Source organism: Sturnira hondurensis, unplaced genomic scaffold, assembly GCF_014824575.4.
Source record: "Sturnira hondurensis isolate 20B ecotype Veracruz unplaced genomic scaffold, ASM1482457v3 Scaffold0006437, whole genome shotgun sequence".
NCBI lineage: Eukaryota > Metazoa > Chordata > Mammalia > Chiroptera > Phyllostomidae > Sturnira > Sturnira hondurensis.
The window spans coordinates 9,317,993-9,462,171 of record NW_028079068.1 but is presented as its reverse complement, the minus strand read 5'-3'; the positions used below and the strand labels follow the sequence as shown (position 1 = coordinate 9,462,171).

At 43.7% G+C, this 144,179-nt stretch overlaps 2 protein-coding genes, 1 long non-coding RNA gene and 1 pseudogene across 4 annotated transcripts; 3 read left to right on the top strand and 1 right to left on the bottom strand.

Annotated features, from left to right (window-relative positions):
- Positions 1-36,632: 36,632 nt before the first annotated feature.
- ZC3HC1 (zinc finger C3HC-type containing 1) lies at positions 36,633-56,880 on the bottom strand. The gene is made up of 10 exons (XM_037049204.1): positions 56,712-56,880; positions 54,562-54,673; positions 48,492-48,642; positions 47,314-47,397; positions 43,590-43,717; positions 42,162-42,316; positions 40,950-41,193; positions 39,794-40,006; positions 39,254-39,460; positions 36,633-37,196 (listed from the first exon to the last, which is right to left on the bottom strand). Exons 1-10 carry the CDS (start codon positions 56,855-56,857, stop codon positions 37,128-37,130), a joined length of 1,509 nt encoding a protein of 502 aa, XP_036905099.1. The 5' UTR covers positions 56,858-56,880; the 3' UTR covers positions 36,633-37,127.
- A 23,030-nt stretch (positions 56,881-79,910) lies between these two features.
- On the top strand, positions 79,911-135,150 carry KLHDC10 (kelch domain containing 10). Of its 2 annotated transcripts, XM_037049201.1 has the most exons (10): positions 79,911-80,201; positions 104,167-104,253; positions 118,005-118,226; positions 119,631-119,785; positions 120,935-121,083; positions 125,137-125,221; positions 126,322-126,388; positions 127,140-127,187; positions 129,143-129,282; positions 130,106-135,150. In XM_037049201.1, the coding sequence occupies exons 1-10, from the start codon at positions 80,030-80,032 to the stop codon at positions 130,313-130,315; spliced, it is 1,335 nt and encodes a 444-aa protein (XP_036905096.1). In that variant the 5' UTR covers positions 79,911-80,029; the 3' UTR covers positions 130,316-135,150. The 2 variants fall into 2 exon arrangements, with proteins under 2 accessions (XP_036905096.1, XP_036905098.1); XM_037049203.1 differs by lacking the exon at positions 104,167-104,253.
- On the top strand, positions 81,706-88,570 carry LOC118989191 (uncharacterized; annotated as a pseudogene).
- A 4,413-nt stretch (positions 135,151-139,563) lies between the features above and the next one.
- On the top strand, positions 139,564-142,747 carry LOC118989239 (uncharacterized). The gene is made up of 2 exons (XR_005066968.1): positions 139,564-139,614; positions 142,548-142,747. It is a non-coding gene; the product is annotated as an uncharacterized LOC118989239 (long non-coding RNA).
- Positions 142,748-144,179: the final 1,432 nt, after the last annotated feature.

Below are 144,179 nucleotides of genomic sequence, written 5' to 3'. Positions count from 1 at the left end.
GTGAAGGCTCAAGAAAAGAGAATGGTTGGAAACTAGTCACACCCACATCCAGAGCCCTCAGTCGGGCCATCTCCCCTGTCTGGAGCCCTTGATTTGCCAGTCATGGCCACCCGTGTTTCTTTTGCTGCTGCTTCCTCATTTAGCTCATCTGGAAACGCTGGAAGCCACAGGCTCAGTCCCTGGGGGCTCTGTTCTTCATTATGTACATTTAATTCCTAGGTGACCTCATCTAGGCTCAGAGCTTAGACTGCCATCTATATTCTGACTCCCTAATGTATCTTTCTGAGTGGGGCCTTGTCCCTGAACTCCAGACACATGTGTACTGCTGCCCATTAGGTATTTTCTCATATCCGAAAGTAAACGTCTACGCCCTGGCCCAGTAGCTCAGTTGGTTAGAACTTCATCCCAATACAGTCTCCAGGGTTGCTGGTTCCATGCCTGGTCAGGGCACATACGAGAATCGACCAATGCATACATAAGTAAGTGGAACAAAAAAAATTAATGTTTCTCTCTCTCTCTCTACCTCTATCCCTCTATCCCTTTAACTCTCTCTGTCTCAAATCAATAAATAAAATGAAAAAAAAAACCCAAAACTTCTGACTCCTTCTCTACCTCTTTCTCACATAGTTTTTTTTTTTAATCCTCACCCGAGGACACTTTTTCGTTGCTTTCTGTTTACAGGACAATGCTCCAACTGAGACATACTGACCGGAGTTCTTTCTTACATAGTTTTACCCATCTCAGTAAATAACAACTACTAAGTTAAAATATATGAAATTGCCATTTTAAAACTTAAGAATAGTCAAATATGTCAACTTCAGGGCCCTGGCTGGTGTGGCTCAGTGGATTGAGCACTGACCTGAGAACCAAGGGTTGCTGGTTCGATTCCCAGTCAGAGCGCATGGCTGGGTTGTAGTCCAGGTCCCCAGCTGGGGACCTGTGAGAGGCAACTGATCAATGTACCTCTCACATATTGATGTTTATTTCCCTCTCTCTCCCTTCCTTCCCCTCTCTTTAAAAGTAAATAAATAAAATCTTTTTTTAATGTCAATTTCACTTGGTTCAACCCAGTACATTTTTCCAGCTGCTCAGGCCAAAAGCCTGGGACTATGATCCTTGACCCTTCTCTTTCTCTGATATGCTGTATGAAATCTACCAGGAAATCCTGTTTGCTCTGCTATTAAATATATCCAGAATCTTTATACCCCATCATGTCTACCGAGCCATCGTCATTACTATAGTTGCTTTCCAATAGGCCTCTTCTCTTCAACCCTTGAATTCACTCAAATAGAAGCCAATGATCCTTTTATTTATTTATTTATGTTTTATTTTAGAAGTAAGGGAGGGAGAAAGAGAGGGAGAGAAACATCAATATGTGGTGGGCTTGTTGCATGTCCCCCTGGCCCGCAACCCAGGCATGTGCCCTGACTGGGAATCGAACCAGCAACCCTTTGAGTGGCAGGCTAGCACTCAATCCACTGAGCCACACCAGCCAGGGCGCCAATGATCCTTTTAAAACATAGATCTGCTCTTGCCTCTCCACTGTTCAAAACCCTCCAAGTACTTCACATTTCACTCTGTGTCAAAGCCAAAGTCATCACCGACTTCCCAGGCCCTACAGGAGCTGAGCCTACCCTTTTCCCTCACTGCTTTCTAGTCACACTGGCCTTCCTGCTGCTTCTCTAATGCACCAAGCATGTTCCTGCCCCAGGGCCTTTGCCCTTGACACTCTCTCAGCCTCAAACAGAAATGTCACCTTCTCCATAGAGCCTTACCAGCCCCTCCTCTCCTCCTTCCCTGTTTAACTTCTCTCCCTAAGACTTACTGCCATCTCAGATAGGACACTCTGTGTTTGATTTAGCTATCTGTGTTTTCTCTCCACCAGAGTGTAGTAAGCTCTATGAAAACAGGAATTTTGTCTGTTTCATTTACTGCTATACTCGTCTAGCCACCAATTCCTAGACCAGCATGTGGGGCACAGTAAGTGCTCAAATACTGAATAAATAAGAGGGAGAAGGTAAGACTCTAGATGAAAAGACAGCAAAAGATTAACAGCTTACAGCAGTCTCTGACGGTCTCGACAGAGTGGCAGGAACCCTTGTGTATTGAACACCCACTCTGTACCAGGCACTGTGCGAAGGTGTGTTCCTTACAACCTACCAACCTGGCAGGATACATGGTATTTTGCCACCACTAGCGATGAGGAACTTTAGGTTCAAAGAAGTTAAGTAATTTGCCCAAGGTCACAAAGTCAGTAAATGGCAGCGTCAGGATTCAAACCCAGGTCCCCAACTTCAAAGCCGGGCCACTTGCACTCTGCTGTGCCACCCTGTTTGTTGACCCAAATGAAAGACCTAATTTGTTCACACGGGTGAACTCATTATTTGAAAGGCCCCACCTAAATCTTGCCTCCTTCGTGACGGTGCAGACTTCCAGGCTGGTCTAAACCCAATCCGCCGGCCTGTGAGAAAGCTGGGCCTCCTCTCCAGTGTTCGCCATCTCAGCAAATGGCACCACCCTTTGGTCAGCTGCTCACACTCTCCTTGGAGTGCCCCTGGACTTTATTTTTCCCACCCTCACATCTAGTCTATCAGCAAACTCCATGAGGACTCCCCTCAACCTATGTGCCCGACCTGAGCCCTTTGCCCCATGTCCGCCTCATCTGAGCCACCAGGCCCACTGCATAAATCCACCTGTTGGCCTCTTTGCTCGTAGTCTTGCCCACGATAACCCCTCCTCACAGTCTAGTCTCCATCCCAGAGCCAGAGGGATGTCTTAAAATACAGTTCAGCCCAAGTCACTCCCCATTCCCAGTTCTTCACTAGGTCACCCTTAAACCGAAACTGAAATCTCCATTCTCTGGCCTCTGTGGGACCGTGTAATCCCTGAGCTCGTTTCCACTTCTGGGCCTCTAAGCTGGCGGTTTCCTCTTTCTGGAACGGCCTTTGGGTAGGTCCCCAAGGCCAACTCTCTGCTGTCTGCACTCAGAGCTTTATTCAAATGTCCTGTCTTCAGAGAGACCTTCCATGACCAACCTGTTCTAAAAGGTACACTCCTTACTTTTTTTCTCCCCCCCATTCTTACTTTTATCTTCTTACCTCGCTATAGTTTTTTAGATTTTAATTGAATTAGCAAATTTTATTTTATTATTGGAAATGTTTAAATATGCCGAAAACTGAGGGCATACTCCAGTGGCCACCCAAATAATCACCATTCTGCCATTTAACAATTTAACAGCTGTTCACATTTTGCCATTTCTTCTCTAACTGCATGTGTGCAGGCGTGTCTGTGTGCATTTCCCCCCCCTAAACTTTTAAAAAATAACCTGGAGACGGCATGATTCTTCAGTCCTATATGATTCAGCATGCATACCCTACAAATAAGGGCATTTTCCTTTATAACCATATCATTTTCACACTGAAGACAATGAGCAATGATTCCCTAATATCTCATTTCCAGTCTATAAGCAGATGTTCCTTCTACTCCCTCCCTGGCTTGTTTTTTTTTTAGCAAGATTCCATTGAGATTCACGTAATGTATTTTGACTTCATATCTCTTTAGTGCTCCTGAGTCTTGGCCCTCCTGCGTCTCCTCCCTCACTTCTGCTCCCTTCTCTGTTTTATGTGCACAATAGGCAGTTAATAAATGATTGATAATGACCAACAGAAAAGTTCTACTCCTCCATACAAAAACTTGTTCATGAATATTTATTTATAAGCAGCATTATTACTAATACCAGGAAGTGGCTCTGGCCAGTGTGTCTCAGTTGGTTGGAGCATCGTCCTGTAACTGAAAGGGTGAGAGTTCAATCCCACGTCCAGGCACCCGGGCATGTGCAGGAGGCAACCAATCAATGTTTCTCTCTCACCTCAATGTTTCTCTCTCTCTAAAAGAAGTGGGAAAAAATGTCCTCAGATGAGGTTTAAAAATAAAATAAAACAAGCCCTGGCTGGTGTAGCTCAGTGGATTGAGCACGGGCCTGTGAACCACATGATCGCGGTTCGATTCCCAGTCAGGGCACATGCCTGGGTTGCAGGCCAGCCCCCTGCTGGGTTGCAGGCCAGTCCCCAGCAGGGGACTCACGAGAGGCAACCATGCATTGATCTTTCTCTCCTCCCTTCCCTTCTAAAGATAAATAAATAAAATATCTAAAAATAAAAATAAATAAAAATAAAATAAAACAAAACAAAACCAAGACGTGGAAACAACCCAAATGTCCATCAGCTGATAAATAGGTAAATAAGAGTTGGTACATCCATAGAACGGAAGATTATTCAGCAACAAAATGAAATGAAATACTCATACATGCTATACCAAGGATGAACCTTGAAAATGTTATGCAAAGAGAAGCCAGTCACAAAAGAAATATATGTATAGTTTCTTTTTTATCAAATGTCCAGAAAAGATTTTTCTATAGAGACAGAAAGCAGATTGGTACTGTCCTCCAGCTGGAAGGAATAGCAAGTATGGGGGTGACTGCTAAGGCTTGCAAAGTTTTGTTTTTAATATGTTTATTAATTTGAGAAAGAGAGGAAGAAGAGGAGAGGGGGAGGGGGGAAAGAGAGAAACATTGATGGGAGAGAGACACAGGTTGATTGCCTCCCATGCGCACTCCAGCCAGGGATTGAACCTGCAACCTAAACAGGTGCCCTGACTGAGAATCGAATCCCCAACCTTTTGGTATACAGGATGACACTCCGACCAACTGAGTCACACTGGCCAGGGCTGCAGGGTTTCTTTCTGAGTTGATGAAAATGTCCTAAAATGGATTGTGGTGATGGTTGCAGAACTCTGTGAATATACTAAAAACCATTGTGAATTATAGATGTGAATTATAGCCCAATAAAAGCATTTTTTTTTAAGTCCTACTCTTCCTCATTGCTCCAAATCACAGCGAATGTTTGCCAAATCTTCTCTTCCCTCCTCTCCCATCTTCTCCCCTTCCTGGTCTCCTCCTCCGCTTTGAACTCAGCAGAGGTGCCAAGGAGTGGAGACAGGGAAGCTCCACCTGCTTTAGTGAAAGGCTCTTTATCTTCCAGTCTGCTGACTGAGGAGAAGAAGAAACACAACTTCCCTTCCCACTAAATGTACTCCGGTGCCTCTTTGGGACGGAGTTCCCTTTTGTACCACCAAATGTGGAGCTGGCCCTTTCTGCCAGCCTGTGGGGTTGTTGCAGGTCAAGTTTCCCCTCAAGGGTAAACACAGACGCCCATCTCAGGCCAACCACTGGAGCCCAGGGCAGCCTTGCCAGGTTCCTTGTGTACAGAGAGTACTTCTATTTTGTGGGTGTTGCGTGGTTGGAGTGGCTACTTGTTTCCGGTCCAGCTTCCCTACTCCACTATGAGTAGGAACTGTCTTATTCATCTTTGTATTTTCTGTGCCTAAAACAGACATCTGCACTTAAAAGATTTAGCTCTCTGGGAGAGAATGGGAAAGCTCTGGCTCTGTGGGAGATGGCCCCAAAACCTGGGGTCCTGATTCTGAACCCAGCTGTCACAGGGTACCTGGGGAATTCATCTGCTCACACCTGATAGAGTAGGGGGGGCAACTGGCTAAGATCCAGAAGGTTACACTTAGGATGGTGTACACTGAATCAAGAATGTTAAGTATTTTTGATTAAGCATGAAAACATTTAACCAAATTGTTCTTATTCCTCTCCACACCAGCCAGGTCTCTTTTTGCTAGTGTTGCTGGCATTAAAATGGAGTTGCTTTAGGGAAAAGTGAGACGTATGAATTTACGTAGGTGACCAAAGAGACAGAAAGCTGAAGTGAGCCATTGGGACTCCTGGCTCCTTTTCTTTCCCAAATTTCTCTCCTCTGACTTTCTCTCAATGTCTCAAAAGGCAATTTGGTTTTACTCGGGCACGCTGGCTACTTTGGCCTCACTCCAGGGGTCACATGGCAAAGGGTCCAGGAAAAGTGCCCTCAGCTGACTGGCCTGTGATCGAGGGCAGGCGGAAGGGAGAGGGTAGTTACCAAACTCTGCAATGATTGGTTTGATCCCATCACCCTCTTGGTTAAAAATGATCATTTTGCAATATATACATATATTGAATCTTTATGTTGTACATCTGAAACTAACATAATGTTATATTCTAATTATATCTCAGTAAGAAGTACACAATGATACATGCCTACCTAAACTAAGAAAAAGATATGCGTCAACATTGTTTTTCATTAAAAAGTTTTGTTCTGCCCTGGCTGGTGTGGCTCAGTGAATTGAGTGACAGCCTGTGAACCAAAGGGTCTCCGGTTTGATTCCCAGTCAGGGCACGTGCCTGGGTTACAGGTCAGGTCCCCAGTAGGGGGTGCATGAGAGGCAACCACACACTGATGTTTCTCTTCTTCTCTTTCTACCTCCCTTCTCCTCTCTCTAAAATAAGTAAATAAATAAATAAAAATCTTAAAAAGAAAAAAAAAGAAAATGAGTCATGGATTTAACTAGAAATCTCCTCAGGGCCAATAAGCACATGAAAAGTTGGGCAACATCATTTGTTTCACTAGGGAAATGCAAGTCAGAATCATATTGAGGTACCAGTTGTCACCCATCAGGATGGCTCTAATAAAGAGGACAGGCAGTAAGTGTTGGTGAGGACATGGAGAAGTTCGAATCCTTCTAGATTGCAGGTAGGAATGTAAAATAGTACACCACTTTGGAAACAGTCTAGCAGGTCCTCAAAAAGTTAAACACAGAGTTAGCATGTGACCCAGTCATTCAATTCTTAGGTGTGTATCCAAGAGAAGAGAAAACACGAAACTCATACATGCTCATAGTAACGCTATTCACAACAGCCAAAAAATTGAAACAACCCAGACGTCCATGAATTGATTAACGGAAAAATAAATGTGGTATATCCATGCAGTGGAATATTAATCAGTCATAAAAAGAAGTGAAATTCTAGCCCTGGCTGGTGTAGCTCAGTGGATTGAGCGCGGGCCTGTGAATCAGACGATCGCGGTTCGATTCCCAGTCAGGGCACATGCTTGGGTTGCAGGCCAGTTTCCTGCAGGGGCCAGTTCCCTGTAGGGGATGCACAAGAAGCAACCATACATTGATGTTTCTTTCCTCTCTCCTTCCCTTCCCCTCTAAAAAGATAAATAAATAAATAAATAAAAATTTTAAAAAAGTTAAAAAAAAAAAAAGAAGTGAAATTCTATTATATGCTGCAACATGGATGAATCCTGAAAACAGGCTAAGTGAAAGAAGTCAGCCACAACAGAAGCCATGTCGTATGATTCTACTTTAACACAAAATGTCCAAAGGCAAATTCACAGACAAGAAGAAAAGTTAGTGGTTTCCTGGGCTGGGGTGTGGAAAATCAGAAATGACTGCTAAGGGATATGGCGTTTCTTTTTCTTTTCTTTTTTTTTTTAGATTTTATTTATTTATCTTTAGAGGGTAATGAAAGGAGAGGGGGGGAGAAATATCAATGTATGGTTGCCTCTCCTGGGTCCCCTGCTGGGAACTGGCCTGCAACCCAGTCATGTGCCCTGACTGGAAATTGAACCTCGATCATGTGGTTTGCAGCCCCGCGCTCAATCCACTGAGCTACACCAGCCAGGGCTCTTTTCTTTTTTTTAAAAGATTTTATTTCTTTTCAACAAAGGGGAAGGGAGAGAGAAAGAGAGGGAGAGAAACATCAATGTGTGGTTGCCTCTCACATACCCACTACTGGGGACCTGACCTGGCCCACAACCCTGGCATGTGCCCTGACTGGGAATGGAACCAGCAACCCTTTGGTTTGCAGGCTGGCACTTGAATCCACTGAGCCTCCCCAGCCAGGGCAGGTATGGCATTTTTTCTGGGGGTAATGATAATGTTTTAAAATTAATTGTGCTGCTGGTTGTACAACCTTGTGACTATAGTAAAACCACTGAATTGTACAGTTTAAAATATTAAATTTTAAGGTATGTGAATTATATCTCAATAAAAATATTAATGATAACATATAGAGCTTGAAAAAATTAAAAATAAATAAAAATGATCCTGTTCTAATGCCACATTTTTGGCTAGTGGTCCGGCCAGTGACCCGGCCCTTTGCACAGTTGCAGGGCCAGCTCTAACTTGCGAGGCCTCCGGGCCATTGCAGGCAGTTGCCTCATTTCATCATGAAGTGAGAATACAAGAAAAGCTCTCAATTCACATTGTTGTTTTATACCAGTGCTTACCTAAGTTGCAATCATCTGATTGTCCAGATCACTGGGCCCCTGAGCAAGTTCAGAATCAAGAAAGTACGTTCGTGTTCTGGACCCGGTTTATACACCTTCTTGGTTGGCCAAACCCCACCCCTTCCCAAGCAATCTTGCCAGGTCTTGCCCTGCATCGCCCGCTTCTTTTGCGGCCCTACAGTCGCAGCTGCTGTCTTTGCTCAAACTTGCTCAGGCTCTGTCTCAACCACCCATTGGAGCTCCAGCCCCAGGTCCAACCCAATGAATTGCAGGAGCCTCTGTCTACCCAGCAGGTTCTCAGAGGGGCTCATAACCACCCAGACAGGAAAGGGACACTCCAGGGGTAAACTTTGACCAAAAAGGGAGGCGGGACTGGGAGGAGCTGCCAATTGCTCACCCTACTTCTCTCTTGCCAACTGACTCTTCCAGGCCTTGGAGACATCCCAAGAGAGCGAGCAGCAACCATGTGCATTTTCTTCCGAGGCCCTAGCCAGCGAATATTCACTTTCCTCACTTCCCTCTGGCATTTTACCTCCTTCTTGGTGCCCTGGGTTTGCCATCTCCCTGGGAAAACACTAACCCATAGGCTTGGCCTTGAGCTCTGTTTTCTTGGAAGCCAAGACAGACAAACTAACTGCATTTGCTTGAGAATAAAGAGTTTATGAACTCTCAAAGGCTCTTTGGGCTATTTTCATCACCCTACATTCCTACCTTGCCCCGTTAAATAGAAACTTCTGCTCACTTCTCTGGGAGGGAATGGTACTGGGAAAAATAGTTTTAATCCTTCTCCTGACCTCCTGCACTCCGTAGGGTGTTTGCCCTGAAGTTATCCAGCTGCTTTGCTGAACGCTGTGTGCGTTTAATTCTGGGAGGAAAAAATAAGAAGCCTGTTTGGGTGTAGGTGCCAGCCACATTTTTTCCAATCCAGCTTTATCAGTAATAAAGCTGTAGTTTTATCTCAATTTATCTGATTTTTTCCTTTCGTTGAAAGATTTTATTTATTTATTTTTAGAGAGCAGGGAAGGGAGAGAGAAAGAGGGAGAAACATTGATCTGTTGCCTCTCCCACACACGACAACCATGCCCCCAACTGGGGACCAAATCCATAACCCAGGCATGTGCCCTGACCTGGAATAGAAATGGCGACCTTTTTGCTTTGTGCAATGACACCCAACTAACTAAACCACACCAGTCAGGGGTCAGTTTATCTGATTCTGAAGCCCTGCTATCATTCAATTCAGAACCTATGCTAGCTGAGGAAGAGATTGATATGAGTGATAAGGAACCCTAATGCTCCCCACAGGCTAGAATTGATATGCAGATACCCCCAAATCTTCTTCGGCCCAGAGCAGGCTACCTCCAGCCAATGGCTCTCAAGTGTATTCCAGCCGGGGCAGGCAGGAGTGACTTCATAGGAATAACACTGGTAACAGGGATGTCAGCATCATATTAACATGTCCATATTTTGTTTGGGGCAGAAATTTAAAATGTGTTCACCATATGTAAGACATACAGTTTAGGTCACCACTATGTTACTAACAGGCATGCCTTTTTAAATGCATTCTTTAGTTAAAAGGTGACATTTAGTCTAGGTTGTTTGTTTGTTTGTTTTGCCCAGTGGCTAGGTTCCTCGTGCTCGATTGGAAGTTCCCAACAGTGTGCCAAAATGTGGGCTGCAGGTGTACGGGGCAGAGGTGGACCCTGGCCCCCGAGCAGCCCTACACAATCAGGATAGCCTTCAGGTCACGTGAACGTCATACTTTATATGATGTGTGCCCTGACACGAACACACCTGGGAAGCACTGAGGTAAGGCACGCTTTTAATAAGGGACATTTTGCCTCCGTGGAAGCAGCATGCTAATTAAAAATGTTTGGGAATTAATGATGTAGGAAGAAGGTCAGAGGAATATTTGTTGAATGAATCAGTGAATCAAGGAAATAAAATGAAGACAGCCTGTGTCCTCCTCTGGTCCCTTATGGGAAACAGGTGGAAAATAAACCCCATTTCTCTGAGTAGAAAAGGCATTTGGAATAGGGGACTAGGGAGAAGGGAGGGCACACTTGAGGAAGGACAACACCATGTCCCAAGTTTCCCCCTGAGGCCTTTCTGCTCAATCCAGAAGCATCTTTCCTCCTTTGCTTCATTATTTCTATTTCTTGCCTCAGAAGCAACATACAGGCTCTGCCTCCCTTGAAGTTAACAGCAGACCTTCTGATCCCCTGAGGCCAGGTCCCGTCTCCTCCCACCTCTAAATAGATTATCTTAGTCCCCCTGGAGGCCCTCAATCCCAGCTCCCCTCAGCTGCATAGCTGTGCTAGACCTCACAGGTGAGTGTGCCTTTGTCTGCAGCTTTGCTCCCCGTACATCCACCACCACCACCCCACCACCACCACCGTCAGGCAGCTAGAATTTGCAACTCCTGAAAAACAAACCCTGGGGGCCACTGGCACTGAATAAAGACAGAATACACTCCATCCAAGCTGGCGCTTCATTGTCCAAGCTACGTCCTTGCCCAGGATTTCTGACCAGTGCACAAACAGGGGCTAAAACACCCACATCTTTTACCCAGGCGATTTCTGAAACTTACAAAGGGGCTCAAAACCACTGGCCTGGCCTCTTTCTCTCAGCAAAACTGGTTACTGATTAGCAGTGATTCCCCATTGGGTACCACACTTGGCCCAGGCCAGAACCGGGCCAGAATTTCCTGTATCGTCCTTGAGTTCCCGTGTTACACTCCTGACTTCTAGGTTACCCCACATTTTCAAATATTCCTCATCTCCCTGGAGAGAGAGGAAAGGGGATGCAGTAGCTTTGGGGATGCCTGTCCTCAGCACAAGGAAGGTGCCAGACAGAGTCCCCAGAGGCCCCGGCTTGCTGCCACCCCCAGCACACAGATTGTTCTCCTTCCGGTGCTGCCCTCCCCCTCCCCCACCCCCACTAGTCTCAGAGCTATTTGCTTCCCCTGAGGCCCAATGTCTCTGCCTGGCCTCTGCTGCGCTGCTGCTGCTGCTGCTGCTGCTGCTGCTGTGTGTGTGTATGTGTGTGTGTGTGTGTGTGTGTGTGTGTGTGTGTGTCATTCACTGGTGTGCCTGACACTCCCTGGGAGGGTGCCGAAGCCAGGGGTAGCAGCATTTTTGAGGGGTGCCAGGAGGCCCTTCAAAGCTTGCAGAATCAAATGCTCACCTCAAACGGAAACAAAGAGAAGACGGAGCTGGGCAGGAAAACAGAACAAATTAGAATTCAAAACTCAACCACAGAGGCTTGTAGGCCCGCAACGATTACTTCTCGTTGGTAATAGCCCTTTCCTGATTTGAACAGTAATATCTTCCCAGTGGGGAACATTTAGAACACGTACAGAAAATGACAGTCATCTATAACCCCATGTCCCGGAGAGGAATTCCTTAATATTTGGCATGTTTTCGTGTTTCCGCCCATTTGTTTTTACATAGTTGAAGTGTATTGTATATAGGGGTTTGTATCAACTTTTTTCACCTGCTAAATCACGAGCACCTGCTCCTAACATTGTTTTTAACTGTCGTGAATGGTTTCATCACACGGATGTACCACGTGTGTTCAATGTCGACAGATTCATGGACACCGGTTGCACCCCTTTTTCCCTTGTTATAATTAGCACCCCATGCTTGTATATGATACTCTAATTTTCAAAACTTTCTTAGGATATATTCCAAATAATGCGGAACTCCTGGGCAAAAGGCATGAACATTTTAAGATTCCTGATTTCTGATTTTCAGAAAGGTTTGTCCAGCCAGCCACCACCGGCAGCATTATTTAAATAAATCATTGACACCCTCTTCCCCCCAAATGAGCTTAACTTCGTTCTTTTGCAACAGTTTGCCTTTCTCGAATATTGAGGGAGGAGAGGAAACATCCTCTGCTGGGTTGGAGCTGAATCTGTCTTTGGCAGCTGAGGCAAGGTCCTGGCCAGTACCAGGAGACTGGAATATTGTGGAATGTCAAAGGTCATGATTGTCTCCATTGAATGAATGGGTTGGTGCCCACCTTTCTCATAGTACCAAGAGCTCCATGAGGGTGAAAACCAGATCTCTCTTATGGTATCCCTGGTACCCAGCAGAGTCACTGGCCTATCTAGCCAGCTGCTCAGTAGCGCTTTGTTAATCGGTGCTCAGATGGGGTTCACTTCTATAGTTCTAGCTCAGGTGGCACAGCCAGGCTTCCGTAGAGAATTTTTCTCCTGGCCTTTCTCACCCTCCAGGGAAGCCCCGAGAATTTCCGCAGCACAGAGGCATCATCTACTATTTGTTCCCATCCTCTTTCCACGTCCCCTTTCTGCTTTGTTCTCTCCCCATTGGACTCTTTTGTATTTATTTTACAACTTTTCCAAAACTGATTTTTAAGAGAGAGGAATGAAGGGAGAAGGGAGAAAGGGAAGGAGGGAGAGAGAAAGAAAGAAACATTGATTTGTTGTTCCACTTATCTATACATTCATTTGTTGCTTCTTGTATGTGCCCTGACTGGGGGTTGAACCTGCAGCCTTGGGTATCAGGGTGAGGCTCTAACCAACTGAGCTAGCTGGCAAGGGCTAGCCATCCCCACTGGATTCTGTCTGGGCCAGATATATAGTGTCCCCATGAACTGACTTCTCCCAGGGTCCCTTTTGTGGGGAGGCCACTCCTCCCTGCCCCCCACCACTGCTCCTTCGTCCCCCCAGTCACCCAGCTGGGACAACCTCACATCAAACCTAAGCATCGCAGTGTCGGCGCCGACAGGAGAATATTTCTGATTATAGTGCGAGGTTTGCTTGCTTCCCACTGCATTCCAGCCATCTACCAGATCGGTAATGAAGTCAGGGAGGGAAAAAGAAGAACCTATGCGTTTGGTATGACTTGTTTTGGAGAAGTCAGTATTTGCTGGTCATTAGATATTGTCCCCTCAGACCCTGCTGGGTTTAGGTTGGTGTCCCTTGAGCTCCCACACACAGGTCACTGAAATTAAATTTTTCTCACTGAGGGACAGCAGTGCGTCGGCGATGGAGATAACTGAGTGTGTTCTGAGGCGTTCCTTCGTCTCTAGGGAGGGGAGGGTCTTGAGTCAGAAGCGCCAAGATTGTGCTGAGAAGATTGTCCCCTCCTGCAGCTGACCACCTTCTGAGACGAGAAGACCCCACTTCGTGGCGGTCAGTGTGCTGATCGCGTCCATTCTCAGCACAAGTGGAAACAGTTAGTTTGGTCAGTTTCATTAATCCTGGAAGCCAAGGTTTTGTGGAGCAGACACAAAGCAAAACCCCACAACACCCGCTCACTCTCACACTTCAACAAGGAAACAAACACCTTGCCCATTCACACAAACGGTCTCCCAGTGATTTCCTTGGGCGAGAATTTTCTCAAACAAATCTGTGTTGGCTAAATTATTAGCACTTTGACTATGATCTGCTTGGAATCAGGAAAGTCAGATCCACGGACTGACCAGGGCACTAATCCTCACAGGCTGGCAGAGAACTGGACAAATATGCTGGGCAACTCCAGTACACACACTCTGCCTTGCACAAACAAAGTTGTCCCCGATAAGCCTGGCAGGATGAGCCACCACCACGCTCTGAAAATCAGGAGCTCTCTGTCGGTAGAAGAGAACACCAAACAGAGGCCTTGGCATCTAAGCCTTGTGACATGGTCAGTAAGTACAACATTGTACTGAGATTTCTGACTTCCACAGGCAATTCATTCGTTCACCTCACCTTTTCTATGCGCTCATCTTGGGGATACAAGCTTTGTCATAGGGCGGGGGTACGTCTTCAAGGTATTTCTCAGGCTATTATAGAGACTGGGACTTAACATAATTACAGTGCAGGTGAACCTCCCTCCTTTTTCTTTTCTGGTTTAGTTAGGATGAGAAATAAATGCTTGATATACGTAGTATTATACATGTAGGTGTGTAGATTGCAATTGAGAATGGACTGTGTGTGTTTCTGTGGTTCTGGATGCCCGAGAAAGGAATGAGAGACATTTCCCCCTCTCGGTAAGGTAAATAGGCCTCTTAGATTCCTGGGAAATTTTTACCTCCAGGAGGTGATAATAGGAGGTAGTGAGGATCATCTGTAAATCTCCTATCAGTGAGATAAGATCGTATTGTCTAAGGAAGGCAGTGGCCAGACCCCAGGAGATCCGAGGACTGGGAAGAACTCAGCCAGCAGAGGCCACGGGACCTGGGGACGGTGGGGAAGCTGAAGCTCTGGGCCCGGAGCTGGACAGGGAAGCCACAGGACCCCGTGGGGCGGCAATGTCCGAAAGGGCGTCGGGAACAGTCGAAACAGCAGAGCCAACCAGGGCTTCTTCCTGCTGGAGGACTGTGTCTGGGGGACCCCTTCTAAGTGCTCTAGGTTGAGCAGTGATCCAAGTGCACGGACCCCATCCCCAAGCAATTGATGTCAGACTTCCATCCAAGTAAGTGGGTGAGCTTGAGGTGGTTCCAGTTAATGCCAAAGGTGTCTGTCAAAAAGTAATATATTTACCATCCTCATTGTTGTTGAACAGTTCATACCTGCTACATGTGTGGGATGCTATGCCAAAGTGAGGAAATTAGGGAGGACTTCCTGGAGGAGGTAACCCTTTAGCTGAGACCTAAGAACATCTAAGTGAGCCAGGCTAGGGTGGGATTTGGGATGGCGGAAAAGGTCAGTAGAGAAGAAGCAGCAGCACAATCAAAGGGCAGGAGGGGAGACAATGGTGTGCTCAGAGGAATCATGGTACGCGTTAGATGACGTGACTGGAGAGGAAGAGCAGGAGGAAAGTGAGAAGAGGTTCAACATCTCACACATCATAAAGCCTGGAGGTAGGTCGGGTAACTTCAGCATCTCTCCCGCCCCACTTCCCCTCCTTCTTCAGAACCTTCATCTCCTCAAAGCGTCAGCCTGTGACAGCTGCCACCCTTGGTGGCAGAAAGTACGGAGCACGTGGTCTTCCTTTCTTCTTGCTAGAATAGCTCCAATTTTGTTTCCCTCACACAGATACGAGCTTCACTAAACCAACCCGGTTGTCCTTTCCCCACGCTAGAGATTCGTGGAGGATGCGGGAATGTGCCGTGATTTCTGACCTCTGAGACCCGAGGAAAGAGCCACAGGCCTTCTGGGAAAGAAGGCTTTGCTCTTAAAACGCATGGGAAGAAAGGGTGCCTCCTCATTTGGGAGGTGTTGCCGAGCCCGCCTGTGACTCTGGAACTGGGTCAACGATCCTGGAGACCATGTAAGAAGCCAGCCGAGGGACGAGCTGATGCACTGACCATCCCTGACCATCCGAGAATGCTTCCCTCTGGTCATCACTTCCTACTTTTCCAGCTCACTCACTCTGCTGGTTCTCCAGCCTCATCAGAACAGCACTCCAGTGTCACAACCACACTCCACTCCTGTCCTCACGTCTCTCAGCCACCTACATTCCATGGTCCACCACTGTATTTGCTTGCTAGCGCTGCCATAACAAACAATCACAGGCTCTGTGGCTTCAACAACAGACATTAATTGTCTCATAGTTCTGGAGACTGGAAGTTCAAGCTCAAGGTGCTGGCAGGGCTGGTTTCCTCTGAGGCCTGTCTCCTTGGCTTGCAGATGGCCTTCCCCATTCTCCCTAACATTCTCCCTAACACTGTTGCCTTCGCCCCACCTCCATCAGTCTTTATCACAACAGCCTGCCTTTCTTTTCTACAGAGTCCTTCAGCGGATGCTGTTGGCTGCCCCCCCCCCCAAATATTTCCCCTTTTGCCTTGACAGAGCTCTGATTTTGTTCGATGACCATGCTCCCTCCCCCCATCTCAGGCCTCCCCCCATCTCAGGGGTGATTGATCTCAGGAGTGATCTGTATCCATGATTCTTTTTTTAAAAGATTTTATTTATTTATCTTTAGATTTTTTTTTAAAAGATTTTATTTATTTGTCTTTAGAAAGGAAGGGAAGGAGAGAAGGAGAGAAATATCAATGTGTGGTTGCCTCTCGTGCGTCCCCTGCTGGGAACTGGCCTACAACCCAGGCATGTGCCCTGACTGGGAATCGAACCTCGATCCTTTGGTTCTCAGGCCCTTGATCAATCTACTGAGCTACACCAGCCAGGGCTGTATTGTGATTCTGTCTCCGTTCTTCTTGTTTGCTTAGTTTGTTTTTTGGATTCAATTGTTGATAGATATGTATTTTTTGTATTTTATTGTTTATAGACTTGATCCTCTTCTTTTTCTTAAATACTTCCCTTTAACATTTTATATAATAATGGTTTGATGATGAACTCCTTCCGTTTTTTCTTGTCTGGGAAGCTCTTTACCTGGCCTTTAATTCTAAATGAAAGCTTTGCTGGATAGAGCAGTCTAGGCTGTAGGTCCCTGCTTTTCACGACTTTGAATATTTCTTGCCAGTCCCTTCTAGCCTGCAAAGTTTCTTTAGAGAAATCAGCTGACAGTCTTTGGGGAACTCCCTTCTACATAACTACTTCTTTCCTCTTGCTACTTTCAGGAGTCTCTCTTTTTTTCAACCTTTGACATTTGAATTATGATTTGTCTTGGAGTGGGCCTCTTTGCATCCATCTTGTTTGGGGTTCTGTGCTTCCTGGACTTGCATATTTATTTCTTTTGCCAAATTAGGGAAGTTTTCTTTCATTATTTTTTTAAACAGATTTCAAGTTTCTTGCTCTTTCTCTTCTCCTTCTGGTACCTCTATGATGCAAATGTTGGACCTCTAGAAGTTGTCCCATAGGCTGCTTATATTATCCTCATGTTTTGGGATTCTTTTTTCTTCTTGTTATACATGGTTGTTTTTTCTTCCTTGTGTTCCAAATGATTGATTTAATCTTGGCTTCACCCACTCTACTGTTGTTTTCCTGTAAATTGTTCCTTTTTTCAATGAGTGTATCCTTCATTTCTGAATGGATTTTTTTAATGCAGTTGAGGTCCTCACTATGTTCCTCGAACATCCTTATAACCAGTGTTTTGAACTCTGTGTCTGATAAATTGCTTATCACCCTTTCATTTAGCTTTTTCTGTAGTTTAGATCTGTTCCTTCATTTAGGCCATATTTCCTTGCCTCCTCATTTTGGCAGCCTCCCTGTGTTTGTTTCTGTGTATTAGGTAAAGTTGCTTTAACTTCGTGTCTTGGTAGTGTGGCCTAATGTAGTAGGTGTGCTGTCGGGCCCAGTGGCACAGTGCCCCTCCAAGGTGTGCCCTTTGTGTGGGCTAAGTACACCCTCCTTTTGTAGTTGAGGCTTGGTTGCTATTGGCAGATCAGTGGGAAGGACTTAACCAGGTCAGTCAGCTGCAAGGACTGGTTGTGACCGCTGACCACCAACCTTTGCCCTCCATGGAGGATCAGCTCTGCAGGGGCAGGGTGGTGGTGCTCTAACATGGTCTGTGGCTCTCCACTGGGTGTGTTGGCCCTGGGGTACGCTGGGTGGTGTGGGCCAAGGTCAGCCCCCACCTACGTTTTACCTGGGGTCACCCTGCCTGAGGTAGAAAGCAATCTAAGATAAATGCTACCTGTGCTGGGCTTGGAGATTCCCACATGAAGCCAAGCTGTGAATCTAGGCTGGCCGCTCCTAGTGCCTGGCCTGAAGCTCACTGACATTGGCTGGCACTTGTTTGAGAGGATTTAGGAAGTTGTGAAGCACGAGCCAAGACCAGTCATTAATAGGAAAAAGCAGCTGGGGTGGGCCCCAAAGTTGGGTAGAGTGGGGTCCCTGGGGATCTCCCACACAGGTCAAACAGTGTTAGCCAGGTTGATGGAGTCTCAGATATGGCACCAGCTGGCCAGCTCTGTGGGAGGAGAGCTTAGAAAAGGGACAGTAGCCTCTGCTCGCCTTGATGACAGATGTTTCAGTTCCTCCCTGTACGTCACTGGTGCCTTTCAAGCTACTGCCCTGGTGCTGGAGCTCAGAGGGAGTGAGTCTGAGTAGGTGGGTCCGTGTGTGTGTTCTTTAAGAGGCGCTGCCTGGGGTTCCAGAAGTTTTCTCCACCAACTCAATCCCTGCTGGGTTTTGTAGCCTGAGGTGGTGGGACTATCACCCTGGCAGTCCTGGTGTGGGGCTGGGACTCCTTGCTCCCAGGGTATCCCTTCTGAGTTTTTATCCACCACACATAGGTGTGGGAGCAGCCTGTTCTGCGTCTCCCACCAGTCTGGATGGATGTGATTTCTTTCATTCCGTAGTTGTCAGACTTCCATTAACTAGATTTCTGAAGGTTCTGAGTGTTGGTTGTTCTATACTTAGTTGTAATTTTGATGTGGTCGTGCAGAGAGGTGAGCCATGTTTACCTATGCCGCCATATTGACCAGAAGTCCTCTTAATCACCTCTTTAAAGGCTCTGTCTCTAAATATAGTTACATTGTATCGCTTCTCAGCCTTTTGGCTAAGATCAAGTGTAGTAAATACAGTCACTTTGTGAAGTACTGGGGATTAGGACTGTAACATAAATTGAGGGGTGAACAATTCAGTATTAGTCTATAGCAGTGGGGTAAAAAATACCCTTATCATTTAATCTGGTTCAGGTGGGATCTTCTGTTACTTGTGTGTGAGAACATTGTTTCAATTACTCTCTGAAATAATTTTATTTGCTTATTTGCTCATTTATTGACTGTCTCTCTGGCCAGAACGTCCGCTGCATGAGGGTCAGGACCCACTCTGGTCGGTTCAGTACTGTATCCCTGGCGCCTAGAATCGCGTCCGGCTAAGACCAGCTGCTCAAGAAATACCTCTTGCCTGAAGGAACTATACGAGGCCCCCTCTCCTTACCCTGATCCTCTTGCTTATAATCCTTCTATTTTCTATTTAAAAAGCAGAGTCTGCTAGGCAAGAAATGCCAATCCTAGTCAAATGGGAAGTTCTTTATTTTGGAGATCTGGCGTCTGCGGAATTGCAGCAGACACTTTTACTTTTCAGACAAGCAGAAATTACGTACGGCCCCCCTCAGAGTCCCAGGGGCTTCCGTTTCTGTGAAGATCAAAGAGAACCCGAGGGATGAGGGCACAGCCTCTGAGTTTGGTGTGAGTCAGAATCACCTGGAATCTTGTTGACATAATCCAGATGCTGGAGTCTATCCCATGGACTCTGACTTCATGGGTTTAAAGTGGAGCCCAGGCGTCTGTATTTTTAACAAGCCATCAGGTGATTTTTACTAAGCCCCCTGCGTCTGGGGACCTGCATGAGGATGGCCTGCTGGAGGGGAGGCTGAACTGAGGAAGGCTGGGGAGGGGCAGGGTGCCGCTGCTCTCCGTGCCTGCGGAGCAGCGATGAGGCCTCCAGCTGAGCGAGCTGAGCCGGGGAAGGGCAGAGGCTTGGAGTCTGAGCACCTCTCTGTTTAGGTAAGGTTGGGCCTGGCGCTGTTTGCACCAGATCAAGTGTGAGGAGCCGACAGTGACCTCAGACCCAGACCTGCCCCTTTTGAGAGGCAGCTAGATGTTTGACCTTTCACCCTTCGCTGTGCTCTGTATGTTTTCTGCTTTCTGGTCTGCTCTGGGGAGGAGACGGACATGGCCTGAGTTGCCGAAAATGCTCCTGGTGGCTTGGGAGGATGTTCAGGACTGGAGATAATCCAACCTACCACAGGTGTCTAAAAATAAAACCACACCAGCAAGAAGCCAGCTGGTTAGGGCACCGGAGGCCCCCCAGGGGACGAAGAGACCTCTGAGGCATTGCCTTCCTCTGGGAACCACAGCCTGCCTTTCAGCAGGGCCCTTGGCAGCTCCAACCGAGTCAGATTGCTCCCACTTGACCCCAAAATGCAGCCAATCTTCTGCAGAGCAGCCAGCCAGGCTGTCAGCCTGCAGAGGTCAGCCTCACGGCCACATGGGGTCCGTTGGGCCACCGTGGGCCTTGCTAGCCTTCCATGCCCACCAGGCGGACTCTGTGTTAAATCATGATAGGATGGTCCCCATGGATCAGCGGAGGCAAGTGCTTAAAAAAGAGGGTCTTCTATTTCCTGTTCCCACCCCACTCCTGATGCACTGGCTTCCCACACCCCACTGCTGTCCACCCGCCAAGGAGCAGAGGACTGCCTCTGAGTCTTCAGACCACTGGGAGCCAAGGCAGAGGGCAGACATTGTCACAGGGCAAGTATCCAAGGGGAAGGGAGTGGGCAAGGGGCCATTTAAGCAGACGTGTATGTCGGGACACAGCTCAGTTTTCCTGAGCAGGGACCATGTGGGTAGCTCCATTGTAGGAAGGCTGAGAAGCAAGCGCGCCTGGTTCCAAGGTCACTGGAAATTCCTCATCGACTTACTGAGCCTGACTGCATGCCAGGCACTGTTTTCAAAGCCTTCCGATGTCCTAACTCATTTAATTTTCACAACTACCTGATGCAGTGGCTACAAGGCGTTAATAACAGGAAGAATTATTGTTACTATTTTACAGATGAGGACACTGAGGCAGAGAAGCTAAACAATTTGCCCTAGGTCACAGCTAGTGAGGGACAACCCTGAGAGGACCGGGAGCCAGCACCCCGAGGTGGCCGGGCTGCCACCTCGGTGCTACGCTGCCCTCAGCGTGGTTGGCCCCAGACAGGGGGCTGGGAAGAAGCTGCCTCCAGGCCTGTGCTTCTCCTGGGAGTTCATAGCTATGAAGTAATCAGATTGTTTTTCATACAAAAATAGAACCATAGGTTCTCAAGTTTGAAAAGAGCTCAAAGGTGGCAGAGTGTAACAACCCAGCCGTGCCCTGGAACTTCACATCCAAATAAATGTTGCCCTTTTCCCCTTTGGAACGCTGAACAGCGATGCTGTTGTGACTCCAAACATTCTTGGCTCTCCAGTTGGGAAGTCGCTTCCAGACACAGTTTTTGAGAACGACAAGAACCAGTCTCCAGAGAGCCACATTTTTTCCTTTTCTACCCACGATGCTATTGCCTCGCTTTATCGCACTAATTGTTTGCCAGACTCAACTCTGAATGCCTTTTAACTATTTCTAAGAGTCGGATCTGCTGCAAATCACTCACAGCTTTGCCAGCACCGAGTCGTTCAGAAGAATACACCAGTGGCTCTTAAAAGCGATTTCATGAGAAAAGCTGAACGACAAAATAAAAACAGACAGTACCTACTGAGTGTTGACAGCTTTCTGAGAGGCAGCATGGGAGGGGACTGTCTCTTGTGACTTTTGGAGGGGAGGACTCGTTTATTTGGATGTCTGCATGTTTGTTAGAAAACCACAGCTTTATGGTCATCGTTGGCCCACTAGGTTGTACACTCTGGAGGACAGATGTCCATTTTGCCCACCATTGTATTCCCAGCACCTAGTACAATGCCTGACTCACAGTGGGTGCTCAGTAAATGCTTGTTGAATGAATGAGTGAGTGAATGAAATAAGACACCAAGTAAAAACAGAAGCTATAACCAGTAAAGAAAGACTGGAGGTGGGCCCTGATCTGTGTGGCTCAGTTGGTTGGATGTCATCTTGCAAAGTGAAAGATCGCTGGTTCGAGTCCCAGTCAGGGCACATACCCGGTTTGTGGGGTCGGTCCCCTGTTTCCCTCTCACAACAGTGTTTCTCTCCCTCTACTGCTCCTCCCCTCACTCTCTTTAAAAAGAAATAAAATCTTTAAAAAAAAGAACTCAGAACTTAGAGATGGTTGCCTTCCCTGAGAAATAAAAATGAGCAATTCAGCCAGATGCAAAGGTTTGTAAATGCGCTACTGCTGAAAGCTTGGGGCCCCCTCCAGACCAAAGATGGACAGTCAGATTGAGAATTACAAGGGCTTCTAAGTGGATTCATGGTTTTGTAATTTGTCCAAAGACAGTGTCCTATCTGGGCATGGGGGTGGGGAAATCATCCTGCAATTCGGAAAAAAAAAAAAAAAAGCTGAAGAGCAAACACTAGTTGGTGTGATCTCCAGTGGGCGATCGCAGGGAGAAGTGCCTTGAGTAGCACACCAGCCAGCAAAAGCCGTCCCTGCTGAGGGGGATGGATCCCGGAGGGACCAGTCCCCAGTGCCCCCAGTGCTTAAAATTCCCTGATCTATGGCCTCTGCTTCTCCCCCTGAGCGATTTTTAGACAATACTTTTTTGGGGGGGAGGAGGTTTAAAGATTTTTCTGAGAAGGTGCATTTGGAGAGCTGCTTGGTCAGTTTCCAGGGAAATTAACTTGCACTCACCAATTCTCCTGAGCCTGGTCGACTCCAGATGCACTGACATCACGCTTCTGGGTCTGTGTGGTCCACCCTTGGACCACGCTGATCCCACACCACCGCCACCTTCTCCCATGACATCATTCAGCTTTAACAAAGGCCGTAATATGAGAGACGATAGAAACAGCTAATATTGAATATTTACTACATGCCGTATTGTTCTGAGCATTTGGGGGAGGGGCACTCAGATTGGGGTCCCATACACATAACATAAAGTTGACCATTTGAACCGTTAAAACAATTTTTATAGGAGTTTATTTGAGACTAACGGATAAATTCTTGGAAGCAGGCTCTCAAATGCTCCCCGAACCATTCTTAGGTGTACCTTTACAATGTTGTACAACCGTCTCCACTATTCATTTCTAGAAGTTTTTCTTCGTCCCAATAGAAACTCAGTATCCATTAATCAGTTACTCCCTATTTCTTCTTCTCCCAGCCTCTGGTAACCTCGGTTCTACTTTCTGTCCCCTATGAGTTTGCTTATTCGAGGTACCTCAAATAAGAAGAGTCGTACAATATCTGTTCTTCTATGTCTGGCTTCTTTTTTTTTCCTTTTTTAAAGATTTTATTTATTTGACCCAGCTGGTGTGGCTCAGTGGATTGAGTGCCAGCCTGCGAATCAAAGGGTCGCTGGTTTGATTCCCGGTCAGGGCACAGGCCTGGGTTGTGGGCCAGGTTCCTAGTAGGGGGTGCGTGAGAGGCTACCACACACTGATGTTTCTCTCTTTCTTCCTCCCCTCCCCTCTCTAAAATAAATAAATAAAATCTTCAAAAAATTTTGTGAATTAAAAAAAAGATTTACTTTTAAGGAGAGGGGGAGGGAGGGAGAAAGAGGGAGAGAAACATCAATGTGTGAGAGATACAGTGATCAGTTGCCTCTCACACGCTGCCAACTGCGGACCCAGCCTGCAACCCAGGCACATGCCCTGACTGGGAATCGAACCGGCAACCCTTTGGTTTGCAGGCCGGTGCTCAAGCCATTGAGCCACACCAGCCAGGACTGGCTTCTTTTGCTTAGTGCAGGTTTTCAAGGTTCATACATATTAGAACATGTTATAGTATACATGCTCATCATCAGAATGTCATTCTTTTCTTTAAGGCTGAGCAGTATTTCATTGTAGGAGTGATACCCTGACAAGCTCTTGGTTTTCATTATAAAAAGATTTCTCCCATTCCCCCCCCCAACCCAGACTTTTGCCCAGCTCTTTGCCTACATTTACACAGCCTCCTGTGTGTTTCCATTTGGAGGTCCTGTTGTCAGCTCAATTCAGTATGACCAACAGTCATTTCTTGTCGTCCATCCGTGTTATCACAGCCGTCCTGCCCACTCAGGCTGGAAACCTCCCAGCCGTCTCCAGTGTTCGGGGGCCCCTTGGCTGCCACCACTGTGTCTCTTGCAGCCTTGTCTGTTCCCTACCCCTTGTGCTGCCCTCCCCGGCCCAGGCCTCTTGGCATTTTATTTATTTATTTATTTTTAATATATTTTTAAAAGATTTTATTTATTTATCTTTAGAGGGGAAAGGAAGGAGAGGAGAGAAATATCAATGTAGGGTTGCCTCTCGTGAGTCCGCTGCTGGGAACTGGCCTGCAACCCAGGCATGTGCCCTGACTGGGAATTGAACTGCGATCGTGTGGTTTGCAGCCCCGCACTCAATCCACTGAGCTACACCAGCCAGGGCCTTGGCATTTTATTTAAATTGCTGTGCCAGGCACTGCGGCGACTGCTGAGGATACAGCCCTGGGAAGACCCGCAAAGCGGAGGGCAGCTGCAGCAGGGGAGAAGTTGCGAGAGCGTGCAGGTGTGTGACACGTGACTTCAGGTTTCCCTGCGCTCCGCAGCACGCGTCCTCTTACCTGTTCCTCACGCCCTCTGAACGTGCCCTGATGCGACTCAGTCTGAAGACTTTCAGAGTCCAAGGGAACCATCAACACCAGTTTCTCCTTGGGAAGCTCATCCTGTCCAAAGTTCAGTATAGCTGAGAGCTCCCAGTTCCTTTGTTTTGGGAGAAAGCACTGAACTTGAACTTGTGGAGATGGACATGTGAAGGAACGGCTTTCGAAATGGAGATGTTGGATGTGTCTTGGCTCCAAGAAGCTGCGATGGCCTCAGGGTGGCAAGGGAAAAGGGCAGAGGGGGAATCTCAGTGGAGAGGAGGGCGACCCGAAGGCGTCCTCCCCTCCTCAGATCCTCGGTCCAGGTTCAGACCGCCACGCTTCGAGGGTAAGGGTCGGAAGCTAACCAAATCGTTCACAAATGACTTTGGGAGACTTGGACCATGCACTTCCACTTTGGGATGCACTAACAATGCATCCCAATGTACTGACTTGGGAGGTGGTTATCATCCCCATGTAGACAGGGAACCTCAACTTCTCAGGGTACCCCCAAACATGGCAGCTTTGGCTCCCTCAAGTGGCTTAGGGGTGTGTGAAGTTGGCCAGTGGGAGCTGAAGCCAGAGACAAAGAACCTGCTCTAACAGGCCCTGTGACAACCCTGGCTGGGCTGGGCGGTTCAGTTGGTTTGAGTGTCATCCCCTGCACTGACCAAATGCTGTGGGTTCGATCCCCGGTCAGGGCGCACACCTAGGTTGTGGGTTTGGTCCCCAGTGGGGGCGCATATAAGGCAACTCATTGATGTTTCTCTTTCCCTCCATTCCTCCCTTCCTCTCTCTCTCTAAAATCAATAAATATATCCACAGGTGAGCATTAAAAACCCCCAAATCCCCAGGATTGGCTTGTGAACTCTCCAGAAGATCTAGAGACCCCAGAGAGCACTACTTTCCCTCTTGGGCAGTTGAGCAGCAAAACCAGAATTCTCAAAGGCATCTTTCTTGCCTTGAATGGGCCGAAAGCCTGGCCGTGGTGCCCTGTTCTACCGTTCGTGGTGCTCCTGGCACCACGGCAGTCTGCAGGCTTCTGCTGTTTGCTTCTCTCTCGGTGGGCAGCAGCAGCTCAGAGACTGGGCACGGCCCAGAGCGCGCACGTCCTGCTTCTCAGTTGGCAGGCTGGGTACCAACCGGAGGCCCCTAGGCATCTCGGGAGGGGGAACAATCATCCACGAAGGGAAAGAGCGACCTCCGTCCGGTCACCACCTCACTCCCCTCTTTCCTCCAAACCACAGCCCCGGAGTGTGTCAGCCCGATTTCTCAGCATTTCCCCTGTGGCTTCCCACTACCATCTCTCACTTCCATTCTTTCCCTGTTCTCGACGCAGACAGATACCACTGTCCGCTCCACCCCACCTCCATCTCCTCCCATGGCAACACCTCTGATGCCTAAACCAAGTCTCCGTGTAACCTGTCCCTCCCCATGTGCTGTGAGCCTCTGACGAACTTTCCACCTTTTCCCAGAGGCCGCCTGGCATTCTCAGTAGGTTGGGAGGCTTAACATTTCTACTCCAACTGGGCAGATACAGAAGGAAACCTGAACACACTTGCCCAGGGTCACCAGGGTGACAGCCAGGGCTGGGGCACTTGGGACAGCCAGGCTCACTGTCCCAGTGCAGGCGCCCCGATGCCTTCTGAGTGCTGAGCCTTGGGCACATGGAAGTCACGAGTCCCAAGGTTTCTGGCCAAGTCCCAGTTGGAAAGGGACGTATCATTTTCCAGGACTCAGTCCTACTCATTGGACCACATGTCCCAATTTTCCCTCAGAAAATGTGGTGGTGAAGCAGAGTCTTCTGGAGTCACAGGGCCCAGGGTCTGTCCTGGGGGCTCATGTCACGAGGCCTTGTTTAGAGGGTGAAGGCCAGCGCTGGGACCACCGCCCCTGGCTCATCTCGGCTACGTGAGGCCAGTGATTGCTCCTTGGCCCCCGGGGACCCAGATCACCCTTTAGAAGGCTGCCGCAAAGGTCAGGGCGGGGAGTCACCCTGGGTTGGCAGGTCAACCAGAAAGTCAGTCATCATAACACTGAGGTCATATTCTTGTCAACAAGGCCAAAGCTAGGGCTTCCTCCACCCTCCCGCCTCTCCCTTCCCTCGGGCACGGGCTGTTGTTAGCCTCACTTCCTGCCAAACTAGAAAGCAGGAGAGGCCACGGGTGGCTACAGGAATGCTGAGGTTTTAATGGGGCACAGATTGCAAGGCGGGGTGCCACCCTGGAGCCTCCCATTCCCTGGGGAGCTACAGGGGCAGAGGGAGACAAGCGGCAGTCACAGGGGTGGCAAGGCAGGGCCTGACACCATCCCCCTCAGGGTCCCCAGCGCCCAGGAAGTGCCCCTTGGCCAATACTTGGTTTTACCGGGCTCTCTAGCTCTCTTCTTGAAGGAGAGAGCCACATTCCTGAATGTACTGGGTTACTGCTTGAAAGCGCTGCTTCCTGTGTCGCCAGTCCCACCCACAGGTGTCCCCATTTGTCCTTCTCGGGTTTCCCTTTACCCGTGGGCCACTCACGTAGCTACAGTGGAAATCACCTCCACCCTCCTGCCCCCTTCCTCCGACCCTCAGAGGGGCCGCACTCTCTTGTTCCCATCACGCAGTGAGTAGGGGGTGGGGGGCTTTCTCATTTTTTATACCTGTCAGAAAAGTATTTTTAATTCTATTATAATTACAAAATTTTTTTTTAATATGCCAAATTTCTCCCTCATTTTACTTTGGAAGACCCCTGGGTTAGCCTAGTGGGTGTTGAGCCGGGGTTACTGGTGACTTGCAGGCACGGGAAGCGGCTCAGTGGTGTGATGGGTGACACGGAGGCAGGGACGAGGCTGCCGCCCTGTCCCTCCTCTGTCTCTCGGTTTCATGTCTGGTCCAGGGAAGTGCTTTTCCAGAGGCTCAGAGGCCTCAGCTCTGCTGCGCTCACCCGGAAAGGGCCCGGCAGCTTTGGCCTGTTTCAAGCCCCAGCCCAGTTTCGCTCAGCGTGGAGCTCTGCCTCCGGAACCAAACTGCCTCGACTTGCCCTGTGAGAGGAGAGCCAGCAGGAAGCGCTGGCACTCACAGGTTCAGGGTGCGGAAGGTGTCCCAGATGCCCTGCTGCCTGCTGGTCCAGCTCCAGGCCCAGGTGGCTGCAGGCTGCAGGAGGGATGACTCAGGTAGGCTGTGCTGGACAAACAAGCTGGTATTCTCATGCCAGCGGGGTGACGACTGTAATTAGCTTTTCTGTCATCGCTGCACTGCCACCTTTTGAGGGTGGGCTTAGGCCCGGAGCCAGGGCCCGAGGAGATGGGCAGGAATGTGGTTATCTTGGCCTGTGTCTGGTTGCCCAAGATGCTTCTAGAGCTGGCCTTGGACCTGAGCCCGTGGCACCGGCATTGTCGGATGATGTCATGGAGGAGGTTGGGCTGAAAGAGCCCAACTCAGAGCAAGGACAATGGGATAAGGAAACCCCGGTCGCCTGTCCGAAGGCCAGGCACCTCTGTGTCAGTGCTCCGTGCCCCAGGAGACCCAAAGGACTGGGCAAATTGGAGAGATTCAGCCAGATAGACGATTGAGCTGAAACCAATAAGGCAGCTGAGTGGCCAGGTGTGCAGCTAAGGGCGATCATACCTGCCTTGTTTAAACAATACTAAGAAAACGACAACAAAACCCCCCACCCCTGCTTTTTATCGAGCACTTACTATGTGCCAGACGCCGTTCTAAGCACTTCACAGTCTTTTTACTTCTGGAAGCATCCCCGTGACCAGCACTATCCCTCACTTGACAGAGGGAGAAACCGAGGCATGGGGTGACTGGCCAAAGCGCACAGCTAGTAACTGTGAGTCTCGGGTCTGAACGCAGCTACCAGAATGCTCACACGATAAGGCCTTTCTTCTGAGGTCATCGAGGCAATATCTTGAGAAGGCTGAGCACTGACGGAACCTCAGGATTCTCCGAGGGCCCAGCCACAACAGTGCCCGTGGGATCCCGGCTGTCCCTCCCGACTCTGGCCTTCAGTGGGAGTGGGAGCGGGGCAGGGTTGTTACACCGAGTAGTCTTTGCAACTGGGAGTTTCTAGTTCAATGTCTCTGCCCAGCACACAAAGAGCACGGAAGAAAGGTCCCCGTCTCCTCCTCCCCCGGGCAGCCCTGCTGCAAGTGTTTGTGCCTGAGTTTCAAGGGCAGCTTCACGGGCACTTGAGCAGGACAGCGAGAGACTCACGGCCTCGTGCCACTGACTAATAGAGCGAAGCTGCTTCCCCACTCCATGCCTCAGTTTCCCCACTGGACTCAGTGGAGACACAGGCCTCTTTGTGCTCAGTGCTAACTAATCAGGGTTAATTGGCATTAGTCACAGACTTTGGAATGTGCACAAGGAAAGGGTCATCTGCTGGGTCCGGGCTGCACGGTGGCCGTGATGACGCACCACTGTGGCGTGTGCCCTCTGAACGCCGTCAAAGCTTCATCAGAGGTGTGCGTGGGCTGCTGCCCTGACAGCAGAAGGAAGACACCTCGGGAGGGCTGCCACAGGTGTGCCGGCGTGGCTGCCAACAGCTTCTGTCCTCTGGGCTTCCTCCCGCAGCTGAATTCCCATTTACTCTGCTTCTTGACCTTGCTACCCTCGCCTCTCATCCTGAACACGGGGCCCTAACCCTGACCTTGCCTCTGTCTCCTCAACAAACATCCATTCTCTCCATTTCTCTCCTTACCAACTGTTTATTTTTCTTGTTGAATTGTTAAATTTTTCAAATTGTTCAAGTACATTTTTCTGCCTTTTACTCCATTTATTTCTTTTTAAAAACTTTTTCTATTTATTGCTCTGGCTGGTGTGGCTCAGTAGATTAAGCGCAGGCTGTAAACCAAAGGGTTGTTGGTTCGATTCCCAGTCAGGGCACATGCCTGGGTTGCAAGCCAGTTCCCAGTGGGGGACACATGAAAGGCAACCATACATTGATGTTTCTCTCCCTTCCTTCCCCTGTCGATACATAAATAAATAAATAAATCTTTAAAAAAAGAATCCTGGTATTAAAAATATATATATATTTTTAATACCAGGATTCTTTTTTTAAAGATTTATTTATTTATTTAGTTTGATTTTACCGAGTTTTTAAAAAAGATTTTATTTATCTTTAGAAGGAAAGGGAAGGAGAGAGGGAGAGAAATATCAACGTGTGGTTGCCTTTCATGTGTCCCCCACTGGGCACTGGCCTGCAACCCAGGCATGTGCCCTGACTGGGAATCGAACCACAATCCTTTGGTTCTCAGGACCATGCTCAATCCACTGAGCTACACCAGACAGGACTGTTGTTTGATTTTAGAGAGGGAAAGAGAGAAACGTCTGTTTGTTGTTCCACTTATTTATGCATTCATTCGTTGGTTGGTTGATTCTTGTAAGTGCCCTGGCTGGTGACTTACCCCACAACCTTGGCATATTGGGATGACACTGACCAACGGAGCATCCAGCCAGAGCCCAGCTGTCTCAGTAAGGGCTTTTGGTCTCTATCTCTGAGCCTACAGTAGAAACAAAGCAGCTTTAGCCTTCAAGGAATGTAAGTTTTGTTAGGAGAGAAGATCTGTGACAAAATGACAAAGTAAAAAGGATGCCGAAAATGAGAATGATTCATTTGGAAAAGCAGGGGTTGCGCTGTCCACCACCGCGGGTCTGCTAGTGATTAGCAGTAGAAAGTGACGAGGGGAGGTTTGTGGATGCCTGCAATTCTAGCAGGGTACGAATGTCAGGTGTGGAGCACGGGCACCACCTAGTGGCTCTGGACGGTACAGCTGTATGACGCGGGGCCCCAAGGCCCCTGGTGACTGGATCGGGCTCCAAATGGCTTCAGCTCTTTGGATCCTGGCAGGAAGGATGGTAAAGGTGGGGAGATTTTCTAGTCACTTAATATCTAACAAGTTGCCTTTCACTTGACATCTAATTTCTTTGGATCTACAAACGAAAGCTCGCTTCTGGTTTCATAGCCATTTTCTTCCCGTATTAGAGAAGTGACTGAAGCCCATGGAAGCCAAGACCATGACCAGGCTGGAGGGCCTCGCGCACAGTCGGCAGGGGGAAGAGGGGTGATGACTGATGCTGCCTACACCTAATGGGAAGGGTCAAGGGGATAGAATTCAAGACTGCTCTTGTTCTGTACATCTAAAATGTTGGTGGCAGTAGAAGTAGCCATTTCTTTTTAATGTGGTTTAAAAAAAGAGGTAACATCAAATTCATTATCTTAACCATTTCTGAGAGCACAGTAAGTCATGCTAACTACATGCATACTGCTGGGCACAGATCTCCAGAACTTCTTCATCTTGCAGAGCTGAAATCTGCACCCGCTCAGCACCTCCCTAGATCCCCCTCTCCCCCAGCACCTGGTAAGCATATTCTACTTTCTCTGAGTCTGACTCCTTCAGATACAAGTGGGACCATGCAGTAGTTATCTTTTTGCAACTGGTTTATTTCACTTGACATAATGTCCTAGAGGTTTGCCCACGCTGTAGCGTATGACAGGATTTCCTTCTTTTTCTAAGGCTGAATAACACTTCATCATCTGTGCACACACTTCCTTTACCCACCCATCTGCCCGTGGGCACTGAGGTTGCTTCCACCCCTTGACTCTTGTGAATAATGCTGCTGTGAACATGGATGTGCAGTCATTTCTTTTCAGCAGCTGCAAAGAGGCTCAGCTCAGAAAAGCACTGGCTAGACCCCACACCAATGCAAAAGGACTGGACTGAAGGAGAACGAACGGAAGGGAGGAGGGGGTGGAGCTCCCTCTGTCCTTCCTGTATGATTTAGAACAGGGTGCCTTCCCAGCCCAGTCTATAAACTCTGAAAAAGCTTACAGTTCACCCAGCATGAGCTACCAAGCTACAAAGAATGCTTCTTGCCTATTTGTTTGTATATTATAAAGTATTTATGAAAAGTAGGCAATAGATTGTTTGGCAACTGTCAAGATGAAACTTTATTATTTTTCTATCTTAATGTGGTTGCTTATTGCTATTACTTGGATTGTTTCTCACCTGCCTTAGGTGGAAGGCATACAAAAACGACCGGAGAAACAATGAAGTATGAGATTTTTTTTTTATATACTGGCGATGGAGGGGATGTGAAGTTGCCAGAAAGCTTTGCTAGGCCACAGATAACTGGTTATAGAATTTTAAAGACTCATGGAACTTTTTAAAATTTATTGCCCAAACGGTAGTGTGACAACAACAAAATCTGAAGAAAATGATGTTTCCATTTTCACACGGCATCTTTCTGCTTTCTTCTAGCCCCGGTTCCGCAAGTCCTGGTGGAGTCGTGAGCCTGCAGGTGTTTTTCATACATTCAAGTCCTAGACAACTGTCCCCACTGCAACAGCATCATGGCAACGACCATGCTAATAGTTTGAATCACATCCCACTGATTTACACTTTATATAGTTAATCATCCTCCAGCGGCTGGGTGCTTGGGTCATTTTCACCTTATAAGCAACCATGTTCTGAACATCTTCATGCACATAACTTCTCCTCTTTCAAACTGTATTTTTGGTCAGGAGGCTGCAAACACAGTGTGAGGAGAGCCGAGGGCCTGGGTTGGAATTCTGGTGCTCCACCGGACCTGCTGTGTGACCTTCAATGTGACATTTAACTTAGGCTCTAGTTTCCTTTTTGTAAATAGACGTGGTAACTGTACCTCCCTCACGGGCTTGTTACGAGGCTAGAGCGAGGAAAATCCTGTAGGGTTTAGAATACGCAGAGCGCACTTGCAGCGGTGGCAGTCGCTCATAGTGCAGTAAAATCGATTTCCGGGGATCCTCCCGTTCAAGGCTCTTCGTCTCCTCTCGCGCGCCCCACTAAGTGGCGGACCCCCGCCGCAGTCCATGCTTCACTGTCACTGCAAAGCGGCTTGAAACCCACCTGGCCACCAGGTGCTCTCACGTGGGTTCCCTACTTCCCCTTTGGTGCTGGTTCTGGCTGCCAAGACTGGCTAGGAAATGGACACGGAACTAAAACGTGGTTTTCTTGCCTCTGTGACCTTGGTTTCCTCGTGAGAGCGGTGAGGGCCTTGTTGGTGAACCCGGAATTTCTTCCGGGTCTGGCACGTGACGTTCCTACTTCCGCCCTCTTCAGGGCTGTAACTGACCTGTGGTGGGAAGCAGTCTGTTTTGTTCTGGATTTCCCTACTGGGAGAGAGCAGTAGGGAGCTGACGGAAGTGAGGACAGCAAGCTGAAAACTGTGTTATTAAAATGGCCTGTGTCTCTGGGTCATCTCTGGACGAACTACCAGTCCTCCCCAGAGCCCTTCATACAGACTTTGCTCCTTTTCCCCTTTCTTTTTGACTGGCTTCAGCTGCATGACATTTGATGGGCCGGAGAGGCACTGTGGAAAGAAACCCATCACTGCCACCACCACCAAAGGAGAGTGGGGTTAAAGATGGAATGAATGGCCTCCGGTTAAAGGGCTCAGAGGCAGCCTTCACTTCTGAGAGCATGGGTCGGCTGACCCAGATAACAGCTCCATAAAGCCAAAGAAAACCTAGAATAGAAATAAAACTAAAAATAGCAAGGAAAACTGAGGAGGAAGCGCCTGTAACTTTTGCTGTTGGTCAAGCTGTACCTGCAGCTGTTTTTTTGTTACCAAAATGGAAGGTGGTGGAAGGATTTAAAGGCTGGCTTTGAGGGCAGGCACAACTGGTCTATGAGTTTGAAGACTAAATGAGGAAAGGCCCCCAAGAGAATGTTCCAGCTGCCAAATTCATTCAAGTTGGCTAGAACTCTGAAACAGCCAGGTAAGAGACTTGAATCTGGGGCAGAGTATCCCATGAGCAGATGAAAGGTCTGTTCCCTGCAGCGAGAAGCAGGTTTCGACTTCAGGCCTGGAGAGCAAGATCACGGGAATCATTGTGAAACCCTGGCTCTGTTACAATGCAAAGAACAGAGGCTGGGAAACAGGGAGTGCGTGTGCCTCTGACACATTCTAGCTGTATCACAGGGCTCATTATTAAACGTCTTTGAGCTTTAGTCTTTCCCACTGTGAAAACAGAATCTGCTTCCACGAGAAACGCAACCTCTGTTAAAACACACACTGACTCCTGGGGGCTTTAGAATCCTGGAGAAAAACAGTAAAAGGAGCGTCTGAAGTCTGGGAGACTGGCCAGATGAGGGAGTCAGACCAGCCTCGAAGAGCAGGGGTCTTCAGGATAGGACCACCTGCCCTGACGCTGGGACCAAGGCTGCGAAAGGTGCCTCTGATGTGGGAGGTCAAGGGGGTAGCACTGCAAGTTCTATCTACCAGCAGGAGACGCAAGCACATTGTACAGCATCCCTAGCGTACGCTGTACGCTACCTAGTGGGGCTACTGCAGGTGGGAAAATTCCTCAGAATGCTGATATTTAATGCTCCCTTCATAGATACTAAAGCAGCAAATATGAAATTTTAGAAAACTACTTTTATTTTTCCAAAAAAAAAAAGTGTCGACCTGCCCCCTGCAAATGAGGAATCAAATCAGGAAAAGTGGCTTTCTGAAAAGGCTGAAGGAGAGGGAAGAACAGCCCGGGGCTGAAGTCATCCCAGTGTGGAAGACAACAGATGCTCTGGGGACAAAGCTCAGAGCTCAGCCTCATCTGCACTCCTAAGGGTTCTCGGGAGAAACAGAACCAATCGGATGCGCGGAGGTTTATGATGGGAACTGACCAACATCATCTGCCATCTGCAAGCCAGAGCCAAGGAAAGCTCGTGGTGCAGGGCCAGTGCAAGCCCGAAGGCTGAGAGCAGGGACGCCAACGGGTGAGTCCTGGTCGGAGGCTGAAGGCCTGAGAACGAGGAGCTCTGATACCCTGGCTGAAGGCGGATGTGCCAGCTCAGGCGAAGAGCGCATTTCCCCTCCCGCTTTGTTTGGTTCAGGCCCTCGTAGACTAGAGGATGCCCACGGCGACGGCAGCCTTCTTCACTTGGTCCACCAACTCAGACGCTAACCTCTTCCTGAAACACCCGCACAAACACATCGAGAAATAGTGTTTTCTCAGCTACCTGGGCACCCTCAGCCCAGTTAGGTCGACACATAGCAGGAGCCATCACCCCGTCTGAGAACACCCATCACTACCGAAAGCACCCTCAGCCCAGCCTAGTGCACTCGTTAGGAACCCCGGCGGCCAGCCTTGAGCCCTCAGGTACACGGTTCAACAGGCTGGCGTTGAGATCCCGTGAGGAGGCCGACGGGTTCACTTCACACGCCTCTACAGATGCTGAGCATTTGAAACAATCCTCCTCTCCTGATCTCTGGCACATTCGTTTCTAGACAGATACTGAGACATATGTTAAAAATATAGCTACTACCGTCCCTCTCCACCAGAGTTCTCTGTCTTGATTGCTTAGGCCACAAACCTCAAGGTCATCCTTGATTCTACTCTTCTTCCTCACATCGCTGACATTTCTATCAATAATCCATTTTCACTGCCATCACACCTCTTAGGGCCTTCCTGTCTCCCCAGTGCAAGCTATACAGACACCAGAAGTACCTTTCTATGCACAAATATTTCCCTGCTCAAAAATTTAACTGCTTCTCTTTGCCCACAGACTCAAGGGCAAACTCTTCTTCGTATACCATGCAAGATTCCCTCCTGGCCCGATTTCTAATCTCCTCTCCTCTCGAATGCAAAGGTCCGGCCACAGCAGAATTCCTGCTTGATTCAGGAGCACGTGAAATTCTGCTCACGCAGTGTTCCTTCAGCCTCCCATGTCCTTCTTTCATTGCGTCCACCCCGTGCCAGGCAGGCTGACGTGCTGAGATGATCAGACAAGGTCCCTGTTCTCATGGAGCCTCATCTCCCACCACTCAGCTCCAAGGCCCAGCTCAAGCGTGCGCCTTCCTTGGAATTCTCTCCAGCTCCGTACTTGGGAACTAATCTTTTACTGACTTCTCCTAGAGTACTTCACACTCGTCGTCCTGTGCAACACTGGTTGATAAAGGTGGGTGTCTTCCAGCTGGGACTACAAACTTCTTGAGGGTGGAACCCAGGTGCTCATTTATTGCTGCACTATGTGAGCGCAGTGCCTCACACATGGGGGAGACCATGTCTTTTAAATTATATCACGTCTATCCCTATCTGTTTCCAGTCATAGTTAAAAAAAAAAAACCACAAAAACGAAAAACTTGCGGAGCTTTGCCAATTTTAAAGGAACGTGAATACTACTTTCTTTTTAGAAGGAGGCATAGATTAAAAATTGTGGAAAATTTTTTAAAAAAGTGCCCCCATTATTATAACCTGAAACTTCGGCTTGTAGTCCTTTTGAACACCTGTGTTAATAATTCTACAAAGCTCCTTAAGAAATTGTGACCCGGAGGCCACTAACTTCTAGAGGGCACGGTTCAAATTCAGACACCAGATGGCTTCCCACCCTGGAACAGAAGTCTTGTCCGGGTAACAGCGGAGCTGCCATTAGCCAGGCCAGTTCCTGCTTCGAAAGGCAAAGGGGCATCTCCAGGGATGACCCGGAAGCACCCTCTCCAGGCCTCCCCCACTGACAGAGAAGAGAGAGCAACCCTCCTTACCCTTTGAAAAATCCAAATTAGAAATGACAGACAAAAATCTGATAGGCATGGGAAAAAAATCTCTTTAAAGAGATTTATGCAAAACACGATCTTGAAGATCTTGGGCAGTGAACTTGAAGAACAAGATCTTGGACTGATCTTGGACAAATGAAATGCAAAGAACATTTTGGGAGCAATTGGGAATTTTGAGGATGGACTGGGTATTAAATAATATTAATGGATTATTAATTTTTGTTGGCTCTAGTATGTGGAAAAATGTATCTTTTAGTGATACAAACTTTAGCATTAGTGGAATATTATGATACCTATTATTTTCCTTAAAATGTTTCAGTACAAACTGAGTTATGAAACCAACCAACCAGCCAACCAACCAGTTACCAGAGGAGAGGTGACATTCCCAGAGCAACTGCTTCCCAGTCTCCACGGTCCCTTTACCCGCTGGCAGTGTTACTGAGACGGGCGGGTCCACCTTTGCCACGGCGCCTGGGGCTGCCCGGCAGCGGGGAGAGCTGTGGGAGCCCGGCTCAGGGCTGCCGTGCATTAGAAGGCTCACGGAGAGGGGTCTCTTCTGAAGGGCCTCCCTGCCCTGTGAGTCCCCTATTCTACTCTGATCGAAGTGAAGGGACAGAACGACCGACTTACTGCTCAACGACACACTGGGGGGTCTTCCTGGAGGCATAATGAACGCCATCTTGGCTCTGGCTTAGAAATACCCTCTTTGACTAGAATCACAAATGAATTTTAGGCTTTGTAGCCAGTCTGAAAACTAAAATTTTGACTTTTTTTACTGCTTCACTGAAGTTTTCTCAGTCTCTGCTTCTTTTACATCAGCCCAGAAGGCAGAAGAAAAACAGTTCTCTAGGAGTGAGAATTTTAACAAAAATTTTATTCATACATACTGGTATATTTTGGGGATGTCAGAGTCCTTAAAGAACTAGCCTACATGAAACACACTGAAAGTGCTCAAGCCCTGGCTGGTGTGGCTCAGTTGATTGAAGTGTCATCCCAGAACCGAAAGGTTGCAGGTTCGATTCCCAGCAGGACACATACCCAGGCTGCACATTCGAGCCCAGTCCAGGTGCGTGTGGGGGCAACCAACTGATGTCTCTTTCCCATTCTCACTCTCTAAAAGCAGTGATGAAATGTTCTCGGGTGAAGAGTAAAAAAAAAAAAAAATTCTTAAAAGTGCTCAAGTCATGGGTCCTCTGTCTATTCTCACAACTCACGCTCCTTTCACAGAGCCAGGAGAGCCAGGCTGGCTGTGCCTCCCTGGGCCCTGTGTGGAAACAGGTCCCCACAGTCAGATGCTGCCAGTGACGGTGACACTCACCGCTTCTGAAAGGGCAGGAGCTCCTGCGCATAAACCAGAACGAAGGAAACAGCATCAGCTGATCAAAAGGGAATTCAAACTTTATTTGTCAGAGTCACTCATTCCACTTCTCTCTGGGAAGGGCTGGGGTGTCTTCAGGATGAGCACGAGGACTCCCACTGCCGGAATATTCGGAATACTTTCCTTGATTTCTCAGAGAGACTCTACAGGTAGAAAAGCTCATCATTAGAGATTACATTCCTTCATCGAGATGAAGGATACATAGTAGCTTTAAGGCTTGGTCTGTACATTTCTCCCACAATGATGTAGCTATGTCTAGGATTAAGTCAAACAACTCAACCACGCACAGTGTATACATAATACATACCCAAAGCCAGACTAAAAAGTCAAGAGGCCTGCGTTCTGCTACTAAGCCTCTTGCCAACACACTCTCAGCCTCTAAAATATGGCTCATGTCCTCCCTTCAAGTATCTGCCCTAATCTTTGCACATGGGGATGACACTTCTGACCTACCATAGCGCAGCACGCACTTTGCAATGGCTTCTCATCCGTGATGCCTAGCTGGGGTTAATAGTACAATGAAAGGCCAAGGAATAAAACAAGGTTAAATGACCCTTAAGAGCTCAAACTATGACCTTGGCCTTCTCAGCTTCATGTTTTAGCCAGCAGAGCTAATAATAGGAAGACTCACTGCCACTTGATCGTGCGTATGAAGTAAGCTGATATTCTGAGAAATGGTGTTACAGGGAGACTAAACAATTCACTGAAACATGAAAAAGTTCTTGGTGATTTGGAACACTTGGTCCGCTTCCTTTGAGAGTCAGAAAGAGTATGCAAGGCTCAGTGAGAGCACTAACAGCCTCTTGCAAGATAATCCGCAGTGACCTCCGGTTTCTGACGTGACATTCTCGCTGCTTTTTTACCCTGTGCGGATGAGCATCTCAATCAAGCACAGTCCCAGGAGGGAGAAGTCTGAGCTCTTACCAGAGACCAAGGGGAATTCAGTTAATAAAGTGACAAAGTTGAAACAAACTTAAGTTGAGAAACAGTGTAACCTTTTTCCTAACATGTCTTGCCAAGGCCTGGTAAGCTCTGTGTGTCCCAGTCTGGGCGGCGGGGGGAGGGTTACAGGACAAGCTGCCAGAAAGGATTTCAAAAGTCCTGGGACCCAAGGCCACAAGTGAGGCCAACTTTTCCCACTCAAAAAAAAAAAAAAAGGTCCTGTGGGATTTCTTGTTGGTATGACACCCAGAGAGGGAGGTTATCAAAAGCTATCAGTACACTGTTTCATGAGGCTGTAGGCAGAGAGAGTTTATGAGTGGAGTCAATCTCTCTAATCTGAGAGGTAAGTCAAACATTTGTCTTCTAATAGCTTTATGCATTTTCAAGTTTTTTAAGTTGGAAAAATGCAGATTTTTTTCCTGCAAAAAACTGGGAGAACCCTCATTTGTATATTTACTAAGGGCACAAATGTACATTCCTGGGCTTTTAGCATCACTAGAGTTCCTCCCAGTGGAGTCCCGTGACCCTGTAAACACCTGCTGTTGAGAATGATTTTACTTTGTCTTTGGAGGGAACAGAAGTTAGAAATTACAATATTTATCCCAGGCAGGCTACAGAGCAACTTAGAGAATGAGCCAGCAAGGGAAACAGAACCCCATTTTTAGTTCCTTAATGCCCACCTCCTTAATGCCTTCCACCCTTTACACAGAGCAAACACGACTTGTTTTCTCAGCTGTCACGATGGACTGGCACTTCCCCACACGTGTGACCAGCGGCAGTCATGTCTGTGGCAACTAGTTGAGGTTCTGCGCCCAAGTATGGGGCCGTGGCACAGAGCAAAGGGACCCGCCCACCATGGGGAGTGAGACCGCAGCCCTGGAGTCAGAGCACAGCGCCCTAGACGCTACACTAACTGGCCGGGCTCCAGGGGCGAGTGACAGCGGCTGACGGGAAAAGCAGCTGTTTTGCAACCTGAGGCCGGGCAGCTGCCTCTTCATCGAATTCTGTTTTTTTCCACCTTCTCTCCTTGAGACATTTTGGTTGACAAAGCATTTCTCAGAATCTGACAGAATGCTATATGCTAAACTGCCGAAAGATCGAACCAGCTCCATGCCTGTTCTCTAGGATGAAGCAGACCGAGCCTAACTTGATTTGTGGAAGCTGAGGGCAGGCAGCTGCTAATTATAGGACTGGGCTCCGCTCCTTACCCCCCAAACAGCAAGTGCCCCACACCGTCAGGACAAACAGCTCATCTCACCACAGAGTCCGTTTCAGCTGGCTGGCTAGACTGTTTGTGGGCCAGGAGGATGTTCAGCACTGCCTTCCAGCCTGGCTCTGCCGGGCTGCTGGCATCTGCCTCTGTTCCACCGTTCTCCCTGGTTTCCCTGCCAAGTGGGATATTCACCCAAGGGCACCAGTCTCTATGCTGAGCAGTGGGATCAAAGAAGCTTCGTGGAGACATGTCCTGAGAGAGGAGGAAGAGAAACAGTGTCAACCAAGGGCGGATCTATGTAAATTCGGAGGCACTGCTGTTGGTGGTCAGGTCTGTCCCTGTCTCACTGCTGTCCTACACCCCACATACTTACTGCTCTCCAGAATCCACCCCAAAGAAACAAAGGCAAACCTGTACAATTTCCTCATCTTTGGGCCACCCCTCTGTCCCATCCTTAAACTTAGTCACAGGGTCTACTGGTAGCTGCGGGGCCAGGGAGGGCGCATGCCCGCTTCTCCGTGCTGCGTGCTGAGGGCGGGCACGCTCCTGGTGCTCAGTGACCTCCGCACGCAGGGGGTCACTCACCGAGCTGCTGGAAGAGCAGAGGCGAGCCCGTTTGGCTCTCCGGAGGGGACTGGACGGCACTTCCAGGCCAGAGCTGTCTCCTGTTCCCATGCTTCGGGTCACCGGGCGGGTCCTGGTGGTGGGGCTGGCGGCCTCGGGCTCGGTGCGGTCGACAGGACTGGAAGAGTCCCAGCTCCGGGTTCGGGAGAAGATGGGGCCTGGGCTGCGTTCAGCCTGAGGGAGGGAGACGATAATGGAGGTATACCAATGCTATTCATGACCAATGCTATTCATGACTGTGGTCGGGAGAGGTATTTCTAGAAGCATGTAAAAGTTAGTATTTTATAGTTTAAACCATAAGAATTTAGTTTCTGAACTGTGTGCATAACTGAATTCTTCAAAGAACATTAGATTACTACACAAAATAATTAATTTAGCAGTTCCATTGCAACTGCTGAATAAAACCAACGTGGTTAGAAGTGACTCCTAACTTAATGCCCAACTATCCCACTAACACCACCTGTGGCAAGACTGCTGTTTTTAAAAAGTCCACCCCACTCAGTTGGTTAAAGCATCGACCCACACACCGAAAGGGGGTGGGTCTGACTNAATGGAGGTATACCAATGCTATTCCTGACCAATGCTATTCATGACTGTGGTCGGGAGAGGTATTTCTAGAAGCATGTAAAAGTTAGTATTTTATAGTTTAAACCGTAAGAATTTAGTTTCTGAACTGTGTGCATAACTGAATTCTTCAAAGAACATTAGATTACTACAAAATAATTAATTTAGCAGTTCCATTGCAACTGCTGAATAAAACCAACGTGGTTAGAAGTGACTCCTAACTTAATGCCCAACTATCCCACTAACACCACCTGTGGCAAGACTGCTGTTTTTAAAAAGTCCACCCCACTCAGTTGGTTAAAGCATCGACCCACACACCGAAAGGGGGTGGGTCTGACTGCCGGTCAGGGCACACACCTAGGTTGCAGGCTCAATTCCTGTTGGGGGTGTGTATGGAAGGCAACCAGCTGGTATTTCTCTCTCACATCAACATTTCTCTGCCTGCCCCCCACCTTCCTCTCTCTCTAAAATCAGTAAACATATCCTCAGGGGAAGAATAAAATAAATAAATAAGACAACAAGCACCCCCCAAACAAGCCAATGAAGTCTATACCTGCTCCAGGCCCGGGGAGAACGTGGCATCCTGGCTCCGAGTCATCATCCTCCGGGGGGACTCGGGCACCAGGAGCAGGCGCTCTGGGCGCCCCTCGGGGCCTGGGACGGGGGAGCTGGTCAGGGCAAAGGACGAATCCAGGTCACTCGCGGACGACTCGATCTGCTGGAAACCCCAGAGCCCCACCTTCCTCACACAGTGCGAACACGTGATCAGGGAGAGCTGCGTGGGTTCCAAGGAAGAACTAGGCAGGAACAGAAACAGAGGGAGTTTTCGCAAAGGGTCACCCTTCCAAGGGCTAAGTGTAATGATTTGTGAGTACGCTCGGTCTCGTCAGACAAACCTGTGGAACAGCCCAGGGACAGGGAACCACGTCCCCACAGGGTTCTGGTCCCCTGCTCTCAGGACCCCAACTTCATCTCTCTCATCTGTTGCCCATAGAAATATCCGGGGGTCTTGGTGTGCTCTCCTATGGCTAGACTATTAAAAGTTACGTTTTATACATTTCCCTGTCCCTCTTAACTTGCTTTCCCTTTAAGTGAAAATTGTTCCTTCATCCACCGAAGAAAGCATATTCAAGTACACAGAGACCAGCTCCGACAGCCTTCCGCCTCAGAGGGGGTCTGCACTGAACCGGGTGGCCGGGACAGAAACACCAGAACAGGCCCAGGAGACTCCAGCTGGTGTTCCTGCGGTAGCTTTCAATCCATTTAACTCATTTTTCTTCCTTTCTGAAAGCAGCAGGGAGGCACACTGTTTACGGGAACACAAATTCCCAGCTGAGACATGACAATGAAAGAAACAAATTTCAGGTATGTTCAGAAATTTCTGAGTTCTAATTCTGGTTTTGTTATTGATCTTACTGTCCCCTCATGTCCCATCCCTTCAGTTTCTCTCTACCTCTGTTTTTCTTTTATGATCATCATTATTTAAGTAATTGACTTTACAGAGAGAGAGAGAGAGAGAAACAATGACTTGTTATTTCATTTTTTATGCATTCACTGGTTGATTCTTATATGTGCCCTGTCTGGGGATCGAACCCATAGCCTTGACATATGAGGACAATGCTTTAACCAACTGAGCTGCCTGGCCAGAACTGTTCTGTTTTTCTTACAGGAAATGCCATGTGATCTACAAATACTATTAGTGACTGATATATAAATGGGTGTATAATGCTGTCCCAGCTCATATCCCCAGTCAAATTTGACTGACCTACACGCCCAGCCACACACAGAGAGAATACAGGCAGTGACATGGACTTGGATGTCGGAGCCTAATTTGGTGGCAGTTTTTCTCTCGTCAGTTCCGTGATCAAGTTCATCTTCAAGCAGGTGCAGGAGAAGACTGATCTTGTCTTCTGTAAGGCACTACAAGGGAACAAAGGTAAAAAACTTCAAGTTTCAACCACCATGAAAATAAAATTACATTCAATGATACAATCAGGGGTGTCCAACTTCTCGGCATCTCTGTGTCACACACTGGAAGAGGAAGAGTTGTCTCGGGCCACACGTTAAAATACATGGCGACACGCAATAGCAAAGTAATCTCAGAAAGTTGTAAGTAAATTTACGATTTTCTGTTGGGCCACAGGTTGGATACCCCGGAATGCAGACAATACAAGGCAGAAACAACAAAGGCGTGGAGGCAGTGCTCGTCTCCAGAGAAGCAGTCCCACTAGGACAGGGCCGCAGCCTCATGCAGAAGCTTCCCAGGGTCTGCTGGTTGGGAGGGGGTGGTTTTCCTGGAAGGACCAAGTCTTTTCTTAGTACTGATCTGTTTTCAATTTACCAACCGCAGATTTTCTCAAACCCAAATAACGAAAAACGGTTACTGTTTGCATCTTGGCCTGACACCGAATTTGCTTTCTGACAGAACAACAGAGCTTGCCACAGTCTTTAAAAAACTATGACAGGGCCCTGGCTGGTGTAGCTCAGTGGACTGAGCGCGGGCCTGCGAACCACATGATCGCGGTTCGATTCCCAGTCAGGGCACATGCCTGGGTTGCAGGCCAGTTTCCAGTGGGGGACTCACGAGAGGCAACCATACACTGATACTTCTTCTCTCCTTCCTCCCCCTCTAAAGATAAATAAATAAAATCTTAAAAATAAATAAATAAATAAAAAATAAAAATAAAAAACTATGACAGGGTGGGGGGAAAAACAAACAAAAACTTGAAAAAGCAGAGTAACAGCCTCTGTGTCCTGTGCTGACGCTCGTCTCCAGGTGCCTGCCGGAGGACAAAACGGGCAGCAAACTGCAGTGCCGACGGGACGGGCCGGGACACCGCAGAGTTTCTGCTCACAGCCGACAGGGACTTTCTAGCGCCTCCTGCGGGCTTTCTCTGGGAAATGTTGCTCAAGAAATGAAGTAACATTTCAGTGTCTTCTGTTAAACAGTTTGAGTAACAAAGCCGAGATTAAATTGAATTCCTGCCACCTGAAGAATTGTGTCTCAAAATTTAAATGGAACTCACTTAAACCCCCACTAGTCACATTTCGGATGGAAATTAAAAACGCTCAGTTGAGAGACCAGCAAATGGTTCTCTTCATAGCAATTTGTACCCCGTCATTAAAAGAAACGCTTCATGTACAAATGCTGCCGACACCTGGAGGCCGCTGAGGGCCAGCCAAGAAAACTCACCATGGCCTTCAAGTCCTCCGGCCTCAGGGAAGGAAGCTGGAGGTCCAGGTGACAAAGGCTCTGAAAGCGATCCAGGAACTCACCGATGAGAACGGCGGGCTCGTTCAATGGCAACATCCTGAATCGATCTGTGGGGAAGTCAACGGAAGGGTTATGTTGGTACAAACTGTAACCAAAAAACTGTAAAACAATGGGGATATGTAAAACTGGTAAGATATTTGATGATATTAACAATTACTGATTTGGGGGGGATGGGGTTGTGATGACACTTTTGTGATTATCTTTAAGAAGCACAGTCTCAGGAAAGGTTTCTCAGAAGCAGTGAGGTCTAAGCTGAGTTGGAAACACCAGTAACAGTGTTAAAGCAAAGGTCCAAAAATGGCACGTTTGAGGAGTTTTAAGTAGTTTCACAGGGTTGGAACATGGTCTGCCTGTGGGGAGAGTAGCAGGAAACAAAGTGCGGAGTGGCCAGACCATGACTTTATTATATATGCAATGAGAAATCACTGATTTTTTTAAAGGAGAAAGTGATGTTACAGATATCATGCATTAGTTTAGAGCGGAGACTATAAGGGGTCTGGATGCAAAGAAATAAACTTAGCAGACATGAAAGTGATTTAAAGTAATAATTCCTGGCCCTGGCCAGGTAGCTCAGTTGGTTGGAGCGTTGTCCTGATACGCCAAGGTTATAGGTTCGATTCCCGGTCAGGATACATACAAGAATCAACCAATAAATGCATAAATAAGTGGAGCAACAAATTGATGTTTCTGACCCTGGCTGGGTGGCTCAGTTGGTTGGCATTCTCTCGTACACCAAGAGGCTGCAGGTTTAATTCCCTGTTGGGTGTGTTCAGGTGGCAACTGATTGATGTTTCTCTCTCTTCCCCCTCAATTAAAACCAATAAACATGTCCTCAAGTGAAGATAAAAAACAAACAACTAACTAACTAGAATCAATGGGAAAAATATGGACTTTAAAAAACCAAGTGAGGTTTAGAAATAAAAAGGAAACGTGTTCTAACGGCCAGTGGCTCAGGTCTGACAAACACGGGAGGAGAAACCAGGTCCCAACACCCTTCTGATTCTCTTCTGCTAACGCCGGGTGCGGTCTGACCGCTGCACACCTGAGACAGTGCCGATAAACCTCACGAAGTGAAAGGGAAGAAACTAAACCCACCATGCAAATGTTTTAACATCAAATTAATTGCACACTTTACAATTAATGTATATGAATGTCTGTCTACTTCAGTGTTTAAAATGTTCAAAATAATCAGTCCCAGTAAACTAGCAATTGTGATTTTAAAATTTTAAAGGAACTTAGTTTGTAATTATTGATAAAAGTTAGAATATACCTTCGAAATTATATTAGATATGCTTAATAAATTTAAGCATTACAGTATAATACTTGTGGGTATTCCTTTCTCAACACAAGAGTCTCTTGAATGTTAAAGAACCAACCCCAGGGACAGCATAATTGGAAGGTCATATTTGAGATCTACTTAGGGTGGAGCATGGATAGGACCAGGCGGCGATAACAAGAAGAGGCATTTAAGGTAGCTTCCAAGTGTCTGGGTAGGACAAGTGGAGAGGGGAAGGTCAGCATCATCTACCAAGATGGAGAAGACATAAGAGATGCCAAGTATTAAGTGTCAGATGACGAATTCAGTTTTACGCTGAGTTCTAGGTACTTACAAAACATTAAATAGACATACTTGGAAGGTAGGTGAAAATGGAAGTCCCGCTCAAAAGAGGGGTCTGGGTAGGAGTGAGAGGTCTGTAAGTGGCTGGCGGCTGAAGTTCCGAACAGGGTCGGGGAAGTGAGAGCTGGGAAGCACCAGCAGAGCTCTATGCGGATGCTCCAACACCTGGCCTGAGCGCACGGGCCCCAGACGAATTACATCCTCACAGGGCTGAGTTCTGTGTACTACCCAAAGAAACAGCGAGGCCAACAGCAAAAACCCGTGTTACACCGTCATCTTTACTTTTTTTTTTAAGAATTTTTAAAAAAGATTTTATTTACCTATCTTTAGAGGGGAAAGGAAGGAGAGAGGGAGAGAAATATCAATGTATGGTTGCCTCTCACGTGTCCCCCACTGGGAACTGGCCTGCAACCCAGGCATGTGCCCTGACTGGGAATCGAACCACGATCCTTTGGTTTGCAGGCCCTTGATCAATCCACCGAGCTACACTAGTCAGGGCTACTTTTTTTTTTTTTTTTTTTTTGCAGAGAGGAACTTTAAGTTTTAATCATTGAAGACCCTTTCCGCAAATTACATTAATTGGGAAACTCAAATACAATTTACCCAATAACATGCTCTTTTCACATACCCTATGTCATAAGATAGTATTAAAATATTCATGTTGTATCGATTTCCAAGGAGTTAAAATTCTTTTAGATATTTAATTAACACCAGGAACCATCTGTGCTCCTAAACCTACCATAGACAAAATGAATGTTTAGAGACCAAAGCTGGCTGGGGGAATCTAACACTACTCACTTGGTGGGCCTCGGTGACTTCCTACTTTAGCCCTCCTTGCGTTATGAAGTAGTCAGAACAGCTTGAGGGACTTCCCACGTGTAATGTATCACTTATCTACTAATTTCAGAGGAGTCTTCCAAGATTTAACTTAAAACTAAACATTTGGATCTCAGAATTTCATTTTTTAAATTTACATTTTATTTTTCAATTACAGTTTATATTCAATATTATTTTGTATTAGTTTTAGGTATATAACACGGTGATTAGACAATCATATAGTACTTTACAAAGTGTTGTCACCTTCACTTTAAAAATGTTATTTCTGCCCTGGCTGGTGTGGCTCGGTGGATTGAGTGCTGGCCTGCGAACCAAACGGTCGCTGGTTCGATCTCCAGTCAGGGCACATTCTTGGGTGGCAGGCCAGGTCAGATGGGGGTACGTGAGATGCAACCACACACTGATGCTTTTTTCCCCTCTCTTCCTCCCTTCTTTCCTCTCTCTCTAAAAATAAATAAAATATATTTTTTAAAAAGACCACTTTTTAAAAAAGATTACCCTCTTGTTCTACAGTGTTTTGCACACACATCAGTGGTCCCTGATTTGGGAGCATGCACCCTGCCATGGCCCTTCCACCTGGGGAACAAGAGGGCGCTTGCCCCTGGCTGAGGATCCAGACCTCTGGGGGACAGGCCCGACTGTGACGATATCCTGACTTCAAAGCCGTTATCCGAGTGTGCAGTTTTACTGTCATAAGCTGTAGATTTGCAATCACTCTTACTTGGGGTTCTGAGGGTCTTCTTTAGCGGCAGCCCTGTTTGTTACTAGTGCCGTTCGTGCACCAAAGGGAGCCAAGGTAGAACAAAGGGGGGCTTGCAATCTTAGGGAAAGTGGGGGGTTTGAAAGTAGATACGACCCTAGCTGCGGGTCCTCGCGAGGTGGTTTTAAGACTTCCGATTCTCTGTTTCCTTACCTTAAAAAACTGAGTTGATAATGTTTACATCCCAGTGCTCCTGTGAGGATTAAATGGCATAATGTATGCATGGCGAAGCTTTTGGCAGGTCAAATGCACTTACTTAAGTTAAGCAGTAGTGTAATATATGAATGTAAGTTAGTTCTTCTTGAAAAGCATGAATATAAAGATAGACCAACAACTTCAAAGACTGGATTTTCACAAAATAGATTGACAATATTAGAAGTGCAACGACCAAGGAAAGAAAGTTAGTGGGAAATCTTGGGAATAAGTACCTGGAGAGGGGCTATCTGGCCAGAAACAGAACTTCTCATGGGCAGTGCACAAGGCTGTCTTCAGCTCCGCACATCGCTCCTCATCTGAAACCCACACAGGTAACAACACTTAAAAACACTAGAGCGAGTCAAAATCCAACAGCCAAAAGCCTTAAGAGTATAGACTCAGCTATACATAGAAATAACTAAGAAAATTTACAAACATATGAAAATGTTAGCAATGCATCATCTTAATATCTTCTACAAAATAAGTTCTAAATCAAGATTCTAAGATCGATAACAAAGAAGGTACCATGTATCTTATAAGGCAGGGTATTCCAAAGCAGAGCCTGTACAAAACTCCTGTATCTCTTTGCCTAAGCATAAAGTTTAGAACCATAGAGTAAACATACTACTGTTAGTTTCCCAGAATAAAGTCAAGTTTACTCTAAAGCAGTTTAGTTTTTCAATAAAGTTAATCACTGAAGTTCATAATTAGAGTGAAGACAAGCACAAATTCACCTTGTTATATTTGAGGGGGTACCCCAAAAACCCAGAATTATCTTCTGGAGGGTGGGCCCCTTGTAGCACAGGCTTCCCTTGCTAGGTGAGTGTTCTAGGAACCCATCTGTATCAGTGGACCAGCTGGCGTTGTTGTGAGAGGCTGCCTTTAGCCTCAGTGAATTTTTTTTTGAAGACTCTTTCAATGAGTTTGCCCATTTCATGACGGGTGATTTAGGAGCATACCTGTCCACACACACAGTGTTCAGCAGTTTTTGACCCAAAACAGCAAGACCTTAGTGCCCCACCTTCTCTATTCATCTGATCTTGCCCCGGGAGACTTTTTGTTTCCCTGGATGAAAAAAGTCCTCAGAGGGAAATGTTTTTGCTAATGTGGAAGAAGTGAAACAAGAAATGGCAGAAGCACCAAAAGGCATCAAAACTGACTAGTTCAAAAACTGTTTTGAGCACTGGAAAAAACATCTCAATAGGGGTATTGCATCAAATGGAGTATTTTGAAGGTGACTGAAGTTTAAACATGTAAGAATAAATACACAGTTTTTTATAAATAAGTTCCGGGGGGTTTGGGGGTTCCCCCTCATATAGTAATACACATCTTTGAACTGGTCTCTTCAGAAAAAAACTGTATAGTATACTTTTGAGTATGGAGAAAAATGCAAGCTGTACTCGATACTCACATCTGCGGAAATCGAAAGCTGGCTGTAAACTGGCACAGAGAAAAGCCTGGCAGCTGGAGCACTTGAGCATGTCACACTCCACGGCGACCCAGCCGTATTTCGCACACACGAGTGGAGACAGCTCGGAGGGCTTGCCCGCCCATTTCAAAGAGTGTCCACGTTAAGGAAAAGAGCACTGCCAGGGCATTAACACGACTAAGTCAGAAATTACAGTTTTCACTCATTCTTTATGTAAACCGAAATAAACATATTAAAATGAGGGGAAAAGCAGTAGGAAAAAGTGTCAAAACTATTTTGAAAGAACAGGTACATAACTTCACATAATGATGAAGGTCGTTTGAGTAATAAGTACAGTGAAAAAGTTATTAACCTTTTCTCTACGTATTTTATATCTTTAATTTTTAATTTTTTTATTTAATTCTTGTTCAAGTAGTTTTCTGTCTTGTATTCCCAGCCCTGCCCCCGCCCCCAGTGCTCCCCACCTCCTTCCATATTTTATATCTTTAAAGTGTCTATTTTATTACTGGGGTGGGATAGCACACAGAAGCCACTCACAGGCACCTAATGTGACACCCTAGGGATTTAAAAACACTAGTGGAAGCCCTGGGGTATGCCTGAGTAATAGAGAGCATGGTGAAAGTCAAACAAGCGGAAATACTTCCCACCACTCACCTATGCGCCCCTATTGTGCCACGTCCATCTTCACCTCCCAAGGAGCAGTCAGTAAAGTGAGTCATCCTCTTCAGTGTTTCCCCTGCCCCGAGTCTGACCGCCATTACCAGTGTGTGTACGCAGTCTACATGGTCTCAACAGGCTGGGAGCACCAAGCGTGCCCCCAAGGACGTGCTTGGGAAAGTGTTCTCAGACATTCACTGATATTTCACATTCAGCACTCAGCTTTTTATAGTTTACCTAAAGAATTCTGATTTTACAGAATACACAGAGGGGAAGGATAAAGCGTGAAAGAAGATGTAGGAAAGTTCTACACTGTCGTAAGAAATGTGAGAATTTGTAAATATGCCAGTATTAGCAAAAGAAGGATTTAAAGGCCAGAAAACAGAATTTAGATGTAAATGTTAAAAGAGCTGGGATTATCTAGAATAAAATAGAATCATTTAACTAGCTTAAGTTAAATAAATAATTATCACTTATATATTTATAATTATATATATTTACAGTGATCAATTTGTATCCAATGAGAAGAGAATAAAAAGAAAAATGGCTCTAAATACTATATTAAAGTCACAAATTAGAATAGTGACTTTACCATGGGAATGACTGACACACACTGCCGTTTACCAAGTATCAGAGGGGTGGGCACTGCCGGTAAAGGGAAAACCAAAATCCCGTGCCACTCGGCAGGATGCAGTGAGAACAAACAGCACTTCTGAAACACCCCTGCATCACCTGGACCTACTCACAAGGAAATGTCAGGCACACGTGAACTGAAGTACACTCTACAGAATAAGTGGCCTCAGCCCCCTCGCCTCTTTGCCCGCTCCAACAAGATCGGGTGTTTTGTGGTCAAAAGGTCCTTGGCAAGTTCATGCAGGAAGCCCTGCCACTGATGACATCATTCTCCCAGACACACGGGACTAGGTCTTTGTCTGGGCTGGAAAGGATTCTCAAGAAGAGGCAAAGACAGAAGCCTTGACCTTTGCTAAGCAAAAGAGATGAACCCAGCTAACCGCGCAAGGTGGACTCCCGTCACCGTGGCTGAGTGAGGTTTCGAGCCCCCCTCTTTCGTGGGCTCATCCCTGGCTGGGATGACGACTACTGGTCTATGGACCCCCTGGACAGCGCCACTGCTGAGTTGGCTGCCTGAGGAAGGTAGGCCTCATCCCTGTCACTGGTTAGTGCCTTCTAGAACTGTCCATCCCTCAAAGAGACCTCAAAGCAGGGCCACCCAGGTATGTGTGTTTTTCACAGTAGCCAAAAACAGCCCTGCAAAAATTTAGGGTTCTGTCAAAATTGTCTCAGGTATCTGTGCTTTTGGGAATTAAAGTTCCCAATAAAAGCTTTTTTGAAGCGTGAAAAATAAATAACTGGCCTGTAATCTTCAAAAATATCAACATCATGAACTTCAAGGAAAAACTGGGATTCTCAACCGGATCCTTATGCTATAAAGAACATTACTGAGTCCTAGCCGGGTAGCTCAGTTAGATAGAGCATTGTCCTGGTACACCAAGGTTGCGGGTTCATTCTCCCATCAGGGCACATACAGGAAGCAACCAATGAATTCATAAATAAGTGGAACAACAAATTGACGTCTCTCTCTCTCTCACTCTAAAATTAATCAACTAAACAAATTTAAAAAATTATAGGGACAATAGATGAAATAATTGGGGTCAGAGGGGTAATTTATTATGTGAATTTCTGGACTTTGATGATTGTATTGTGATTACAAAGGAGAATATCCTTGTTTGCGGGAAATATTTGGGGACTTTGGCAACTTACTTTCAAGTAGCCCAGGAAGAAAGTTCCTTTTAACCTGTGCCAACTTTTCTGTAAGTATATAACTATTTTAATTTTTTTTAAAGATTTTATTTATTTATCTTTAGAAGGGAAGGGAAGGAGAGAAGGAGAGAAACATCAATGTGTGGTTGCCTCTTGTAAGTCCCCTGCTGGGAACTGGCCTGCTACCCAAGCATGTGCCCTGACTGGGAATCGAACCACGATCGTGTAGTTTGCAGGCCTGCACTCAATCCACTGAGCTACACCAGCCAGGGGTTAGTTTTTTTTTTTAAGATTTTACTTATTTATCTTGAGAGAGTAAGGGAAGGAGAGAGGGAGAGAAATATCAATGTATGGTTGCCTCTTGTGCTGTCCCCTGATGGGAACTGGACTGCAACCTAGGCATGTGCCCTGACTGGGAATCGAACCGCGATCCTCTGGTTCACAGGCCCGCACTCAATCCACTGAGCTACACCAGCTAGGGCTATTTTAAATTTTTAAAAAACCATTCTAAGTGAGTAGAACATAGCAAAAGCAAAGGGACATCACTTCTGAGATGAGGTTACAGTCTAGCTTCTGTCTTGCTCTCTTGCTTGCTCACGCGGATGGAAGCCGGCTGCCATGTTGTGGGCTGTCCATGGAAAGGCCCATGTGGAAGAAACACAGGGAAGTCTCCGGCCAACAGCCAGAACAGAGCTGAAGCCCTCAATCCAACAATCACCAGGAAACGAATCCTGTCAACAACCATGTTAGATCTGAAGTGGATCTTTTCCCAGTAGAGCCCTAAGATGACTACAGCCCCAGCCTATACCTCAGAGCAGTCTGTGAGAGACCCTGAGTCAGAGAGCTCAGCTCTCTGGGCCTGGATTTCTGATCCTCAAAAACTGTGAGTTAATAATGGTTTCTCGTTTGAAGCCACTGAATTTTAGGGTAATTTGTTTTGCAACAATAGATCTAACATACGGAAGAAAATCTAGACAGAGAGAAAAAGCACAGTAATTTCAAAAAAAAATATTAGGTTTGGAATTCTGGCCAAGAGGGAAACATAGGTAGACACACTGTGCCTCCTTGCACAACCAAAATATGAACAACAACAATTTAGAAACAAAATAAAAACCAGAACTGACAGAAAACTGAACTGTATCGAAGTCCCACAGCCAAGAAGTTAAAATAGACAAATTCATCCAGACCGGTAGGAGGGGCGGAGTCAGGCGCCAGTCGGAGAGGGGTCATGGTAAAAGAAGTGGTAGCACCAGGCACGTAAGGCAGTAGCTGACAAACCCCAGGCATGCAAGCCGGCAGCAGGTGGACCCTGAGCGCGCAGGTGGCAGACCCCACTTGGGGTGGCAATGGGCAGACCCAGCAAGGAGGCCACTGTGAAGCAGGACACGACACGCAAAGCAGCTGGCTGACCAGGGTCCCACATTCCCACACAGATAAACCAAGCGAAACTGGGGAGCAGGAAAGACTGTGCAACCCAGGGTTCCAGTGCAGGGAAATAAAGCCTCAAAACATTGATTGAAAACACCTGTGGGGGCTGAGGTGCTGGGAGACTCCCAGCCTCACAGGAGAGTTCATTACAGAGACCCACAGGGGCCTAGGACGTACACAAGCTCAGCCAAATGGGAATCAGCACCGAAAGGGCCCAGTTTGCTTGGGGGAAGTGGCGGAAGGGACTGAAATCCAACAGACTGGAGCAAGTGCCATTGTTCCCTCTCAGATCTCGTCCCCACATACAGCTTCACAACACAGTAATTGGATTGCCCTGCCCTCATGAACACCTAAGGCTCCGCCCCTCACTATGTAACAAGACAAAAAAAAAAAGGCCCAAACAAAAGAACAGATCAAAGCTCTAGAAATAATACAACTAAGCCATGAGAGATAGCCAACCTACCAGATGCATAGTTCAAAGCACTGGTGATCAGGATGCTCACAGAACTGGTTGAATTTGGTCACAAATTAGATGAAAAAATGAAGGATATGAAAAGTGAAATGAAGAAAAATGCACAGGGAACCAATAATGATGGGAAGGAAACTGGGACTCAAATCAGAAGGAAGAAAGAAACAACCAAACAGAAAAGAATGAAGAAACAAGAGTTCAAAAAAATGAGGACAGGCTTAGGAACCTCCAGGACATCTTTAAACATTCCCACATCCAAATTATAGGGGTACCAGAAGGGGAAGAGCAAGAGCAACAAGTGGAAAAGTTATTTGAACAAATAATGAAGAACTTCCCCAATCTGGCAAAGGAAATAGATTTCTAGGAAATCCAGGAAACTCAGAGAGTCCCAAAGAAGCTGGACCCAAGGACGAACACACCAAGGCACGTCATAATTACATTAGCCAAGATTAAAATGAAGGAGAGAATCCTAGAAGCAGCAAGAGATAAGGAGACTGTTACCTACAAAGGAGTTCCCATCAGACTGTCAGCTGATTTCTCAAAAGAGACCTTATAGGCAAGAACCTACATCCAAGATTGCTCTATCTAGCAAAGCTTTCATTTAGAATGGAAGGGCAGATAAAGTGCTTCTCAAATAAGGTCAAGTTCAAGGAGTTCATCATCACCAAGCCCTTATCATATAAAATGTTAAAGGGACTTATCTAAGAAAAAGAAGATAAAAAACATGTATAGTAAAATGACAGCAAACTCACAATTATTAACAACCACACCTAAAACAAAAACAAACTAAGCAAACTAGAACAGGAACAGAACCACAGAAATGGAGATCACATGGAGGGTTAGCAACAGGGGAGTGAGAGGGGAGAGAGGGGGAAAAGGTACAAAGAATATGTGGCATAGATGGTAGGCAGAAAATAGGCAGAGGGAGGGCAAGAATAGTATGAGAAACGTAGAAGCTAAAGAACTTAGTTCATGGACATGAACTAAAGGAGGGGAATGTGGGTGGGAGAGGGGGTGGAGGGGAATGAAGAGGGGAAAATGGGACAACTGTAATGGCACAATCAATAAAATATATTTAAAAAAACAGGTTTGGTTGCTAAGAGCCTTACATTATAATCCTGCCTCTGCTACATGCTAGGAGGCTGACCTTTGTCAAGTCACACAGCTTAAGTGAACTGCTTCCTCTTCTGTAAAATGAGTATAATAATAGTGATACCTATTTTCATAGGCTTATGGTGAAGATCAAATGTGATAATATATGTGAAAACACATTACGTACAAATGTTAGTTATTGTTCCTTCTCCTCTCAGGCTCTTAGTTTTCTTCTTCTGTAATGGGAGGTTAGATCATCTAAATGTTCCTTCGAGGGACTTTTTTTTAAACTTTCACCTAAGGATATGTTTACTGACTTCAGAGAGGGGAGGTGAGGGTGGGGGGGGAGAGAGAGAGAAACATTGATGTGAGAGAGAGACACTGACTGGCTACCTCCCATATGTGCCCTAACTGGGGATTGAACCTGCAACTTTTTGGTGTACAGGACAATGCTCCAACCAACCGAACCACCCAGTCAGGACTGAGGAATAACATTTTATGAGCTACTTTTTCTATAAAATTTCTTATCAAGTTTAATTCTTAAATTGAAGACATCAGAGTAAGTAGTGTTATCATTCTAGCAGTATGCAAATAGCACAACCCACATGAACCAAAAAAGGATATAGAAAATGTTTCCACTCTGCTAAAGAAGGCTTCTTTGCTTGTAGATTCCAATGGAGGCTGTTCTGCTTCGGGTGATCCATTAACTGATTGGAATGTGGCAGATGTCTCCTTCCTAAAATAAAGTGGCAGAACTGTCGGTAAGCCCTGGCATCATGTTGCTTAAACATTTTGTTTCTAGCTTCTCTGCACTTCATTTCATCAATCACACCACGCTGAATTTTAACCTTTCTAAAAATCCTTTCAGTCATGTTACTCCTCTGCTTAGCATTTTCAATGATTTCACAGTACAGTCAGCGCTCTGTATCTGCAAATTCCGCACGTGCAGATTCAACCAACTGTTGACAGAAAATATTTGGGGGAAAAAGTTATATTTCTGCTCACGTGAGCTATGTAGTTAAGGCTATGGTGGTTGCATCCAAATGGAACATGTACTTTTTTCCTTGTCATTATTTCCTAAACAACTCAGTGTAACAACTATTTACACTGTATTAAGCATTATAAGGGATCTAGAGATGAGTTAAAGTATATGGGAGGGTGAACGTAAGTTATATGCAAACACTATGTCATTTTATATAAAGGACTTGGGCATCTGAGTGTTTGGGTATCTGAATGTGGTCCTGGATGATGGTACTTACTAAATAGAATCCAAATTCTTCAGTTTTGGCATTCAAATCTCTTTACAGTTCAGCCATACCTAAGTTCAAGCAAATTCTACCTGCGCAGTGCTCCGCTAATCCCACACTGGCAATCTGTTTACCTGGCTCCTTCACTGTTCCCTGACAATATTTTGCGTAACTTTAGTAAACACAAAATAAGGCTCTGGGCTTCTGTGCATCATACAATTTGAACATCTTAAATTCTTGCATCATATAATTTGAACATCTTAAATTCTTTTTTTATTTATTTTTTAAAGATTTTATTTATTTATCTTTAGAGAGGAAGGGAAGGAGAGAAGGAGAGAAACATCAATGTATGGCCGCCTCTCATGAGTCCCCTGCTGGGAACTGGCCTGCAACCCAGGCTCCTGCCCTGACTGGGAATCGAACCGCGATCATATGGTTCGCAGGCCAGTGCTTAATCCACCGAGCCACACCAGCCAGGGCTGAACATCTTAAATCTGTGTAAGAGCAGAAAAAACAATCTTGATACTTCTACCTGGATATCCACTCCTCCCCAAAACACACTCCTTTGAAAAGTCAAATGAAAGTAAAGACCTTTAGGCAATTTCATGAAAAAAATTCAGGAAGAAAAAAATCAGCAAAAAGCAATTCTCTTATTTTCAGTGAACTGTATTTCAACAGTGCTAGGGGAGGGGTATAGGGAGGAATGGCTGAAGACAAGTCATTTTAATAAAATCAGTATTACTCAAAAGAAAGACATTTTTAATAAGAATCTTCAGAGAGTCACAGAAAGCCTCAGGGAGGTGTGGTTCTTGGAAAAAACTCAGAGGATTCATAAACTTGGAAGAGGAAAAAATGGCATTTTACTAACCTCTAATTAAAATTTACCATTTCCTTCAATTATGAATAAAGATAATAAATAAAACCATAGAAGCAGCAGCAATACCTATGCATTTGTAACAAACGGAGATTACAGATATTCTGTCATTACATTATGGTTGTTGCATGTATTTTCAAATACTGTTTATGCTTATCACTACAAAATTATGGTAAGTAACAAATATATGGCTAGATATTAATTAAATCTTTAATAATGAAGCACGTTACTGCATCACTCCTTTTCTACTTCATTAATTCCATTCCAGTGTAATTGGCTTCCTTTATAATCCTATGTAATTTACTTATATATAAAACACTATTCAGAAGGGGTTCAAAAGCTTTACCAGGCTGCCAAAGGTGTCTACGGTTCAAAAATAGGGCTAAGAAGCCCAACTCAGAGATATCAGGTGCGCACAGTTAGAGGTCTTTTTCCCTTCCCTCCAAAACCTGACTTATGACAATTTTCGGTCCCTTGGTGCCGAATCGTCCACATCCCGAGGAGATTAAAGCAGCCTAAGCAGTTTCTCTTAGACCCCGGGACCAAGCCAACCTCCATTCGAGTCGCCCACTCAGGGGACTCCCCCAAGCCCTGACTGCCCCAAACCCGGTTTAATCAGCTGGCCCCAGGACAAGGCGGACTCTCGAACTCACGTTTCAGTGCCGCCCTCTTCCAGGGCAATACCCTCATCTATCAGCTGCCGGACTTTCTGGGGAGTCCCTTCTGGGGAACGAACAACCGCACCCCAATTCTTCTCAACCCCCACCGCAAATGCGAGGCCCTCGCTGGGCGCCGCCATCTTGGTCCGTCGCCGAGTTGCTTCCCCACAGGTTTGATGGCTGAGGTACTTCCGTTCTGGGGAGGTTAACATCCTCCTCCGGAGGTATCCTCCTGCGCATGCCCACGACCGCCCGCAGAGAGTGACCGCGGGACCCAACGCTTGTCAGCAATGTAAGAACCATGCGTACCACAGGAGGGCTCTGGTGTTTAGATTTGGATCATAATCGTTTCCTTTACGCAAGAGCATTTTGGGGCTGATGAAGGGGGTTTTAGAGAGCTATCTCTCCAAATTAAGCAGGAAGGGGCCCAGTTTAGTCTTCAAGTAATTAAGTTCAATTCAATGGCCCTCCTAAATTATCTTTCTACATGTGAGGACTTGGCGATTGTCACTTGGGAGTAAATAATTTAGAATCCTTAGAAGCCATATTATGGGTAGGTTTACAAGTCTGACATTTAGCATTATTGAACACTCTCTCCCTCCTTTGTGCAACAAATACATCTATTGAAAGTGCCCATGCCCTGGCTGGTATAGCTCAGTGGTTTGAGCACAGGCCTGTGAAGCAAAGGGTTGCTGGTTCAATTCCTAGTCAGGGCACATGACTGGGTTGCAGGCCAGGTCCCCAGTAGGGGACACATATGAGGCAACCACACACTGATGTTTCTCTCCCACTCTGTCTCCTTCCTTTCCCTTCTCTCTAAAAATAAATAAATAAAATACATTTTTTAAAAAAGAAAGTATCCTACTTACCCTGCCCTAGGGGCTGGCAGTGACAGCTGTGAACAAAGGAGACATAGATACGTAGTTGTTAGTGGACTTCAACATCAAACAAACATGTTTTCCTATAGTTTTGAAATTATATGTGTTCCAAAGAAGAAGGGTTTAAAAGAAGGACCCCACTTAATTTAGTTTGCAGAGTTTCCTGAGAGTGTCAGGTGCTGGAGCTAAAAATGCATGAGATTGTGGGAAAGAGATCTGTCCAGAATCGTACAACATGCCGTATTCGAAGGAGTTTGTCTTATATAATAAACTGAAAAAGAAGACTGCCGTGACTGAGCAATGGGCAGATGAAAGTGGGACCACCGGGGCCCTTCCAGCTCACTCCCTAAGGGCTCCTAACTTCAATTATCTCCCACTCACCAGGACCTTAACCTGTTTCCCTAACTACCTTTCCATTGCTCCAACTCTACTACTTTTCCTATTGCTTCTTTTCTTAGCCAGCTTACGTTGATTGCCAAGCATTACCATCATTACTTTGCAAAATTGAATATGGACTGAGAATTGGTTAATAATGAAGAATTATTGTTCACCTTAAAAGTCCTAGAGGAGAACATGGGCAGGAAAATTTCAGATATCCCACGCAACAATAATTTCACCGATATGTCCCTTAGAGCAAGGGATATAAAGGAAAGAATAAACAAATGGGACTATATCAAATTAAAAAGCTTCTGCACAGCTAAATAATACATCAACAAAATGAAACGGGAACCAACTGTGTGGGAAAACGTATTTGCCAATGTTACCTCGGACAACGGTTTGATCTCCAAAATATATAAAGAACTCACACAAGTCAACACCAGGAAGAAACAATCCAATTAAAAAATGGGCAAAGGACCTGAACAGACACTTCTCCAAACAGAACATACGGAGGGCCCAGAGACATGTGAAAGGAAGTTTAGCATCTCTAGCCATCATAGAGATGCAAATTAAAACCACAATAAGATACCACCTCACACTGGTCAGAATGGCCATCATAAAGAAATGAACAAATAAGTGCTGGTGAGGATGTGGAGGAAAGTTTCCTCTAGTACACTGTTGGTGGGAATGCAGACTGGTGCAGTCACTGTGGAAAACTGTATTGGAATTTCCTAAGAAAACCAAAAATGGAGCAGTCTTTTGACCCAGCAGTTTCACTGCTGGGATTATACCCTAGGAATCCAGAAACACCAATTCAAAATAACCTATGCACCCCAGTGTTTACAGCAGTGTTATTTACAATAGCCAAGTGCTGGAAACAGCTTAAATGACCATCAGTAAATGAATGGATCCAAAAAATGGTAGTACATTTACACAATGGAATATTATGTAGCAGAAAGAAAGAAGGGACTCCTACCCTTTGTGATAGCATGGATGGAATTGGAGAGCATTATGTGAAGCAAATAAGATAGGAAGTAAAAGACAAATACCATACGATGTCACCTATAAATGGAAGCTAATCAGCAAAACAAGCAAGCAAGCAAAATAGAACCAGAGCCATGGACATAAACAACAATCTGACAGTGACCAGAGGGGAGGGGGAAGGGAGATAATTGGGGAAAGAAGGGGAAGGGTCAAGTGAAGGAACATGTATAAAGGACCCATGGACAAGGACAATGGGGCAGGGGGGAAATTGAATGTGGGAGGGTGTGGGCAGGGCAGGGGAGAGCAAGAGGGGAGGATGAGGACAACTGTAATTGAACAACAATAAAAAAATGAAGAAATTATTGTTAGTTTTGTCATATGTGGTAATAGTATTGTGATTATGGTTTTTTAAAGTCCTTACTTATAAGAGATATATCTTGAGGTATTTATGGGTAAAGCAATCTGAGAATTTTTTATACTTATTTATTATGTTACAGTTGTCCCAATTTTCCCCCCTTTGTCCTCTTTTTCCAATCCCAGGCCCCAGTCCCACAGTCAATCCCCACACCATTGTCTATGTCCATGGGTCATTCATACATGGCCTTTGACTAATCCCTTTTCCTTCTTCTCACCCACCCTCCCCCCCTCCTCTGGCAGCCATCAGTCTGTTCCCTGTTTCCATGTCTCTGGTTCTGTTTTGCTCATTAGTTTATTTTGCTCATTAGATTCCTCTTATGAGATCATATGGTGTTTGTCTTTCACCAACTGGCATATTTCACTTAGCCCAATAGTCTCCAGTTCCATCTATGCTGTCGCAAAAGATAGGAATTCCTTCTTCTTTCTTTCTGCTGCAGAGTATTTCATTGTGTAGATGTACCACAGTTTTTAATTCATTCATCTACTGATGGGCGCTTAGGCTGTTTCCAACACCTGGCTATTGTAAATAGTGATGCTATGAACATAGGGGTACATAAGTTGTCTTGAATTGGTGTTTCAGGAGTCTTACAGTAGGGATTTTAAAATACATATATTTTATTTATTTATTTTTAGAGAGAGGGAAAGAGAGGGAGAAAGAGAGGGAGAGAAACCTCGATGTGAGAGAGAAACAGCAATCCTTAAACCTTCAACGCCTACACCTACACCTAGCCATCTTCCCTGCTGAGGACCTTGCTTCCCACTTTTAAAAGATTAAAGCCATCAGAAGAGGACTTCCACAAATTTCCACCACCACGTCTATCCACTAGCATATAGAGTATTGAGAATTTCTTGCTTCCACATTCCCATGGCAACAGCCAGAAATCATAACCAGTTTTACTTTCGATTGATCAATAACTTACCTGAGAGAATATGCTTTTGCAAGCCCAATCAACAACCACCATTCAATTTTGAAAATCAGCCAATCACAGAGACCCACTTCAGTAAATGCACCTGAGTGCCCACAGGTCAACAATAGTTTCACCCAAGTTATCGCTTCTACAGATGACGTCAACACAGTGAGACCTCTGAAAGTTCACCAGTCCCTGAATTACCCACTTTCTCAAAATCCAATATAAGATTAGCAGTCTGGTCTGCTTGAAGCCGTGCCTGACCAGCATGGCTCTCACTTTCTCTAGTAAGCAATAAATTCAGCTTTGTCTTTTCATTTCATAGTGAGTGGTTGTCTTATCATCTTCTGATAATACTTCCTTCCTGTTACTATAGGTCAGTAGTTCTCAAGTGGGCACAGTTTTGCCTCTCAGGGGATATTGGCATTTTCTGGAGACATTCTTGGTTGTTACATCCGTGGTGGTAGAAGTCGGTGATACTGCGAAACATTATTAACAACGCACAGGATAGCCCCCCACAAAGAAGAATGACCTCACCCAACATGTCAAAAGGGCAGGAATTGAGAAACCTTGCTATGGTCTGTGCTTCTATCTAAGGCCAGCCTTACACACTGGACCTAACAACCCACTCTTGCCCACCCAAGGACATTGCCCAACAGAACCTTTCCATCAGCATCAAGATATTATTTCCCCCACCTTAAAAATAAAGCAAAACAAAAATCTTCTTTGATTTCAGTTCCTCCTGCTGCCACTGCTTCATTTATCAGCTCTTCTTTACAATAAAACTCCTTAAAAAAATACATATTCTCCCTGATTCTACTCGTTGCTATTTCCTCTCATTGTTTTGCTGCACTAGCCTCCTTACTAGTCCTTTGCACACCCAGTGCCCTCTGCCTGGAAGGCTCTTCCAGATATCCACATGGCTCGCTCCCATCACATCCTTCAATTCTTTTGTGATTTCCTTATTCTAATGTCACCTTCTCAGTGAGAGCTATCCTGACCACTCTACACCAACTTGCAAAGCCTCGCCCCTCCCCACCCGCCGCTGGCACCTAGGATTCTTCTTCCACTTACAGTGCTCTGTTGTTCTGGACGGCGCTTATCTTTGTATATCACACTATATAGTTCTCTTATGCTTCTTTCTCTCTCTCCCTGTCCTCATTAGAGTATAATCTTTATAATCTTTATAAGAGTAGGAGTTTTAGCCCTGGCTGGTATGGCTCAGTGGATTGAGCACCAGCCTGCGAAACAGAGGGTCGCAGGTTTGATTCCCAGTCAGGGCACATGCCTGGGTTGCAGGCCAGGTCCCCAGTAGGGGGCACATGAGAGGCAACCACACATTGATGGAGTCTCTTTCTCCCTCTCTTCCCCTCTCTCTAAAAAGAAATAAATAAACTCTTTAAAGAAATAAAAGGGACTTCCAGCCAAGATGGAGGCGTAGGTAGACACACTGTGTCTACCTACAACCAAGGAGTTAAAGAAGAAACATTCATCCAGACCGGTAGGAGGGGCAGAGTCAAGTGGGCGGGTGGAGAGGACTTGTGACAAAGTGGCGGCTGGTGGACCTGGGGAGCGCAAGCCGGCAGTGGGTGGACTCAGGGAGGTGGCAGATTGTGTAGGGTCTTGGACCACAAGGCAGCTGGTGGACCAGGGGGTTCCACGTTTGCACCCAGATAAACCAGGCAAAACTGGGGATTGAGACAGACCACACAACCCAGGGTCCCAGTGCAGGGAAATAGAGCCTCAAAACATTGGTTTGAAAACACCTGTGGGAGTGGAGGCAGCAGGCAGCAGAAACTGCCAGCCTCACAGGAGAGTTTGTTGGACAGACCCACAGGGTCCTAGAATGTACACAAGCCCACCAACCCGGGAACCAACCCCAGAAGGGCCTAGTTTGCTTGGGGGAAGCATCGGAAGGGACTGAGGTCCAATAGAGAGCAAAGCAAGTGTTATTGTTCCTTCTCTGATCCCGCCCCCACATACAGCATCACAACCCAGTGACTGGCTTGCCCCACCCTCATGAACACCTAAGGCCCTGCCCCTCACTATGTAACAGGCACAACAAGACAAAAAAATGGCCCAAACAAAAGAACAGATCAAAGCTCCAGAAAAAATACAACTAAGCTGTGAAGAGATAGCCAACCTATCAAATGCACAGTTCAAAACACTAGTAATCAGATGCTCACAGAATCAGTTGAATTTGGTCACAAATTAGAAGAAAAAATGAAGGCTATGAAAAGTGAAATGAAGGAAAATGTACACTAATGGGAACCAATAGTGATGGGAAGGAAACTGGGACTCGAATCAACGGTTGGGAGCAGAAGGAAGAAAGAAACAACCAAACAGAAAAGAATGAAGAAGCAAGAGTTCAAAAAAATGAGGACAGGCTTAGGAACCTCCAGGACATCTTTAAACGTTCCAACATCTGAATTATAGGGGTACCAGAAGGGGAAGAAAAAGAGCAACAAGTGGAAAATGATGAAGGAGAACTTCCCCAATCTGGCAAAGGACAGAGACTTCCAGGAAGTCCAGGACGCTCAGAGAGTCCCAAAGAAGGTGGAACCAAGGAGGAACACACCAAGGCACATCCAATTACATTAGCCAAGATTAAAATGAAGGAGAGAATCCTAGAAGCAGCAAGAGATAAGGAGACAGTCACCTACAAAAGAGTTCCCATCAGACTGTCAGCTGATTTCTCAAAAGAGACCTTCCAGGCAAGAAGGGGCTGGAAAGAAGTATTGCAAGTCATGAAAGGCAAGGACCTACATCCAAGATTGCTTTATCCAGCAAAGCTTTCATTTAGAATGGAAGGGCAGATAAAGTGCTTCTCAGATGAGGTCAAGTTCAAGGAGTTCATCATTACCAAGCCCTTATTATATGAAATGTTAAAGGGACTTATCTAAGAAAAAGAAGATAAAAAACATGTATAGTAAAATGACAGCAAACTCATAATTGTTAACAGTCACACCTAAAACAAAACAACAACAAGAGCAGGAACAGAACCACAGAAATGGAGATCACATGGAGGGTTAGCAACAGGGGAGTGCGAGGAGGAGAAGAGGAGAGAAGGTACAGAGACTAAGTAGTGCAGACAATGGGGAGAATATAGACAGGGGTAGGGCAAAAGTAGTGTGGGAAATGTAGAAGCTAAAGATCTTATGACACATGGACATGAACTAAAGGTGGGGAATGTGGGTGGGAGGGGGTGTGCAGGGTGGAGGGAAATGAAGGGGGGAAAATGGGACAACTGTAATGGCATAATTAAATATATTATAAAAGAAAGAAAGAAAAAAGAAACCCATTGAACCTGCCCCTGTGGAGGGCGGGGAAAGAGTAGGAGTTTTGTCTTTTTGGTTAATTGCTGTATACCCAGTGTTTATAAGAGTAGACAATGAATAGATGTTCAATAAATATAAGCAAACTTTTTAAAGGATTTAGATTTTATCCTCATGCCAAAGACAGCCATTGAAAGACATGAAGCAGCAAAGTAGCATGAATAGCTGTCGTTTGGGGAAAGATCACTCAGAAAACCCTGTGAAGAGTGGCTTGGAGCCGACAGAGCACGTAGAATAGCCGTGAGGAGCTGACTAAGGAAGCACCTACAGAGGCGATGATGGGCCAAGACTAGGGTAGGGACAGCTGGAAGTGGGAAGGTTAACGAGGCGTTCTGGGTTACGCATAGCAGGTGAGAGAATCGATTTCAAGGAGTACTGAACAATGTGTATGTATACATCTGTGGAGGTGTACATACATTATTTGCACATTTACATACAGATAGGTGTACACTTGTGTGCGTGTGTGTGTGACATCTTGTCTCTTTTCTATAATCCCCCAGTGCCTAGCACATAGATGTCCTATAGATCAGTTTTAAGACACAAGTCAATAAATACTTCTACAATGACCAGTTTTAAAAGAGTCGCCTGGCAACTGTGATGGGGAGGCCACTCCTCCCACTCCTCCCACTCCTGTCACGAACCATGTGGCCTTCTGGTCAAGTAACTTCTGATTATAAAATTAAATGGGATGCTGTCTATGACAGTGGTCGGCGCACAGTGGGTTTTGGTGGGTGGTAGTTTTTTCCCTAAGCATTTCTCTATAGGTGGTGGGGAAATCAGTGATGAATCAACTGGGTCCCCCTTTAGGAATGAAGAATGAATCCCCACAGCCACTGGGATTACCATCAGAAGGGCGCCCTTAGCTGAGGCTTCCTCAATTTCTTTAGGCGTTTCCTGACTAAAGAGAGTCGTCCCCAGGGCATCCTGCATGCAGAGACTAATCAAGATACAATCGTTAAAGCTCCAGACCCCTTGGCTGAACTCAGGACAATGCTGAGGAGCCTTGCAGCTTCAGAGTTTCCTGTAGAGACCCAGGGGACCACCTGGAGACATCATCACTGTCTGGCTTCTCCCCTGCCCACTCCTGCTTCCTTCCCTCCTTTCCATGTCTTTTGATCCCAGGTGCCTTCTCTTCAAACCTCTGGTCTGCTGGTCTCCCTCTCTGGGTCAGTTGTTTATCCCAGGGAAGCAGACAGTTCTGCTGACAACCCCAGCTGTCAGACTGTCTTTATTGCGTGTGTGGTTTTTGGGTGTGAGAATATATAATGATTTATGAAAATAAGCTTTTCATGCCCTGGCTGGTGTAGCTCAGTGGATTGAGCGCGGGCCTGCGAACCACACGATCGCGGTTCGATTCCCAGTCAGGGCACATGCCTGGGTTGCAGGCCAGTCCCCAGCGGAGGACTCACGAGAGGCAACCATACATTGATATTTCTCTCCTTCCCTTCCCCTCTAAAGATAAATAAATAAAATATTTAAAAAAATAAGCTTTTCATGCAACGTAGGGCCTCTCCTCTTAATGAGTCAAACATACTGTGTGTTCTAGTATAATTCTTTCAGGAAGTAGAAAAATGTGTCAAACAGCCAGATTTATGTTTTTAGTGAAAATTTAATGTCTATAAAACTTGACACTTAATAGGTATTTTAATTATTATTTTGTTGATTGGTTTTAGAGAGAGAGAGAGAAGCTAATTTTTTTTGTTCCTCATATTTATGCATTCACTAGCTCTTTCTTGTGTGTGTCTTGATTGAGGATCGAACCTACAATCTTGGTGTATTGGGGTGACACTTTAACCAAAAGAACTACCCAGCCAGGGCCAAGACTTAATAGGATTTTTAAGTGGGTACACGTTTTTATTTTTTTAAAAGATTTTATTTATTTATTTTCAGAGAGAAGGGAAGGGAGGGAGAAAGAGAGGAAGAGAAACATCAATGTGTGGTTGACTCTCATGTGACCCCCTTACCCAGGCATGTGCCCTGACTGGGAATTGAACTGACAACACTTTGGTTCACAGCCCATGCTCAATCTACTGAACTACACCAGCCAGGGCCATATTTTAACTTCTTATGTACTACTTTTTATTAATATTTAACTCACATAACATAAAACTTACCATTTAATTAAGTGACTTATTTTATTCACAGACTGTACAACCATTGCCACTATCTAATCTCAGAGTGTTTCATCACTCCATAACAAAACCTCATACCCATTAACAGTTACTCCTCATACCTCCCTTCCCTCAGCTACTGGCAACTACTAATCTGTTTTTGGTCACAATGAATTTACCTATTCTGGACATTCATGTAAATGGAGACACACAATATGTGGCATTTTGCATCTGGCTTATTTTACTCAGCGTAAAGTTTTCAAGGTTCATCCATGTTGTTGCATATATTAACATTTTATTTTTAAAAAGAGTTTATTTAGCCCTGGCTGGTGTAGCTCAGTGGAATGAGCGCGGACCTGTGAACCACACGATCACGGTTCAATTCCCAGTCAGGGCACATGCCTGGGTTGCAGGCCAGTTCCCAGCAGGGGACTCACGTGAGGCAACCATACATTGATATTTCTCTCCTTCTCTCCTTTCCTTCCCTTCCTCTCTAAAGACAAATAAATAAAATCTTTAAAAAAATAAAAAAAGAGTTTGTTTATTTATTTATTTATTTACTTACTTACTTATTTATTTTTAGAGAGAGAGGAAGGGAGGAAGAAAGAGAGGGAGAGAAATATTGATGTGCAAAAGAAACATCAATTGGTTGCCTCTTTCTTGCACTCCCCCAACCGTGGACCTGACCCACAACCCAGGCATGTGTCCTGACTGGGAATCGAACCAGCCACCTTTCTGCTCACAGGCTGGTGCTCAATCCACTGAGCAGCACCAGTCAGGGCAGTACTTCATTTTTTATGGCTGAATAATATTCCATTGCATCAATGCACCATATTTTGTTAACCCACTTATCCACTGATGGACATTTGGGTTATTTACATTTTTTGGCTAGAATAATGCTCCCATGAATATCTTCGTAAATTTTTTTTTGTATGTACATATGTTTTCAGTTCTCTTGGGTATATATCAAAGAGTAAAATTTCTGAGTCATCTGGTACTCTATGTTTGACATTTTGAGAAATTCTCAAATATTTTCACTTATTCTATAGGTTATATTTTCACTTTCTCGGTAATATCCTTAGATACATCAAAATTTTCAATTTTGATGACATCCAATTTATCTGTTTTTTGTTGTTGTTCATGTTTTTGGTGTCATATCTAATAACCTATTATCAAATTCAAGATTATGAAGATTTACCTCTGTTTTCTTCTCATAGCTTTATGGTTTTAGCACTTACATTTGGATCACTGATCCATTTGGGCTCAAGCTTTATACGGGGTGTGAGGTAGAGCTACAGTCTGATTCTTTTGCATGTGGAAATTCTGTCATGGTTCTGTCATCCCAGAACCATTTGTTGAAGAGACTATTATTTCCCCACTGAGTGTACTTGACATTCTTGTCAAAAAATTGGCCATAAATACATGGGTTCCTATCTCTTTTAAATGAGGTCTATTGACTGCTCTTTTTTAAAAATTTATTTATTTATCTTTAGATGGGAAGGGAAGGAGAGAAGGAGAGAAATATCAATGTAGGGTTGCTTTTGGTGCATCCCCTGCTGGGAACTGGCCTGCAACCCAGGTATGTGCCCTGATGGGGAATCGAACCACAATCTTCTGGTTCACAGGCCCACGCTCAATCCACTGAGCTACACCAGCCAGGGCTGACTGCTCTTTTTAAATTTTGTTGTGGTCTGTATTTACCCAAGGACACCTTAAGTCTTTGAGACTTTTATCATGCTTCTCTGATACTAAAAAAATTAAACATGATTCTGTTTTTCCTTGAGAGAGATTTTTCAGGTTAACCTGCAACTTTGCAGATGTGTAAAACCAGGAACCTGACCCCTGAGGCCAAATTCAAAGGAAACTATTACCTAAAAAAGTTGCCAACAATTAACATCAAGAGCATATCATCATTTCTTTATTATTTCATACTGTAAAAGTAATATAGTCATTTTAGCACACGCTGAAAATAGAGATAAAAATGACCATTTCACTCCCCAACACGCTCACCATTAGCATTTTTAATCATTTTTTGTCATTATAAAAAAAGCCATCTGCAGAATACATTCTGTAAAATCCCATTTATGTAACAGACGTAAATAGTAGGGCTGCACGGGCCGTCATAGGCACATGTAAGCACACAGGAAAAGATCTGGAAGGACCGACACCAAACCGAAAACCGTCTTCAGGAGTCGGGACAGGACTGGGCGGAGAGTGAAGGGAAGAGCTTCGCTTTTTCTATTCATTCTCCTATTTAGGAATGATTACATAATACAGACATAGTCATTATTTTAAAAATTAAAATTAAGCCCTGGCTGGTGTAGCTCAGTGGATTGAGCGCGGGCCTGTGAACCAGACAATCGCGGTTCGATTCCCAGTCAGGGCATATGCCTGGGTTGCAGGCCAGTTCCCAGCTGGGGACGCACGAAAGGCAACCATACATTGATGTTTCTCTCCCTCTCTCCTTCCCTTCCCCTCTAAAGATAAATAAATAAAATATTAAAAAAAAATAAAATTAAAATTCACCATTTCCTCCTGTTTAGGAATGATTACATAATACAGACATATTCTTTATAAAAAAATTAAAATGAGTGGGGGGAAATGGTGACAACTGTACTTGTGGAACAATGAAAATGTGAAAATATAAAAATTAAAATTAAATTTAAGGGGGCTATGTAGTTACTCATATGGCTATTAGACCAATCTTGGGAGTATTACAACTTTATATATTATCTTATTTCACCTCTCCCAGCTGAGTAATTAAAAACTATTTCTTGAGAATCTACCTTGTGTAATAAGTATCTCGTACTAGAATTGTACTTTATGGTTTGCATCAATTTCTTACAACTCTAGAATATTCATTAGAAATTTTATTGGCTTCATATAACAAAACCAATTTAAATTAAGCAAGAAGGATAACTGTACAGACCAGTATTTCTTAAAACTGAGTCATGTTTATTCCACCTCTTTATTTTGTTCATCCTGTTTTAAACAGAAAAAAATCTTCCTCAATGTTGACAAGTTATTTTTAATCAAATGTTATTTAAATGCATGCATATTATTTATAAGTTTCTTTTGCTTACAGTGCTTAGAAAACATAAAATCAGAATACACTTAAAATTGAATACCCATAAACTCCAAACATCACATTGGTGACATTAATTTACTCTGATGAATAATCTTGCTTTGCTGAACTGCAATAAACAATGTTGGAGAAAAGTAGAAAAATGTGTTGCAGTCTTGTTTCTCTGTTTAATCTGCTTGTGCAATTTAGTTTCAATAATATTAACACATGCAGAAAGTTCCTGTTCATCAAAACTTGTTACACCAAAAATACGAGATGAGATTAATAATTTCAAGGCTCTGTTTACCTGTTTGGGATAATTGGATGTAATACTTCACAAAGCTTTGCCAGGGAACATTCCTCTAATGTCAGTTTAATGAGATGTCACTTGATATCTCCATAAACCCGTCTTGTTCCCTCGGAGTTACGTTAGTGTTACATAAATCTGCATCAAATGAGTTATAAACCAATTATTGCTGGAGTGGGAACAGGAAACAATATCTGGACATCAAGTTCAATACTGCAGATGCTGAAAAAAAGTGTCTAGTTTTAGCCCAGAACTTTCTGGTATTAGATTATTGGAGAAAATAAATAAACAGTCAATGATTCATTCACATAACTTTAAAAATGTTTGACCATTATTCATTTCTTTTAATGAACTTCCACTTTTTATGGAACTTGGAGCGTTTGGACCACTGGGAAACTTGATTTGGATTTCCTGCTGTGACATCCGGCAGCCTTCGTCTGGTATGAGTGCGTGTCCACCTGCTTTATGGCGGCCTTTGTCCTCTTCTCGTTAGCCCACAACAACTAACGTAATATATTACTGTCACGTTATGTCATTTTCCTGATGTCAGCTATAAAATTAAACTTATTAAATAACGATAAACTAAAGTTGACTTCCATGTTAGTCTTTCAGTTATAAAACGCCACTGTGAGAGCATTGTTATTATAATTGATGGTTGTAAGACCATGTGACTTAGGGCTGGGACAGTACTACATTTAAATCAGAGCCTAAACAAGAATATCAATCTTTTATTATATTGCTCTTAAACATGCATAATGTGACACAGTAGATCTTTAGTGTGGCAGGTAGGAGATGTCTGGGAGCAGAGGTCTTTTCCCCAAGGCCTCTGCCTATAGGCAGATTCCCCCAGGGGAGCAGGCAGCCTCCAGTATAAATCCTCAACCCAATCACTGCTGTGATCTTTGAAAACATAAATCTGATCATGTCACCTCTCTGCTTCAAGACTTCAATGGCACCTTGCTCCATTAGGATTCATTCCAAGCAACTTAATGAGGCTTACATTTCCAATGTCATTTCTTTTTTTTTAAAGATTTTATTGATTTAAATTAGAGATACAGGAAGGGAGCAAGAAAGGGAGGGAGGGAAACATTAATGTGTGAGAGACACATCAATCACAGGCCCCCAACAGCCTCCAACTGGAGACCTGGCCTGCAACCCATGCATGTCCCCTGACTAGGAATGGAACTGGTGACCCTTCCTTCAGTCCACAGGCGGGTGCTCAATCCACTGAGCCACACCAGCCAGGGCTCCAATGTCACTTCAAGCAAAGTTGTTTAACTCCTTCCCTATTTTTTAAAAATATATTTTATTGATTACACCATTACAGTTGTTCTATTCCCCCCCTTCATTTCCCTCCACCCACACACTCCCTCCCCCACCATTCTCCCCCCCTTAGTTTATAACCACGTGTCTCAAGTTCTTTAGATTCTATATTTCCCCTACTATTCTCGCCCTCCCCCTATCTATTTTCTACCTACTGTCTATGCTATTTTCTGTGCCTTCTCACCCCTTCTCCTCCTCCCACTCCCCTGTTGCTAACCCTCCATGTGTTCTTCATTTCTATGGTTCCACTCCTGATCTACCCGTCCTCTTGGTTTGCTTTTGTTTTAGGGGTGTTTGTTAATAACTGTGAGTTTGCTGTCCTTTCACTGTTCATATTTTTCATCTTCTTTTTCTTAGATAAGTCCCTTTAGCATTTCATGTAATAAGGGCTTGGTGATGATGAACTCCTTGAACTTGACCTTATCTGAGAAGCACTTTATCTGTCCTTCCATTCTAAATGAAAGCTTTGCTGGATAAAGCAATCTTGGCTGTAGGTCTTTGGATTTCATGACTTGGAATACTTTTTTCCAGCCCCTTCTTGCCTGTAGGGTCTCTTTTGAGATATCTGCTGACAGTCTGATGGGTACTCCTTTGTAGGTGACTGTCCCCTTATCCCTTGCTGCTTCTAGGATTCACTCCTTCATTTTAGTCTTGGCTAATGTAATTATGATGCGCCTTGGTGTGTTCCTTCTTGGGTCCAACTTTTTTGGGACTCTCTGAGCTTCCTGAATTTCCTGGAAGTCTCTTTCCTTTGCCAGCCTGGGGAAGTTCTCCTTTATTATTTGTTCAAATAAGTGTTCCACTCGTGGCTGTTTCTTTCCCCCTTCTGGTACCCCTATAATCCGGATGTTGGAACGTTTAAAGATGTCCTGGAGGTTCTTAAGCCTCTCCTCATTTTTTGAATTCTCATTTCTTCATTCCTTTCTGGTTGGATGTTTCGTTCTTCCTTCTGGTCCATTCCATTGATTTGAGTTCCAGTTTCCTTTCCATCATTATTGGTTTCCTGTGCATCTCCCTTCATTTCAATTAGTTTAGCCTTCATATGTTCCTCTAATTTGTGACTATAATCAACCAGTTCTGTGAGCATCCTGATAAACAGTGTCTTGAACTGTGCTTCTGAGAGGCTGGCAATCTCTTGGTCGCTTAGAGTTATCAGCTCTGGGACTTTGAGTTCTTCTTGTGCCATCTTTTGGGCTGTTCGTGCCTGTTACATAGCAGGATCGGAGCCCTAGCTGTTCACCAGAGCAGGGCCACTCAGTCTCTGGGTTGTGACGCTATATGTGGGGGCGGGGTCAAAGAGGAGCAATGGCGTCCTGTCTGCCGAATCTGGCTGCCACCACCACAGGTGCCGCAGCTGCCACCGTCACTGGGGCCCGCGCGTTTCGTCCCACTGCACGTGAATATGCCACCGCCGTCAGCCCTCCACCACTTGGTTCGCCCTCTGGGGCCTGTGTGGTCCGTCTCACTGTGTGTGAATGTGCGACCACGGTCAGTCTGCCCCACACACTGACTGTGTCCGGGCTACTTGCTCGCTTATGTCGGGGGATCTTTCCTGCCCGACCCAGCTCCGCTGCTGGCTCCGCCCCTCTTACCGTCTCGGTTGAACAGTTCGTTGTGGTCGGACTTCCGTATTATAATTCAATTTTCTGTTCTTTGGCTGTGTCTTTGTTCTCCAAACCTTTGTTGTAGTCAAACTTGGTTGTGGGAGAAGGCACAGTGTTTCCACCTATGCCTCCATCTTGGCAGAAGTCCTCTCCTTCCCTATTTTGGAAGGAAATTTTGGTTTTGCCTTTGCAAAGCTCAGGGTCTTTACCCAATCCCCGTAAATATCAAATGCAAATTCATGCCTCTTTGTCAAGAGTTACACAAAGAAACATGGAGCTTTGAAATTAGTTTTTTTTTTTAAGGAGGGGTGGGAGAGAGCAAAGAATTGTCTTCAAAATTTCCATATCCATTTTTTAGGACAGGGCTTAAGGTTTCTAGACGTCTGGGAACCTAACACTTTGCTAAACACGTCAGTTGCAGGCCCTGATGTTGATCAGACACCTGCCTGAGAATCATGAGAGCTTATGCGCTTTCTAGTTCATCCAGTCCTCAGAGCAGGCCCTTTTAACTTGGGCATCTACCAGCAAGGAGTTTCAAGATAATCCTGGTTCCTTTGTACAAGTGTCCCCTGCTTTTTTTTACATTAAAAGACTTATTTTTTTAGAGCAATTTTCAGTTCACAGCAAAACTGATTGGAAAGTGCAGAGTTCCCATCTAGCAGTTCCCCCCAGGCAGTATCCCCACCATCAGTACCCTGCAGCAGAGGTGAGGCTATGTTATAATGGGTGGACCAACATGGATGTGTTATCGTTGACCAGAGTCATGGTTTACATTAGGCTTCAATCTTAGGGTTGTACGTTCTATGGGTTTGAACAAATATACAACGACACATATCCATCCTTACAGTAACATAGAATAGCTTCACTGCCCTCCCCCCCCCAAATCCCCTGTGATCCACTATTTTACCTTCTCCCTCTTCCCCCAAACTCCCGGCAACTACTGATTTTAATACTGTCTCCGTAGTTTTGCCTTTTCCAGAATGTCATATAGTTGGACTTCCACAGTATGTAGCCTTTTCAGATTGGCTTCTTTCATTTAGTAACATGATTTTAAGTTTCCCTCATGACTTGAAGGAAACTTAAGCACCGAATCTCCTAAAAAAAAAATCTTGTTTTTAGCACCGAATGATCGTCTGTTGTATGGATATAACACAGTTTATTTATCCATCCATGTATTATAGAGCATCTTGGTTGCTTTCAAGTTTTGGCAATTATGAATAAAGCTGCTATAAATATCTGTGTGCAGGTTTTTGTGTGGACATAAGTTTTCAACTCCTTTGGGTAAATACCAAGGAGCATGATTGCTTTATTGTATGGTAAGAGTATATATAGTTTTATAAGAAACTGTCAAACTGTCTCCCAAAACAGAGGTAGCTTTTGCATTTCCACCAGCGAGAAATGACAATCTTGTGTCTCTACATCCTTATCAGCACTTGGTGTTGTCAGTGTTTGAGATTTTAACCATTTTAATAGGTGTGTAGTAGTATTTTATTATTGTTTTAATTTTTAATTCCCTTATGACATATGATATTGAACATCTTTTCATACACTTATTTGCTATCTACATATCTTTTCTGGTGAGGTATATGTTAGTTCTTTTGTCCATTTCTAAATTGAAATATTACTTTCTTATTGTTGAACTTTAAGAGATCTTTAAATATTTTGGTTAACAGTCCTTTAGCAGATAAGTCTTTTGCAAATATTTTCTTTTAGTCTGTGGCCTGTCTAAACACATCAGTTACTTGCCTGAACACTGGGAGAGGGAGACTGAAAGGTTTCTATAGCCTATGCAGTCCTCCAGAGCAAACCCTTCCAACTTGAATACCTAGAGGCAAAATGTTTCAAGACCTTTCTGGTCCCTTTGTACGCCTGTTTTTTTTTGTACTCTTTTCCTTTAAATTTTAAAAAATTGATTTTGAGTGAGACAAGGAGAGACTTTGTTGTTCCACTTCTTTGTTTTTGTATGTGTCCTCACTGGGGATTGAACCTGCAACCTTGGTACCTTGGGACAACACTCTGACCAACTGAAATACCTGGCCAGGGATTCTTGCACCCTTATGTTTTTCTTTTTCTTTTTCTACTGTATTTCATTTTTTAAATTTATTTATCTTTAGAGGAGAAGGGAAGGAGAGAAGGAGAGATATATCAATGTATGGTTGCTTCTCGTGAGTCCCCTGCTGGGAACTGGCCTGCAACCCAGGCATGTGCCCTGACTGGGAATCGAACCACGATCGTGTGGTTCACAGGCCCGTGCTCAATCCACAGAGCTACACCAGCCAGGGCTACTGTATTTCATTTTAATATTCTTAGTTATACCCACTAAACTAATTTCATGACTTAATGTTTCAAAAATACTATGGTAGGTTAACCTGCTCATTTTAAAAGACAATCCACATAAAAGTGTCTGGTTCACAAAAGGCGAGGCCTGATCTTTCTTTTGTTTGGGTAACCAAACTTAATCTTAGGCACAATTTATATTTTGCATTTCTAGGACATCTATATGTGTAATGCTTATGTGTAAATGCTTATAATTTTTATAATTAAGTAAACTAAAGACTCCTGACTTTAGGCTTCTCAATACCAATGTGGATTGTTCTGGGTTGGTGACAAGCAGTTAATCACCTTTGAACCTTCACCAAGGAATTTATATGATGCTGAGTCATATTTTATCTACGAGAAACTAACTGACCTTTTTAAAGAATTGCTATACATTGCTTGCTAACATGTGACTATGACCTTATGTTTACATAAAACATTATGCTTTTTCATGCATTTTCGCACATGCTATTTCACTGACCTCTCACAATCAAGTCTTACATTTGGCTGGAACAGAAGACACTCATATCAAAACCCTGGCTGGTGTAGCTCAGTGGATTGAGCACAGGCCTGCGAACCACATGATCGCGGTTCGATTCCCAGTCAGGGCACATGCCTGGGTTGCAGGCCAGTTCCCGGCAGGGGACTCGCGGGAGGCAACCATACATTGATATTTCTCTCTCTCTCTCCTTCCCTTCCCCTCTAAGATAAACAAATAAAATCTTTAAAAAAAAAGACATTCATCAGCATAAAGGGGTTGTTGGGTTGAGAACTGCAGCTTTGTTCTACAGCCGAGACATTGTTTCCCTCAACAACTTGGTCGAGAACCGAATTGTTCAAGACGGGAGACACTGGAGAACTGAGGTTTGACTGGACTCAGGTTTTGCACAGGATGAAACTGAGGGCAGAGGATTACACTGTGTCCTCCACCCTGGCTGTAGATTAGAACAACTCAGGGACTTTGGAAATGTGGCCAATGCCTGTGCTCCAGAGATCCTGATCTACATGATCTGGATCGAGCTGAATGTGAGTATTTTCCAAAGTGGCCTTGGGTTAGTTCAGTGTGCGGTCAAGGCTGAGAACCATTGGGTTACACAGTGCTGAGTTGAAGATGCCCATTTGACAAATAACACTGGATGTCCTAATATAGTACTTTCCACCACTCCCCCAATCCACTACTTCTCCACTCCATTAAAAGTTGTAACTCTAGAATCTCTATTAGAAAACAGTTCTGTAAAGTCACTTGAATCCCTGAATGTATTTAACATTTATAAAATAGAATTTCCTGGAAAACATTCTCAATTCAGACTTCTTGCTAATTCTGACTGACTTTTTTTTCTAAGTTAGTGTAAATTGAGTTCTTACTGCTTGTTATGCTATTTTCATGGGTGAGCCTTGGGGTGGTAAAGGTGGTCCTGTAGTCTCAAGGCATTATGATAGCCCATTCTGAAATATTTTATTATGTATCTTTAAAAAACAGAGGTTTTCTTATCTTTGTTATTATTATCACACCTAATAAATATAACATTAATTTCCTAATACTCTAACAACCTTTCCAAAATCAAATTTTTTCAATCATCCTGAAATTGTCTTTTATGTTTGATTTGTTCAAGAGGACTACATACATTTTCTTGTAAATTCCCTTTGATTTGGAATTGTTCTTTTAAGAACTATTACAAAACTTTTTATGAAAGAAAACTTTAAATATGTATAAAACAGAGAAAATAGCCCTGGCTGGTGTGGCTCATTGGATTGAGCACTGGCCTGCAAACCAGAGCATCTCCTGCTGGATTCCCAGTCAGGGCACATGCCTGGCTTGCAGGCCAGGTCCCCAGCAGGGAGCGCACTAGAGGCAACCACACATGGATGTTTCCCTCCCTCCCTTTCCCTCTCTCTAAAAATAAATAAATAAAATCTTTACAAAATATCAAAACTGAGAGATTAGTGCAATGTACCCATCACCCATCTATACTGATCATCAACTCACGGCTGTCCTTGTTTAATGGACATTCTCATTGTCTCCCACGGTCCCTTCCTGGAACCCTTTGAAGGAAATCCTAGACATCATAGCATTTTTACCTGTAGCTATTTCAGTATGCATCTTGAAAAAAAAAAAAGAGTTCTTTAAAAAAATATCTACAATACTTAAAAAAATTAATAATGGCCCTGACTGGTGTAGCTCAGTGGATTGAGCGCGGGCCTGCGAACCAGAGTATTGCGGTTCGATTCCCAGTCAGGGCACATGGCTGGGTTGCAGGCCAGTTCCCAGCAGGGGACACACAAGAGACAACCATACATTGATATTTCTCTCCTTCTCTCCTTCCCTTCCCCTCTAAAGATAAATAAATAAATTAATTAAAAAATAATAATGATTCCTGAATATAGACCCAAATTTTCCCATTAAAAACATAGTTGGCTCATTCTAATCAAAACACAAACTAGGCCCAAACACTACATTCGATTGATATATCTCTTAAAACTCTGCTAATCTGTAGGTGTCCTTTCCTCTTTTTTCCCTCGAAATGTGTGTGTATCAAATGTTAAAGAAAATAGGCAGTTTTATAGTTTTCCACACTATATATTTTGGAGGTTACATCCTCAAGATATCATTTAACATATTTTCTGTCTCTCTTACTTCCTGTAAACTGGTAGTTAAAGCTAATGGACTGACTTTCTTCAGATTCATTTTTTTTGATAAGAATCCACAGGCCATCCTGTGCACTGCTGCCAGCAGACACACGGCTGCTTCTTTCTCTTTGTTATGCTAGGAGCCGTTGCCTACATCTATTATTTCATTAGGAGTTACCACCTTCCTATTTAGTTTTTGTATTACTTCATTTTGTTTTTCATGATATTGACTTATATTGACAAGACCAGGCCAGATATTGTGGAGATTGGCTCCCTGGCTTTGATTGTTTCACATGTTATTTAATTTGTTTCTTTTTTCCCTTGAAGTTCTTATAATTGGACATTGGAGCTTAAATCTTGATTAGATTCAAGTTAATGTTGTTGGCATGATTACTTCATAGACAATATTGCATACTTTCTATTACATCATGTTAGCAGGTACATATTGCGCGCATACACTAAATTTTAAACAATTTCGATTTCTTAATTTGAGAGAGAGGCAGACAGACAAACATCAATTTGTCATTCCACTTATTTATGTATTCATCGGTTGCTTCTTGCTTCTTGCATGTGCCCTGCCTGTAGCTCTAACCTGTGACCTTGGTGTATTGGAATACACTGCAACCAACTGAGCTACCCGGCCACGCCACACTTATTTTGAAGGTCCCTCTCCAAATCACGTCAATATTCATCAAAGGGTACCTACATTCTATGTTTAAAAAAATTGGCTCTAACCTTTTAAAAAGGTTTTAAAATAATGTAATACTTAAATTTAGTTAAGAACAAATCTTTCATTTTGTTTCTGAAATTTAAAATCGATTATACATAAAAACTACACGAGATGATTTTCAGTGGATTGGTTAATGCAATCATTTTTCTAGGCTCTTTTTTTCTTTTTATTATGAAGAACTTGTAACACATACAAAAGTAAGCAGAACAAAAAAATATAATGACAGTTCTCGTGGACTCATTACCCATCTTCAGCTTATGGTTAATGTTCTTCTTTCATTTAGCTCTCCATCCACTTCACCCTATATTATTATTAAATTTAAAAAATGAGATGTAATTCACATACCATAAAATTCACCCTTTCAAGCATATGCCTCAGTGGTTTTAATATATTAACAAAGTTGTTCAACCATCACTATCCAATGGTTATGCAACCTTCACAAGTCTCTTTTTAACCTATGGATCATTCCTTCTGAACCTCTTTTTTTTCTTTGCAATTTATTCGTTGAAGAATCTTGTTTATCCCATAGAATTCCCATAGTCTAGATTTTTGTTTGCATCTCTGTAGCAGCATTTTAAAAAATGTTCCTCTGTAATTTTTTTCCTTCTGTTCTCTGTATTTTCTATAACTTGGTAGTTAGATACAGATGTATGATGAAATTCGGGTTCTTTTTTTTTTCTCTACAAGACTACTTCATTGTCATCCTTATGTTCTAAAGACACACGTCTCATCTTTTAGTTTGTGATGCTAGCAGTGGTGAAGGCTCAAATGGGTTGATTTCTGCATTCACTAGGGGTTGCAAAATGGTGATATTCTATCATTTGCTACTTATTACTTGGAACGTGTGCTTTTATAAAGAGAAAATTTACTTTATCTGCTATTTGGTTATTCACTGGTACAGTTTCTTTAGAAAATTAACATTATTAATTTAGATTTTTATATTTTAGAGACATAAGCCTTCTTTCCAGGTCTCAAATATTTTCCTAAGCAGTGTGTTATAGTGCTTAACGGATCAAATACCTGCCCACAGGGACTGAAACAGAAAAATAAGGAGGTGGGGCTAGTGGCGACATGAAATTTGCGCGAGGAGGTATGCATCCTCAACTCCAGCAGAGTTTCTCTCTCTTCCTTCACATCATATGAGGTTCTCCCATACGAAGAACTTAACACACACAAAAAGCCACCAGATCTAAAACTTTTGTTTTCTTTGCAGAATTTATATGCTTTCCCCTTACGATTGCTAGACAGTAGTGAACAATCTGTATTTTCCAACTTTGCGCCGCGCCCAGTAAATTCAAAGCCAAATTTTTGGTTTCATTTTGGAACAATAGGGATTTTTGATGTGTACATCTACAATTTTCTTCGATCTTCCGTAATTGTTCCTGTCTTTAAGCTGATCAAAATTTTCCGGGAGCAAGAGGTTTGATTGAACAAAAACATTTACATAGCCATCAGTCCCCTATGAAAGTACCCTTATTTTCTTCGCTGCTGGGTGTTATTTAGAAAATCTTTCACTAACGTAAATGAGCCAGAAATGGTTTGTCAGGGCGGGGGCGCGGCGGAGGGGAGCTGTCTTAATTTGTGTCTGATTACTGGTGAGCTTGAACATTTTCCCATGTTTGGTAACCAGGTTTAACATTGTTTGGTTGCGACGTGGCTTACACTCAATTAGGGAGTTCAGTCAGTGCAGTCAGACTGAAAGACAAGAGGAATGAAACCCGGCTTTACCACCTTCTTTAAGGTTTGACCCCGCCCATGGATATTCCCCCGGCCGAGCGCCCTTTGTGTGTCTGCGGTCAGGGAAAGGAATCGCAGCCTGCAGAGCTGGAGGGACACTGTATTGTCTCCACCTGTGCGTATTACGAGCTTATGCTATTTCTGATTTCAGTGTTCTCGGCGCAGAAGAGCTCCCAAACCCCGAGCACGCCTGGAGTACCTGCCACCGCCCAGGCTCCTTCTGCAGGCGTGGCCTCCCTCGCTCGGCCTTCGATTGGCCCGCCTGCTCCTGCAGGAGGCGTCGCGACGCCGGCTGGCAGAGCGCGGAGGATGCGAGTGAGGAGTGGCTGCTTATGCCTTACTCTACCCCCCACTTTTTTTTAAACCATAGCTATGGTTACCACGTCTCTCCCCGCCTCCCGCCACCTGCCAAGAAGGCAACTGGTTATTGGCTGCCTGTCACAAAGTCACCCAGTCATTGGTCGGCGGTGAAGACCGGGCGCTCCCCCTTCCCCTGTCTCCCGGGTCTCTAGAGGAGCCCAGGAAGGAGGCTCGGCTAGTGCGGCCGGGCCAGGGGCTGCCGGGACCGGGCTGCGGCAGTCGTTAGCGGGTCATGTCGGCCGCCCAGGGCTGGGACAGGAACCGCCGGAGGGGAGGAGGCGCCGCGGGAAGTAGTGGTGGCGGCGGAGGTAGCGGGGCCGGCGGGGGCAGTGGGGGCAGCGGGGGTCGGGGGACTGGCCAGCTGAACCGCTTCGTGCAACTCTCCGGACGGCCGCACCTGCCAGGTGAGTCGTGGGACGTGGTCCGGGGCTCCTGACAGCTTGCGGGCGGGGCGGGAAGGTGACTGTTACCTTTTCTTTTCTCCCTGGCTTTCTTTTCCTTTAGAGGAGGAGAGGCAGGCCCCACATATCTCAAAGGGACTGGGGCTTAGAGAAAAGGAAAGGTGTCTTTTAGGTCAGGGAGGGAACAGGAATACAACGGAAAAGAAAGTATTTTTGCTCTGTTGCAAGCTTTGTGCTGAGAGTTGTGTTTTCTTTTCAAAGGAGAGCCCCCTGTCTCACTGACATTCCCGAATGTTTCGCTTACTCGGTTCCTAGTCTCTTCCTTTTCCGCAGTTTGATCTTGTTAAGGGGGGTGGGGGGAGACACTGGCGTCTAGCTGTGGAAATTATTTTTCAAAGGGTACTCATTTAAGGAGAGAAGAGGGAAGAGCATTCCAAGAAAGCGATTTTGTGAAAACCACCTCGAGTGTGTAATAGTTAGGCATTTTGAAACAAGAAAGGAGGATGGGGGTGGGGGTTTTGTTGGGAGGTGGATGGGAAAACAGAACCAAGAGAATTAGGGAAAACAAGTCGAATTATTCGTATTTTGCAATGTCCAGAGACAGAATGGGTAGTGTGACTGCATTTTAAGGGGAGAAAACGAAAATCAAGAATATACTGACAAAATGATACTGTGTCTACTCAAAAAAAAAAGAAAGAAAAGCTGGTTAAGAATTGGAAAAAAATGTACCCTATGTGACTATTTTATCTTTTGGCCCACAGTTCCCTATCCTTCGAGTTGCCTTAAAAAACAAAGACAAATCGAATGGAAACATATGTGCAGACAATTGTAAAGATATACATTTGTAAGTGAATATTCAGTGTAGTAAAGAAGGTAGGGAAGTAAATAACGCACAGAATGTCAAATATTAGTTGGGCAAGCTTATTTTTACCATGAAGAGAACTATCAGGATGATGTGTTAATCATTCACCATGTTTTTTTGTCAATAATGTTGAAGTTGATTTTATCAGTGATATAATTGTTTAGCTGATGAGTTTTGAGAACATGATGGTTTTTGAATTGTGTTTATTACTGTGCCTTGTACTTCTAAGTAGTCAAAAATTGTTATTTGATTAATTTGAAGATAACAAAGGGAATTTTGCACAATCAATGAGACAATTGCGTATGTTTGTGACAAGGTTACTGATGTATATTAGAAATGCACACTAATCCCTTTTATGCGCCATTGAAATTCACACTGAAGCAGTTTTAAGTAGTCAAATGTATAATATACCAGGAGTTGGTTTTGAGAGGAATAGTACCAGACTGGGTATTTTACAATAGGTAAATAGTATGTGACCTGCAACATGAAAAAGAAAAAAAGTCTTTTTTCTTTCCCCCAAATTAATAGCAAAAACGTTTATTTTGGTGTATGGACAGACTAGAAGATAAATTTCTTACCAAAGGCTATCACCAGCTTGCCCTTTACTATTGCGATCTTTAGGTCTTGAATCTTAGATGATACACCATGGGCTTCATAGAGGCATTTCCAGGCTCCAAGAACCAGGTTGGTGCATTTCCTCCGTGCCACCACCTGATGGCAGTGGAAGCCACGATTTCTGCTATGGGGCCGTGGTGTGGAGCTATTATTTCTGCATTCCTTTAGCACACTAGGCCAAGAACAGCCATTTGTCCAGAGGTAAAGATAAACGTGTTTAAACTGTGAGAATTCATGCTGTGGGGTCATCAACCTCTCCTTTCAGCTTTCTTCTCCCCATTCTTCCTTCCCCAAGTAGGCAGCTTCTGTCTTTTCTTCATTCTCAGAATTGGGAACATCTGACATCTCAATATATACTTTGAAATTCTTTCAAACCAATGCTTTATTTTCCTGAGTGTTGTATTTGGGCTTCTCCTCCCCCTTTACTGAAAGGTTTTATTTTGAGATGTTTAAAAAGATTTTAGGTGATGGGGAGAGAGAAATGCCTAGGCTGGTTTTGTGGCTGACCCTGGAGGTAATACATACATACATGAATACATATTTAAGTTTTTGTAGTTAACATTCTCTTTCCTGTGAACTCTAATGCCATTTTCCACTTTTCATCTTTTTCTACCAAGGTTTCCAGATACTGAGTGCCCGTATCCCTTTCTTACTTTTTACACACCTACCTTCTTCTATCCAGCCCGAAGGGAAACAAAACAGCCTAGTCTTCCTGGAGCATTCTCTTTCCATGCAGTTGTGGAAATTCAAAGCCTGGGTATCCTCCTTCACATTTTCTTTTCTCTTGCATTGCAGGTGTAACCAGTCACCGAGCCCTGTTCACTTTATTTCTGCCCCAACTCCTACAGTAGCTTCCTAAGCAGTCTTCCTGTTTCTACTCTTGCCTGCAATTCATATAGCATGCTGACTTTTGCAAGCACAGATTTGTTCTCATCTGAGTTAATAATCCTTGGCTAGCTTTACATTGCTTAGGATAAGGCAACAATTCTTAATATGGCCTACGAGGCACCGCATAGTTTGTAGTTAACTCTCTAGTTAAGTCTGTGTCATATGGTCTTGCCCTTTGATCTTTTCCCACCTCCTTGGACATATCATGCTCCCGTCTGCCTCAGGACCATTGCACATGCCATCCTAACATCCAGGAACCCTCTTCCTCATAATTCCGCTCTCTCATTTTTAAAGTTTTTGTCCTTTGGATCTCTGCTTGGTCACATTGTATTTTTCAGAGAAGCCTTCTCTGACCTTCTGATTTGTTCTCTTCTCTCTATACACACTCATAGCACCATGTGGCTGTCCTGGGCATACTTACCATTTGTGTGTGAGTCCTTGATATGCATGAATTGGTATTCTTTATATATATATATATATATATATATATATATATATATATATACATACACACATACACATACACATATACACACACACACATACATACACAACTACTTATATTCATGTACATATATATTCTTAAATTCTAAATTAATACATTGTCATTATATGTAAGCAAGTAGTTTCTTGTGAATTTGATTTGGTTAGTTCTGTTCATTCTCCTCATAGGCCCCACTGACCCTGGACAAATGGATAAAATCAAGTTCTTAAACATAAAAGCAGTGGACTAGACCCTCCATGGTGACAGCACAAATGATATTTTGTGAAACCTTGTTTGAACAGCTTCTTGCCTTTTTGCTGCCTCCTAAAATACAGTAGTGACTGTTTGTCCCATAGGCTGAAAAATTCATAGCTTCTTGGTCCTGGATTTTTACTAACTCGTAATCTCCACCCAAACCGTAAAGAATAGAGAACAGTGTTTTTTGTGGAGAAGGTATGCAGAGGTAGGGCCCAGGGGCAAGGAGACCATGGGGATAACGGAATCCAAGTTAAGGTTGTGATTTACTGTGAGTTTTATTAAATATCGTGTATAGTATTAGCTGGGAAAACAAAACATTGTTGCTAATGTAGAAACTGGAAAACTGACAGAAAAAGAGGGAAATACTTATAACAGTTGGTAAACCTGGGTAAAAATAATACTGAACTCTGAAAATTTAAAAATGTTATACATGTTCATGATATAAAATCCAAATGGTACAAAACAGCATATGATAAAAAGCAAGTTTTCCTTCTACTTTTGACCTCTGCTAATTGACTTCCTTCCCTAGAAGCAACCGATGATACATTTTTTGTGTATCCTTTTCGGAAAGATGTAGGGTAGTGGGTGAGAGGGAGGGTACCATTTCTTTGTTTGGCTGGTCACTTAAAATGTTTCTAGTCGTGCTAGTGCAAATGGTGATACAGTGTATATCACCGTGCATCTGTAACTTTGCACATTGAGTGAGTCTGTCTTTAGGATACATTTGGAGAAGTACAATTGCAGGTCAGAGGATATGTACTATTTAAATTTTGATAGATATGGTCAAATTGCCCTCCACAGAGGATGTACCAGTTTACGTCCCACTATTGGTGTCAGAGTGCTGGCTTTACCCCGATAACAGAGTGGGTTATCAAACCTAAAAATACTCAGTGTAGTAGGTATATTTTTCCACTTTTCAGGAGGTATAAGAAGCATATTTGTTTCCTTTATTTATAGCGTCTGATTATGTTTTTTATTCATATGGTTACATATTTTTGATCATTTTTCTATTGGCATGTTTGCTATTGTTTATAGGAACTCCATTTTTAGGAAATTGGTGTTCTGTCTTTGATATATGTTGCAGATACTTTTCACAGTTTGTCATTTGGCTGTTGACTTTGTTTAATAGTATATGTTTTTAGCAGGAGGGAAAAATGTTATAGTTGTAATTATCAATCATTTTTGGATTTTTGTGCCATAGAAAAGTTTTCCCAATTTCAACATTATTTCTGACTAAAATGAAAATGAAAATTCTTATTTTTTCCAGGTATTTTTATTAACTTTATTTTTTTAAGTTAAATGCACGGATCTATACAAAATATCACTTGTGTCCAGTATCGAGGTGTAGGGATCCAACTTTACTTTTCTTCCAGGCGGCTATCCAGTTATCACCGCACTGAAATGTTATCTATAAGTATATTTAGTTCTTAAATCTAATTTTGGGTGCCATTGGACTTTTGCTCTGTTTCAGTGATTTCTTACCTGTTTGTACCCAGTGAGTTCATTATTTGATCATAGTCCTCTCCCATGCTGCTTCCCAGTGTTTTCCTGGATATTCTTATTTTTCTTTTTCTTTAAAGACTTCATTTTATTTATTTTTAGAGAGAGCTGAAGGGAGGGAGAGAAAGAGGGAGAGAAACATGAAATGGCTGCCTCGTGCGCCCCCAACCAGGAACCCAGCCAACAACCTGGGCAGTTTCCCTGATTGGGAATTGAACCGGTGACCCTTTGGTTCACAGGCCGTAGCGTAGCTCAATCTGCTGAGCCACACCAGCCTGCGTTCTTGCTTGTTTATTTTTCCATAAAACTTAAAATCTGCTTATCAAGCTACCCTTCCCCATCCTGTTGGTATTTTCACTGACACTGGATTGTATTGATATCCACGCGAGGTTCAATCTTCTGTTCAAGGACAGAGTATATATTCATTTCTTGTTCAAGTTTTTTTCTGCATCCCTCAGTAACACTGACACTTTTTTTTTCATAATGCACCGCTCACACTTATTATTATGTTTATTCCTCAGTGTTTTCTCTTTTTTGTTCCTATTTGTAAGTGGGGTTCCAATTTCTATTATAACTTTTATCTTGAATATGGGAATGGTATTGATTCCTATTAATTTTATACATAGCTACCTTTGGAATTCTAATACTCTCTAGAAATAGTCATAAAAAAGCGAGTTGTTTATCTAGGTTAGACCTGACTTTAGATCGAAGTGCACGTATTTCACGTGCAAGTTGCCAGCTGCTGACATTTTTTTTAGGTTTATTTTGTGGTTGTTTCTCTAGGGTTTTGCAGTTAAATATAAGAGAACCAAATAAAGATAATTTTAGCTTCTCCTTTCCAGTTTTTATACTTATTTTCTTTTATCAAGTTGATTTGTGCAGTACTTTCCAAAAATATTAGAAGGTAGTAGTGGGTCTCTGTCTTATTCCTGAGTTCAGAGGCGTGTTGTCAGTGCTCTCCTGTTAAGGTTAGAGCTGACTTTAGATCGAAGTGCACATATTTTATTACGTGCAAGTCGTCAGCTGCTGACATTTAATTAAGATTTTTAAACGTGAAAGTAAATTGTGTCAAATGTCTTTCAGCCTCTATGGGAATTATGTCATTTTTTCCCTTTGATCACCATTGTGGTGAGCTGTAGTAATAGATCTGCTGTTGGGACCATCCCTGTGTTCCTTAGTCCACTCACTCTGTCACTGTGTATTATTTAAAATACGTGGCTGGGTTCTGTTTACTTAACTTTATTTGGAAATTTTGCATCATTCCTCATAAGCTAAATTGCTCTGCAGTTTTCTGTGTTTTGTCTTTGTTGAATTATGCCACTTTCATAAAAATAACTTTGTCTATGTTTTTTCCCCCCTTTTCTTTCCCTCTCTGGCTAAATGGCATTGAAATTAAAAGATTGGTTGAATTGCCCATAAAATCATTTGGACCTTGAGTCCTTGGGGGAGATAGTAGCTTTTTGGCAATTATCTCTATTATGATAATTTAACTGCTTACAATTTATATCTTTTGAGGTAAGCTTTGATAATTTATATTATCCTATAAAATAACACGTTATCCAAGTATTCAAAGTTATTTGTGTGAAGTTGAGCAAGATATTCTTTGCAGGGGTGGCCAACCTCGGGCTGCATGCAGTCCAGGACGGCAATGAGCGGCCCAACCCAGAATCGTAAATTTGCCTTTCGGTGCTGTGAGCGCTCTCGCAAACACGGTGAACGTCCCTGAAACCCGCCAGACGGTCTGTAGGAAGTGTGGCAAGCATCACCTCCGCGCCCCGCCCCCCCAGTAACACAGTACGAGGAGGGTGAGGATCCTCTGTGGGCACAGGGGAAGCGGCCTTACTACAGGAAGCAAGGCAGCAGGGTGGCTATGGTGGGCAGACTAAGCCGATTTTCTGGAAAAAGGCTAAAACTACAAAGAAGATTTTGCCGAGGCCTGAGTGTGTTGAGCCCAGCTGCAGAGCTAAGAGAGCGCTGGCTGTTAGAGATGCGTGCGTTCTGAACTGGGAGCAGATGAGAAGAGAAAGGGCCAAGCGGTCCAGTTCGAAGCTTCATTTTTTCCTTTATTATGTGACAATAAAATCATGAGGATATGTTCACTTCAAAAAAACAAAAACCAAAACCGTAAATTTTCTTCAAACCTTTTTTTGCTCATCAGTTTTCGTTAGTGTTTGTGTATTTACTGTGTGGCCCAAGACAGCTCCTCTTGTTCCAGCCTGGCCCAGAGAGGCCAAAGGTTGGACACCCCTGTATGCTTTAAAAATTTCCTGTGTCTCTGACTACACTGTCACTTTACTCATTGTCACTTCTTATTCTGTACAAATGAGGCATTGCCCCCTTTTCTTGTTTAGAACCAGCTCTTGGATTTTAAAAATTAGTTTTATTTTTTTGTATTAATTTTTTTCTTTCATGTTTTTAAATCCTTCCTTTACTTTTTTTAGGTTTATTTTGTGGTTGTTTTTCTATTTTTTTTAAATCCTCACCTGAGAATAAGTTTATTGATTTGAGAGAGAAAGAGGGAGAGAGAGAGGGAGAGGGAGACATTGATTGGTTACCTCCCATTTGCACCCGGACTGGGGATTGAACCTACAACCTAGGTGTGTGCCGTCCCTGGGAACTGAAATTGCAGTCTTTTGGTGTGAGAGACAATGCTCCAACAACTGAATCCCCTGGCCAGGGCTGTTATTTTATCCTCTTATGTTGGATGCTTAATATTCTTTTCATTTTTTTTCTGAGTGTTTAAATTGATAAGAGTTCAGCCCTGGCTGGTGTGGCTCAGTGGGTTGAATGCCAGCCTGTGAACCAAAAGGTTACCAGTTCAATTCCTGGTCAGGGCAGATGCGTGGGTTGCAGACTGGGCACTCAGTTGGGGGTGTGCGAGAGGCAACTGGTCTGATGATTCTCTTTCTCCCTCCCTTCTCTCTCTAAAAAATAAAATATTAAAGAAAATTTCTTTTGTATGTTGCTTTAGCTGTGTCCTCTAGGTTATAGCTACTTAGTGTAGTTGTTTTATAAATGGCTTGCAGTTGCATTTTTGATTTATTTTTTTTCTAGCGCAAGAGAGGTTAATCCTTTTAAACTTTTTCTTAACATTTTCATTTATGTTTTAATAGCTTTATTGAGACATAATTCATATACCATGCAACTTACCATTTAAAGTGTATAATTCAATGGTTTTTAGTATATCCAGATGTGTATAGTCATAACCACAGTCAGTTTTAAAACATTCTCATCACCTCCAGAAAAACCCCGTGTCCTTTAGCTGCCACTCTCCCCCCTGCTCCCAACCCCCACAAGCCCGCCCTCAGCAGCCACTGGTCTGCCTTCTGTTGCTCCAGATTTCCCCGTGATGAACTTTCTCCTATCAGTGGAATCATGTATTATGTGGTCTTTTGTGACTGCCTTTTTTCACTTTGTATAATGTTTTCAAAGTTCATCTATGTTGAAGCACAGGTATCAGTATTCCATTCATATTTCTAAATAGTACTTCATTGTATGGCTGTGCCATATTTTATTTATCCTTTTATCCGTTGATGGCCATTTAGATTGTTTCCACTTTTGGGCTAATGTAAATAATGGTGGTATAAACATTTGTGTGTAGATTTCTGTGTGCACATATATTTTAATTTCTCTTAGGTATATACACCTACAAGTAGAATTGTTCAGTCATATGGTAATTCTATGCTCTATCTTTAATCAGTTGAGGAACTGCTAAACTATTTCCCTAAACAGGTGGAATTTTACATCCCTACCAGCATTGTGTGAAGGTTCCAGTTTCTTCACATCATTGTCAACATTTGCTGTTATCTGACTTTTTGATTTTTAACCATCCTGGTTAAAAATGGTGGTTATGAAGTGGCATCTTATTGTACTTTTTTTCTTTTTTTAAGATTCTATTTATTCCTTTTTAAAGAGAGGAGAAGGGAGGGAGAAAGAGAGGGGGAGAAACATTGATCAGCTGCCTCTTGTATGGCCCCCACCTGGGGACCTGGCCTGCAACCCAGGCATATGCCCTGATGGGTGTTGAACCAGAGATCTTTGGCTTTGCTGGTCCTTTCTCAATCCACTGAACCACACCAGCCAGGGCTTATTGTAGTTTTTTATTTGCATTTACCTGATGGCTAATAATGTTGATCAACTTTACTTTTCTTTCTTCCTTCCTTTTCCCCCCAGCTTTTTTGAGATATAATTGACATTGAACATCTTTTCTTGTGCTTGTTGACTAATTCTGTGTCTTCTTTGGAGAAATGTGTATTAGATCCTTTGCCTGATTTTTAATTGGATTATTTGTATTTTATTACTGAGCTGTGAGTGCTCTTTATATATTCTAGATATAAGTTCCTTATCAGATCTCAGTGGTACCCAACCGTTTTGGTACCAGGGACGGGTAGATGGGGAGGGGAGCAGGAGGCCAAGCTCAGATGAGCTTTGCTTGAGCCCCGAGGGTTGGATAACACTGAGACATATGATTTATGGATGTATTTTCCATTCTGTGGTTGTTTTTCCACATTCTTAGTTATGTCCCTTGAAGCACAAAAGTTTTCATTTTTGATGGAGTCTAGTTTATCTACTTTTGTTGTTCTTGTTCTTGTCAGATCTAAGAATCCTTTGCCAAATCTAAAGTCATGAAGACCTAAGCATTTTTAAATAGTTTTATAGTTTACTTTTACTCTTTATGTCTCTGATTCATTTTGAGTTAGTTTTTGTGTTTGGTGAGGTAAGGGTTGTCTCAGCCTGCTGTCCTATCGTCCCAACCCCATTTGTTGAGAATACTGTTCTTTCCCCGTTAAATAGTCTTGGCATTCTTGTCAAAAATCAGTTGACCATAAACATATAGGTGTATTTCTGGACTCTCAATTTTATTGCTTTGTATGTCTATCCATGTATCAGTACTGTACTGCCTCAGTTACCATTGTTTTGTAGCAAGTTTTGAAATCAGAAAATGCGAGTCCTTCTGCTTCTTTTTTTTTTTTTTTTTAAGATTTTATTTATTTTTAGACCGGGGAAGAGAGGGAGAAAGAGAAACATCAATGTGTGGTTGCCTCTCTTGCGCCCCCTACTGGAGACTGGCCTGCAATCCAAGCACGTGTCCCAGTTGAGAACCAATCAGCCCCCCTGTGGTTCGCAGTCCCTTGCGCACTCCACTGAGCCACGCCAGCCGGGGCTACTTTATTCTTTTTCAGCGGTGTTTCAGCTCTCCTGGGTCGCTTGCAGTTCCATTTAAATTTGAGAATCAGCTTGTTGATTTGGAGAACTCAGGTGGGTTCAGTTTGAGGAGAACAATAATGTTCAGTCTTCTAGTCCCTGAACATGGAATGTTTTTCCAGTTATTTAGATCTTCTTGAATCCTTTCAGTAATGTTTTATGGTTTTCCAAGTTCATTTACATCTAGCTTGTCTTTCTTAGTCCTGTCGTCCCTTACTGTGTTGTCAGCCGTGTTTGTCTTCCTTTGTATTACCTGCAGTGAAGATTTTAGTTTTTTTTTTTTTAATATTTTATTTATTTATCTTTGGAGGGGAAAGGAAGGAGAGAGAAAGGAAACATCAATGTATGGTTGCTTCTTGTGCATCCCCTGCAGGGAACTGGCTCCTGCCGGAGGCTGGCCTGCAACCCAAGCATGTGCCCTNTCCTTTCAGTAATGTTTTATGGTTTTCCAAGTTCATTTACATCTAGCTTGTCTTTCTTAGTCCTGTCGTCCCTTACCGTGTTGTCAGCCGTGTTTGTCTTCCTTTGTATTACCTGCAGTGAAGATTTTAGTTTTTTGTTGGTTTTATTTTTTCCTTTTACTTCTTCTCTCTTCTCTGGATGGTTTTTAATCTCCATCTAAACTTGATCTTTCTTTATTTTGGAACATCTTTTACCCTTTTCTGGCATTGGGTCTGTTTTGCTTTTTATGTATCTGGCCTCTCATACTCAATCTTTGCCAACTCTTCCTTGTCTCCCAGGCCTTAATGTGTCAGAGTTCTCAAGTCTTGATCTTATGACTCTGCCCTTCTTTTTTTAGCTATTTTAGGTATTCTCTTCCAAATCCATGGTTTCCATTTTTCACTCACACGCAAATAAGTAAGGGCACCTTGTGACTTATGCCCAGATCTCTCATGAGAGCCATATACTTGCTTTCTCCATTGTCTCCACTAACATGCCTTATATCTCTCAAGTTCAGCAAGTCTAAAACTGACTTTGTGACCTTTCTTTATTCTAAAAATGCATGGGCACTCTTAGCGGTTGTGAGCAGGGGGTGTGACTTGCTGTTTTTAAAGCTTCCTTGAGCTGCAGAATGAAAAAGGGACCATGGGCAATGGCAGAAGTGAGGTATAAAGGCCATTAGATGATGATGGCCTGGACTAGGGTACAGTGGTGTAGGTGGTGAGAAGCGATGTACTATGAGATATAGTTTGGAAGTAGCATTACCAGGATTTACTGTGGGGTATGAGGGAGAGGAATCGGTATGGCTAAATTTTTGTCCTAAGCAACTAGATGAAGGGTGGTGTCATTAAGCGAGAAGGAGCAGACTGGAAGAAGGAAGAGCTGGGGGTCAGCCAGTAGTTCTCTTCTGACTATGTTAAGTTGGAGACACAAGTGTGACCTCCAAGTAGAGGATATCGGTCAGGCAATCTTTGGTGTAAATCAAACTCGAAGGAGAGGTGGAGGCTGAAGATAGAACTTTGGGAATTACTAGCATATGAATGGTACTTGAAGCCAGTGGACTAGATGAGGTCACCCAGGAAGGTTACATGAGAGTAAGGGCAGGAGACTATAACTCTTACAGGTGAGAAAGAAAGGACAAGCAAGTCAGTAAAATAGAGGGAAAACCGGAACTGCTTGGTTTCACAGAGGGAGGCCAAGGGAAGAAAATGTTTCGCGAAGGAGGGAGGTCTTTTCCAATGTGCCCGAGACTTGAGTAAGATGAGGTTGCCAGAGTGATGGCCTCTGGACCACTGTTACAGTACTGCAGGTATAGCTTATTGCCGTGAGTATGGTGGGCTTCTGTGGGCTGGCCTAGGGAGCTATTAACTCTTTATAACATGGGAAAATCAAACCACAAACTGACATAAATTTAGAATTTTGAAATGCAGCCTAGTTTTAAATTTTTAAGGTTCTCTTTGTTTATTCTCTCAGAAGTATTTTTGAGGCCATTCTTTGGTGTTTTTGAACCCCCAGATCTTAGACTGTTACCAGTATCTATATGGGCAAGCTTATAAAACACATAACAGTTATGCTCACTTAAATATGTAAATTTGAATTCTTTTATTGAGCTTATTCTTTCCTACCCCTCATATTGTTTAAATTAATTTTTTAAATTGAAAATTACTACATAAACATTGTAATATCAAATAGTATAAGGGAGACGAAAATTTCTCTTACACCCCAGATTCCTGGTTCTGCATTCTCACTCCCAAGGTTTAGAGTGTTCTGTTAGCCTTTCTGGTGTACCTTTTAAGAAATAGAATGTGCATATACATGCATGTAGGTGTATGTTATCTTTAATTTATTTTTTAAAGATTTTATTTATTTATTTTTAGAGAGAGGGGAAGGGAGGGAGAAAGAAAGAGTGGGAGAGAAACATCAATGTGTGGTTGCCTCTCACATTACCCCCGCACTGGGGGCCTGGCCTGCAACCCAGGCATGTACCCTGACTGGGAATTGAACTGTTGACCCTTGGTTCGGCAGCCCGTGCTCAATCCACTGAGCTACACCAGCCAGGGCTGTTATCTTTAATTTTAAATGAATTAGACCACAACATAAAGTATTCATTCTGCAATGGCCTTTTTTTTTCTTTTACTAAAAATACATTTGGGGATTGGTCTGTATTAGCACAGTTAGATCGATCTGATTTTTCTTCCTGGCTGACAGTCTTGTATTGTATGGATGCACAATCATTTATTTTTAAGATTTTATTTATTGTTAGAGAGAAGGGAAGGGAGGGAGAAAGAGAGAGAGAGAAACATAGATGTGAGACACAAACATCCATCGGTCACCTCTCATGAGAGCCCTGATCTGGGGCCAAATCCACAAACCAGGCCTGTGCCCTGACCAGGACTCTAACCGGTGACCTTTCACTTTGCAGGAAGTTGGCTCAACTTCCTTGCCCAACCAACTGGGCCACACTGGTCAGTACATGGATAGACAATAATTTACCCGCTACACAAATGATAGTTAATTACATAATTTCTGGTCTTCTGTTTAAAAACATTGCTGCAATGCATAGTGATGAATATTGCCAACTTCTTCTCTTTTTTTTTAAAAGATTTTAGTATTATTCTTAGAGGTGAAGGGAGGGAGAAAGAGAGGGAGAGAAACATTGATGTATGAGACAAACATTGATTGGTTGCCCCCAAACAGGGACCTGTCCCACAACCCAGGCATGTGCCCTGACTGGGGATTGAACCCAGGACCTTTCAGTTTGTGGGATGATGCCCAACCCACTGAGCCACACCAGTCACGGCTTGCAAACTTACTCTTTAATATGTGTGTTTTTAAAGTTTTCTTCAAGTTACAAAACTAAAAAATTCACACTTTATCCTTTTATTTTACTCACCTTTCCCAACCATCTAGTCTTTTGAGTCCTTGTGTTTTATCCCAATTAACAATATTCCTAGCCAGGCCCTTTTTAAACCTGTAGTCATAACCCATTGAGGAGTAGGTACTGTTATTGTCGCTTTTTCATAGAGAAGGAAGCTAAGACTGTGAGGGTAGACCTTGTTCAAGGCCACGTAGCTAGCAAGAGGCAGAGCCCGAATGTGGGCGTGGCTAGTGTGGTTCTGAAGTCCCTTCGCCCCACCTCTGTGCTGTGCTCTCCCGTCGGGCCCAGGTTTCCCGGTTCTTTCTGTGAGTCCTGTGACTCGGACCTTCACTGCCCTAAACTGCACTGTGCTAATAATGTTTTTGTCATTCTCAGTGTTCATTTCCTATTCCCAGTCTTCCTTTTCCTATGTGCTGAAACAAGATTAATCTTCCTAAAGCACAAGTAAGATTATTGCTTCCCAGCTCAAAAGTGGCTTCCTGTTGCATTTAAAGTCCAGCCTGATCTTATGCACTTCCCTTTTATATTTGTGTTTTTAGAGTTTTTGCTCCAAGCTTTATTTAAGATGTGATCATTGAATTGTCTCTAAGACTAGATAGTGAAATTAGAAGTATGAGGACTAGCAACAAATAGTCGCTGGAGTTAAATGGTGGTTTTTTTTTTTTGAGTTGTTTCCCTTTTTCCCCTTAGTAGCTCCTGCCATATGGTTTCAACAAACTGTCAACTCAGTTAATTTAAATCAGATGTGTAATTGATTAAATGCAAACCACAAACATCTTGGTGTCATTTAAACAGATTCCTTAAAACATGCACAAATGTGATGGAGGAATATGAAGTTTCTGACATGCACTCCAAACTGGGTACTTGAGAAAGAGGTCATATATTTAGCTTTAAATTCATGTGTATATACAAAACAAAATATTGAGAAAAGCTTTCAGGAAGAGAAATAACTTCTTAAAGCTATTTTTTCTGCTCATTTATAATTTGAAGTTTGAAACTGAACGCTGCATTTATAGAAAAAATACTTCAGTGCAAATGTTCTTGTAAAATGTTATCTTTGACATTTTTATTTCTGAATAAAGAACAGCTGTTCTTTCTGAATATAATGCTTCCCGCAGGTGTCTTACTAGACACCATGTCTACTTTGGCAGTCAGTATTCAGATCTGGCCTTTTTTAGTTTTGTATTCGAGATATTCTTATTGACTCTCTGTTACATTAACAGAGTCATCGTCAATGTTTTAGAATATCTTGTTTTTAAGTATTAGACTTTTTGAGACAGTTTTTAAAATGTCAGGCACCAAAATTTGTTACTTAGTGATGATCTCGTTGCCTTTTGCCAGGTTTAGTCCAACACAAGCTTTTACTGCCTTTGGTCGAGTCCAGGTATTTCCTTGGACGGTACTGTATTTGCCAGCAGACAGTGGTGACCTGAGAGAAGAGAGTTCATGAAGAACTGTTGTGTTTCCCCCTTCAAATTGATTACTGTTTTAGTTTCAATCAAGGAAGAGAATGAATAGTAAAAGGAAGAAATGACATTTCTGGGTTTAACATTAGAATCTGTGGCTGTCCTTCTACCTTACTCCCTTAATTTTGGGAAATAGGGAGGGCTCTGTGTCTCCGTGGAGCTACCTGTCTTTGGTGCTCCTTAAAGGAGGGAGGTCACAGAATTTCAGTTCATTAGGCATTGTCAAAGTGTATTGATTAAAAGTCTCCTTTTCCTATTCAGTGTTCTATGTGTACATTCACTCAGTACATAATCTTTTTTTTTTCTCTTTCTCTCAAGGATGTTTTTGAGGAGAGAGGTTATTCCCTGAATACTCACGTTAGAGTGCAAGAAATCCAGAAGCAAGAGAAGACCAAATAGTGTAGTCTGATTCTTGAGTGGATTATTACCATAAATCTTTATTTCAGTATAATTAGGATACAAAATTTACTTGTTAGGAAACTGACTGGGTTATGTTTTAGGGTTGCAAGATGGTTTCTATTACTTACTCTTTTAAAATATAAAGTTTTGCTGGAGATAAAAAGGAAGGAGGCAATACTGAATTAAGAAAAACATCTTTTTTTTTAAGATTTTATTTATTTATCTTTAGAGGGGAAGGGAAGGAGAGAGGGAGAGAAACATCAATGTATGGTTGCCTCCCCTTGCATCCCCCGCTGGGAACTGGCCTGCAACCCAGGCATGTGCCCTGACTGGGAATCAAACCACGATCGTGTGGTTCACAGGCCCATGCTCAATCCACTGAGCTACACCAGCCAGGGCAGAAAAACGTCTTTTGACAATAGTTTACATTTCAAGACAAGCACATCGACACAGTTATACATAGGGTACTAATGTGGGCAGTCTTTTTCAAAATTTTAAACACAGAGCTTATAAGCGGTGACAAAGAGGTCTTACAATTAACTTTATATCCTTTATTCCCCTGCTTCTGGAACTCCTTAGAATCATAAAATGTTAAAATGGAAAAGACCTTGGAAGTCATCTTGGAAGTTGCACTTCTACTCAGTGTGGGAATCCTTTCCACAAAAGCTCTAATCTTTTTGTTTTAAACCTTTATTTTGAAGAGGTCTACTTATTTCACTCTCTTAGATTCATGGGCTGCCCATTGCTAAGAGAACTGTCAGATTATGTGTTGGCTCTAATTATTACAGGGAGTTGCCATACATTCAATGGCAACTTCTGCGAGTTTCTCCCAGCTTTGTCTGCTGGGAGAATGAGGAATAAATCTATTCCTTCTTGAATTTAACTACCCTTTTGAAAACAGTCTAGGCCTAAACTATTATTATTATTTTTAACCTGGGACCCATGAATTCATGAGTCTGTGGCTGGTCTTCAGGGGATTATGTCATATGTGAAATCGTGAGTATTTGTGCATTTTTCTGGGGAGAGAGCCAGTCATTTTTATTAGCTCGTTGGAACCTGATTCCCCACCAAAGTTCATATGCCATATCTACTGGGATGGACCTGTACTCTGCTTTTTGTTTTGTTTTTATTGTTTTAATTATTATTGTTTTTAATAAGCCTGTCCTGAGCCGGCTAGTCTAGCGCCTCTGGAACCATCACACTAGGTAAGCCTGAGATTCTCGGGACATTTCTGCCTTTGTTGGGAATTGTAGACTTTTCAGAGCTTTAGAGACCATCTGGTATCCATATAGTTTATGGCTTATTTATAGTTAATGGGTCTATTAAAAGATTAAAATAGTCCAAAGGGTGGGGTTCTATTTAAAAATTTATTTTGAACTCTTGGCAGCCATCACAAACATTAAGAATGTGATGATGCTGTTTTAAAATTGAGTGTTCCCAGGATTTTTGTTTGTTAGATTCAGATTTAATATTTGAATCTAACACAGGTATATGAATTATAGCACTTTTTGATTAATTTTTAATCTGTAAAGTTGTTAGCCTACTTAAAAATTGTTTCTGAGGTACGAGAGCACAGTTAGAAGTCAGTCGTCTGTGAAGACTGGTGTCAAGTGCCACATCTGCGTTTTGAAGCAGTTTGAGCCCAATGTCAATGCCTCCTGTCCTCTCGCTGTGCCCTGAGACAAAACTAACCAGCAAAGCTGTTTGTTCAGGAAAGCAACATTTAATAGTAATATAAACCAAATAACAACGAACAGCTTAAGGTTTGGAGCTACTTCTCAATGGGCTGTGACTACTTCACTTTTATAGAAGGAAAGAAGTTAATGACAGTCCTGCTCTTTGCTGCGAGTGTCAGAGGAGAAATATCAGAAGAGACAAGAGCCCTGGCTGGTGTAACTCGTGGATTGAGCACAGGTCTGTGAAGCAAAGGGTTGCCGGTTCGATTCCCAGTCAGGGCACATTCCTGGGTTGCAGGCCAGTTCCCAGCAGGGGACACATGCGAGGCAACCACACATTGATGTTTCTCTCCCACTCATACTCCTTCCCTTCCCCTCTCTCCAAAAATAAATAAAATTTAAAAAAAGAAGAGACAAGAGACTAAGGTGAAAGAAAACAGGAAAATGAAATATGGCAGTGGACATGAATAAGTTTTATTGAACAACAGAAATGGCAAGCCAAAAAAAGGGGCAAGAACCCGCAATTTTCATTTATTTATTCCTCTCAGTGTCCAAATTATTTGAGTTGGCTTATAAACAGAAATCTGTATGAAAGTAGAATGCTTAAAAAATGAATGCAGGGTGTGGTTAAAAACAGAATATATAACATATCTGATGTCTGGGGCTCGAAGAGCTGCTTTTCTCTCAATATTGTAACTTCCTGAAGATGTGTTTCCTGTGTGTGTGTTAGGGAAGTACAGAAGGGGTCAGTCAGCAGCCAGCGGCTGTGCACAGCCTCACCTGAAGGCCCTTAAAAGAATCAGAGTCCACGTTCACGTTGCGACTCCACTGTTCTTAGCCACTTTTTGACTCCCCCAAACCCAAGGGATGGGAAGTAATAATTATTCCATTAGTTACAATAATTTTTAACTCTAGTTTTTATTCTTAATAAAGTGGCAATATGGTGGTGTGTTAGGGGTCAGACTAGAATCTTGGGAGAGGAGAGCAACTTCCTTGCGGGGCTGGGAGAGTGTATCTTTGGTTGAGGATCAGTATGTTTGTATTTATTCATTCGACAAGTATGTAACAGGTGCCACCTTGAACTGTGACAAGAGCATTATCGCAGAGAGGTTAAGAGTGATTTGGATCCAGGCCGCATGTTTGAATGCCAGATTTTTCACTTCGTTAAGTGACCTCTGGCAAATTACTTAACCTCCCTGTGTCTTAATTTCCTGATCTGTAGATTGGGGATCATCCTAGTTTGTACCTCGCAGAGTGGTGGTGAGGACTGCAGGAGCTCCGCCATGAGCGCTGTTGTTAAGGAATGCAGTTCTTGTGCTCCCCATCATGCCATGACTACCATGAAGGCACAGTATAGCCCGTAACTCATCTCTTAGCGTGTGTTGATTTGTACTTCATTTTAGAAAGGATTTGAGACAGAACTGAGGCCTCCTCAGGAATATGCTAGACCCAAAGCAGCGCAGCAGAACTAAGATATGGGTTCAGATCTTCTTGTTTTGAAAGGCAAAGTCAGAAATTTTAAAATGGGTATAGTCATGCCTTGGTTGGTATTCATTGGCTTCAGAACTCATCAAACCTTCAACTCATCACATTTCGACAAGAAAAAAATGTTTCAGCACCTGGTGCTTGCTCAGGACGCATGGCACTTGCTAGAGCTTCTAGGAGTCACAACACTGCCCCACAAGAGAAAATGCCTCATTGTTCAGTGCCCATCGGTTTCCTCACTTGTCACGAGTTCCAGGACAAATGAACAAGTACTGAGGTACCGCTGTATATACAAGTACCACCTTTACCAAGGTGCTCAGTAAACATTATTTCTTTTGTGCTAAAAAAATTCCATTTACTTGACAAGTGGGTCACTGTTAGCCCAAAGTGTGCCATTTTGCAAAATTTTTTAAAATGCCTCTTTTAGATAGTTATAATTCTCTGGGTGCTTTGGGGAATAGAGTACAGACTGGATTTTATCTCCCACCCCTGCTTAGCCACTTGGTGTGGAGCTCTTATGCAGTAAACAATCTATACAACCGTGCAGTGATTCTAAATCCAGTATTAATTTGCTTCCCTTTTGAAATTTTTTATAGATACTAAATCGTATAAAGTGTTAGGACTATACCACATGGCATAGCCATCTAAATCAGAATTCTTAGATCATGTTCTCCATTAATAGTTCTCATTATTAAAATATTACTTAGCCCTGGCTGATGTGGTTCAGTGGATTGAATGCTGGCCTGTGAACTGAAGGGTCACCGGTTTGATTCCCAGTCAGGGCACATGCCTACGTTGTAGGCCAGGTCTCTAGTAGAGGGTGTGTGAGAAGCAACTGCACATTGATATTTCTCTCTCTTTCTCCCTCTTTTCCCCTATCTCTAAAAATGTAAATAAGTAAAAATTTAAAAATAAAATATTTATTGTTTCAGATATATCATTTTAAATGCAGTCTGCCTTATGTCAGCATAAATTTTTTCTACATTTTGGTTTTTATTTAATTTTTGATACTTTTTACTTTGAGATATTATAGATTCACATGCAATTGTAAGAAATAATACAGAGCCCTGGCTGGTGTGGCTCAGTGGATTGAGTGCTAGCCTGAGAACCAAAGGGTCACCAGTTTGATTCCCAGTTAGGACACATGCCTGGGTTGCTGGCCAGGCCCCCCAGTTGGGGGTGTATGAGAAGCAACCACACATTGATGTTTCTCTCCTTCTCTTCCCCTCTCTCTAAAAATCAATCAATCAATAAAATCTTTAAAAAATAATACAGAGAGATCTATATACTCTTCATCCAGTTTCCCCAAATAACATCTTGTTACTATAGTACGATAAACACAACCAGCAAATCAACTTTGATCCCATCCACTGGCCTTACTCAGAATTCAGTAGGTTTATAAGCTTTCACTTGGGTGTTTATATTGAGTTCCAAACAATATTGTCATGTGCATAGATTTGTGTGTTTAAGATGTAGATAAGATGTAGAACAGACCCATCACAAAGCCCCCCCGTGGACCTCTTTAATGCCATGGCCACCCCCATCTGTTCTCGTCTCTATGCTTTTGTCATGTCAAGAATGTTACATACAGTGAATTATATAATATGTAACATTTGATATTGACTTCTTTCATTCAGCATGATCCCCTTGAGAACCATCCAAGTTGTTACACACAAAGTAACACCTGTATTCATTGATACCAAGTAGTAATGCCATGGTATAGATGTGCCACGGTTTGTTTCACCGTTCATCTGTTGGAAAGTTGTTTTCAGATCTCGCTATTATGAATGAAGCTTCTCTGAAATTTGTGCACAATTTTTCCTTTGACCCTGTTTCTTTTTCCCCTAGTTTGCTTGATGTTTAATTTTTATCAAATGCTTTTTCTGCATTAATTGAAATGATCGTATGTTTCTTCTTCCCATTCTGTTAAAGTGGTGAATTATACTGATTTTTGAATGTTAAATTAGCCTTATATTCTTGGGATAATTTAACTTGGCCATGATGTATTCTCTTTTGATGTATCTTTGATTTGATTTGGTAGTATTTTGTTTAGAATTTTTATGCGTATGTCTGTCTATAAAGGATGTTGCCCTAAAATTATTAGTCTTCTAATAATTACCAGTCTTCTTTAATGTGAGTGTCCCCCCTTCTGCCTGGAAGTGAATATCCACCCAGAGCTCTCTCCCGTCTCTCTCATCCAAGACTTTAGAACTCACTGTTTGTCCTGGCGGAGTGACACCTTTATACCTCCGTTCCATAATGCTTGACCCAAACAGGTTGGAGAAGTTGGCCTGCTTCATAGCTTCTTGCTACCCTCCTACCTTCTTGCCGTGAATCCGGTAAATTGTTTTCGTTCTTCTTGCTGTTTTCCACCTCAGGGCTAAGTTTATTTTGAGGGCTGCTCTGACCATTTGCAATAGCCCTGTACTCTGGGCGTGTAGGATTATGGTTTCCTCTTCGAACCTGACTCTGTCATCTTTCAGTGATTCCTCATAGTTTTAGTCCTAAGGACATTTTTTTTATTATGGATTTTTTTAAAATGGCGTTTTTGTTCTTTGCAGGGCTTTGGGGAAAGGAGAGCTTGCTCAGCCAGCCATCTTGATTCAGTCAACGATTACATTTATATTGTCATAAATTTAATAAAAAGGAGAAAAAATTCAAACATGTAGCAAAAGTGAAATATTGATGAAAGGATTGAAGAAATTATGTTTCTTTCTTTTGAAGAGTAGATGCAATTGTAAATGAAGATTGGCAGTTTAAATACATAAAAATTAAAACTTCAATAAACAAAACTTCAGACCAGGAATATATATACGTGAAGTGGTAAAGGCATATGTTCGTGATGTTGCTGGTTTCTCTTTTTTTCTGCTCTTTGGGAGAAGAAGGAAAACGTGGGTTCTGAAGGCAGTGTCTACCTTGTGTGCATAAGCTCCATGGCGTCCGCATTAGCCCATGCCTGCGGCGGGCTTAGCGTTGGCTGCTGAGGGAGAAGCAGGCCGAGGATGTCTGACAGAGCTCTGAGAAAGCCGCAGGACGGATTTTTGGTTACAACTTTGGTTCAGTGATTTTCAGTGTTATTTAAAATTTGTTTTGTATTTTTCCAGTGTACAATAATATGTCATAGAATTTTTGGATGATATAAAAGAAGTGATAACCCTCAACCCCAGTCATAACCACTGCTAGACTTTGGTATATTTCTTATCGTATTTTAAAATCATAGCTTTAAAGTAAAATTAAAGTAATATTGTATTGTTTTCTTTTAGTCCAAAAGTAAGCCTTATTCAAGGAGAAAATTTTGAAAATAAAGACCAGCCCTAAGGAGAAAAAACAAAAACAAAAATCACTTATAATAACCACCCAAATATAACCACAATTAAATTAGATATATATCCTTCCTGTATTTTTTATGAATATATACGGACACGTTTTTGCTTTTAATATGGTGTCATAATCTAGTACTATTTCATACCTTGCTTTTTTTCATTTGCAGTATATTGTGAATGTTTTCATATGTTAGTAAATATTCTTGTATATACTCTGTAGTGTTACATAGAATATGAACACATTTAAATTAAGTATGTTCATTTAGCATACTTAACCATCTCCTTTTCGTTGGACATTAAAAGTGTTTCTGATTCTTTGCCATCATAAATAATATCATAATGAGTATCTTTGTCCTGCATTTCCCGTGCGTCTATGATTGTCTCTTTAGGAATAAGTTCCTAGAAGTGGAATAGCTGGGTAAAAGGGTAGGTACATTTTAATGCTTTTGGTACTTAAAAATGTCAAATTTTAAGCTAATCACTTGTTATATTCTGTCTTGTATTGGTATATAATTGTTTTATATGTCTGTCTTGTCTCCCTAATTAGAATATAAGCTTCTTGAGGGCAAGGGAAGTTTCCCATGCACCCACCCTACGTATCCTTTGACTGTGTGGTTTACGATGCTGGACTTACGAGTGATCAACAAATACTGTGTTGATTTGAAGCTGTGGTTTTACGGTCTTTTGAATGTCATAAACCTGTAAATTGAAAAATATATGTATTTTGGGGATATAATAGGCCTACTAATTTTCTGTTTTTCTAAGAAAGAATATTAAAAAATGAAATTTCCTACCTTCATTTCCTAAACCTTCATCTCATAAAATAAAGAATGTTTAATAACAAAAAGTTTCTAATCTCTGAAAAAAGGACAGGCTTTTAAATGGAACATTTTAGCTTTAAAAGAAAAACTCGCTGCCTTACCATAGTTTTCTCATTTTGTGTTACACTGGCGAATCTTCCCCTTAGCCAATTTGTGGTCTGTAGACCAACATTTGGGAACTACTGATTTATAATTTTAAAAAAATTATTGATTTTTCAAGAGAGAGAAGAAGGGAAACAGAAAGATGAATGCCGTTTGTTGTTCCGCTTATTCGTGCATTCGTCGTTGTTTCTTGCATGGGCCCTGACTGGAGATGAAGCCACAATTTTGGCGGGTCAGGATGCTACTCTACCCACCTGAGCTCCCAGCTAGGGCCTGGGAACTACTGATTTAAAAGACTTAAGGGATTAAAAAATAAACCCTTATGCAAAATAAATCATTCTTCCCTTTGCCCACAAGTCTGTGGTCTTCGCAATATTAAGTGCGCATGTGCAGATGATGCCATTGTAGTCACGCAGTGTACAAGTACTACAGGAAACAAACCCAGACTTTGCTGATGAACTTGGAAATATATTGCCCACCTGCCAACACCAAAAGCTGAATTGGAGACAGGTTAAGTGTGATGTGGAAAGAAGGCAGAGGGCACAGAGTCACAGGGCCTAGGCTTGAATCCTGACTCTGGCATTGTCACATATTTCCCTTTAGCTTTCTTACTTATTTTACATAAGCTAAATCTTCCTCAAAGAGTTTTTATAGCTCCAGCTGTAGCAATTATTCACTGTAATGAAGTGATTTGTTTAGACATCTGCCTTCCTCATGGGGAGTCCTAGCTTGCTTTCCTTGCTCTAGAGCCTGGCCCAGGGCTCAAGGCAGAGCGGGCCAACAGCATGGCTGCAGGACGGATTGACACATGATTGCTGCGAGGGTCAAATGAGGCGATGTGTGCAAGCTTGTCGTGAACTTTAAACTCTCTACAAATGTGAATTGTTTTTACTCCTAATAAGAGCTGTCTTTGGGAGATATCAAAACTTTGGGAAGGAACAGAATTACCCATTTCACATAATGTCTCACATTTCTATTTTATAAGAAAACAAGTTTTAATTGGGTTAATTTGGAGCTAATTTGCTCCCTGGGAAGGCAGATGAACCGCCCGACTCCTGGCCAATGGAAGTACCAAAAGATTGCTTCATATTTAAAGAACATTCCCCGTTGTGTTATCCCCTTAACCGTGTGACTTACAGAAGTATACCAAACCTGAAAGAGACCAGGAAACTACATCATGCCAAATTCATTTTAATCAGAGCTTTTTTTTTTTTACATTCAGGGACTTTAAAAATGTCTTAGATTCTGTTTGTAAAGCTCTTGGTGAATTTTTGCCACAAGATGGCATTGGTGATTATTGAATGCATGTTGAATTGACCCAGAATTCCGAAAAATGGTGCATATAATTGTATTCTTTTGGGGATGAGTTGAAAACTTTCATCACTGCTTATATATGAATTTTGTTTTGGCTACTAAAACAGGGTTAAATGCTACTTTACATCACTTCTTTCTGTATTCAAGTATTGTTTTGTTTCCTGTTTTTCTGTCTTTATAACTACAGTAACTATGTATTATTTGCTCTGTGTTGTATGTGTCTGACTTATTGCTGATAATTGTGGTAACAGGTAAGAAGAAAATACGATGGGACCCAGTTAGGAGGCGCTTCATTCAGTCCTGTCCCATCATAAGGATCCCTAACAGGTTTTTGAGAGGTGGGTGACAACTAGAAGAGATCTCTGCTTCATTTGGGTTGAAGGGAACTTTGAATGAACTTTCTCAACTCAAAAGTCTGGTTTTTAAAAATTGTCTAAACAGCTGAAATTGGAGTAAGAAAAGCCTAGAACTTAATTTTAAGACCATGCTTCATATTGACTACTGTTGAAATTGTAATTGCAAGTTTTAGGGAGTTAGAATCACTTCAGATGCATTTGAGAGTAGAAGTAAATCAGCTCACTGATATCACTGTTACTCCACTGTAACCATATTAAAAAGAACTTTGAGTAATTTATCAAGTATGAGTGTAGGAAAGAGTTTCCTAAATATGATTCTAAGGAAGAGATAAAGATTAATTTATATAGCTGTATAAAATTAAAATCCTTTTAAAAAAGATAAATAAGAAGGTATAAAATGGGAGTATTTGTAACAAGTGGTTAATATTATGAATATATAAAAAGCTCTTATAAATTAATAGTTTAAAAGCAAATGCCCACTAGAAAAATAGGTGAAACAATAGAATAGGTAAGATAATATATATCAATTTATAAAAAGAAACTTCAATAAATAGGAATAAATATTTATTTTCCCTATTGTTATAAACATGATAATTAAAATAATAGATTCACAAAGACTAAAAATAAGTATTCCCAGTGTGGTGAGGTTATGGGAAAATGAAGGTCATATGTGGAAGGAGGTGTGAATTTCACAGCCTTTTTGGATCACATTTGTCATTGTGTATCAAAAGCCTTAAAAATCTTCACATCCTTTGACCTTGCAATTCTTACTTTCAGAAGTGTTACATTCCTTTTATTTTAGAATTTCCCCCCGCCAAATATTCCTTAGTGAAAAAAGAAAATCCCAGAAGAGAGTTACCCTATTTCTAGATTTACAAATTGTCAGACAAGCAAACTTAATGTTGTAATATAGACTTTACTAAATGGTTTTGACTGAAGAGATTATTTTTTAAAAAACCTAGAAAAAATCTTGTAGCTGCTCTAGGTGTTTCCATATCTAGTACCTAACTTATTTTTAGCAGTCAAACTTAAGAACATGAAAAGAGTAAAATCTGTCTTAAATGGGTCAAGATAAGATACTTATGATGGTATGCTACCTTTTAGCATCAATAAATTATTTTATTGGTACAAATTAAGGTATAATTTTAGTGTTAGGTGACAGAAGGACTGTTGGGCACACACGTGGCCAAGCAGGCACATTTAAGTATGTAACTTCTTTTCCTTTTATTCAGTTTATAAATTAGAATGTTAATTTGTTGATTTACAATGAGAAAGCTAACTTGAACTAAATTTAAGTATAATTTAAAAAACTGTTTAATTAGGATATACTATTTAATGCAATATTAATTTTGTACAAATATAAACATAAAAAAAAACAAGAGAAATAGTGAAATAATGTTTATACCTGATGGTAGGATTTTATTTTCTTTTGTGTATTCTTTGTTTTTCAATTTTTTAATTGTGGAAAAAAGAGATTAGCACAGGTAAGTGTTATACCTTTGATTCTTCTGCAAGCCCCGAATGGCCTCAAACAGGGGCCGAGGAGGGCGGTCTCGGTGCTGGGGGGAGTGGGGCGGGAGACTCAGGAGCGGCCACATCAGGGTCCCCAGTGATGACCTCAGCATCGGTGGCCTGTCTTAGTTCACACCTTCTTTGACCTGCTCATGGTGTTTGATGCTGTTGACCCCCTGCACCTTCTTAGAGTTTTCTCATCCTTTGGGTTACTTCACTGTATAATCCTGGATGTTTTCTTCCTACTTCTTTGATTATTCATTCTGTTTTCTTCACTAGCTTCTTTCTTCCTGCCCACTAAAGGTGGGTATTGCTTCTATGTTCTGTCCTCTCCATCATCTCCTTTGGTTATCTCATCAGCTTTCACAGACTTAACTATCTTCGTTCGTTCGTTCGTTCGTTTGCTCATTCTTTCATTCTTTGAGTATTTCTTGACTGCCTGTTAAGTAACAGGCACTGTGCTAGCTCAGTGATCTAGATTAGATAATAGAGAATCAGGTAAAGAAAGAGTTGTAGAATACCTTTGGTGTAATTCTTTGTGATAAGTGTCCTGATGAGGTAGTATGGTATGGGAACATACAGAAGAGGTACCCAGCTCAGCTCATGGGAGGATGGAGGGAGAGGAGTGGTCATTAGGATGATTTTTCAGAAGAGATGTACTTAAAGACCAAGTTGGTGTTAGCAAGGGAGGGTAGGAACATCCCGAAACCATGGACCAACTAGCTGGAGTAATGGCAATGGGCAAAACAGCGTGGCCTTTCAGAGAACCGTCAAGTTCAGCTCAGTGGGAAAATGTGGAGAGAAGCTAGAGAGAGTCCACATCAAGTGGGGTACCACCCAAAGGGAGTTTTGAGGACCTGCTTGTTTTTTTAATTAGTGAAGAGGTTTATTTGAAAGTCCAGTTACAAGGTCATTATAGTATCAAGGCAAGAAACGATGGCAGCTACAAATACGGCAGCTGTAGTAGGAACAGAGAGTAGGGAATTGATTTGAAGTCTAAGGAAGTGGAGTTAGATGAGACTTAAGTAACTGAAGAAGAAGAGGGAAAAGGCAAGAAAGCTCGCAGCTCTCTGTGTGGGTCATTGTACTCATTACCAGGTGTTATGTAAATGAATGGAGGAACAGACTGAGGGGAAAGATGGCAAATTCAGTTTTATCCCCTGAAACCAATAATAGTGTATCTTTGAACACTCTCGCTAAGAGTTATTTCCTGGGAAACCTCCTTTGAAGACATTTTTTTGTTCTCATGGCACCCTGTGTACCCGCCTGTATCATACACTTATCACACTGAATTATAGTTGTTCATTTACTCGTATATGTCTGCTGTAGACTGTAAGCTCTGTAAGGGCAGGGACAGTGGGACAGTGCCTTTGAGTGGAATTGAATGATTTATAAGGCTACTGTCAGGGAGTAGGGCGGGCCTCAACATTTAGTACGTTCTCAACTTCTCTCCGGTGGTGGTGGTGACAGCACAGTGATGAGCTGCCGAGAACACGAAGATGCTGTGGTTTAGTGTTACTTACATTAAAACAATACTTACCTGTACTCTCGAAGTTTCCCCTTTCAAGACTCTCATTTGGGGAATCCTCTGCATTACCTCCGTTGATACTGATTGAACACAGTTGCATGGGGCTCCCTTTCTGCCACTGGATTGTCTTACTCAATCCTGTGTCTTCTCTAAAACATATTGCTACCAATTAAAATTGTGGGTATCGTGAAAACAATGAGTTTCCACTGATGGATCTAACACACCCATTTACTTTCCCATACTTCTCAGATATCACTGAAAATGACAAGACAGACACATGAAAAAGAATAAATCATAATTGTATTGAAAAATGGAAAAGGGAGGCTTTGAAGCCAGATTACCTAGGTCTGAATCCAGGCTCTGCCATTTACCAACTGTGAGACTTCGGGCAAGCTACTTACTCTCTTTTTGGTCTCAATTTCCTCATTTGTAAAATTAGGATGATGACATAATAGTATCCACTTCCTAGGGTTGTTTTGAGGCTCAAGAGAGATAATATGAGCAAAGCATGTTAGAAGAGGTTGTTTTTTTTTTTTTAAGAGTTTTTCCATTTAGTCAATGTTTTACATTTAGGCAGTTCATGTTAGCTATCATTCTTATTATTGCTATTATACCAGAAAATTGGTAGAATTTAGGATAATAGAAAGCAGTTGGAATTATAATGATTGAAAAATGAGAGCAGAATAAAATGCAAGCTCAAATAGGTGCTCCTGCTGCATGCTGGAAGTCAGGAGAATTTCTTCGTGAGGCCCCTTTTCTGAAACTCTAAGCTTAAAGTCAGTAAATGCAGAAGGAAGGAGAAGGTTGGGGGAAGATGAAACATCAGAGCAAAAAATTAAGAGACTGTCTCTAAAACAGTTTTTCCCCTACTCCCTCTCTCTCTTCATATAAAGAGCTCTGGCAATGGCATTAGTACCCAGGACAAAGCTAGAAAACAGCTCTTTAAGCAAAGGATGGCGTTTGCTTTGGGGACGGTTGATAAACAGTGCTCTCATGGATTGGGGCTGGAGAGCAGGTACAGGCACAAACCAGAGCTCTAGCCAATGGACCTCCAACGGGGGAAGGAAAAGGAAGGGAGCCCCATTTGGGCCATACCAGTAAAGGACCATGCCCTCCAAATGCAGCCTGCCTTTGCTGGCAATAGTAAGGGAAACTGTTTTTTCTCCGCTTCTGAAGGGAAGCCTGTCAGTGTGCCGCTTCCCTGCAGAGACCCACAGTCAGACAGATCTCCCGTTGCAGGATTGGAGACAGAGTGACACAACTGTTGAGGAAATTCGTACCTTGACAATTGCCAATCAACATAGACCTTTATTTATTAATATGAATAAGTGATCAAAGCCCACTGGACATTTGCAGGAAACTAGACTTGAAAGACTAAGATCAATGAATGAAACAGCTGACCACGGTAGAAACAGAGGTAATGAGGAAGCAGATTGGAGCTTTAGGAAGTTCTGATAATGGGGGGTTTCCTCAGAGTCAAGAGTAAATTGGATCCATAGATAAAAAAGCTATAGAGAAAAAGGAGTAATTAAAGAATTAGTTTTATATTGAAGACTTGATTGCTGAAATAAAAGTGCAGTTGGAGGCTTAAATAATATATAGGTTTAAGGCCAATCTTCATGGAACTAAAATAAAGGAAATATGCAGTCCATAAAGCAAGAAGACCAAAAAGGAAAGTGCATGAGAAAAATTACACTTTGAGGATCATTCCATGTGATCCAGTACCCATTTTCAGGTTATAGGAGGAAAGACGGCAGAAGGGAGAAAATAAATGAATAATATTTCCCTATGTTGAAGAAAGACTCTGAATTTTCAAGTATAAAGAGCCCACTAAGGAACAAGCTGGAAAATGAAAAAACAAATAAACAAAAAGCATCTGCCTATACATTGCTGAGCTATTATGATTCCAGAGATAAAATACAGGTCACATAGAAAGACTCAAGACTAAGAAGCAGACTGGTGTTGCGTTTCTCACCTGCAAACTGGTCTGCTTTCCGTGTTCTAAGGGAAAATTATTTTGAAGACAGAACTGTGCCCAGCCTCACTAATGTTGAAATAGGAGTCCAAGGAAATAGGAACTCTGAAAGTTTAGGACACACACCCTGTTTGAGAAAATTACTCAAAGAGGTACTCCTGGTAAAATGAAAAATAAATCAAGAAAGAGGAAGGTTATGGATATAAGAAGCAACAGTATGCAAAGAAACAGACAGTAAAACTTAAGAGTTACATCTAAATGAAGGGACTGTGAAGCCTAGTGTAATTGTTAAAAGATTTCTGAATATGTAGAAGAATACTATAAATATATGTTTGTATGTATGTATCTAACATTCTGAAACTAGCATTTCAGGTAATTTAAACAAGTGGGTAGGGAGAAAGTAACTGCTGAAGATCTTTTAAATTTTTGTTTTGGAATTTATAGGTATAGTATGTGCTTATTAAAATTCAAATAATATGGAACTACATAGGGTGAAAAGTGAATATATTTCAAGCATATATATAAATGTGTACAATTTAGCAAGAAAAAGATGGACATTTGAATAGAAGAATGTACAATATAAAAGGCTGGATCAGGCACTTTCCAAAAGGAACAATCCAGTTGGCCAGTAAACATGAAAAGGCGCTCAGCCTCTTTTGTAATGAGAGAACTACATATTAAAACCACAATGAGAAAGGTCTACAAACCCACAGGAATTGCTAAATTAAAAATGTAATACTAAGTGTTTTGTAAACTAAAGTTTAGCCTTACCTAGTAAAGGTAAAGATTTCCATATATCTTGACTCAGAAATTCCATTTCTAGATTTCTAGCCAACAAATGTGGGCCCCCCTGCATCTGAAAACATGTGCAGAAATGTTTATGGCAGCATTAGGAGCCACTAATTTGAAATAACCAAAATGCCCATTTGTACAGCAGAGACTGGATGCCTTGTGGTATATATTTATACAAGGAAATACTATTTGGCAACGGAAGTTAATAGGCTGCCTCTACCCCTAGCAAAGTGGGTGAATCTCAAGAACTCCAAATTGTGAAAGAAAGAGCCTAGAAAGAAAACATGCTATATCTTTCTGTACAAATACATTTCAGAACTAGGTCAAAATAAACAATGCTGTTTAGGAATGCACGCTTACATATAATAAAGCTGTTAGAAGAAAGCAGACGGGGTGATCACCGTGAGGAGCAGGGAGCAGGTTTCCTCTGGACGGGAAGGAGGTGGGAGGGAGGGGCTGTGATCACCAGGAGCGGGTGAGAGCTTAGTCGGGTGCTGGCAGTACTCTTGGGTTTGACCTGGATGATGAGGATGTTGCCTTTTAAATGGTTAAACTACACACTTATAGTTAAGTGTGCTTTTATCCATGTGTTATATTGCATGGTAAAAGAATTAAAAAAGCAAAGGTCTCACTTCACATTTTTACTTTACCTTATTCTCCTTTCCAGAGGTAACCACCATTAATAGCCAAGTTTATTTTCAGGTGTGGTTTATTTTTTCATAATGTTAGAAAAATAAAAGTTTTTGTTTTTATTATGGGTTTGAAAAATTATTAGGGGTAATGGGATGTAGATCTTCTTAGGAAAAAAAGAAAGAAAAAATGAAAGCTTGATTATTTCAGTGAAATCAATAAAGTAGAAAAATGGAACAAAAAATGATTAAAAATATATATATATGAAGGCAGGGATAAATCTAAATAAAAATAAATCAAGATCAAATTGGGTTTATCTGTGGAATGTATATAGTTTACTACTTTAATAGGTCGAAGGAAAAAGTGTGATTGTCCTGATATCAAAGAAAGCATGTAATAAAATTTGATACTCAGTGTGTTCATTTTGGTTAAAATGCATGAAGCTGTACTCTTAATGATATATGCATTTTTCTGTACATTATGTTTCAATAAATTTTATTTTAAAAACTACAACATTCCTAGTAAGGAAAAATTGTAGGCATCCAGAAATTAAAGAAAGTTTATTTTTCTGATAGACTATCTACAAGAAACCAGTAGCAAATACCATAAATAATGGTGAAATATTACCAATATTTTCATTAAAGTTAGAAATGAGAGAGCAATGTTCATTATCATCGCCATTGCTCAGCCTTGTCTGGAGGTGTCAGTCAATGCAACAGAAGTTGAGGAAGAAAGTGAAAGGCACATATGTTTGAAAGAGAGCTGGAAGTTGTCATTAACAACAGATGACATGATCCTCTACTGTAAAATTCAAGGTAATTAACTAATGGTAAATTAGCTGGAAAAATTTTAAACTTGCAAAGATAAATTACTTTTTTATGTATTAACAACAACCAATTAAAAGTAAAAGAAATTCACAATTATGTGAGAATTATAAAATACTTAGAAATAAAAAACAAGAACATAGTGAAACTATACTGATGGATATAAAAGAAAAGATGAGGTAAGTGGCTAGAGATTATGTTCCTTCATGGGTTGTCCCAAACGAAATCCCTAAGGAACTTTTTTAAAAGTTAACTTTTATTTTGACATGATTCCAGACTTACAGAGACTTTACAAGAATGGTAAAGGATTCTCCTGTAGCCTTCATCCGATTCCCCGAATGTTGAACACTTGATCACATTTGCTTTATCCTGCTCCTCTTCTCTCCTCTGCCTCCCCTCCCCTCTTTGTGTGCATAGTACACATATACACACGTATACACAGTCTTCTGTTTGAACTGTTTGAGAGGAAGCTGCAGACATGATGCCCCTTTACCCCTAAATACTTTAGCATCCGTATCTGAAAAACAAAGATATTCTCTTGGGAATTAATACTGTAAAGAATGGATATATTAACCCTAGTGTCTAATTTATAGACCTTATTTCAGATTTTGCAACTGTTCCAATACTGCCCTTAATAATAAAGAAAAATCCCAGATCACCGATGGCATTCATTGTTCATGTACCTATAGCTTTGACACTGATATTTTTGAACCGTAAGACTAGTTATATTGTAAAATGTCCCTTAGTTTGCCTCATGTTTTCTCACGATTACATTCAGCTTATGAATTTTGGGTAGGAACACTACTGAAATAATGTGTCCATGTCATTGCACATGAGGTGTATGTGTCCCGTTACTGGTGATGTCAACTTTGATCACCAGGTTAAGATGGTGTCTGTTCAAGGGACTCTTTATAGATTGTAATAAACTCATTCTAAAACTCACTGCAAGATGAATGGAGCAAAATACAAAGTTTTTGAAAAAGAATAACAGCCCTGGCCAGGTAGCTCAGTTGGTTAGAGCGTCATTCTGATACGCCAAGGTTGTGGGTTGGATCCCCAGTCAGGTCACATGTGAGAATCAACCAATGAATGCATAAGTAAGTGGAACAGTTCATCCGTGTTTCTCTGTCTCTCCCTCCGCACTTCCCACCTGCCTTTCCTCTCTCAAAAAAATTAATATAAAAAGAGAAAAAGAACACAAAGGGGAATTTGCCCCACTAGATATGGGTAGGTAATTAAAAGCTATCGTGATTAGAACCGTGTGGTAATGGCATAGGGATCAGCAAACAGACAGTGGAAGTGAAGACGGCCCGCAAGCCCACGCCGTGTAACCCGGCGGAGTGACCCCGTCTCAAATGTGCTTTGCTCAACTCTTGGGAGGAACTCAGGATAACACCAGAGTCTTTCAAAGTAAGTTTCTTTCATTGCTGCTATCTTAGAAATAAGATTGCTCTGCCCTGAGAAGCAAAATCTTTACACATGCCTCTCTTGCAGGGTAGGAGACACTTATGGTACTTAATCAGGAAGTAATATGGGTGCTGGTGTGAATGGATTGCTTTCGCCTGAGCAGTTTGGGCTCTGGGAGCAGTAGAAAGGCCCTGCTTGCTGCTGGTCAGGGGTGGAAGCCAGCCGGTGCCGTTTTCCGAGGTCTTCCTGTCCAGGCTTCCAGGTGTACCCCGGAAGATCTGTCCTCTCAGGTGGAGGTCATGGTGGGTTTTATGTTCAGAAGGAAGTGACCAGTTTACATTAAGCTGGATTTATCCGTTTGGCTATTTGATATTTGTAACTAGTTAATACTTTTAGTGATGAAGGTTTTAGGTTTTTAAATGGCCTCCAGAAATGTTTGACAGCACAGTCTAGAGGTGGCTACATCTTGTCAGTCAGTAATAGACTTAAGGCAAAATGTTATGTACTGCTTTATCTGTAAGTTTTTACAGTGAAGATCCCTTGATGTTGCTTTATATTGGCTATGTGCATTCTTAAAGAGCAATCGATTTTGTGTGAGAGGTGATTAGATCCGGATATTGGGATCTTCCTAATTCTAATCGAACGTATCCATTTAGTAGATGATAAAGGTGCCAGTCCAAGTCACTGTAGAAGGGGCGGTTTTGGACAACGGCCCATCCTTCGTTGTTGTTAATTAGAGCCCTGCCTCATACAGTATATGAAAAGAAACTCTAGATGTAGTCAGGTTGTGGGTTTAAAATTTAAAACTAGAACAGTACTGGAAATAAGTAAGACTATCTTTCTAATTTTATAATGATGCAGAGATAAGTAAGATGTAGAACAAAGGAGCCTTTTTCCCCCTTTGCCTTAGAGCCTTAAAAGAAAAGATTGAAAAGTTCAATTACATAAAACTTTCCACATGTTAAAAGATGCCATAAATAAAATTAAAAGAAATAAATATAATAAATAAGTTCTACAAATCTGAGCGAAGACAACCCAAAGATAGAAAAGTGGGCAGGGAATATGATCAGGCGATTTCCTGAAGAAAAAATGCAAATGGGCCAATAAACATGTAAACTAGTGAAAATGAGGGAAGTGCAAATTCACCTGGCATCAGTTTAAACTCAGTAGGCTGGCCCAAACTTAAAAGGTTGGAGTGCATGAAGAAACGGGCACTTCCGTACACCCTTGCTGGGGGTGTAAATTGCCCGTCTTTTTGGAGAAGAGTGTGCTCTAAAATGTTGCATCTGTAACAATTTAAGTGTGTATTCCTTTGACCCAGAAATTCTACTTCCAAAAATACTCAGACACTGGCATATGAATCATGTCAAGGAATCTTCGTTACAGTATTGTAGTAGTGAAAACATTCGCAGCAACCTAATCCTCTGTCACCTTATCTCAGACAGCTAGTTTCTCCTTTTGGGCCAGAAACTAAAGCCCATTTCCCTGGGTACTGTAAGTTCCTGCTTCCTCCCCGGGTACAGAGCGAGTGTCTGTGACGTGTGAGCACCTGGCTCAGCCCTCCATCACAGGTGTGCTTTCCCTCAGCTGGCTGTTCCCTTCTGAATCTATCAGTTCAGTTTTAATTTTTGACTTAGGCATTTTCTAATGGGGATCCCTGACTCAGGTAACCTAATTCTGTGGGTGATTTTATTAGTAGCAAGTACTTTTCAGGGAAGTGAGATCTGCACATGGAGAATTTAGGGGAGGGTTCAGAGAACTACTCAAAGTGGATAAACCCAATTTCATTTTGGTCAAGGTTGATGGGCCTGTACCCCACATAAGGAAATTCTTAGTCTCCATGGCATTAGCCCTGAAAAATTCCTATGATTTATTCAAAAGAAAATTTAACTTTCTAATATATTAGTCTCTCTTGGGCTATAAATATGTACAAAAGTATCTCTAATGACTAAAGAGAAAGAAGAGTTACCTCTTTACCCCAACTATAAGATTCCTTGATAGGATGTTTAATATTTATCAAACATTGATTAGATGCTCTCTACCCAGCATTTAAATTTGCATGGATAATGAAGTTATTTACAAGCTAGCAGTTGAGCCAAACAATCACAAATATTATATGATCTGCAAATTTAAATTTTTCTGTAGCTATTTAAAAAAGTAAAAGACAGGTGACATTAATTTTAATATTTTTTATCTCACCCAGGATATAAAAAATACCACTTCAACATATATTCAATATAAAAATCATAATTTTACATTTGTTTTTGGATACTAAATCTTTGAAATTCAGTGGCTATTTTACATTCAAAGCCTATCTGGGTTTGGACCAGCCTCATTTCAAGTGCTCGCTAGTCCTCTGTGGCTAGTGGCTGCTGCATTGGACTGGACTGTGAGTCCCAGAAGTAGTAACAGTCTCGTTATTGTGTCCCTGGCACCTATCACAGCACCTGGTACATAGCAGGTGTCCGATGAGAATTTTGGCTTAATGAATGAATGGGTAAATACAAGACTATCTTCACTGATTTTCAGCCTTCGATCCATATGAGTCATATATGTCACAAAAACTTGGCAATAAACTTATAATAGAATGTCTTCTCTGCTGTACTACCCTTTAGAGAAAATCCTAGAATATACTGTGCCTTTTCATATTTGCCCAAAAGCAATTTTTAAAACTATCTCATGGCTCCAGAGAGTAAAGTAAAGGGTATTATAGAGACCCTTACTAGAGTTCCCATCTGTTGACCGTAGCAACTCTGTAATGTGTTTTCCTTTAAGTTTGTCTTGCTAATTCTTAGAAACACGTGTGTTTTGAGAAGACCATTGCCCAATCCAACCCCATCCCTGAAACTGTGTATCTCACAAGCACCAAAGTCCACTGAGGGCTCTACATTGTTTTGATTAAACCTGTCACTGTTTACTTTGACTTAAGTTAAAACCAAAAAAACTTCTAGAATTTGTTATATATTTCCAACTGTTTTAGGCATTGTGGGTGATACAGGATAATTATTATACATGATCTTTGCCTTTAGAAGCTTATAGCCTATTTGGAGAAGAAAAACATTAATGAAATGAGTAGAGAAAAATTAAATTTGTAAATTTGTTTAGTGTTTCTGTGTGCTTAAAGCTTGGTGGTTGAAAAGGTAAATGCAAATACATTCATCTTTCCTCAAATAACTCAGAGCTGCCTGAAAAGATACATGTATAAACCAGTAAACACTTTCATGTAATAGCAAGTGTAGTAACTCTGTGACGAGGAAGCCAAGACTCAGTGGGGTCAGTGACTTGCTCTAGGCCGCGGTTAGAAAGAACCTGGATTCAAACCTAGACATTGGTAGGAGCCCCTTGCTCTTTCTTCCACACCACACTTTCTGCGCTTCAAAATTCCTAAAAGGAGAAACTGAGTTCTTCACTTGAGGTAAATCACAGCTCAAGAGTAAGTTTTCCCATTATAGTTTACCTAATCTTTTGTTTATTCATGTATTTACATAACTGTGGTATAATCATTAATAGTATGTTATATCCTAATATTTGACTAGTAGGGTACTGAACTACAAAAGCTGTAGGTTTTCCCCTCGGCACAATTAAAGGCGTTTGTTCAGTGAGTGAATGAGCAGTGGGAGTCCCCAGGTACAGTCCGGCTGGCCATTCAGGAGGTGTGCTGTAGAGGCATGTGCGCAGTGTGAGTAGACCAGTGCTTGTTTTCACTTATTTGATTTTTTTTAAATGAGGAAGAGCTGTATGGGCTGAACTTGGAGGTGTTTTCCCACTAGGCATGGAAGGGTAGGTAAACCAGGCCAGGGTCTGAGGGAAGGACTGGGCTTCCCAGGCGGAGACAAACTCAAACAGGCAGGAGTGTGAGAGGTTAGGACGAGACTGTCCTGAAAGGTTCTACGTTGAGGACTTTGTACTTGAGCAGTGAGGAACCATTAAAGACTCCCAGACAGAACGGATAGGTTGGACTCGAGTGATTCAGTGGTTCGTGGTTTAGTTTCTCTGCATCTGTGTGGTTTCTTTTCAGTGCTTGTTTGAAAGCATACCCTGCGAAGTGGAATTGTGATTTAGGTTAGGTTGGTAATAACTGTTTATTTATATAGAGATGTTTACTAGGTGTCCAGCATTGTGTTAAATATTAATTAACATCATACTAGTATCTATTCTTAATATACAGATGTAGATAAGTCTTTAGGGTAACAGTCAACTGTAGCAGCTTCTTACTCTATCCAATCTGTATTTAAGCATCTTTGGTTTTGCAGTTATGTAAGGGTTTGTGTAGACTGGCATTAAAAATTATCAGGGTAATAGAGATAATGTAAAGTTTAGGGATTTTTTTACTCTAAAATAACCCTAAAATAATTTTTAGTGCACTGGTTGACATAATTTAAACTTCAGAAAGCTTTCAAATATAAATTGTAGAACTAGCTTTTCTGAGTGGAGAGCTGTCACTCAGAGCTCTCTGAGATAAATATAGGAATGTTTTTTGTTAACTGACATAATGTCTGGAGTAGTATTTAAATTCTGCATTTTGCTGTAACGCTTTGAAAACCAGTTTTTAAATTAAGTTATAGCTTATGGAAAAATCATAGGTTTTATGTGTTTGTATTTTTATTTATACATGACTCATTCACATTTGTGATTATATTTATGTAGTTTTCTAATATTTTCAGTTTAATTTAGTTGGCCTGTGTTTTCTTCCTCCTCTAAGGAAATAAGAAAATTTATTCTTTTAGCTTTTGGATTATTAAACTCCTTCTCCTTCTTTCCTTGAAAATTCTAAGTTATCAGCCATCTTCCTAAGTTGATAATGCTATTTTGCCTCCCTTGGGAAAAATCTTTTTACAGTTGTCGAAATCTGAAAGTAGTCATATGAAATAGAAATGGAGACCAGCTCCTTGAAATCTTAAGTAGTGTGTGTGAATGTATAAAATAACCTAAGCGAATAAATAATACATCCATGTTATAAATCTTCCCTGATCCCCCTTTTAAAGCTAAAAAGATTGTTACCAAATTTTGTCTGTGCTTTCAGTCTGCTGGGCCATCTGTGGAAAACTGTGCTCTTCTCTCCTAGGCCACAGACCTCCACCAGCACGAAGCGGACACCGCTGTGTGGCAGACAACACCAACCTGTACGTGTTTGGAGGTTACAACCCAGATTACGATGAATCAGGAGGGCCCGACAACGAGGACTACCCGCTCTTCAGGGAGCTCTGGCGGTATCATTTTGCTACAGGAGTGTGGCACCAGATGGGCACAGATGGGTACATGCCCCGGGAATTGGCATCCATGTCACGTGAGTGCAAGCACTTCGGAACTTTTGGCTTTTTGAAGTGTCTCAGAGGTCCGGTTCAGTGTCACGTGTTCTTTGTTAATAGTTTATAATAACCCCAATATGATCAAACCCTGTTAGTGGAGGTAGACTTTTTACCGTGGCAATAATGTAGCATGGTGATTCAGAATCGCTGGGGAGTTGCATCGTCCTGAGGTTGAATTTGCTGTGTGTCATTTCTTGCCAGATGATTTTTAGCTTCAATTTCCTTAGCTGTGAAATGGGATTAATGATATCTCAGAGTGTTCAATAGGAAGCATGATATATATGCTAGGCAAAGTGTAGAAGATCAGAAAATGGGGTTTATAATGATGATAATAGTTACTGAGTAAAGTACTTCACACATGGTGTCAGTTTAATTCTCTAACATTCCTACAGTGCAGGTGCTGGAACTGTGGCCATTGCACAGATAGGGAAACCGAGGTGTTAGCGAAGCCCGGTGCGCAGTGGCTGAGAGGGCAGGCTCTGGAGCCAGACTGCCTGGGACTGAATCCGGCTTGGCAGGGTTCCCTTGAGGAAACCTTCAGCCAGTAGATTAAACCACTCACCACTTCTGTTTCATTGTCTATAAAAATGGGGGCGATAATAATAACTCCTACCTCACAGGGTTATTGTGAACATTAGTTTAGAGAGATTTAATGACTCTCCTGGGGTACAACAGGAATTTAAACCTAGCTCTCACAGGCTCCTGAGCCCATGCTGTTCACTCTTACACTATGTCAATTGAAGGCTTGGTCAAAAAAAATGCCATGGAAATAACACAGTAGCACTATTTTGAGAGTATTCTCCATTAGAGAAGGCGAGAAGATAAGTGTGACCGTGTGTGCGTGCGCGCGCGTACGCGGTGGCGGGAGCAGAGGAACACCGGAGTTCCCAGCAGGGTATTGGTGTTTCTCTTTCTCTGGGGGAAGATGAGGATAACTGAAGCCATCATTTAAAATGTAGAGATCATCCCCTTGGCAGAAACAGAGTGACCCTTCTGCCCCTTTGTCCTGAGTCCCACTGGGGCTTCACGGAGGCAAAGATGCCGAGACTTCATTTTCCTCTGCTTTGCTGCGCACTCGGACTGTCTTGAACGGTGGGGGTGCGCTCCAGCTCCTGTCACTCAGTACTGCTACGCGGAGTGTGTCATGAATCCCGCAAACGTGTGCTGAGAACTTGTCACATACCGCCCAGCGAGCTACGTGACACTGCGTGCAGAGTTGGACCTTGTTCTACAGCCTCTTAGGAGTTAGCTGTCGGTGGTTTGCGCTGTCTTCCGAAAGCATTTAAGCAGACATTTCTGAGTTGCTCGGATGTCCTGTGTTCACGTGGGAACGGATTCGGGCAGCCAGGGTGTAAACGGAGCTTGTGCTTCTCCTTCCCCAGTCGTGCTGCACGGGAACAACCTGTTAGTGTTCGGGGGCACAGGCATCCCATTTGGCGAGAGCAACGGCAACGACGTGCACGTCTGCAACGTGAAGTACAAGAGGTGGGCCCTGCTCAGCTGCCGCGGGAAGAAGCCCAGTCGCATATACGGACAGGTACCGATCGTGGCTGGCCGGGGCTGGTGCGTTTATTCTGGGGACAAACAATGCCAGAATTTTTTTTATTGCTACCGGTTTTTAATCTGGAGGGTAAAGATACTGTGGTTAATATTTGACTTTTTAGTTTTGATATGAAATTTTAATTTATAAATCTGGTATCTTGCTGCTTGCCCCTTTTCCCCCTCTTTATTTCTTATCCAGTTTAGGATTATGATCTAGACTTGTGTGGAAGTTTTTTAAATGGCAGGACCGCCTGCTCCCCCNCCCCCCCCCCCCCCCCCCCACACACACACCTCTACTCCCACCTCCAACAAGAGACTGGCTCGGCCTGGTCCGGGATCTGTCATCTTTAGAGTGAAAGGGTCTCTGGAGAGCTTTCTGACTCAAGTAGCAGAGTTGGTGATCCTTGCGCCTAAGGTCTGAGCCAAAACAGATTGTGCAGAGATTCCTTTGCAGGCAGGTTCCTGCGCTTCAAACCTGGGCTTGGAAAATTGTATCCAAAAAGACAGGGTGCAGCTCACTGTATGTCAGAGACCCTTCGAGAATAATGGGCTAAACTTAAAACAACCAATCTTTGGCTGGCGTAGGCACTGATGGAGCGCTTCGGAGCTCCATGCGGAGGCGCAGGCCCGGGAACTGTCTGCCCCCGAGGGAGGCACCGAGACCCTGAGGAGTGAGTGTAGCAGTAGGCAGACTTACGTGAAGGAGAGTCTCGTGGAAAGGAAAACGCCAAGTTTGGGGACTGACTCCCAGCTCTAGATCTTACCTGAGGGGTTCTGGGGGCTTCCTTTCATGTCCACTCCTTCTTCTTGAGCGCATTTTTCCTCAGACTGCTTAGAAAGACGAGCCGCTTTCAGTGGAAACGCTCATGCCCTGATCTATAAATTCTTTGGTTGCCTGGAAGTCCTAAGGATTAGCTGACCCCCTTGCCAAGGTGGAACTTGCTTTCCAGCTGAGCACAGTTTACCTTTCTAAAAATAATCTCTGTAGTCTCTAAAATCTGTAGTCCTTTAAGGGACTGGTATTCTTGAAGGTTAAAAAACGCAAGAGGATTTCATAAAACTTAATTTTGGGGTATCTAATAAGTTCATATTCTTTAGTCAAGTGCTAACGAGTGGGTCTTGCTCACTTTCCCCCACTTTCCAGGCCATGGCTATCATCAATGGCTCCCTTTATGTCTTTGGAGGGACAACTGGCTATATTTACAGCACAGACCTGCACAAACTAGATCTTAACACCAGAGAGTGGACACAACTGAAACCAAACAACCTCTCCTGTGATCTGCCAGAAGAGAGGTGAGGTTCTGGGATTAAAGCATGTGTATTCTTTCTTCCTAAGATTTGACTTTTTTCAGAATGTTGGTAATGTGGTTTGAAACAACCCTCTGGCCTGGTTAAAATAGCCAGCTGGTTGTTAGATCCCCATTTAGCATTAAAGCAGGGTCTCCTGGTCAAGGATTGATATTTCCCTCTAAACTATACAATTTTTTTTCATGTTATGTCCTCATATATTTCAGTTTTTCTGTGTTAGGAAGATCGTAACACTTCGAAGAGGAAAACAGTAGCAGCGATTGTAAATAAGTTTCATATCACAGGCAAAACAATTTTACTTTCTGGTTATTTTTTTAAAATTTCCCTTCTTAACTCGCATATCAGGAGTCTTTGGCTCATTTGCCCACAGCTGTATCCCCAGTGCAGGGCTTGGTGCCTGTAGTAGGACCCAGAGAAAACGGACTCGAGGGTGAAAACTGATGGGAAGGGGGGGGCAGGAGGGGGAGGGTGGTGGGTGGAGGGTTTTTCACTTTAATTGCTTTGTAAAACACTCACGCATCCCGTGATTCTCTCTAGCTGCCTTCTAGTAGGTCCTAGCTTCTTCACTGTTCTTTCCTAATAGCAGTTGCCTCTTAGGAGTCAACTCACTGGAAAACCTAGTGAGATTGTTTGCCCTCTAGTTTAAAAGCAAAGATAATAAACAGTTTTTCAAATCTCTCTGATAGACTAATCCAAGATCTCTTTGTTGTCTTTCAAGAAAATGGTATGTAATTGCTAAGGAAGAGTTTATCTTTATTGTAGGATGTTAGTAGGCTGACGGTTGCAGACCAGCCACCATGAGAGGGCTTGGGAGGTGGACTAGTAACTGGAATGATTTTGATATAATCTATTTTGTCAGCACCATGGCCTTCAGGAAAAGGAGGAAATAAATTAAATTTTCAAAGCATTTTAAAAAATTATATTTTATTGATTATGCTATTACAGTTGTCCACATTTTTCCTCTTTGCCCCCTTCCACCCAGCACCCTCACTCCCTCAGGCCATCCCCACACCATTGTCTATGTTCATGGGTCATGTGTATAGGTTCTTTGGCTTCTCCATTTCCTGTACTGTACTTTACATCCCCCTGTCTATTTTGTACTTACCAATTTGTACTTCTTAATCCCCTTACCCCATCCCCTCCCATCTGTCAACCATCAAAATGCTCTCTTCATCCCTGATTCTATCTCTGTTCTTCTTGTTTGCTTAGTTTGTTTTTTAGATTTAATTGTTGATAGATATGTATTTATTGCCATACTACTTTTCATAGTTTTCATCTTCCTTTACTTAAATAAGTCCCTTTAACATTTCATATAATAATGGTTTGGTGACAATGAACTCCTTTAATTTTTTTCTTGTCTGGAAAGCACTTATGTGCCTTTCTATTCTAAATGATATCTTTGCTGGATAGAGCAATCTTGGATGTAGGTCCCTGCTTTTCATGACTTTGAATATTTCTTGCAAATCCCTTCTAACTTGCAAAGTGCCTTTTGAGAAATCAGCTGACAGTCTTTGGGTATACCTTATAGGTGACTAACTTTTTTCCTCTTGCTGCTTTTAAGATTCTCTCTTTATCTTCAATTGTGGATAATTTAGTTATGATGTGTCTTGGAGTGGGCCTCTGTGCATCCACCTTGTTTGGGACTCTGTGCTTCCTGGACTTGCATGTCTCTTCCCTTCACCAAATTAGGGATGTTTTCTTTCATTATTTAGTCAAATAGGTTTCCAATTTCTTGCTCTTTCTTTTCTCCTTCTGGTACCCCTATGATGCAAAAGTTGTAATGCTTGAAGTTGTCCCAGAGGCTGCTTACACTGTCCTCATTTTTTTGGATTCTTTTTTCTTCTTGTTGTTTTGACAGGTTGTTTTTTCTTCCTTGCGTTTCAAATCATTGATTCAGATTTGGGCTTCATCCACTCTACTGTTGTTTCCCTGTAAATTGTTCTTTTTTTCAATTAGTGTATCCTTCATTTCTGAATGGATCTTTTTTATGCTGCTGAGGTCCTCACAGAGTTCCTTGAGCATCCTTATAACCAGTGTTTTGAACTCTGCATCTGATAAATTGCTTATCTCCATTTTGTTTAGCTCTTTTTCTGGAGTTTTCATATGTTCCTTCATTTGGACCATGTTTCTTTGTCTTCTTATTTTGGCAGCCTCCCTGTGTTTGTTTCTATGTATTAAAAGTAGAACTGCTTTGATTCTGTGTCTTGGTAGTGTGGCCTAATATAGTAAGTGCCCTGTAGGGTCCAGTGGCACAGCCTCCCCTGCCATCCAAGCTGGGTACATGAGGTGCACCCTTTGTGTGAGATGAGAACACCCTCCTGTTGTAGTTGAGCCTTGGTTGCTGTTGGCAGGTCAATGGGAGAGATTTACACAGGCCAGTCAGCTGCAAGGACTGGCTGTGACCATTGATCACCAACCTCTGCCCTCTGTGGAACGTCAGCTGTGCAAGGACAGGGTGGTTTCCCTGGTGGTGTAGGCCAAGGTCAACCCCAACCTGTGTTTTGCCCTGGGTCACCCTGCGTGAGCTGTAAAGCAATTTAAGATGGCTGCTATTTGTGCTGGGCTTGGAGAGTCCCAGGTGAAGCTAAGCTGTCAATCTGGCTAGCTGCTCCACTCCTGCTGCCCAGCCTGGGTGCTCGCTGTTGTTTGTTTGAGAGGATTTAGGAAGTTGTGAAGCATGAGCCAACACCAGCCATTCTGATGGAAAAGCAGCTTTGGTGAGCCTGTAAGCTGGGTGGGGTGAAGTGTCAGGGAATCTCCAGGGTGGGGAAAACAGTGTTTGCCAGCTTGATGGAGTCTCAGATATGGCACCAGCTTGCCAGCTCTGTGGGGAGAGGGTTTAGAAAAGGGACAATGGCCTCTTCTCACCTCAATGTCAGACCCTCAGTTCCTCTCTGTATGCCACTGGTGCCTTTCTAGCTGCTACCGTGCTGCTGGGCTCAGAGGGAGTGATTCTGAGTAGGTGGGTCTGTGTGTGGGTTCTTTAAGAGGAACTGCTTGGGGCTTCAGAAGTTTCTTCCATTGACTCAGTCCCCACTGGCTTTTGTAGCCAGAAATTGTGGGGATTTATCTTCCTGGCATTGGAACCCTGGGCTGGGGGTCTGGTGTGGGACTGACACTCCTCACTCCTAAGATCGCTCTCCTGAATTTTTATCTACTACACCTGTATGTGGGACCAGCCTGTTCAGCATCTGTGTCCCTCCTGCCAGTCTGGATGGATAATTCCATAGTTGTCAGACTTACATTCAGTTCGACTTCTGATGGTTCTGAGTTCTGTATTTGAGTTATAAAAATTCTGATGTGGTTGTGAGAGGCGTCGCGCCATGTCTGCCTGTGATGCCGTCCTGACTGGGGTCTTCAAAGCATTTTAACATGGTTGCCTTCTTTGAATCATTTATGGACAAATACATTGCTTCAGCTTGTACCTAAACTGCTTGGGTAAAAGTTCTAGTAGGCGTTTCACATTACATCCATAGTTGTATGTAGCCTATTTTCTTCTGGTATCTTTGTATCTGTTAAGTGAATATTTTTGTTTGAAAGCCCAAAGTCTAGGATTTCTTATTAAATGTAGACAGATCACATTTTAAATCTCTATAATAGCTTCCCTCCTATGCAAAGTTATCACAGAAAGATTATAGAAAATCTAGAAAATACAAATAAGCAAAATGAAGAAGTAAAAAACAAAACCTAAACTCAGATAACCAGGGTTAACATTTTCGATATAACCTTATAATAATTTTCTTTGCATATTTACTTATCTATAAAATTTTAATGGAATTATCACCTGTCTGCTCTTATATACCATTAAAACATCTTCTCAATATATTAATAATTTTGTATGTTGACATTCTTACTGGTTCCATACTAATGTATATTATTTATATTTTATAATTTATTTAACCAGTTCACTATTATTAAGTACTTAGGTTATTTCTAATAATTTATTATTATAAATAATGATCCAATAGAAACCTTTATGGCTAAATCTTAGGTAGATAATTTTTCACTTAATTATAAACATTTTATTGTGTATTTCAGATACAGACATGAAATTGCACATGATGGGCAGAGGATTTACATCTTGGGAGGTGGTACTTCCTGGACAGCTTATTCCTTAAACAAGGTATTATTAAAAAGAAAAACAGAGAGAGAGAAGTATAGAGGGAGTCATGTGCTATGCTAAGCAAGATAATTCTGTTACTGTAGATATTCTCATTTTAATTTTTGTTACTGTTTGATATTTTAATTCCTCATCAGCATCTATTTTACGTTCCATGCTCTTTGTCATGTAAGGTTGAACTCTGTGCCCCCGATATGCTCTCCAGTTGACAGCTGCATTATCATATACTGAATATGCTTTATGAAAATTATCCCCTTATGCTGGATGAGGAAGGTGACTAAAAGGAAGATATAGTAGTTTGAATGGAGCAACTAATGAGAATTGAAACCAGGATTCTCAGAATGTCACATCCCTCTCGCTGTCAGTGCTCTGTATCTAAAAAGAACAAGTACTTTTAGGGCTATGTGTCACTCACTTTAGAACGCTGAGCTCTGAAGAGCTTTTCTTCATCTGTCCCTGTGGCATTTCTCAGTGCACGTGTCCCAGGGGAGGCTGGAGCAGGCTGCAGAGGGAAAGAGAGCTCCCACTTTGCTTCGGAGCCTTAATGGTCTTTTTCAAGTTTGGTCTAAACTGTATTTCCCGTGTTTTCTTACCAACACTTGCTTTTTTTTTTTCTGTTATAAAAATGATGCATTTGGCCCTGGCCGGGAAGCTCAGTGTCATCTGATCCCCAGGGTTGCAGGTGCAATCTCCAGTCAGGGCACACACAGGAGTCAGCCAGTGGACGCATAAATAAGCGGAACAACGAATCGGCATTTCTCTCCCTCCCTCTCACCTCTCCTCTTCCCTCTCTGCTTCCTCTTCCCTCCCTTTTTCTAAAATCAATTTAAAGATGATAATATTCATTGTAGAAAATGCAAAAGTTTCAGAACTCCACTACTTTACTTCATTTTTTTATGATTTTAAAATATTGAGATCATATCTGTGCTTAATTTTTAATTGTTTCATTGAACATTTTAGCTTATATTAGAATTGGCAAAAAAGCAGATAAAAACAAAGGCAAAGAAGACTTTTCAACCACGAGATATGTTTGTACCGGCTGTTAAAGGTTTAGTTTTCGGTCTAGCTAAAATCATTTGTGTATCTTTTTTTTTCTCTCCAAGATCCATGCATACAACCTTGAAACAAATGCATGGGAGGAAATTGCAACAAAACCCCATGAAAAAATAGGTAAATTTATAATACTTATTCATCTATCTTTAACAAATGTGTTTTATACTTTTAGATGTTTTGGAAGGGGAAATTAATTTTATTGAATTAATGACAAGTAAAATATCTGTTGAACTAGTATTAGAAATTACTCATATTCCTTAGCTGAATTATTCCTTTTCTTCAGCAATTGAACAGAGACTTTTATATTTTTTTAAAATTTAAAAAATTTAAAAATGTTATTGTATAACAGTTGTCTCAAATTTTCTCCCTTTGCCCTCCTCCCCCCAGCCCACCCACCACTCCCACAGTCAGTCCCCACACCGCTGTCCATGTCCATGGGTCATTCAAACAGGTTTTTTGACTAGTCCCTTCCCCTGCTTTCCACCATTATCCCCTTCCACCCTCCCCTCTGGCAGGGGATTGCGGAATTCTGTGGAAGCTGGGAAATATGGGTGGGATAAGAAATAGGTACTTAAATCAAGATCTTCCTGTCTGTGGATAAAAAGGCTTGGGAAAGCCACTTCTAACCCCTGACCCTGCCACCCCAGTTGGTTTTCCTGGCACCCTAACATTGTACCGCTCTGAGACTTCTAACAGCTTTATGTTAGTGTGAAATTAGGAAGGACTGGAAGGGCTAGTCATTGTTTACTGAATGCAACAAAGGGATTGTTTTAAGTAAGATACTCAGAGTATGTCTTTCCCTGGGTCATATCAGTGTTATTCCCAGTCTTTCTGTGAATAAGGAATTTCTGTGTTTATGTCTTGGTAGGTTTCCCTGCAGCCCGAAGATGTCACAGTTGTGTTCAAATAAAAAATGGTAAGGAATTCCAAATAATGTCTTATTTCTTAATGATAGCTACTTAAAAGAGGCTATCATTTGGGAAGAATATATTTCTTGTAGTTTCAACTTAAAGGGAAATCCATAAAACTATGCCTCTCTCAGCAATTTTTATAAAATAAACTAATATGTTTGGGTTCCTTCAGTTATCAGAGAAGTTGAAAATTGATGGTAAGTAAGCTTTTATTATACCACCTGATTTTCAGCACTCCACTGCAGCCGATATTGGGGATTATGGTGGGGAATACTAATAATCTTGACATGCAGTGGAGACCTCAGTGAATGTTATATTAAAATTGTAATGACATCTTCAGCCCTGGCTGGCATGGCTCAGTGGACTGACCACTGGCCTGTGAACCAAGGGGTTGCCGGTTCGATTCCCAGTCAGGGCACATGCCTGGGTGTGAGAGGCACACTCCCCCAACACATTAATGTTTCTTCTTTCTCTCTCCCTTTCTCTAAAAAATAAGTAGTAAATAAATAAAATCTTTTTAAAAATTGTTATAATATCTTCAGAATGTAATTTCATAAAGTTTGTGCTGTTCCCTGTCTGATGCTAAATAGAATTCTTAGCTCATTCTTTGTCCTTATGACAACAAAGGCATTGTCTGGCTGCAGAAAGCCACCGCAGCTGCTTTATCTGAGTGTGATAAATGACTCCTCTTTGGGTAACCTTTCTGTCTTTTAATTTACTGCTTATTTTATAGTTTGATGCAGCACCTAAAATTTCTTTCTGGGAGGAAGTTGTGTGTAACCGAGTTTGGTAGCCCGTGTCCTTTCAGCGGCTTCGTTTGGACTTGACTAGGATTGCGCTGCCCTCTCTAGTGCAGAGGTTCTTTGCGCTATGCTGCTGCTTCTGGATAAGATGTATCGACAGTGGCATTGTTCAGCCTTGCCTCTCTAAGAATGGAGCTGTACTTTTCTTGAATCCTAGCCAAAAAGGTTTCCAGTATATTTAATAGTATAATTAAGTATTGGCTTAAACTTGATCTAGACCTGAATTAAGACATCTATTAATTTGATTCTTTGAGACCACGTACCACACAAACAGAATTCAGCTTTAGTTCTGGGCATTTAGTTTGAAGGCACACATAACCTTTGTTACAAGTTGTCTAATTAGTTATAACTAACTGGATTCACAAAAACAAAAACAAGCAAAACAACAAAGAACTTTGATTTGGGGAAGGTCTTTCTTCTGGTGTAAATAACCATTTATATCAAACAGGGTTCCTAACTGTCCTCTTTGAGCTGAAGGAAGCTTGGAAGGCCTTCTTCTGGGCCCCACACTGGGCACTTCATAAATGTCTCTCCTCAGGTTAAAGGTCTGTGTAAAGAACATCCGTCTCCACGGACAGACACATGTCAGTCCTTTCTAGGACGTTACTGAAAGGGAGAGTTCGCAAACTGGTGGTCTGCAGATGTGTTTTATTTGGCTCACACGTGTATTAAAATTTTTTGAGTTAATAGATAACACCTAAACATCAAAATATTTCACTTTTAAAGAAATGCAGATTTCCAGGTTCTCTTGAAAAAAAATGGGAACATCTGGCCATTACTGCCCTTGCGTCCTGCGCGGTGTGAGCAGCTGCCGCCGCATGCCCTCGCCCCCTTGGTGCACATGCACTCCTGTTTGTCCCTTTCCCCGGACCTCCTTGCTCATTTTCTTTCTATGCCTGGCACCTAGAGATGAAGCCAGACATGCAGCCTCCTTAGGGCCTGCTTCCTTAGTCCCAGCGAAGATCCCAACATCGTGTGCGAACTCTGCTGAGGGACGAGGCGGCAGCACAAGAGGCCTGCCCAGCTGACGTCCTCTGCGGCTCGGGGAGTTGGCCGAACCGGGCCCAGGCCAGCCAGCCGCGTGCTCTAGTTACAGAACATGCAGTAGCTGTGGTTCATTTTCTCTGTGTGATCTTGGCTTTCTCTTTTTTGGATAGATGTGTTTATTTGTGGGGGCTACAATGGAGAAGTGATCCTGGGAGATATCTGGAAATTGAATCTGCAGACTTTTCAGTGGGTGAAGCTTCCCGCTACCATGCCAGAGCCCGTTTACTTTCACTGCGCAGCTGTGACTCCGGTGAGCTTTTGTTTTCCTGTTGTCCCCACGCAGGTGCAGGTGCTAGGGGCATCTTCTTAGGGGTATTAGCAGGAAGAAGAGATTCTGATGTTAGCAAACCTGGGATTAAGAATGTGGTTTTAGCCCAGGCTGGTGTGGCTCAGTGACAGCCTGCGAATCGAAAGGTCACTGGTTCGATTCTCCGTCAGGGCACATGCTTGGGTTGCAGGTCAGGTCACTAGTTGGGGGTGTGTGAGAGGCAACCAGCAAATAAGATACATACATGTTTCTCTTTCTTTCTCACTCCCCTTTTCTCTAAAAGTAAATACATTAAATCTTTAAAAAAAAGAATTTGTTTTTAAAACCTTCTTCCAGAATTAGCTCTTCTTCTGAAAAAAGGGGAGAAAACACATCATCTACAAATTTAAGAGGGTGGCACAAATGTGAGAGAAATGCTGCGTGTGCTGTTCGGGCCGCCAGTGGTGAGAAGGGTTTCCTGAGAGGGCAGAATAGGTTTACCCCGAGATGCTGTGTTATTGAAGATTCTGCTAATTTTTTGAATGCAAAGACCTTGATTTTCATTTCTGTATTCCCTGTGTTGAGTATAACGTATACTTTAATGTTTGTTGAAGTTAAAAAAAAAACTATGGTTTTTCCCTTACGAGCTCATTCATTATTTAAAACCGGTCTTTATCCCTGAAAACGATGTTGGGGTCAGTGAGAAATATTTTGTTTCATTTCATCTCAGTTCAGCCTACGATGAGTTATGTTGCTTGAATCTCCAGCCTTAGTGTCTGTTGCTCTCCATCTGAATCTGTCCTCTTTGACTGCCATTTGCTCATAGGCCGGCTGCATGTACATCCACGGCGGAGTGGTGAACATCCATGAGAACAAACGGACTGGCTCCCTGTTTAAGATCTGGCTGGTGGTGCCCAGCCTGCTGGAACTGGCCTGGGAGAGGCTGCTCGCGGCCTTCCCTAACCTGGCCAGCCTCTCCCGAACACAGCTCCTGCACCTCGGACTCACACAGGGACTCATCGAGCGCTTGAAATGAGGATTTCTGGACTGTTCATTGATACTGGAAATGTTAATTTAAAGAGACTCCTTTATTTATGGGCAGTGTAGAATGTGCTACAAAGAGGATTGGTTACCCTGATCAAGGCCTTATTCAGAAAATACATCAGATGCCTTTCGTACATTGGTTTTAAGTTTATGGAATCTCACTTTCCCTCGTGCTTCTTTCTTTGCCTCTCTCCCTCCCGCCCCAGCGCACATACACAGACACACGCTCCCATGCTATACTCCCTCTTCCTTGACGGAGCCGAGGGAGAGGCTGGAAATACCTAGCAATGTTATGAATCAAGATAAGAATTTTTTAGATGAACTTTCAACATATGACCATGTCAGCCAGGCTGTATAAATTAAAGCAACATCATCAATGAAGACAAAAATAAAATTAAAAAATTTTAAATCTTGCAACAACAGCAAGATGTTTGGGGGCTAGAACAAGAAGGCTAACCTTGAGAATCTTGCGGGCTGTATGTAAGCTAGATGTTTAACTTACTGTTTTCTAGGCTACATCTGAGTAGCTGGTCTGATGGTAGCTGTGGTTGACATCTTGCTGCAGAGATACCCAAACCTCATTTTTGACTTTGGAGGGAATTTAAGCAGCTCAGCAGCTCTTGATTAGCGATATCTTTTCTCATCCTTATGGTGCCAGCAATGCTGAGAGTTGACAATGGCTTTGTCAGAAAACTTATGTGTGTGTCATAGTTGTGCTGTTTGTTGTTGCTCTTAGAAATTATGACACCAAGCACGTTTCAAATCAAGAAACTTACGGTGGCCAAAGTTCTTCGTTTGCGCGGTTTTGAAATTCTATGCTTATTAATGGTTATCTCTTTGACTTCTTACTTCTCCATGGGGAATTGCAGACCCAAAATATGTGGCACAAACGCTGTGGGACGTAAATGTAAGCCCGTGAGAGGCCAGAGAAGAGCCGGGCAGGGGCCTTCTACTCTGGGCTCTGGGCTTTGACTGCCATACCAACTGTTTCCTTTTAGAACTTGCTTCTTTTCTAGTTCTGGGCCGTGCACCTGCCGTTTTCTTCGGCGATGGGTTGTTTCTCTAGAAAGCCAGTTGGCCCTTGATATTTCTCTCAGCTTATTGCTTCCTTTTCTGTCTGCTTTAATGTACACGGTGCTGTAATTGTCTAGTAAATGGATCAAAGGTCTTAGGAGAAAAACCACAGGTCATCCTTCCCGAAGAACTAAGCATCATTTTAAAAACTTGCACGGGGAAGGAATGGAATAGAGGGTCATTCGCCTTTTAGTGTGAAATTCTAGCTCTGGTTTGTGTTGTGTTGACGTTTAATTCTGAAGAAGAAATGACCTAAATTTTCCCTTGCTTTGCCATCAGGCCATGGGAGCAGTTCAGCAGGTCAGCGAGAGGTGAGCACGCAGCAGGCTCCAGGTGCGTGGCAGGTGCTAAAGGCATCGGTGCTGATCATCCTGTTGCTAACCTCACAGCGGGAGACTCAGATGGGAGCCAGGGGACGCATTTTTCCTTTAAGTGCCTCTTTTTCACTTAGCTCTTAAAGTTTTTCTTTCTCCTTCATCCCAGAAGGGATATCTTTAGCTCATGTGTGGATTTAAAATCACCTTTGAGTCATGGCTAAAAAGTTCCCATCTAGTGTTCAGTTCTTGGGTAGAGAAGGGTGTGGTTTCTAGACTGGAACTCCTAACTCGGAGGCCTTGTTATAACATCCTATCCATGTTGGGTTGAGTTCAGGGAGCCTGCGTTTGGCAAGGTCTTGCAATAACCAATCATCTGTGAATGTGGGCCCTTTCATGGGGAATGAGGGCCGTGGGGGAGAGGCAGGAAAAGGAGGAACTCCTCTAGAGGTCCCACCCCCACCTTGCCACGCCCAGTCTGTTTGGCATTTAACTCACCGCCCACTGCTGGGCTTGTTCCAATGAGGAGTTCTCTCCAGAGAAAGTCAGTCTGCGCAGCCCCGTGAGGTCGGAACAGGCTCGGCTGCACAGCTCCAGCCTGCTCTCTGAAACAGGGCTCTGGGAAGGATGGCCAGAAGTAAACAAGTCATGCTGTCTAGGGTGATGAAAGGCTTTTGTCATGGATTTACATAGGGACCAAAGACTAGAATGCCCAGCCTCCGTGCTCCTCCTCCCATGCTTCTTGGGATGTAAGTGGGTGCCTAGCTTTTTTACACCGTGGAGCTGGAAAGAGGGTCCGGTTCAGGCCACACTTGCCAGCATCCTTTTTAAAGCCTCTGACGGCTGACTCCTTTGAGGTAGACTTTGGAGGCCTGACACCCAAGACCTTGTGTGTGACATTTTCATACAAGTGTACATCTTTGGTCTAAAGTGTCTTTTAATGCAACACTGGTGACAGTGACGTAGTGTGACCGGCTCCAAGTGCCGTAGAACCGCACATTGTGCACATGTCCTGGGTGCCAAACGAGACTGTGTGTGTGACGACTTAACCGTCGATGTCTGGGGGTCGCTGGGCATTTTAGTGTACCTATAACCAGCTTTTAAAGTTATCCTTTAACTCTGAACTCCTGGCACTGCTACTTGATCTAGGAAGTGTGTGCCTGCTGCTTCTCTGCCTCTCCGAGGTGCTCCCAGCCATCCACTGCAGCCCTGTAACTTAAGTGCAATATAGAGAAACACATGTGGGTATAGCAGATTCTATATAGGGTATGACTGGAACGCAGGTAGGCACTTGTATCTGTCTTGGGGAAGCGAGCTCATTACTTTAGAGTCAGACTGCACCCAGAATTTGAAGATGTGGTTGGCTGGCTTAAGCCAATTCTTGGCAAAAGCTGGATTTTCGAGTCTGCGTTTTCTTACTCCCATCCTTGGGTTCGTTAGCATTGAGACTTCCTCGGTCTTCTCTGTGCTTTCTCGTGTTGGCATGTCTGCCTACATTTCTTTGCCCAGGAACAAGGAAGTCTATCTGTGAGAGTGTCCTAAATGGAGAGTTAAAACCTAATATTTAATACTACCGGTTCTCCTGTGTATATAATAATTTATCTGTGAATGTCATACTTTAAGTAAAGAAAATCATACTTTCTTAATTTAATAAAGTGTTTTCCACATCCTGGAAAAATCTATAAAACAATATAGAGTAGGTTGAGATTTTAACTATTCTTCAGGGGCCAAACTGAAACCCTTTCCACTGATATGATGTAAAACTTTGCGCTAAACTATTCATGCCTGTTACATAGCTAGATTTAAAAATTTATTAAACACATTTCTAAGCAAAAGGTACATTAATAGTGACCTTTGGTTATCCAGTGTAGCAAGTGTAAAGCACAGATCACTGAAATCCATAGATAATCAATTTCAACTTTTCTATCAAACGGTGATTCATAGTTTTCCCTTCCTACTCTTTTCCCATAAGCACCTCCTTTTCAGGGGGTGGGGCTAATGAGTAGTTAGAAATGGAAAAGGAAGAATCACCGGAGGGGTTAGAAACCAGCAGACGTATCAGCAGCCTGGTCAGCTGTCATTGGCCAAACCGCCGACAGCTGTTGAAGGCTGAATGCGGACTCACTGGTGGGAGTCCTGAGTTTAGATGTTATTCTTCACTCCTCTGCTTTGCCATGGTCTTCTGCCCCGAGTTCTAGACTATCTGTCCTCTAACCCCAAAGAACCCTTAGCACTTACGGGAAGAAAAAGCAGTGTGTGATGCAGAGGAAAGCCCATTATTTAAACATGTTACTTTGGCTCTTGACATACTCGTTTCCCGCTGTTCTTGCAGGAGCCCGTTTTTCCCCTTGGAAATACCTTTCCCAGCCATGTCACTTGGCACATAGGAAAGGTTGAATGATCTCGGAGACTATGTTGTTGTCTTCATGCTGTAAAACCGCTTTGCCTTTTGGTGGTCTTACAGATGTGTAGAATGTGGTGCAGGTTACCGATTGCCTCCCTGTCAGCACTCTGATGTAGCACAAAAAGCCATTTTCCTTATTCTTCGTTGTCTGGCATGGAGCTCCAGGCTGGATGAGGGTTTATGGTGTCGTGATCATAAGCTCCAAAAACTGTCCCCATTAGCTTAAACTGGTTTGGTTCCCCCAAACACCTCGGGGCGCTGGGAGCGCCGGCGGGGCCTGAGGCAGCTCGCAGGGTTCTCCAGCCTCCGAGTGGGTCGCCACCAGGCCGTGCCCAGCAGCTGTGTTTCTCTTCTAAGGTCGTTCGGTTCGGTGGAAAGCAACTCCTCTTGTCTGGTGTCATGAGAAGAAGTTCTGAGTTGTGCTTCAAAAGTGGTGCCATCTTTTTAGTATAATTTTCATATTTTTCATTTTTTCCCCTTTTTAGAAGTCTCTTTTAAAGGCCCTGCTCAGTCAGTGTACAGGGTGAGCCGGAGGCGGTCGCGCCGCGTAGTCTTTGCTGTTGTACTAGTCACACATTTAGAAAACAAAGGGGGCATCCGAAACACACGGGCCTATAAAGCCACTTCCCTGTACGGAGTCTGAGCAGGGACAGTGCCAGGTATCGCCCTGTCAAGGCACCTGCCAAGGAGGATTTTCTGGAAGAACCTGGGCAAGAAGGGGAAACCTCTCTCACACGCCGTCTCCGAGGGCGGGCCCGGGCTCGGCTTCTCGTACAGGGTATGCTTAGGCCACGCACGATGCTTGCCTTACTGTAAAGCTATTGCCACAGTCCTGTTAAATAGTGTGGAAGTCCTTTTGCAGTTCGGTGTGCATGCTGTATGATCAGGACAGCTTTTCCACCTTGCCTGGTTTCCTACGAGCCGGTAGGAAATATAGTGAATTTACCCTAAAATGTCCAATCTGTATTTATGTACCTTGTCAGTGTTTTGCTGTTGGTTTTCTAAAACAATCTGATCAATAAATCTTATCCAAATCTATTTGGTTCAAGGCTGCCTTGATTGTCTGATGGTAATTTCTGTGTATGCGAGCTCACCTGTGTGACCTGAGTACCAGCCCCACCGCTCTCTGCCACCCCCCACCCACCAGGTCTACCTCTATGAATCTGTGGGTCACCCACTTGCCACCCTCACCTGCTGTGGGCTCCTCTCTGCTCACCATCTGGAACTCCGGGACACACAACAGTCCCCTCAGCAGAGCTCTGGTCCCTCCAGGACACAGCAACTGTGTGACTGGGGCACATGTCACGCTCCCTCTTACTGCCTCATCCCATCCAGTCTCCCGTCCACCGCTAGCCAAGTTTGGAAGGATGTAGCAATCCTTTTCTGAAGGGCTGGAGGAGCCACAGAGAACTGAAAGGGGAAATGTGAACCTTTATACAGAGTCACGACCATCTTTATGATTCGAGAGAAAAGCCCCAGGAGGAGCTGAGCCCTTCGCAGGGGCCCTTAGGGGACAAAGCTGCGTTCCCAGTTCTGGCTTTGGTCTTCCACCTGCGTCCCCCTGCAGAACCTCTGCTTTGTGTCACTTCACCCTCTGATAGGACCCCTTCTCCCAGCAGCGCTTTCCCCAGTGTCTCATGTCCCGAGCAGGCGTCCCTTTCAGGTCTAACATTCTGTGGTTATGACCAAAGGCTTGGAGCATAACAGGGAGCGTTGTACGTGAGCAGCCACACTGAGATGGGACCTGAGTTAGCTCTTCGCCTTGATCTTGGTATAAAGATCATTGATCGCTGCAGTGGGAGGTCTGCTACAAAAGCTGGCCCTTCCTTAGCGAGTGCCACAGCAGTGCAGGCTCCGAGGAAGAGCGCTGAAAATCGGGTGTGTGGTAGAACAAGGCCAGCTGCGGGGCCCAGAGGCATGCTTGTTAAAAATACAGGATCCTGGGCCCAAGTCCCAGCGATTCTGTTTTCCGGGGTGAATAGTTTAACAGACTCCTCTGTTGATTCTGATTTAGCTGATTTTTGGCATGTGGGAATCCACAACCCACAGCTGAGTAACTGCCTGGTGCTGGCTGAGATGACTGAGACATCTTGCTATCTTACTTGTCACTATCGTACTTAATGAGACACTGCAGGGAACTAGAGCAAAGGCCAGAATGAACGCTGCCCGATCTGTTAGAACTCTAGAGATGGCAGACTGGACCTCCACGTTGACCTCCTCTCCCTCTAGGAAAATCACTAAAGGAACAGGAAAAAGGCCTTACTTTCCTTTTCTCTAAAACGGGGCCAGTAACAGTAACCTGTGTCTTAACATTATTGTGTGGCTTAAATGAGTAGACGTGTAGAGTACTTTGAATGCTGGCTGGCGTGTAGTAAGTGTTATTAAGTATTTATTATTATTGTTCTCTATAGTTGATAGAACACGACATAATGGCAAAATATTTACTTAAAATTAGAGTTAACCAATTAAGAAGTTGAATGTAAGAAAATGAGTCAGGGAAGGCAGAATGATGTCAATGAGCTATCTCCTCATCTTCCGTAGCAGGAAGGTAACCTGTGGAATGTCTCAGATTGAAGTAATAAATAGTAGAGCATATTCATCAGAGATGTAAAGGCAGGTAACCAAAAAGCTGGCCATAGTGAGACAGGTGAGGAAGGAGAAAGGGCTGTGGCAGGGACTGCTGGTTTTTTTAGAAAGTACGATCCTGGTTTTTGTTAGTTTTTTCCCCCTCTTTCCTTTATAAAGCGGAACCCTTCACAGGTCTTTCAATTTAGCTCTTCAGGATACTGTAAATCTGGGTCCTTTCCAAAAAGTCAGATTGTAAATGGGTGATTCAAAGGGTCGGGCTGGAGTATTAGTATTTTTTATTTCTTCACTGATTCAGTTGTAGCCTGGCTGGTATTTGGGAATCTTTGATTTAAAAGCCAATCTTGCAAGCTAGTAGAAAGAAAAAAGTAAAGAGAAATAGGGAATTTTTTAAAAATACAGTCCCCTCCCCAGGAAAAGAGAGAAACAAATAAATAAACGGACGGCGGTGGTGGGGAGAATAAAACATACACAGTGTCTCAGGGTGTAAGTGTGATTTTCCCCTGTCATCCAGAGCCTATTCCCCATTATCCCATCCATTCATAAAATCAAGCAAGAACACTATCCCTAAGCAGAAGTTGTTTATGTCATGAACAGCAAGGTGAGAGGGGTCAAGGGTTTCTGAGTGACAGAGCCCACCCAGCAAATCCATCCCACACAGGCGTTGGGGTCTAGCCCCGAAGTGGCACATGCGGAAGTGAGACACATTCTCCGATTCCCAGACACAGTGTGTGTCCACGCCCCTCTCCAACGGTCAGCCCCACAGGACAGCCTCAGCAGCTCCCCCAGGAAGATACCCGGGCCCTGCTCAGAAACCAGCCGGGCCCACACCAGGGCTGCAGAGAAGGACAGGGGCAGGTGGGAGCTCTGGCCACTTACTATTTCAGGACCTCACACCATGCTGGGAGCTTTAGAGCAGTATTGCAAAAGGCAACTGTGAAAAGAAGAGAAAGCAGCTGTCTTTCCGTCTGTCACCTTTGAGGGGAAAGATATGTCAGTTCATCTTTTTTGAACCTTCCACCTAAACCCATCTGGCTGATGGCGCTAAGGTGGCTGTCTCTGACTGCCAAGGGTGTTTTCAAAACTTTCCCCCGTGCCACTATAAGGAAGCACACTTCCTTGCTCTGACGACCGAAAAGGAATACATTGGGCGTCTGGGAGTCCTTTTTCTCCCTAAGCCTCATCCTGGAGGAGATCGGACCACGGTTCAGGATGACAGCATCTGCCCCTTGCTCCCCCTGCACTGCCCAGACTCCCTCCAAAGCAAGAGTCCAGACCTGCCATCCATGAAGATATGCTGACCCTGAGGGGGCATGTACCTGAGGGGTGCCCTGGGGCACCGGGACTGTCAGCCCAGCCCTGCCTGGTTTCACCAGGATAGCAGAACCCAGCCCCTGACTCCTTCCATGTCAGCCAACCATTTTCCTGGTTCATTTTCTCATCAGCACACCGGTGTCAGAATGTAAACTTGGAGCTCTTACCCCCACGTCGTAGATCCGCAGGCCAAGCCAAGCCAAGTGAAGTGGTTTGCCAAAGGGGTTACCTAGATGTGTGCAGCTCAGAAACGGTGGCCCTGTCTGCAATTCTGAGAGGTTTCCTTCTTAAGAAATGTCACCCCTGGGAGGGGCCTGGCTGCAGGCAGCCCATGGTTGAGAAGACGCAGAAGGCCCTGAAGGATGTCTGGAGAACCGCATCCCCTATGGCTAGAAGTATCTGATGGAGGTGGAGGGGGGTGATGGTTAAGGCTGTGAAGACAGGGGGTCCTCGAAGCGCCATTTCCCCTCCGGGAGTGAGACCTCCGCCCGCCTCTGTCCCGTTGGGCCGCGGCAGAACGACCGTTGCGTACAGGGCTGGGCTGTCTAGGTGGAGTTTCTCCCAACGCAGCAAGATGGCCTGGAGCTTCCATCAGGGTGTCGCCGAGGCAGGCCGGGTGGCTTCTCTGCCTCCCTCTAGCGGGGAACAGGGCCGATCGAACTCTGCCAGGAGGGGGCGCCCGCGTCCGACTCCTGGGCTCCGGACCGCCCGCTGGGCGACAACTGCCCCCAGGAAGAGAGTGAGGCTCCGGTGGGGAAGCCCCGGCCTGGCGCTCGGCGCTGCGGGGCAGTGGCGGGCCGTGCCCACCCCGGCCGGTCCCGGCCGGTTGCGGCCCTGCCCTCAGGGAGCTTTTACGTGATGGGGCGCAGGCCGGCCAACTCACGGGGAGGGCTGCCAGGGGCTGGGGTTAGGGGGTCACCATTCTGAGAACCCAGTCAGTCTGCACGAGGAGCTAGGAGGACGACGAGGGAAAATGTTATTACACCAGGGACCACGGCCTTCCAGAAACTCCTGTTTCTTCTGCAAAGGGAAGGAGCCGTGCGGCAGGATCGAGGGGCGCCGGGGGAGGAGGACGGCCGCGCCGACCCCGGCAGCTGACGGGAACTAGCTTTACTCTAAGGGGCCGGGGAGAGGTGGAAGCCCAAGAGAACGCGAGGCGATTTCTGCGGCCGCCGCAGGCCCCATGTCAGGAGCCCTCGGCGGTACCCAAGGCGCAGAGCGAGGCTGGGCGTCAGCAGCCATCGCTCCCGCCCCTGAGCAGGCACCCTTGGGGAGAGAGCAGCTGCCCTGCTCCCAGCAGAGGCCTGGCACCCGCGGTGGCACCGCAGAGGCTTTGCTAACCCCAGCACCGCTGGGAGGAAGCCGGCGGGGGTAGCACTGGTGTGGTGGGGGGCGTGGGCGACCCTGACTAACGCAGCCCTAGGGCCCACAGCCTCCGCCGCAGCCCACCCCACGTGTCTAGAGAGCCCTGCGGAGGGAGGGGGAAGCGCCACTCTGAGCTGGAATGATCTGGTTTGGAGCGGCTGGTTCCCTCCTCCTCTCCCCCGCCCCCCCTCCCCCTTTCCGCGCCGGCTGGCTTGTGCCGCAGTCCAGACCAAGGTAAACGGAGAGGGGGACGGAAAGAACGCTCCGTTTCCATGGCAACTGGGAGGGCAGCCGCGGTGCTCTGGGAAGTCAGTGTGGCTTCCAGGGAAGAAAAGGCTCACTAGAAAAACAACAGGGGTGAGGCCCCTGCCCAGCGCACACGGAGCGGGTTGTTCTGGCGCTGGACGCACGCCTGGCTGGGGGGCGGGGAGGGCAGGAGTCGGGGGCCCCCTCCGCAGAATGGCAGATGAGGAGGGCGGCTAGGCAAACACCAGAAATGCTCCTGTAAAACTATCGACAGGTTGCTCAATCCTCATACCCAGGGAGCAGAAAACAGATGCCTGAGCTCTGAGCACCCCCAAATTCACACCTGGCTGTCCCTTTCCAGCAAATCCCGTGGGGTTCCTGGGCAGAGGGGCCGCCACAGAGGTCGGATCCAGAGCCCAAGGGTCCAGGACGGGTTTCTTCTGAAAGAGGGGCCCACACTGGTCTCCAGTGGTGGGGTGAACTGAGGGGTACTGCTGCCTCTCCTCTGTGGCCCTCTTAGCCTCCTGGGCTCTCTCCCTGTCTCTCCTTTAGTTTCCCTGGAAGGCTGACACCTTAGTATGGCTCCATGACTATGATGCTTCATCCTTTTGCTGAAGGGGTGAGTGTGATGGGAAAACAGAATCACTTCTGCCCAGGATTATGGATAGAAGTGATTGCTTTTCCGTTGCAGAACACCCAGAAATGCCAAGTTCATGGCCCCTGGATTCCAAACGGCTCTGACCTTAACTCCTGTCACTTGTCCTTTGGATCACTCTGCTCCATCCATAGCACGTCTTTGCTGTTCCTTCAGCAGCCGGGCACACTCCCCGGTCCAGGCCTTGGCGCTGTCGGGGAAGGCTCTTCCTCCAGCATTCACATGGCTGGGTCTCTCCCTGCCTTTTATTTCTTTACTCAAATGTCATGTTTTCAGTGAGACAGAGCCAGGGCAAGGGCGAGGTGTCAACGTGGGCTTCTCTGATCCCTCTGTATAAATTGTAGACTTCCCTCCACCCAGTACTCCCACCCTCCTCCTAAAAGAACGGAACGCCATCTCAGTATTTATCTTATTGTCCAACTTCCTCCATTAGGATGAAAGTGCCGTGAGGGTGAGAACTGTCCCTGTCCTGTGGGAGGGTGCACAGGTGGGCGGATGGGCAGATGGACTGGTGGAGGGGTGACGCTGTAGAGGGATGGGGGATGGATGGATGGGTGGGTGGATGGATCAATGAGGCCACAAGTTCGATAGGTTTTGCCTTTTACCTGTTCTCGAAATAAGTGAGAGGTGTGTCGCAGCCTCAGAAAAGGCCATCAAAGTGACCTAACACTCCTCGTAACACATGAGCTGCACAGGACACACTATTAAAAAGAAGAGGGAAAACTAGCTTAAGTAAAAAAGAATGAAGACGGATGCTGCTGTTCCTACCAGGCCTGGTAGCCCCAGCAGGCTTTATTTAAGATGCCTTCTATGAGACAGCATTGGAGAGACTGAAGTCGCCCTGAGGTCCAGGAGCTGGCCACTAGGGAGGGCAGGGCTGGAGGGCAGTAGCCTTGCTCTGCCCCTGCCCCTACCCCATGCTGAGGGCTTAGAGTAGGGTGGGTGATCATGAGGCAGCATTCTGGGCTTGGGGCCCGAATAGGGCTCCCTGGGAGGTCTCTGCTACGGAGACACTCAGCTAGCACCCGGGGAGGCAGTGTGAGGGTGGCGGTGGGCCAGGCCCGGAGCTCAGACACGGAGCCTGGACCCCTGCAGCAGGGGCTCCGCATGTACCTCTGCTTCAGGAGCCCCCGTTCCTCCCATCCGGTAAAGGCCCTGTAGCTAATCGGCAACAGCAGGTTCCAGGGATCCGTCAGTCAGTCAAAACTCCCACTTGCAGCGTGAGTCACCTTCAATTTCCTGCCTGCCTGCCTCTTTCCTGATTGACCCGATACATTCGGGACCACTTTATTGCTTTTGGCAAAAAAAAAAAAAAAGAAGAAAAGAAAAAGAAAAAACTGCTATTAAGATTTACAGAGCCCAAAGCCGGTACAGAGTAATCTTCATAGTAATTCACACAGTGAATTTCAAAAGATGAAAAGTTAGCATTTCAGAGGTAATTTCATAAAAAGGATTATCAGATTAATCACTGCATCAATTTAATAGTGGTGTCTAAAATAATTAATTAGCTTTCTTGGAGTTAGCAGTGCAGAAAGGGGCTCTGAAAGGTATAAAAATGGCTGTGTCAGATGGTATGTTTTGGGCAATAGATCTTGAGAGAATTCTTGTTGGAATTACCCCGTGCGTGGAATGTCTGTCGTGGGTTCTGCGGCACAGACACAATAATAAGGCGGGTGGGGGGGAGAAAGGGGAACGCTCCGGGAGCGCCCCCGTCTCTCAGGCTCTTTGGATGCGACTGGATGTGACTGGCGGAGGCTTGTCTGCCCCCGCTGAACGAAGGCTGCGCTGCCACGTGTTGAGTTGTCCTGCAGCCCCTGGAAAATGTGTCTAGCCGCACTGCGTGTGGACAGGCTGCTCTGAGGAGAGGCAGGTGTGAGTTGCGGCCCCCTTGTGAAATTACCTGGGAGAGCTCTGAGATGGAATAAGATCAGCTGGGCCAGGGCTACAAACAGTCTGAAGGTTTCCATAGCAACCCGGCACTCAATCAGCCGCCACATGTCGGGGCAAGGCTGTGTCCTCGGTGGGAGTTATGGATTGTCTTGTAACCCCTGCAAGAAGGAAAAAAAAAGCTATGCTGCAGTCCTAACCCCTAGGTCCCTCAGAATGTGACCTTATTCAGAGGTAAGGTCTTTACAGAGGGGATCAAATTAAAATGAGGTTATTAGGGTGGTTCCTAATGCAATATGACCGGTATCTTATTAAAATGGGAAAATTTGAGAAAAACACACAAAATAAGGGAAAATTCTATCCCAACCCCCCCCCCCAGAACTGCATGGGAACATGAAGGCAGAGATAAGGGTGATGCTTCTATAAGCAAAGGAAGACTGGCTTGTCACCAGATCTAGGAGAGAGGCCTGGAGCAGATTCTCCATCAGAATCCTCAGAAGGAACCACCACTGCCTACCCTACCCCTTGATCTTGGACTTCCAGCCTCCAGAACTGTGACAATAAATCTCTGTTGCTTAAGCCACCTAGTCTGTAGTACTTCCTTATGGCTGACCTGGGAAACTAATTCAGTGGGGCATTGTGGAGACTTGGGTGTCATTGTTTTTAACGTTCCTCTGTTTTTTTAAACACGACTTTTTAGAGCAGTTTTAGGTTCCCAGCACAATTGAGAGGAAGCTGGTGCGATTTCCCATCTACCCCCCCCGCCCCTACACAGACGCAGCCTTCCTCACTGTGAACATCAGGCACCATCGCGGTCCGTCTATTACAATTGACGAACCTGCACTGACGCACCCTTCTCTCACCCAGAGTCCGTGGTTCTCATTACGGTCCGCTCTTGGTGGTGGACATGCTGTGGGTCTGAATAAATGTATAATGACATGTGTCCACCATTACAGTACTTTATGGAATANCCCTACACAGACGCAGCCTTCCTCACTGTGAACATCAGGCACCATCGAGGTCCGTCTATTACAATTGACGAACCTGAACTGACGCACCCTTCTCTCACCCAGAGTCCGTGGTTCTCATTACGGTCCGCTCTTGGTGGTGGACATGCTGTGGGTCTGAATAAATGTATAATGACATGTGTCCACCATTACAGTACTTTATGGAATAGTTTCACTGTTTTAAAAGTCCTCCCTAGTCACCCCCCCCTTCCTCTAACCCTGGCATCCCCTGATTTTTGTACTCTCTCCATGGTTTTGTCTTTTCCAGAATGTCATATAGTTGGGATCATAAAGTATGTTGCCTTTTCTGGTTGCCTCTTGCATTTAATATTCCTTTAAAGCTCCTCCATGCCTTTCACAGCTTCATAGCTCACTTCTTTTTAGCACCAAAAAACATTCCATAGTTTAGAGGTACTACAGTTTACCCATTTCTATCTTACTTTCTTTGAAAAAACATTTAAAAAAAACCCTACCAGTTCAGGACAGAACGAAAAGATATGACAAATCTGGACTTCTGGCCAAGATGGAAGCATAGGTAGATAACACTTTACCTTGCACAACCAAAAGAGTAAAAACAACAAATTTAAAAACAAAAAACAACTGGAGCTGACAGAAAATTGAACTGTATGGAAGTCCCACAACCAAGGAGTTAAAGAAGAAACATCCATCCAGACTGGTAGGAGGGGTGGGGACGGGCAGCTGGGTGGAACGGACGCACAGCACGGAGGTGGCTGGTGGAGTGGGCGGTCCTAGGTTCGTGTGCGGATAAACTGGGGGGACAACTTGGGAGAGACAGACCTCGCAACCCAGAGCTCCATCTCAGGGAAATAAAGCCTCAAACCTCTGACTGAAAACTCCTATGGGAGTTGAGGGGCCAGGAGAAACTCCCAGCCTCACAGGAGAATTCACTGGAAAGACCCACAAAGTCCTAGCACATACACAAACCCATCCACACGGAAATCAGCACCAGAAGGGCCCAATTTGCTTGTGGGAAGCGGGGGAAG

Bases quoted from the DNA above. Each gene is read 5' to 3' on its own strand.
- ZC3HC1 (XM_037049204.1), bottom strand. From the start codon at position 56,857: ATGGCGGCGCCCAGCGAGGGCCTCGCATTTGCGGTGGGGGTTGAGAAG. The intron at 48,643-54,561 runs ATATCCTTTTTT...TAACGTGGACAC, and splicing joins GCAGAGTGGAAACATTTTCT to TCTTTGAAATGGGCGGGCAA. The intron at 40,007-40,949 runs GTATAGACTTCA...TCCCTCCCTCAG, and splicing joins TCTCCCCGGGCCTGGAGCAG to GCTGAACGCAGCCCAGGCCC.
- KLHDC10 (XM_037049201.1), top strand. From the start codon at position 80,030: ATGTCGGCCGCCCAGGGCTGGGACAGGAACCGCCGGAGGGGAGGAGGC. The intron at 80,202-104,166 runs GTGAGTCGTGGG...TTGTGGTAACAG, and splicing joins CGGACGGCCGCACCTGCCAG to GTAAGAAGAAAATACGATGG. The intron at 119,786-120,934 runs GTACCGATCGTG...CCCACTTTCCAG, and splicing joins CCAGTCGCATATACGGACAG to GCCATGGCTATCATCAATGG.